The 144,179-nt window shown below is 46.6% G+C and overlaps 1 protein-coding gene and 1 pseudogene across 3 annotated transcripts; both read right to left on the reverse strand.

The window, feature by feature from the left end:
• Positions 1–8,777: 8,777 nt before the first annotated feature.
• PMEPA1 (prostate transmembrane protein, androgen induced 1) lies at positions 8,778–99,434 on the reverse strand. 3 transcript variants are annotated; one of them, XM_035121289.3, is made up of 4 exons: positions 98,945–99,434; positions 21,716–21,870; positions 11,388–11,441; positions 8,778–10,727 (listed from the first exon to the last, which is right to left on the reverse strand). In XM_035121289.3, exons 1-4 carry the CDS (start codon positions 99,045–99,047, stop codon positions 10,179–10,181), a joined length of 861 nt encoding a protein of 286 aa, XP_034977180.1. In that variant the 5' UTR covers positions 99,048–99,434; the 3' UTR covers positions 8,778–10,178. The 3 variants fall into 3 exon arrangements, with proteins under 3 accessions (XP_034977180.1, XP_034977179.1, XP_088530823.1); XM_035121288.3 differs by having other exon boundaries at positions 8,778–10,730; XM_088674697.1 differs by lacking the exon at positions 98,945–99,434 and adding an exon at positions 23,732–23,910 and having other exon boundaries at positions 8,778–10,730.
• Positions 99,435–109,366: 9,932 nt separating this feature from the next.
• Positions 109,367–109,905, reverse strand: LOC118088430 (NADPH-dependent 3-demethoxyubiquinone 3-hydroxylase, mitochondrial pseudogene; annotated as a pseudogene).
• Positions 109,906–144,179: the final 34,274 nt, after the last annotated feature.

The raw sequence follows: 144,179 nt of genomic DNA on the forward strand, positions 1-144,179 counted from the left end.
AAAACCATAGCTTTAACTATACCAGGCATCCCCAAACTGTGGCCCTCCAGATGTTTTGGACTACAATTCCCATCATCCCTGACCACTGGTCCTGTTAGCTAGGGATCATGGGAGTTGTAGGCCAAAACATCTGGAGGGCTGCAGTTTGGGGATGCCTGAACTATACGGAACTATACAGACCTTTGTCGGTATGTGATGTCTCTGCTTTTTTTTAAAAAAAAAGTTTATTATATACCATTTCCCAAAATGATTTTGTTATCTTACATGTCCACAACATATGAAAAAAGTACCTTCCTTTTCTTTATACTTCCAACAAATATTTGAACTTACTCTATACATTTTAGATAATTTAGTAGGAGTTAAAGAAAAGGAAGGTACTTTTTTCATATGTGGTGGACAGAAGAGACTTTTCATGTATGCGACAACAGCTGCATGGATGCTACTAGCCCCAAAATGGAAAGAAGCAATAACCCCGACGAGGGAAGAATGGCAATCCAAACTGCTGGACCATGCCAAAATGGCAAAACTAACTGGGAGACTCAGGAACCAAGAAGACAAGGACTTGGAATGGGGAAAATTCATAATTTACTTAGGGGACCATTGCAAGCAAATCAAAACTTTAGCTGGACTATAAGAATCACTTGTAAAGTAATGAAGATTAAGGATTATTTGGAAAAATGAAAATAGTGGAGAATGTATGGATATGTAGTCTTAATTATGGTAAAAAGAACCCACGTGGGGGTGTGTGGAAGTAATGAGATTCAGAGAATCTCACAAAATGATTACACAAATTGTTCTATTGTAAATTTCTACTGATAAAAATAAATAATTTTTTTTAAAATAAATAAATAAATGAAGCCTTGACTTGGAAAAAGTTTTTCAGTTTGAACTTATGTTGGTAAAAAGCTAATAGCCAAAACAGGCACTTTGGGAATCTGGAGCTCTTTAGGAATCCACTGTGCTCTGCTTATATACTTGTAAACAAATCAGAGACACCATGGATTGGATCTACATTTAGAGGAGACCTATGGCAAGCCATGGGATGTGGGTGGCGTTGTTGTCTAAACCACTGAGCCTAGGGCTTGCCAATCAGAAGGTCGGCGGTTCGAAACCCCGCGACAGGGTGAGCTCCTGTTGATCAGTCCCAGCTCCTGCCCACCTAGCAGTTCGAAAGCACATCAAAGTGCAAGTAGATAAATAGGTAATGTAAGGTAAACGGCGTTTCTGTGCACTGCTCTGGTTCGCCAGAAGCGGCTTGGTCATGCTGGTCACATGACCTGGAAGTTGTCTGCGGACAAACGCCAGCTCCCTCGGCCAGTAAAGCGAGATGAGCGCGCAACCCCAAAGTCGTCTGCAACTGGACCTAACGATCAGGGGTACCTTTACCTTTTTATGGCAAGCCACAGATCTACTCTAAGTACTTCCACAAGTCTCCAATGCCCTCTCACCCAAAACTTTTTATTTATTTTTAAAATGTAAGTAATTTTTCATCCTGCTTTTTGGGACCAAAATACTTTCTAAGGGCTGTATCCAAGCAAGTTCAACTGAGAGTAGATCCACTCAAATTAATGGACCCAAGCAAGCCATGCCCATTAATTTTAAATGGTTCTACTCCTGAGTAGAACTAACATTGGCTACAACCACCAGTGGCTCAAAAACAGTGATAAAATTAAACATTACCAATCCAGTCGTTAAAACCATGAGCACTTTATACACGTTTGAAAGCAGTACAAAAACAAAAACAGCCTATATTGTAATTACATTCAAGCTATGCATCATCTGCTACTATTATGCTAACAGTGAAAGAAGTTTAAGACCATGCCAGCCATCAAAGAAAGATTGAAAGAAACCTAAGAGAAAGGGAACCAAATGAAGCTTATGAAGCTTATGAAGAAGGGAGCCACCACTAAAAAGGCCGTCTCATTTTCCCACGGCCCAGTCATACCTACTGCAGATGCACAAGGAAGGTCTCTGGGGCCTATCTTAGGTATTTCAGCACTGTCCCTAGAACTACTCAGTGTGAACAGTATGCATATAGAGCGGGAGGCATGTCCAGGAGGTCTGAGAAAATCCAAAAGGACATTCAAGAAAACCCTGCAAACAGTTGAGTTTTTCAAACATAATTTTAATGTGATCACTGCAATTCGACCACAGCTTCAGAGAGGAAAAGAAAGTCTCAGGTGATCTGTGCTTAGGACTTCAGTCAATCCGAAACAGTTATTTGAGGCAGGGTTGTGACATGTATACATTTGGTGCAATAACGCAAATTAGGAATATTTCTTTTGTTCAAAAGAAAATAAATACTTCATTTGCATGCGCGTGCAAAAGCGCACACACACATACACAAATATTCCAGGACTGAGATTAGTTTACTTGAAGAAGAAAAACCCACACAGTTTGTCATAGGCTTTGCTTTTTTTAAAAAATGAATTTTTAAAAAAATGAATGCAAAGACCCAAAACAGAGGGTTTCCCCCTTCCTTTTTCAAAATCTTTTTCAAAATCTGAGTGTTGCGTTTCCAAGACATGATATATTTGTGTTAAACAAAGCAAAAAGGTGAAAACAAGCAATCCAAAGTATTGTAAAATTTATTGTTTTAAGTATTGCAGCTTTTAAAGAATAGAATGACATATCATTGCCACCATCGGTTACTGTTACACAAGAAGCATTTTACAACGGAGTTGTGGAAATTGGCATCAGAGTACATATTCATACTAAAACAGCAAAATATAGATAAGTACTGCATTGCATGTGCTGTCTATAGTTTACATAAGTTTTTTTTAAAAATCTGAACATAAAAAAAAAATTCAGGATACAGGACTGCCTATAACAAACTCCAAAGCCAAAAGCAATCCAACTGGAAATTGAAGAAAATATTAAAATACAATGAAATGTGACTATAAGGCAGGCAAATTAGGACTTTTAATGTAGTCCTTCATGAGCTTCTATATTACAGCAAATAATTGAAAAAAGCAGTTTATGGAATTTTTTGTTTTTCTCTCTCCAACCCCTTTTGTTTTGTGTAGTACACGGGAGAAGTATAGGTCTATATATATCTGAGTGCCACACAGATCATTCAAGAGAATACAAATTAAGTCTGTTCTTGGCTAGTATATTTATGCTACACTTCTGGCTTCTTTAATTCAACTCAGGAGAGAAAAAAGGGTGAGCTTTTTCTTTCCGTTAAACATAGCATTTAGTGCAATTTTGAAGAGAGATTCAGGTGTACTAAAAAGAAAGAACAATATTCTCAGAACAATAATGCTTTTTAAAAAATTATTATTATTCTTACCTATGACCATCCTTATTCTTAAGTGAATTGTGGATCAGATTTCTAAACCCAACGCTTACAAGAGTTGAAAGCAAGAATCATGAAAAAGAAACTTGACTACTTAGAACCAATTGCAACCTGCCGTTATTATTTTCAAATACGCATTCATAATATTTTGGTGGAACTGGTGTTTAAGAATTCTCTTTGCTCTACTGTAAAAGTAGCCTACAACACAAAAAGAAGCTCCAGATCTACTGGCTCTTCACACTTCTAGCAGTTAGAAAGGAGTTTGTGAACTATAAGTGTTGCCTTGTTTTCTTCCCATAATTTTTGTTTTTTAAGGGGGTCTTTTCTAGGGCTCATTTCTTCACTCATTTAGTCAGGCGCAAAACATAGCATTCATCAAGGAAGGTCTGTCCTTCCATCTATTTTTTTTTATCAATGAAGGTCTGTCTGTTTTTATGAAGGCCCACAGATCTCCCATTGAGTTATGGGGGCAAGAATGGAATTATGATTAATACTGACTACATACAATCCCCTGTGCACAAGTGTATATCTGTGTCATCAATGCTAGCAAGATTCCCAGCAGAATTTCTGTAAAACTGGCAAATGGTTTGCCATTTAGAAACCATCTAAGAACTTGGCTCATTTAAACAGCCAGCATGACAGTGTACACATGCCGCAGATCTGATTGCAAAACTATTATTGGGGGGAATTATAAGGGGGGGCATATTTCTCACTGCAAACACTTAAGCAAGTGTGAACAAGCTACCTGAGAAACCCCAACGGTGGAATGACTCCTTGATCAGTCCAGGTTAGTATCCGAGTTCCTATTGGCACAATTCACTTAAGGTTGCCACTTTTTCCTCCTGGCGGGGCTCCTGGTCCTGAAACAACTTCATGTCTGTCAGAAGCTCAACAAGCACACCTTTCCCCCGGGATGGAAGTGCTATCAAGGGAAAACATTTGCTTGTGGTCTTTCTGCCTTCCACCCAGGCTGAAAAGGCACAGGAGCCCTGGTAGGTAAAAGGTGGCAACATTAGATCTACCGGTAAGTTGGTGAGTTGTCAAAATCATTGATGTCCACCACGTATTAAGCACACATCCGCCTGCATCTTAATGCCAACAAAGGGCAAACGGGATATCGTTTTCCTTTGCTGGTATTAAGCAGCAGGAATGGGGAGGAATCAAACCACTCTCCATCAGAGCCATTGTGTTAAAGGGAGTTCTCACGGTGGCTCCTGCTTAGACCAACACTATCTTTGATAACTACAACTGGCCATTCAACAAGTTGATTAGCAAAGCTTAAGAGGGATGATGGCATTACACAAACACACACACACACACACACACACACACACACACACACACACACACACCTATTTTGGTCAGGCAGAGACTCTCATGGAAAGAGGGTTGAGAGTGGACAAGAGGGCAGAAGTGTTGTGCCGAGTTAACAAAGGCCAGGAAAGAGGGTGGAGCACTGACCATCCTGTCTGTCTCCGAATCAAAGGCCTCTTCCTTTGTGGATGCACGCCAGCCTTTTGTTAAAAGCAGAGGAGCAAAGCCAGGAACAAAGTTGGCAGCCCAGTGCCAGCTCTAGGGGTTTTTGTTTGCTTTGTTTGTTTGGGGCAGAACAGGGGATTTGGGGCAGTGGGCCTCCCCCAACAGGGGCCTCCTCCTCACCAATGTCACCTGCTGACCCAGTTTGCCTTCTTCCTTCCCGGCAGCTCGGAGGGAGAGGGAACTGCAACTCATCCCTACTGCTCCTACTTAGAAATGGTCAGGTGTAGGACAATTACGCGGCAAGGAGTAACAGCAGCAAGAGCCAAGCAGGTGAAGGCGGAGGTCAGCAGTGGGTCTCCTGCCCCGCTACCCACCACTGCACCCCCTAGGATAGCAGACTCCTCCCATTTTATACAAGGCACTCTGAGGACGTTTAACAACCACCAACCCCGGTGATGGTTTTGCAACGACAGCAAGAGTTTTCAGATATGTGATGCACATTCACCCAAAAGCTATTGAGGTAAGCATTATTATTATCATTTTCGTTTCGTCATCTCTCTCTCTTTCTTTCTTTCTGTAGCAAACACACTAGTTAAGACCATAGAACGGAGAAGAAAAATGATGACGACGACCAACAAACAATTAAAAAACACAGACCGTTACGAGTCACTCGTTTTGGCTCAAGAGGGATATTTCAGTTTCGTCTTTTGGTTGGTATTCTCGATTTGCAATATCCACCACAGTTTCAATACCTACTGGAGTAGGATACGTGCATACAATGTATTTCAAGTTACCTCACAAACAGTCCCAAGAAGAGGTGGCAGAAGACAGGAGGGAGCACCTTAAGCAGCTAGGCACATCAGACTCGGTCTAGGGGGGTGTCATGGGTACAAGTTCAAAGAAGTGGTACCCCCCCTTTCAGAAAACCCCCCCCAAAGAAGTAATTAGGGAAAGCAGGGATCTTAAAAAAAGGGAAGCGTGACCAAACCCTGGAAGTTTCCTATCACTAGCAATGATTGGATTCCTCCCTCACCCCCTTTTCTAATTTATTTCTTCAGAAAGGGAGGTTTTACTGTTTCTTTTTAATAAGGCACTAAATAGACATGTTACATAAAGGAAAGATACTCTTTTTTTCAAAAAGAACTTCTATAAATTCATATACTTTGTACCTTTTGTAGGAAGCGGTATTTATTCCTTTTAGTTCACTTTTTTTTTAAAAAAAAAAGGTAAATTGCAGGTGTCGTAAAGCTATCGTCAAGGAGCTATGGGTGGGAAAGGCAGGTTACGATGCTGTGAATAATAATAATAATAATAATAATAATAATAATAATAAAGGTCCAGGAACCTATCACTAGGCAAAAACAAAAAATAGCACAAAAATTCCTTTAAAATGGTGAAAACTTCAAGTTCAACTCTTAGTTGTCTCTATTGTCCTCTTTAAAATATATATAAATAGTGTTGCAAATGGTCAGAACTTTTAAAACTGTTCTCTGGCTGGCTGCAGGATTGCTGTTTCTTCCCCCCTTTTTTCTTCTTCTTCAAGTAATAGAAAAGTCGCATAAAAACAAGAGTTATTGCCTTTATATCTTTCATTTATGTTACCTTACTAGTTAGCATCTGGCAGAAAGCAAAATTACACCTCCTTGTAAAAAATAAAATAAAAAATGGTCACTTGGTACAGTTCCCTCTTCTAACCATTCCCTATTACTCCAACATGGAGCTCTTGCATCCCTCCCCCTCTGGTGGAACTGTGTAGGCATGAAGGTTGCCAACTTTTCAACTGGCCATTGCAGCTGTGCCTTTATCAGCAGCTAAAAACACGAGACCAAAAGAGCAGAACCTGTTCCGCCTCGTCCAGCTTCTCAAAGTGAGCAAATAAGATGCCTCCAAGAATCCCACAAGCAGCCGTCCTCTCCTTCCTATCAACTGATATTTAGTAGCGTACTGCATGTTGTGCCTAATAGCCACTGCTAAACCTGTCCTCCACGGTCTGTACAGACATGGCATGCACACAAACACCAGCAGGCGATCGTGTTTGTGTCTCCGTAGAGTTGAGGGCGGGGAGGGAAGCTCCACTTGCTAATTTTTCATCATCGTGCTACTGTTAAAGACAGAAGAACGGGCCAGGCTGGTTTGTTTCCGTAGAGTTGGCAACCTTTGCAGCAATAGATTAAAATCTACGCACAAGACAGGAAAAAGCGTTTTTCGTTCCCTTATACATGCATCTATTTCTTCCTCTTTCTCTCCTTAATTTATGTCTCTCACTCTCACTCTCTCGCACAGTCAACATACAAATTCACCATGAGGGTTAAAGCAACTGATCAGGTCTTTTTTTTATACAATATATATAAAAATGTAAACAATAGCGTTGTAAGACAAAATGCTTCATGAAACAAGAGAACTAGACAACACTCAAAAAGAAAAGAAAAGAGTAGATAATGGTGACATGAGCTGTTTCGAAGGAGGATTAGCGAGCAGAACCTCGACACAGAAGGATGTTGCAATGGTTATGTTTTGAGCGAAGGCCAACTTTCGGAAGAGGTAAAGGTTTTGCTTCTAATGCATTAAGAACAACTCTTTAGCCTTTAATACATCACAGGAGTCAACATGTTTCCATCTACATTTGTCCACGACCCACTCCAGCCCCAGCCCCAAGTCCCCCCCATCAGGACCTCTTTAGCTAGAATAAATAAAAGAGAGTTAATGACCAGAGGAAGCTGAGCAAGGCCTGCCAAGTTGGGTGCCCTCGCACATGGATGGATTGAATCTCAAGACCAGTGGTCAGCAAACCTTTTTCAGCAGGGGGCCGGTCCACTGTCCCTCAGACCTTGTGGGGGGCCAGACTATTTTTTTTGGGGGGGGAATGAATTCCTATGCCCCACAAATAACCCAGAGATGCATTTTAAATAAAAGGACACAGCCGGATTTAGAAGGAGATTGGGCCAGATCCGCCCCCCAGGCCTTAGTTTGCCTACCCATGCCCAAGACTGATTACATGGGTTCAACAGAACTGCATACGCTTCCCTTTCACAAGTCATAGGCTCCGGCAGACTTTGCACAACAGGGACCAAGAGGAATGCGGTCCCCGAGACATGAATGCTTGATTTCACCAGGGCGGTGGTGGTGGTTGAGGAAACCAGCTGAGAGTTTTTATACGCTTGGCTCACCACATAGCTGGGGAGTGGCATTTGGCTTGGGGCGAGTGGGTAGTTCTGCAGGCCCAAAAAACTGGGAGCAAAGGAAGACGAGACTCTTGCAGTGTTAATACTCGTGTAAATAGAAGGGATGTCAATGGACCCATATTCTTGCCCCGACAGAGCAAACTGCACCTGCTCAGCCCTCCTCTTCATTTACACAAGTATTAAGTGCACAGGGACCTTATCCTTCCCCATCTGGTCAACCTTCTTTTAAGAGTTTATTCAAAAAAATTATGGGAAATGGAGCTGTCCCAAACCAGGCTTCTACAGAGCATTAGAAACAGCTGATCCATAAGGCAGGTTTGCGGGATCACCCTGCTTTTATCGCCTTAACTGACAAAGGTGAGCCAGACTGGTTTGGGGGGCGGGGGAAATAACCCCAACAATTAGAAGTCACCACCTGATCATTAAAAAGAAGGCATTTTAACAACCACTTATGCTTTTATAGTCATCCTGAAATTAGTGAGACGGTAGCAGTAGAAGGAGCTGTTTAAATTGCTCTCTCGAGGTCTTGGCTTTGCAAAACTCTGTTTAAAGAACACGATGTCTGCGCTCTTCTTAGCTTTGCTCAAAGCAGGGGCTCCCCAACCATTTAAATTTTGGCCATAGTTCTGCATTCTGCTGGCAGGGCCTGTACAATATGCGTAGCTATCTCCGAATCAATGAGAGCCAGACAAATCTTGTACCAGGGCAACTGTGAAATCATGCAGTGCTAACTCTTTGTCGGGGCAAGCTCCAAACTTTGCTTTTAAAAAAATATATTTTTGTCATGCTTCCAATAACCATAAATGGCCAAACAAATGCACAGTCAATATTTTATTTGTTGATTTATTTTTTAAAGTCTTTATTTCCAAGGGAATGTACAAGAGTGGAATCTTGCGCTGACTTAACATCCCTGGGAACAGACACCTGAGTGCAAAAAGAAGGGAAACTGTGAACAGTTTCGAAAGGTGCATACACGAATGTATAAATGACCACTTTTATCTTTAAGTCGAAATCATACCATACCAGAAAAGAAAGAGGGTAGTTTATACACATGCATTAAACACCCTTCAGAACGGATACAGTTCCGTGTACATCCTGCAGTCAGGTATCTTGACGACACCTGTAGCCAGGCGTCATAGATGCGATGATCAGGTTTGAGACATGGCCGAGTGACTCTGGAGAGCAAAAATATGAAAATAGAAAAATGTACAAGATGCAGTCTTCACATGATGTTCCTTACTGGTCTGTGGCTTTAGTTTTACAGGCATTCCCTCCCTCAATTTCTCTTTTTTAGTCCTCACTTCCGCAGCAACCCTATACACATTTACCTGGGAGTAAGTCCCATTCGACTCAGGGGAGCTTACTTCTGAGTAGAAGCATACAGAATTGCCCTGTTATAGACATGTTTCCCTTAACAGTTTTGTAGTAGATGTGATAAGAGGCTTTTGACCAACACAAGCACTGACACATTTATATTAAAAAATAGTGCAAAATTTCAACATTTATATAAATAACTCTAAACCCCTGCTTTTTTTGTTTGTTTTTTTGTTTCGCTTTTTTTTACAATGTAATACATGCTCTTTTGAGTTGCCTCACAAAAATTGCCATTTTTTTAAAATTCTAGTTCAGAAAAAAACACAACAAAAACTCTTCTTCTTCTTTTCCCCCTCGTCAATAGTCTCTTCTAATATAAAAATACCTGCTTCCCCAACACACATACAGTTTCTCTTATTTTTTTAATATATATTTATATTTATATTTATATATATATTGCAGATCTTTAAACAAATGTTTTTGTGCAAATATTTTTGTCTTTTAAAGTTAAGTGAAATAAACAACAACAACAAAAATATTGTAGCGCCGACACACGCAGCTCAACTAGAAACAAAACTGGGGCTGGGGTGGGGGGGGGGAGGCAGAGAAAAAGGATTGGGTATTTTTCTCTTTCAAAAACAAAACAGAACAGATACCCCCCCCCAAAATACCCCCCAAAACAAAAAACCTTCTAGACAGAACTCAACAAAGAAATGTTTTGCAAGCTTGGTTGGCTTGTGCATTGAGACCAAACATAAACATGTAAATATTTATATGGAGAAGGGCGTTGCGTTTCATACACAGCGTCTCCGCCTCTCGATATCTCCCCCCCAACCCACCCCACCCCGGGTAACAAGTGCAGAGTGTTTAATATCATTCTCTTTCTCTCGCTCTTTCTCTTTTTTTTAAAAGGGGTGCCCTTTTTGCTTCTCTTTCTCTTTGTTCCACACTGTTGTGCTCTCAAGGCTGCCGAACTGCGATGAAGGGTGGAGCCTGCCCCCCTCCAGTATGGCGGTCACCCCGCCGCTGTTCTGTTGGTGCTGGTAAAAGGTTGAGCCGGGGAAGTGACCGATCACCTCACTGTACGTGGGGGGCGGCCCTTCCATCCGGCCGCTGCTCCCGTAGCAGGTGGCGCTGATGCCAGAGTTGCTGCTGGGGGGCCGGGGGCCCCCGTACACCGAGCTGTCTATCAGGTCGCTGTCAAAGATGGTTCGGTTGGGAGGCGCCCGGACAGACTCCCTGTTGAGTTCCATTTGCTGCTCCGGGTCTCGGAGCTGCAGTGTGCATGGCCCCTGGTAAGGCGGGGGCTCCTCCCCGTCTGACAGAGAGATGGTGGGTGGCAGGTCGATCTCGTGCTGCATGTAAGGGTACGTCGGCTGGAATCTGTTGAAGCGGTCCCTCTGCAAGAAGGACGGGACGGCAAGCCGGTCCGTAGGCCTCGGTGTGTAGACTTGCTGCTGGAGACAAGAAGGGAGATGGGCGTAAGCGTCGCGTTCCGTGTGCAAGCCCACGAAAGCTGGCCTCTGTGCTAAGTTTTGACCATGTTTCGGGCACAGGCTGGGTGAAGAGGAGTGGTGGGAAGCCCCAGGGGAACCCCCAGAGGAAGAAGGTTCAGAGTCAGGAGGTTGGTGGTAGGACAGTGAGGAGAGATCAGAGGGAGAAGATTGGGAGGAGGGCTGGGCGCTGAAGGGGCAACAGGGTTTAGTGAGCAGGGAGAGCCAGTGACAGGCAGCAGTTCAGACTCCGAGGCTGAAGCAGAGGAGAGGGGATAAATAAAGAGGCTGCTGCAGAACCCAAGGACTCCCTCTTCTACTGTGACAAGCTCCCCTCTCCCCTGGTCTCAAAGAACATTATGGGTAACAAGACGGGCAGAACAGAGACCAGAGGTGCACAGACACAGTTTGGGGCTGCTTGGGAAACATCTGGGAAATGGGGAATCTTAGAAAGGGTAAAAGGGGGGGGACCTTCAGTCTTGGCAACTGCAAGAAAGTGGTGTTGGGAATTGTGAAGGGTTGCTGAGCTAGCTGTATGCCATTTCCTTGCATAAAGAGTAAATTTCACTGGCAACTGTGCTGGCTTGCCTCTGACTCCAGCCCTGACACCATGCTACTTACCTCTGTTACTCCATTTCCCGACACTGTGCTTTCTGAAGGCCACAAGCTTCCTTCCTAAAATGGGAAAGAACAGGAAAAGGTTGGATAATTCCTATTGGGCAATGCTGCTCCCCCACCCTGCTCAAACTTATTAACGATTGCTAGTAACAACGGCAACTTCCAAAGAGCCTAACAGTTTCTAAGAGCTGCACATGTATGATCTGAAGGAGCGTCTCCACCCCCATTGTTCAGCCTGGACACTGGGGCCCAGCTCTGAGGGCCTTCTGGAGGATCCCTCATTAGAATCACAGAATTGTGGAGTTGAAAGGGACCCTGAGGATCATCCAGTCCAACCCCTGAAATGCAGGAATATGCAGCTGTCCTGTACAGGGATCAAACCTGCAACCTTATCAGTACTACCCTCCACCCAACTCTACCCAGGTTATATGGCCTGGAAAAGTGAAACCACAGGGAACCAGACAGAAGGCCTTTTTGGTAGCTGCACCTGCCCTGTGGAATGCCCTCCCGGCAGATGTCAAAGAGTTAAACAACTATATAACTTCTCACAGACATCTGAAGGCAGCCTGTTTCAGGAAGCTTGGATGGCCGGGGTATAGGAAATAAATTATTATCAAGGGTAATGGGAAGCCACAGAATGAAAATTTATGACGTACTTAGGGATGTATTATGTAAACACTTAATAATAAGAAAAAGGAAAAAGAAACAAATCATTATTATTACAAAATATATATATCACAATTGCTACCTGCTGGCTCACAACCTGCTCACAATCTAACAGGCATGATACAAAAGGAAAAAAGACTGAGGAGGGAAGAAGAAAACAGTTGCTTCTTCAGTGGTCAGTTGACAGGGCAAGGTTGGTCTCCCCTTTGCCGTATGCTTCTCCTTCCCTATTTCATTCTCACAACACCCTTGTGAGGTAGGTTAGGCTGAGAATGGGTGTTCTTCTTGAGAGACAGGAGGCACAACCTTCCAGTGGCAGGCGGCAAAGCCAGGGTGCAAATGTCAAGACCTTAAAATGCATCTTGTACATTATGTCAGTGGTGCTTACAACAGCCTTGGGAGGCAAGAGCAGAACCTTAAGATGTCCCTTGTATTGGGGAAAGTACCATAGCTCACTGGAAGAGCACACTGTGAGTAGTACCAAGTTCCATCCATCCTTAGCATCGCCAGATAGGGCTGCAAAAGGATCATGACTAAAAACGGACCTCCATGAACCAGCACCAGGCAGTATCTTAAGTAGCAGGAGTTTGCATGGGGAGAGAAGTTGAGAGAACCATAGCTTGTCTGGTGACACCTCTAAATTATTAGCTGAGCCATCTACAGTCACACCTCGGTTTAAGTACGCCTCGGTTTGAGTATGTTCAGTTTAAGGACTCCGCGGACCCGTCTGGAACGGATTAATCCACTTTCCATTACTTTCAATGGGAAAGTTCGCTTCAGGTTAAGTTCGCTTCAGGTTAAGTACGGACTTCCAAAACCAATTGTGTTTGTAAACCGAGGTAACACTGTATTCCAAATTCGCCTTGCTTTGGCTTGCTGCCCCTTGGAATGCCAGCAGCAGCCAAAAAACAAAACAAAACAAAAACCAGATTTGAGAGGGATGCCTGCTTGGAAGCAGAGGCCATGGAATACTATCAAATTCAGCTTAAAGATGATGGGAAAGTTGCCCAGAAAGCCCAATGCAATATTGAAACTGACCCAGAAACTCCAGCGGGTGCAGAATGTCGCGGTGGGACTCATTACGAGGTCCTCACCGCGAGACCACATTCATCCAGTGCAGGGCTGGCTCTAGGGGTAGGCTGGGTGGCGCGGGGCCGGCAGGGGGGCGCCTCACGGTGCCCGTCCACCAAGGCGGGGGCGCCGGAGTGATCTCCGCACCACGGCGCCCGACATGCTTGAGACGGCCCTGATCCAGTGCTTTACCAGCTGCGCTGGCTCCCGGTGGAGTACAGGGTCAGGTTTAAGGTGCTGGTTTTGACCTTTAAAGCCTTATGCGGCTTAGGACCCTCGTACCTATGGGACCGCCTCTCCTGGTATGCCCCACAGAGGACATTAAGGTCCACAAATAATAACATACTGGAGATGCCGAGTCACAAGGTGGTTAGACTGGCCTCGACCAGGACCAGGGCCTTCTCAGTACTAGCCCCGACCTGGTAGAACGCTCTCTCTCAGGAGACTAGGGCCCAGCGGGAGTTGTCATCTTTTCGTAGGGCCTGCAAGACGGAGCTGTTCCGCTTGGCCTTTGGACTGACTCAGTCTGACCCCAGTGTTACCCTCCCCTAAGGCTTTATCCTACAGATATTTAAATGAGGTTGCACTTGTAGATTCCTAATTTTAAAATTGAATTTTAACATTGTATTTAATCTGCATTTTAACTGAATTCTTTCTTTTATGCTTGCTTTGATATTCTTGTTGTTAGCCGCTCTGAGCCCGTTCTTGACTGGGAAGGGAGGGGTATAAATAAAATTATTTATTTATTTATTTTCATAAAGATCCTTTTTGGCAGGGGGCTGCAAGCATGGGTGAAACGGAAGAAGTAAAATTCACAGGAGGTGGCTCAAGAACCTTTGGGCTTCAGTGTAACCTTTAGCATGGCCTACTATAGTCAGATCCATCGCTCTGCACACATTTGTTTCTGGTGGCACCAACCAGTGTGGTGTAGTGGTTAAGAGCGGTAGATTCTTAATGGGATCCCGTCTCTGCTCCTCCACATGCAGCTGCTGGGTCACACTTCTCTGAAGTCTCTCAGCCCCACCCACCTCACAGAGGGTTTGTTGTGGGGGAGGAAGGGAAAGGAGAATGTTAGCCACTTTGAGACTCCTTCAGGTAGTGATAAAGCGGGATATCAAATCCAAACTACTACTCCCCCCCTCCTCCTCCTCCTCCTCCCCCTCCTCCCCCTCCTCCTCCTCCTCCCCCTCCTCCTCCTCCTCCTCCTCCTCCTCCTCCTCCTCCTCCTCCTTCTTCTTCTTCTTCTTCTTCTTCTTCTTCTTCTTCTTCTTCTTCTTCTTCTTCTTCTTCTTCTTCTTCTTCTTCTTCTTCTTCTTCTTCTTCTTCTTCTCCTCCTCCTCCTCCTCCTCCTCCTCCTCCTCCTCCTCCTCCTGCAAAGGATTGCTGCCCCAGGGCTTGCAGCCCTTGAGCTGAAAGGGGCTCCTCAACCCGTGGGATTAACAAATCCACTCTACACCGTTGTATTTTTGTTCCGAGCTCTGTAGACAAGGCATGCTGCAACCAGAAGAGGAGGCCAGAAGCGATTTATAGGGAAATGAGATGTTGCTCCAGATGGTTCCCCCTTCCTTCCGTTTTCATAGCAAATCTTGTCTCAAAAATGTCACACATAAGATGCGAGGCTACTCTGGAGTGAAAGATAACCAATGCCGGTTTCATATGGAATATTAATTGACTTGCACCATTTGGGTGATATAACTAATAAACCGGCCATATTTCAGGAGGCTGCTGTGTGTAGCTAGGGAACTTGTTTAGTATTTTGGAGTGCCCCTGCATCTTACGCTCTACTTCTAAGTCAGAAAGCACAAAAACCACACTAAAGAAAAATTAGATGCACACGTATAAATGCATCTCCAGATGGTAGCAACAAAGATAAAAATCAAAAGGGCATTGTTAAGCTTTCAGGGAAATGTTATTCTGTTGTGTTGTCACTCGCTCGCTTCTTTAAAAGTTTCATTTAAAGAACAAACAACCATGGCAGAATGGTTGTTGTTGTTGTTTATTTGTTTAGTCGTGTCCGACTCTTCGTGACCCCATGGACCAGAGCAGGCCAGGCACTCCTGCCTCCCACAGTTTGGTCAGACTCATGTTCGTAGCTTCGAGAACACTGTCCAACCATCTCATCCTCTGCCGTCCCCTTCTCCTTGTGCCCTCCATCTTTCCCAACATCAGGGTCTTTTCCAGGGAGTCTTCTCTTCTCATGAGGTGGCCAAAGTATTGGAGCCTCAGCTTCAGGACCTGTCCTTCCAGTGAGCACACAGGGCTGATTTCCTTAAGAATGGATAGGTTTGATCTTCTTGCAGTCCATGGGACTCTCAAGAGTCTCCTCCAGCACCATAATTCAAAAGCATAAATTCTTCGGCAGTCAGCCCACTTTATGGTCCAGCTCTCACTTCCATACATCACTACTGGGAAAACCATAGCTTTAACCATATGGACCTTTGTCGGCAAGGTGATCAGAATTATAGATCCACATTCCTTGTGGTGAGATTTCCCAGTTAAAAAAAAAAAAGATGGTGCAAACCTTAACCCACCTAGATTGCAACTTCCCTTGTCAGGGGCAGCAGCTGCATAAGGAAACTTGGAATTGAGAAACGGCTTCACAAGTCCAAAGCACTTAATATGCATTTCCAGCAGCGCTTCAGAAGACAGGGTAGTGCTGTTATCTCCACAGTGAGTTCCATGGCAGAGACAAGAGCTGAAATGGGGACTTCCTGGTTCATCACTTGGTCTCTAAAGTCGCAGGTCTACTGCACCCTTACCTGACAGCAAATTCTACTGAAGCCAGTGGGGGCTTGCTTCTGAGTAATTAGCCACACTCCAAGTAATTTGCATAGAACGGTTAGGTTGGAGATGGGGAACCTGTTGACTACAGTCCCTGGCTGGGAGTTGAGGCTAGCAACATTTTGGGAGGCCAGAGGTTCCCCACTCTTATATAGTAGAATGATAGAGTTGGAAGAGACCACAAGCACAAGAGCCATCCAGTCCAACCCCCTGCCAAGCAGGAAACACCATCAAAGCATTCTTGACATATGGCTGTCAATCCTCTGCTTAAAGACCTCCAAAGAAGGAGACTCTACCACACTCCTTGGTAGCAAATTCCACTGCCGGACAGCTCCTACTGTCAGGAAGGTCTTCCTAATGTTTAGGTGGAATCTTCTTTCTTGTAGTTTGAATCTATTGCTCTGTGTCCGCTTCTCTGGAGCAGCAGAAAACAACCTTTCTCCCTCCTCTTTACGACATCCTTTTATATATTTGAGCATGGCTATCATATCACCCCTTAACCTTCTCTTCTCCAGGCTAAACATACCCAGCTCCCTAAGCCGTTCCTCATAAGGCATCGTTTCCAGGCCTTTAACCATTTTGGTTGCCCTCTTCTGGACACGTTCCAGCTTGTCAGTATCCTTCTTGAACTGTGGTGACCGGAACTGGACACAGTACTCCAGGTGAGGTCTGACCAGAGCAGAATACAGTGGTACTATTACTTCCCTTGATCTAGATGCTATACTTCTATTGATGCAGCCCAGAATTGCATTGGCTTTTTTAGCTGCTGCATCACACTGTTGACTCATGTCAAGTTTGTGGTCTACCAAGACTCCTAGATCCTTTTCACATGTACTGCTCTCAAGCCAGGTATCTCACATCCTGTATTTGTGCCTTTCAATTTTTTTGCCCAAGTGTAGTACTTTACATTTCTCCTTGTTAAAATTCATCTTGTTTGCTTTGGCCCAGTTGTCTAATCTGTTAAGGTCATTTTGAAGTGTGATCCTGTCCTCTGGGGTATTAGCCACCTCTCCCAATTTGGTGTCATCTGCAAACTTGCTCAGGATGCCCTCAAGCCCATCATCCAAGTCATTGATAAAGATGTTGTAGTAATTGCAGGACATCTTTGGGAGAAGAAAAGGTTAAGGAGCAGACCCTTCACAAATCCAGAATGGAGCCCCTAAGACGGTTGGATGGTGCCTTGTACGCCTCCTTCCAACAACTCCTGCAGCCAACATCTTGCTCTGCTTTCCGTTGGACCACATCAACGAGACCAAGAGAGGAGTCTTGTCTGGGCAGCCCAGGACCTCCATACACACTGTCCAAGCTTGTGCCCCCAGAGAGGTCACTTTGGTCTTTGCAGCCACGGCAGGCGCTGTGATTCTCCAGCAATTTTACTTGTCCCCCGGTCCCTCAAGATAAACTGATGCTAACAACTGTGGTTTTATGGTTGCATCTTTTAATACTCAAGGGTTAGCTTGCCCTAAGAAGTGGCCACAAGCCCTGGAATTGGCTTGCACCAGCTTTTCAACAGGGTTGGCAACTGGTCCCGAACGGCAACACTTAATTTTCATACAAGATGGGAGGATGAGACCTGTTGCTCAGAAGGGGCAAGGAATTGCTGCAAACAGCCCCTTGGAACAGTCGTCCTTAATCTTTGCAAACATATTTCATCTGTGCATGCTGTTGCGGGAACCCACTAATTTATCCCCCCCCCTATATTCGTATGGTGGTTGAGCTGCTGTGGTGACCCACCTTAGGTCAGGCTGTGTCCCAGCAGCAGATCCCAAACCACCAGTTGAGGACCAATGCGTTAGAGCAGCATCTGTGTGCTATGCGCAAGGGCAGCATTGCACGCAGGGGGTTCCACTTGGCTTAGAGGTCTGCTTGATAACAGTTTACAACACTGGGCAGAGGAGCGAATCACTCCGAGACATACAAATGCTTATTTTTTCATCATCCCATAGGGCATATTTACTAAGTGGTGAGTGTATCATCACCTTATGCTCAGTGGTTTATATTTAATTTAGCAGTGGGCAATGTCATTGCATTATGCCATCTGCCGCTCCAAAGTCTTCAGGCTGATGTCTGAACGCTACTGCGGGGAAAGAGGTGGATGGAGGCAAGCTTTCCTGCAGCCCCAAAGCCAATGCTTTGAAGCATCTTCTCCCATCACTCTTAAGATAGTCATATGTCTTCCACTGCATACAACAACCTATCATTGTTTTTATTCTGGACAAACGGATCCAGATTAAAATGCCCAGAGCCGGCCTTAAACTCTTCACAGCTGAAAAAGCAAAAGGTCAAGAGAATGCCTCTTCATTTACTAATGGATTTTTAGTCTTGTCTATCAAATAAAGTTACGCCCAGAAATTGAGATTGGGGGCTGGGTAAAAAAGGCCCTCCTGGGCCCATCCGTGCTCAAAGCAACTGGTTGCCTTGTTTTCTTTCTTTAGCCAACATGGTGCCCATGCAGACGTTATTTGAAGGCTGCCTAAAATCATACTTCCAGGGCATTTGTGCCCCTGCTACTGGTTGCAGATCTCAGTTGCCGTCGCCCCCAGGACCAGCCCAAGATACACTGCTGCAATGCAAGACGGTCTCCCCCACCTTCCATGTACAAAAGGCAACCCAACATGCAGGTGAAGGTTTCTTCAACAATGGCAACAAGACAGCTGAGAACACCAGGGTAAACTCAGAGGCATCTGCCTCTCTGACTAATGGGAGGGCCGGCCCTGCTGCTCCACTTTCCAGTCAGCTACGGTGCTAGACTCCTAAGACTCTGGTAGTCCATCTAGATGCCATGCTCATTTTCAAGGCCGCTTGTTAAACACCCCACACTTGATTTTTGACCCAACTGAAGAGATAAGGATGTGAGACTTCTAAATGGAATACAGCAGCAGCAGCTAACCTTTGGACCTCTAGATGCTACTGGACTACAACTCCCATCATCCCAGACTTACTGGCCATGCCAACAGGAGCTGATGGGACTTGGAGTCCAACAACACCTAGAGGGACACAGTGCCCTGTCGAAACATTTGTTTGGAGGGGCACACCCCACATTGCACAGAGGCAAACATACGCTTGGCAGGGAGTTGCAGCCAGTCATGTCTCTCTGACAAGCGTGTTTGAATGGTGCATTCGCACTCCACAACTCATTCACACTTTAGGTTTATATACGTCCACCTAAATAAAATAATGTGAGCTGCAAAGCCATGTATTCTTGGTTTAACCCACTAGGGGGAGCTTTGCTGCCCCTTATAGGACTGCACCCAACACAAGCAGGCACTGCCTTTATTTAATGGAGAGAGACTGAAACCAAGTCGCAACTCCTTCATTACTTTCAGATTTTGCACTGACAAATAAGCTCCTTCAGTTTTATATTCTGTGGCTAGATCTGCATATGCTAAAAAACTGTGTGTGTGTCAGGGGGAAGTTTTCCCACACAGCTGGGTGCGGGATAAGACTAGTATTTCTGTTCCCTGATGTGCTTGGTTTGATCTTGCTGAGTAATTATCGGTGAGCTTTCAAAAATGGTAATCCCCACTTGCTGTTTGGAATGCAGCACTGCAGCAGGCCACAGTATCGCCTCAGTCTACTGCCTCCATTTGCAGCAAGGTCAGGGAAAGGACCCCTGGACGGTTAAGTCCAGTCAAAGGAGACTATGGGGTTGTGGCACTCATCTCAGTTTCAGGCCGAGGGAGCCAGCGTTTGTCCACAGACAGCTTTCCGGGGACACCATGGCGGAAACCAGAGCACACGGAAACGCCGTTTACCTTCCCGCCGCAGTGGTACCTATTTATCTACTTGCACTGGCGTGCCTTCGAACTTCTAGGTTGGCAGGAGCTGGGACAGAGCAACGGGAGCTCAGCCCATCACGGGGATTCGAACCGCCAACTTTCCGATTGGCAAGTCCAAGAGGCTCAGTGGTTTAGACCACAGTGCCACCTGCGTCCCATTGCACAGGCTAGACTAGGTGATTTCACCAGGAAGAGGTTTTCTGGCCTGAAGGTACAATGTTTGGGTACCAGGCCTGCTGAGGATGCTCCCCTTTGATGGGAAGTTAAGCGGCTGCAGTATGCCTCCACATAGGCAAGACCTGTTGCATGGGATTTTGCCCACACGGTAGTCACAACTTTCCCCTGGTCAGGGAATGAGTGAAAAGCCCATGTGAGATTCCACTTCAAATAGGAATACAAATAATACTAAATGCTATAGGGCAGGGGTCATCAATGTGGTACCCAATAGACATTGGTTTGTATAGTTATTTAAATGTTATTTCATTTATATCCCACCTTTTTTGCCCCCAGGCAACCCTGTAAGTTAGGCTGAGAGATAGGGATTGACCCAAGGACACCTAGTGAGCTTCATGACCAAGTGGGGATTTGAACCCTGGTCTCCCGGGCCCTAGTCCAACACTCTAACCATTGCACCACACTGACTCTCAGAATGCAATGTGTTGCTACAGCTCCCACCACCACTGACTGTTGACCATTTTGGTTGGGGCTGATGGGGACCCACATCTGAAGGGCGCCATGTTGGCTACCTCTGCCATAAACAGAGAAGTATTTAGGGCGGCGCGATTGGTTCTGCCGCACTGGGCGACAAGCCTTGGGGGCGCCACAACTATGACATAGTGAACTGAGCAGAACGGAAGGAGCGATGTGTAGAGGGCACCGAATTTTGGTCCCGCGCAGGGCGCAACTGAAATTCGAAAGACTAAAAGCCCGTCCCTGCTGTAAAGTAACGAAATATTGCCCTAGCCAGGAATGCATAGCTTTGCAGGCACATTTCAGCACCAGGTTAGCCCAGAGCGGGGGGGGGGGGGGAGAACTTCTTGAGATTTCACATCCATTGCTCTGAATATTCACATTGGTTTTTAATTGTATTTTTATGGCTTCTTTTGTTTCTTATGTCCACCATATAGTCTCCTATTGCAGTTTGAATTCTGTAGACTTGCAATTGCTACCACAGGTCGAAAAAATCATTAAGCAGACGGCCGAAACCCCCAGCAATTTTCAACCGGTCTGTGGCAGAAAACGTTTGAGAACCGCTGGCCTTACATACTGCTGCTGCTCCCTATATATTTATCGTTAATAAGAATTATACTGCGGGGTATGATTTTCAGCTGTTATCTTAAACCAGGCATCTCCAAACTGCGGCCCTCCAGATGTTTTGGCCTACAACTCCCATGATCCCTAGCTAACAGGGCCAGTGGTTGGGGAAGATGGGAATTGTAGTCCAAAACATCTGGAGGGCCGAAGTTTGGGGATGCCTGTCTTAAACAATGCATTGTTGCTTTGGATTTAGTTACCTATCTAACTTGGGGGGCTTTCCTATAGAACAGTGGGATAAAAATACATTATACAACAACAACAACAACAACAACAACAACAACAACAACAGGAATGGGGTAGAGGGAAGTGCCACAACTTCCCTGGTGTACAGTATACTACAGTTTTGCCTCTACTCTACTAAGCTGGGGAACAGACAGCAAAGCATTATGGGAGAACTGGGGAGGGCCACAGGCCTGATCTTAGGCCACAGACAATCCCATGGGTCCTAAAACTTTCTAGGAGTATCACAGGTCCCCGCTGCACATGACACCATTGACAGATAGATTGGCCACACTAGTGGACATTAGAAAAGTTTGTAAGAGTATCAGCCCACGTATATTTTCCAAGTGAGATTGGGAGGGATATAAAAACCAGGTCGAAGTCCTCCCAACATGGCTGTTCCAAAAGCACCCAGGGTCAGCTGGTGAGCACAGCAAACAACATGAACCAGCCAGAGAAGCAGGAAAGAGTTTGGGGAGGCACACATGGGCTACTTACTGATGATAGGTTTTCCTCTCTCCTCCGTCCTTGACTGTGCCGATTGATGAAGGACCGTGCAGAGAGTTTGTAGTGATTCAGCAGACACGTGATGACGACCACCATGACCATCATCACCACCACAATTATGATTATCTGTACAAACTCCAACTCCGCTGCAGGGAAAAGGAGACAAGAAGAAAAACAAACGCTTATTTTGAGATCCTGGGAGGAAAAGGCACCAAACCAAGAAAAAGCTACTGAAAGTGATGCTGCTGCCAACATTTGTGGCAGGGCCATAGCTCCGTGGTAGAGCAAACGCTTTTGCACACACAAGGTCTCAGGTTCAATCTCTGCCTTCTCTAGGCACGGCTGGGGAACACCCCTGTGCAAAACTCTGATGAGCCACTGCCAGTTACAGCAAGATGGAAATGAGCTACGTGGACCAGTGTCTGGACTTGGCACAAGGTAGCATCCTATGGTTCTAATGGTGGATTTGGCATTCGTCCAAGCCTAATCATCTGCTTAAAGGAAAATAGATGCAATGCAAAAGGGATACAAACACTAGCCAAGAAGTCTCACAAGTGAGCAGAACAGTCCAAAAGTAAAAGAGAGAGAGAGAGAGAGAGAGAGAGAGAGAGAGAGAGAGAGAGAGCGCATTCATCTCTCCCAACCCAAAAATTGGTGTGCGAATTGTTGCCCATTTGCTCATTCATTTAAAACATGGGCTAAAACTGAAGTGGAGCTTAAAAATAAGAGCAGGTTGCAAATCAAGACTGGGGGTGGGTGGTGGTGGTTAATACTAACCACGTTACAACCTGGCTCCAAGAAGACCCAATCAGTTCAGTTTTGGTACAGTTATTCCTTAGCCAGGCAGAAAGAGAACTGAACACCTAAAACTAAATATGCCACAAACAAAAAATGCCCAAAATGCGTCAGCTGCACACTCCATGCCATCTCAAAAGCCAGCAGATTTATAAGCCAGTTTCTCTACAACACACAATAACCACTATGACTAAGCAATGGGCATCTAGTAACATACACACTGTGTTCTGTGGCCCCTAACTATTCTTCATAAGCTGCAACAATCTAGATTGCAGAAAGCAGCGTTGGCATAGTACATGGCTTGTTAGAGCCCTACAAAGACTTGCCCTGGGCTCAATGGGGCAGTAGCAATCATTCAGCCAAACTGGTCTTGCATAGGCTCTTGCCTGCCAATGTGTAATTAATTCCTGTCAAAGGAAATGCATGGATTCGCATCATAAGCGAGGACTCTAAAGAGCTCTGCTGGAGAGTGTTACTGTATTTGTATGGAAGGTATATGTGGAGGTCTCACACCGCCTCATGGGTACTCCAGTGCAAGAGAAAGCACCACAAAGCTGCTCCCTAGATTGCAATGACAGACGGGTGTCACTTTGTCTTCTGAAACAACCAGGAAACAAGGCAGGTGAGGAAGCAGGTCAGGTGTCCTCTGGCAACCATTCTTCGTCTCACCTGAACCAGTTGAGAGCACTTACTAGTTCATTTCCAAGCACCACCAGGACATCAGGTAAAGAGTTTTTTTTAAAATTAATTGGTCATCTGCAAGACTGTTGTCAAAAGGTGCCCCCATGGGGATTTTTGGAGACAACACTGAGGACACAGACCTACTCAGGAAGGAGAGTCCACTGAGGACATCTTATGTGAGAGCTCTCCAAAACCTGGAGGTGGCCACTGATCATTGGCAAGGTAAAGGAAATTGCATATTGCCAGAAACTTGATTATAGGTGCTTTTGCAAGACAAGTTGGAATGCAATCAACAAAGGGCGCCCTATTTGCTGCCAGAAGGAAAAGCCCACCTTTAATCTTTGCTCTGCTATCCGCTATTACTGTAACGCACCAGAACAAAAATAGTCCTTAAAAAAAGAAAAGGAAAACAGGTGTGCTTTGAACGGCTTCAACCTTGCTGCCTTACTAAAAAGCCAGCCTGCAGAAAAGTTTTTAAAATACCTCTCAGGGAAACATTTGTCAACCGTAATAAAGTTTCGAGAAACATACCTTGCACCCCTTCTGATTCCCCCTCCCCGGCATGGCATTTCTCAGACACAAACTTCCCATTGACGCTGAGCAAACCCATTGACTGACGCACAGCTGATAGAAACACACACAGACACACAAAGCGCGCAGGCTTTTCTTAACCTACGCTGATTCCAAACCATTCCCAGTGGCATCCGCATACCAGACTTCCAGACGTAATTTAATTCAGTGCTCAGTTCAGCCAGCTGGCAGTGGCAGCTTGAATGGCTTGAGTTGGCACAAAAGTGTACTGCACACAAAAAGGGGGGTGGGGTGGGGGTTGAGAAGAGGAAGAAATGCAATCCAAGCCACCATATAAACAAGAGCAAGCAACAACAGGCTACTAGTTAAAACTTCATTAGAGAGAGAGAAAGAGAGAGGGCAGCTTTCGGCAGGAATAGCTCCATGAGCTTGAGGATACAGTTCCCCACATTTTGCTTGGAGGCTGGCGTGGTTTTGGAAGGGATAGAATTTGATCCCAGAGACACAACACAGTCATTTGATAGAGACTATTATTCCCAAACAGCTTAGAGAGAAAATGCTCGCCTGCGCTTTGGGCAGAAAGGAAGAGCCAGCCTTTCCCTCATGGGCTACATTTGCCAGACTTAGGAACTTTCTTGGGAAGAAATGGAGCCACAAATTCATCAGGGCCAGGGCTCAGAAAACAGACTCTTAGGGAGACCCCTTATTACATTAAACAGGTAGTTTTCCCTTGCATGCCCACTGCAAATCACCCCTTCCACCCCAAACCTCTATTTGGACAGAAGTTGCAGATGGGGGACGAATAACCCCACCCAAAGGCCCAATCCCAGCCCCCCCCAATGCCTCAATTTTTCAGGAGTTTACAAAAGCTGTCCCCATTTCTGATTTGATCCTGGAAAGTCCCGCTTTCCCTTAGGATGGAGGGAATGGAGTTATGTGACTCCCGAGCGGACTATACAACCTTTAGAAAATATCCGAAGGCAGCCCTGGATAGTTTTAATAGGTTTTTATATATGTTGGGAGCCGCCCAGAGTGGCTGGGGCAACTCAGTCAGATGGGCAGGGTATTATTATTATTATTATTATTATTATTATTATTATTATTATTACATCCCTATTTTCATTGGGGAAATGTTGGAGGGTATGTAATCCATAGAGTTGCTGGGAGGGGGTGCAATTTTAAAAGGGGAGGGAACACAGGCAAATGAGGGCAAACTATATGATAATGGGAGGGTATTTGCATTGGTAAGTTAAATCTTCCAGCTGGATGGCTTCAAGGTGGGTGTCTCAATGTGACAAACACTTATGCAGAAACGCCTAACAGTTGTCACATGACCCCAGGGCTTGTGCGTCCATTTAGGCGGGCTAGGCAATTGCCTAGGGCGCGAAAATGGAGGGGGCGCTGGTGAGCCTGCCCCGCAAAACCCCTGCGCCACCGCCGCCCTCCTAAGGTGCGCGCTCGCGCTTCTCCCTCCCATGGAGGGGACGCTTTGAGCTCCTCAGCGGCTGCAGCGAGTGAGCGGTGGCGGTGGCAGCGGCCGTAGCTGAAGGCTTCAGCTACGGGCGCTGCCGCCGCCGCTCACTCGCCACCACCAAGGAGCCCCCAGCGCCCCCTCCACAGGCGGGAGGAGCGCGAGCCAAAAGGAGAGCTCAGCGCCCTCCCGCCTATGGAGGGGACACCGAGAGCTCCCCAGCGGCGGCGGCCGCAGCGAGCGAGTGGCGGCGGTAGTAGTGGCGGCAAGCGGCCGCAGCTGAAGCCTTCAGCTAAGGGCGCTGCTGTCGCTGCCGCTCGCTCGCTGCAGCCGCCGCCGCTGAGGAGCTCAAAGCGTCCCCTCCACAGGCGGGAGGGCGCCAAGCTCCCCCCGCCAATGGAGGGGACGCAGGGGCATCAGCGGTGTTGTGTGTGCGTCATGACGCATGTGTCATGACGCATGCGCCCGGGGGGCGCCAGAAGGTGTTTTTGCCTAGGGCGCAAAAAGCCCTAGCACCGGCCCTGCATGACCCTGACCTGATGCACGATAGTGGACACACAGAAGAAGAATCTCATCATGGGCTAGATCCTCAACAGCTTCTATCTCAACATTATTCTACTAGAAGACTTCCTCCAGGAGGACCTGCAGCAAGAGAACTCAGCTGGTTGTTTTAAGTTCGTGTGTGAAATACAGTTCTCCCCCACTTGTCTCTCCCACCAACAAACAGAACAAACGGCTTCTCCTGTCCCAGGACTTTGGGTGAGCTTTTCCCCTCTGTTATAAAGGGCTACTGACTGATACTTCACCACTCTGCCACATGAACATCATGTGGGTTCACAGCTTATCCCAGAGACTCAGGGCAGCTTGAAGGTGACGGCCAGATGAGCCTAGGCCCCAGGGTATGTAAGAGAATTCATTCATATCATTCATTCATTCATTCACTGGTGTATAATAGCCCATCCTTCATCAAGTCCCAAGGTGGGTTAAAGCAACCCAAAAAATCAGTATTAAAAACAGTTAAAACAAACTGCAGTCACAGGAACAGAGTAATGGGTAAATTTCGTCCCACTTGGTATATTTTTAACCAGGGGAACATCAAATGCCTTATACCTACACTTATGTGAGCTCAGGTGTAAAGAGAATAATAGCTCTGAACTTTACCATTTTCTTGCTTTGGAAACTTGGCAGCGGGGGCTTGTGAGATGCAGTGCTTAAATCACGGGATGCAGGATGAAGAAATGACCTGGTCCTTTTTCTGGGATTTGGCTAAAGTGAAGAAAGGGGTTTGTGGAATGAATTTGTGGGCTCCCTGGATGGCTTTTAAAAGAGGATCAGACAAATTTACGGGGCATAAGGCTACCCATGGCTACTAAGTATGATGGCTATGCTCTGCCTCCACTGTTGGGGGTAGAAAACTTCTGATTAGGAGGTGGTGGGAGCCACAGGATGCAAGACAAATGGGCTACTGGTTTGGTGCAGCAGGCTTTTCTGATGCTCCTATAATTCAAGCTAATTAAATTCTCTCACATCTCATTATTAGGTGAGATTGTGTCATGCATGTTCTGGGACACATAAGCTAGGGTTGCCATTCGTCAGGAATTTCCCGGGATTTCAACGGCGGAATTATCTTCCGGGGGGAATTTTTGAAGAATCGGCAAAATGTCTGGGGTTTTTGCCAACTGAACAAGGAAGTGTTCAGTTCTGAGCACCACAGTTCAAGAAGGATACTGACAAGTTGGAACGCGTCCAGAGGAGGGCAACCAAAATGGTCAAAGGCCTGGAAACAATGCCTTATGAGAGCTGGGTATGTTTAGCCTGGAGAAGAGAAGGTTAAGGGGTGATATGATAGCCATGTTCAAATATATTAAAGGATGCCATATAGAGGAGGGAGAAAGCTTGTTTTCTGCTGCTCCAGAGAGCAATGGATTCCAATTACAAGGAAGAAGATTCCACCTAAACATTAGGAAGAACTTCCTGACAGTAAGAGCTGTCCAACAGTGGAATTTGCTACCAAGGAGTGTGGTGGAGTCTCCTTCTTTGGAGGTCTTTAAACGGAGGCTTGACAGTCATATGTCAAGAATGCTTTGATGGTGTTTCCTGCTTGGCAGGGGGTTGGACTGGATGGCCCTTGTGGTCTCTTCCAACTCTATGATTCTAAGTGTGTGTTAGAATACTACTCTTGGCTCTCCTTTTGGGGGGTGTATGTGTGAATCCCCTCCCAAAAGCTCAAAACTATTATGCTGATTTCCCCCCCAAAAAGCCGAATTCTTACTTCTTGAAATATGGCAACCCTACATAAGCACACCCAGAGAGCACATTTCCTCTTCAAGTCACTGAGTCACTGCAGCCAGTTGCATGCAGTGGGGATTTAGAGAGCCAGGTGTTTAGAAGATTTGAAACCTGGAGGCTGGGTGTGTCTATTTAAACAGGTAAGGAAAAATCGGCATGGGGTGGCGAGGAGCACTTTTCGAGAAGGCATCAAACACCATTGCAGGCTGTTTTTATCAGAAAGCCTCTTCCCGGCTTGAAGGGAGGAGGGGTTGTGGGCTGCACGCGGGCTTCACGTGGGGGGGAATGGCTAGCATTCCCCCCAGCCCATTGGTTCCCCTCCTGCGCGGCGCGCCTACGTTGCGACCAATCAGGGCACACCTCGTGGGCTTGGCTTGGCAATATAAGCGGGCCCGCGGCAGGAGCTCGTCCTCTTGCCTTCGGCTCACCTCACCTTTTAAATCGCTGGGTGGATCGCTGCAGAAATCGCTGCAGTGCGGACCTCCTGGATTGCTGAAAATCACTTGAAATCACTTAAAAAACGGCGTTTTTAAACGCCACCTTTCTCTTCTAGCAGGCGGCGACCTCACTAGGACGCTCCATCGTTGAATTCGCTCCCCCCCTGAACAGGCGCTGCTTCGCCCCACGCTGATCGGAAGAAGCTGCGGTGGGAGCCTCTGCTTTTAGTCAAAAAGCCACCCCTTCACGTGCGGGGCTCGCGCCCGCCGATTGCTGTGCCCGGGGCCGCCCAGCTGCTTCCTTGAGCCGAGGACACTTCCGGCTTGCCTCTTCCAAGCGGAACGCCGCGCTTCGCATCGGGGAACCTCTCCTGCACGGCATTCTTTCCCGAAGCTCTCACGGAACGCAGGGTATCGTTATTTACTTTCCCTCCAGGTTCTGCTTTTGTATCGTGACGGGGCTGTGGGATTCTTAGCTGGGTGTGCATTGCCTTATTGGCGCGCTGCTGCTTTCGGCCGCGCTTCTGAACGTTTGTGGGGGGTTGCCATAGCAACGATCTCGTTTGTCTGCTTCCTTTCCTGGGGCTTGTGCGATACCAAGGCTCTTATTAGCCGTATGCGCAGTGCCTTTATGAGCACTCTGTTACCTCTGGCCTGAGCTTGCCAGGGCTGGTGGAATCGCCATAGAAAAAGTCTCGCTTTTCAAGCGTCCCAGCTTTTCCCGCGACGCCAGTAGCCTGTTCCTGTAGGAAGTACTCCGGTAGGTCGCCATCTTTGGTGTGGCCACGTGGGCCTCCCCGGCGGCCATTTTAAGTGGGTCACCACTAGTAGTGTAGCCTGGTGCACCTCCCTCCCGGTCCGCCATTTTGAAGAGGTCTTTTTGCCACCTTGGCGGTAGCCATTTTGAGTGGACCACGTGCACCCATTTTGGATCGTCATTTTGGGAAGGTCGTTGCTCACGCATCCTGCTGGTCGACATTTTGTGAGTGGCACGTGTAGCCATCCCCCACCCCCCCACCCCATTTCCAAAGCCTTTTGCCACTCGTTGTCATATTTTAAGGGAATTTTTTCAGGTTTCCCCGCCTGTTTGCATTGGCTAGGGATTGCATGTGGTCTCCTTGCTGCCTTTATTAGATTTATACCAAAATTTATACACTACTTGCCTGGCCTCTCCATTTATCTCAATTAGATTGGTGCTATTAAAGTTAGATATTCGCTATCAAGTAAACCCAGGGGGCTTTTCATTGGTGATTGCTGTCATTTAACCAATTCCCCAGCGCATCCAACAGACATTTTTGCTTATTTTATGAGTTTGCCTGAACTAACCACTACACCATAGTAATTGTTTGAAATTGTTTAGTTGCTTACCTTATTCATCAGTCATTTCGAATGCTATAATTTGGCCCCCTTATAACTGATCAGGGTATTTAATAGATAGTTTATAGTGGCCTTCCGTTTTAGTTCCTTTTAAATCGCTTCAGGTTTTTCTGATAAATTGAATCCTAGAATCAATTCCTGGGATTTGTGGGACACTGTGGGTTAAACCACCTTCCCTAGAGCTTGCTGATCAGAAGGTCGGCGGTTCGGATCCCCGCATCGGGGGGCTACTGCTGTTTGGTCCCAGCTCCTGCCAACGTAGCAGTTCGAAAGCATGTTAAAGTGCAAGTACACCGGGCCAGTTAACAGGCATATTTGGGTTCATTACTTAATTATTCTAGGTTCTCATACGCGGGATATAGCGCTTCTTTCAATTAGAACGGTTTGTCAGTTGCCTTGCCCCCAGGAGGCTTCCTTGCCTCCACAGGTAGTATTTTAATCCCCATTTGGCCGTATTGCGTGCCTGGTAAGTTAAAATTGTAGAGTAGGCACCTTACAGCTTTACACTTTTACAAGAAATCACATCTTGCCACTAATTATAACTTCCCCACTCAGCCCTCGGATTGAGTGTGTTACCTCTGTTGCTTTTGCCTTTACATTTCGGATCGCGCTGTGACCAGGTGTGATGGCCCCAAAGCGCAAACAGACCGGGCCTGCAGCTGTACCTAGCAAAAGGCCCGCCACCAACGCAAACACTGCCTCCAGTGCTCCTATGGTCACCACTATTTCCATCCCTTCGGAAGCCATGGCTAACTTGTTCTCAGGTCTCCAGAACTTCTTTCAACAGGTATCAAAGCCGGGGGTTTCAATACAGGGGCTCCCTGCCGAGGGGTCCCAGGACTTCGTCGCAGACACGCCAAGAGAGGATGAGGTGCGCCCTGGCACCTCTGCTTCCTGTAACTCAGCCAGGGATGGTCGCATTGGAACCAGATCCCAATCTGCTTCTACTGCGCCTACAACCTCCTCTGATCCTGTGGGCTCTGGGCCTTCTACGCCTGGCAGTAATAATTCTGTTTCTCAGTTATCCCTTGGTACCCCCACTTGTTTGCGCGATCCTTCTCAGGGTACTCAGTCTAGGTCAAGGAGCTTGTCTTCAAACACCACCTCCGATGGCGAGAATCAGGATCCTGCGCAACCCACGAGTTCCAAGAAGAATACGGAACAGTCGGACAGGTCGGAAAAAGAAGCACCACAAAAAACCAGCAAAAAGAAGACCAAGAAGACCAAGCATATGGATCCCCATGATGACTCAGGTACTTCTTCTTCTAGCTCTGATGATGAAGACCCCACCTTAGAGGGTTATTGGGGCGAGGGTGAGGAACTTGTGGGCTTGCCTGTTTGGGCGCACGAGAGGCGCGCAAACTCGCATCGTAAGACCTTCAATGGTACGCTCGAGTGGAGAGACGGTGCATTGGTACCGGAAGTAAAGAAATCCACATTCGCGTCTTCAGATTTCATTTTAGGTAATCATTTGTCTAATAAAAAGCGGAACAGGATCCTTAATGGGGATTATGTCGACATATTTACTCTCCTTCCGCCAGCTAAGATAAAGGGAAAAGGGGAAAAGAAGAATATTTATGGCAAACGTAGATACCGGGAACCTAGGGCCGAGCGGACCTTCGAAAACTGGCTGGATGGTTTTCAAGTTTATATGGGCACCATTGTGGCTTGCTACCCAAAAAGAGCAATGCACCTCTTGGCCTACATGGCTCATGTCAGAAAAGCTTATGCCCTAGCCGGCGAGGGTCCTGCATTATTGTATGACGAGGACTTTCGTAGGAATGCCTCCCTGTTGTCCAGCACTAGGTGGGATTTGAGGGACCAGAATTTCTGGGGCGAGCATGTGGGCCCATACATTGAGAAGAAACAGCCAGACACATTTCGATCAGCAAAGACGGAATATAAAAAATCTACCCGCCGCCTTGTGTGCTGGGAATTTAACAAGGGCACCTGTGGCAGGGCTTATTGCAAATACAGCCACGAGTGCGAAAAATGCCAGGGTTCACACCCAGCCACGGCCTGCTTCAAAGGCAGGCAGTCCTTTCGAGGGAGGCGGGGTAACTTTCAGCAGGGGTCAAGGGGTGGATCAGCTGCCGGTCAGGGCATGTCAGGTAACCGCTACTGATCTGTCCTTGGCCTTGGCTTACTCCCCGATTAAACTAGACCCCCTTAAGTCCCTGCTACAACTTTATCCTAACATCGCAGCAGCCAAATATCTATGGGAGGGTTTTTCCTCAGGTTTCAGAATCCCAGTTGCTATCCCCCCCTTGTCAGGCGAACCACCTAATCAGAAATCTGTTAGAGAGATGCCCGAGGTTGCTAGGAAAAAGATATCTAAGGAGGTTACTGCGGGAAGGGTTCCTGGCCCATTCAAAGCACCCCCCATGTCAAATTTACATATTTCACCATTGGGTATAGTTCCTAAAAAGAACCCCGGGGAATTTAGACTCATTCACAATCTTTCTTATCCTAAGGGTTTCTCAGTCAATGATGGCATCCCCCAGGAACTGTGCACTGTCAAGTACGCCTCTTTCGATCAGGCTATCAAACTTATCAGGCGGTTTGGCAAGGGCGCCCTTCTGGCCAAATGCGATATTGAATCGGCTTTCCGCCTTCTACCGGTACATCCCCATGATTTCAGGTGGCTAGGCTTCAAATTTGAAGGGGCCTACTTTGTGGACAAGGCCATGCCCATGGGCTGCTCTGTGGCGTGTTCCGCATTCGAGGCCTTTAGCACCTTCCTGGATTGGGCCCTACGTTTTAGAACAGGTCTGGAGGGCGTCACACACTACCTGGATGACTTTCTCTTTTGTGGCGGAGCAAATAACCAAGATTGTGCTTATCTCCTAGAAGCCTTTGCCTCCTTAACTGCTTATTTGGGGGTACCTCTGGCCGCGGAAAAGACAGAGGGACCTGTGTCTACTATAACATACCTGGGAATCGAACTGGACACAGTTGCGCAGACTTCACGGCTACCAAGAGAAAAGTTGGCAGCTTTAAAGCGAACTATCTCAGAGCTGCTACCCCTGAAAAAAGTGACCCTTAAACAGATCCAGTCCCTCCTGGGCCATCTTAACTTCGCTTGTCGGGTGGTATCTCCCGGGCGCCCCTTCTGTGCCAGATTGGCCAGATTATCTGCAGGTATCAAAAAACCTCATCATAGGGTGCGCCTTAACAAGGGGGTAAAGTCTGACATGGAGGTATGGTTAGAATTCCTTGAGAGTTATAACGGGGTTTCCCTTTGGCAGGATAATCTAAGGCTCCAGGTGGATTTCCAGGTGCAGTCGGACGCTGCCGGCTCCCTCGGGTTTGGTGTTTATTTTCGTGGCCGGTGGTGTGCGCAACGGTGGCCACTCGCGTGGCAAAATAAGCCTATTACCCGCGATCTAACCTTCTTGGAATTCTTTCCCATTGTTGTAGCTGTGCACTTATGGGCAGAGGAGTTCAAGAACCACCGTGTATGCTTTTGGACTGATAACCAGGCTGTCGTTGGCGTCCTTTCCAGGCAATCCTCCCGATCCTCTAGGGTTTCTGCCTTGCTACGTGCCTTCGTCCTTCTGTGCTTAAAATTAAACATTTATTTCTCATCCAAATTCGTGCCAGGTGTTAATAACGATATTGCGGACGCTTTATCTCGTTTCCAGATGGACCGTTTCCGCTCTCTAGCGCCAGAGGCTCAGGAGTTGCCGGAAGCTTTCCCGGAACACCTTTGGAATCTTGGGAACGAGATGTCTTAGAGGGAGTATTGGCGTCGGTTGCCCCCTCCACTCTTAACACCTACAAGAGAGCTTGGTCCGACTTCAGTGATTTTAGGATTAAAAAATTGGGGTCAGGTCCTAATCTCCCTCCCAATAAGCATGAGGTCCTGATGTATCTAACAAACTTAAGGCGATTGGGCAGGGCCGCAAGGACCCTTCAAATTCAAACTGCTGCAATTTCCTTCTTTAGTAAGGCCAGCTATTCTATTGACCCTTGTGCGGATTTCCTAGTCCGGAAGGCTCTAGAGGGTTGGCGCAGACTTCAGCCTCCGCGTAAGGATTGTCGCAAGCCAATAACCTTTGATATCTTGATGAAAATTCACAAACTTCTCAGGGACCTTTGCTGGTCCAAATATGAGGCTAGACTTTTCTCCGCAGCCTTTTCAATCGCCTTCTTCGGTGCCCTTAGGGTTGGCGAAGTAGTGTGTGAGGGCCCGTCCAAAAGATTCAGAAGGGGCATTCTGCTTTCGGACTTGTCATTATCCAGCACTGAATTGGTAGTCTGCATTCGTCAATCTAAGACTGACCAGCAAGGGAAGGGTACCTTAATGCGGTTACCCGCTACGGGCCAGATTGGCCCATGCCCAGTAAAGGACACCAGACGTTTCCTACATCTAAGGCCCCCTTCGCCAGGCCCACTACTGATTCATGCAGATCGTTCCCCCTTGACACGCCACCAATTCACGCGCGTCATGCGCCTGGCAATATCGTCTTGTGGCCTATCCCCCTCCGAATTTGCAGCCCATTCCTTTCGAATTGGGGCCGCCACTACTGCGGTGCACATGGGATTGTCCGCTGAGAGGATTAAGGATATGGGCCGGTGGAAGTCCAAAGCATACAAGGGATACCTCCGCCCCGCTAAGTAGTGTCTTACACATGGCAGCCACACTTATGTCTTCTCCTTTATTTCGCTTTCAGGACCGCTGATTAAGATTTGGATGGTGGGTCATAGCATCATGCATTGGGCCCGCGCACGCGCCTGCGACCAAAACCTTGGTCCTAATCTTGGGCTGCCACGCTGTTTCAGAGTCACTTGGATTACTAGACGGGGCATGCGCTGGTCCGAATTCCTACCAGCTGTGATGGCCAAGGTTGCCTCGTGTGGTCCCCCCGACATCCTGGTCGTGCAACTTGGCGAGAACGATCTGGCTTATCGGAAAGGCCAAGATTTAAAATGGAATATATTTCGGGACTTTGACGATCTGTTGGCTGCTTGCCCGAACGTGACCATTTGTTGGTCTTCACTGCTCGAGAGGCGCATTTGGCGCGATTGCTGTTCACCAGCCGCTGTGAACAAAGCGAGGAAGTTTCTGGATTTGGCTGTGGCCAAAAAGATCCGGGCCTTGAATGGACTTGTGATACCACACCCTGCTATAACCTTCCGAGAGGAACGCTTTTACCGCAATGATGGCGTGCATCTGTCAGATGATGGCAACGATGTCTGGCTGACTGATATCCTGGTTGCTATTAGGTATTGGTTGCGGAAGTAAAGGTATTGGCGGCGAGCCCTTTCGGGCCCGATTGGCGGTAGGCATTGGATTATTTCTCAAAGGGTCCAGATGTGGTGGGGAGGTTGCTGCCATCACCTCCCCAAAATGCGGAGGGGTACTCCCTTAAGGAGTCCAAGGGGCGTTGCCAAGTCCGAAACCGTGGAAGGTGAGGGCCTGAGGGCACGACCCCGAATGGTGGCCCCAGGATGGGTACCTAGTTGATGTGCATCGCAGGACCCATCCAATGGTGGTTAACCCTTCACAGACTGCCAGCAGAGCGGGCTGGAGTCGGATATAGTCGGTTAGATCCAATGCCTATGCCAATACCTCTCTTCTTCCGTAATCAATAAAGTTGTGGCCTATTCGACCCATTAACCTTAAGCTATGTGTCCTGTGTCTTTATTTCTTCCGGGGAGACCGCGTGCATTGCCACACAAAGCCTCTTCCCGGCTTGAAGGGAGGAGGGGTTGTGGGCTGCACGCGGGCTTCACGTGGGGGGGAATGGCTAGCATTCCCCCCAGCCCATTGGTTCCCCTCCTGCGCGGCGCGCCTACGTTGCGACCAATCAGGGCACACCTCGTGGGCTTGGCTTGGCAATATAAGCGGGCCCGCGGCAGGAGCTCGTCCTCTTGCCTTCGGCTCACCTCACCTTTTCCCACCCACCTCCCCCCGTTCAGGCAGGGTTTCCGTCCTTGACGTTGCCTACGGACTTCGGTTGGTCGCCGTATTCGGGGCCTGGTAGGAGTTTTTCCCACCTGGCAAATTGGCTCAGGCCAGGTGGTTTTCGCCTACCTCGTGGTAATCGTCACAACTTGGTTTTGGCGGTAGGCATTGGATTATTTCTCAAAGGGTCCAGATGTGGTGGGGAGGTTGCTGCCATCACCTCCCCAAAATGCGGAGGGGTACTCCCTTAAGGAGTCCAAGGGGCGTTGCCAAGTCCGAAACCGTGGAAGGTGAGGGCCTGAGGGCACGACCCCGAATGGTGGCCCCAGGATGGGTACCTAGTTGATGTGCATCGCAGGACCCATCCAATGGTGGTTAACCCTTCACAGACTGCCAGCAGAGCGGGCTGGAGTCGGATATAGTCGGTTAGATCCAATGCCTATGCCAATACCTCTCTTCTTCCGTAATCAATAAAGTTGTGGCCTATTCGACCCATTAACCTTAAGCTATGTGTCCTGTGTCTTTATTTCTTCCGGGGAGACCGCGTGCATTGCCACACAAACTATGTTCACAGACAAGCAACCATGGAAACCATTTTTTAAAAAGAAGGGGGGGGAGATAGGAGTCCTCCCCCCTTCTCTCCAAAATCTGCTCTGAGTTCCAACGGTGTTTTTAGCCAAGAAAGGAGCAGGCCTCTGGGGTCCCCCCCCCTTGCAACTCTACAGTTCTAGGATTCTATAATTTCTTTCATGCAATTGGTTGCTAAGTGCTGGATTTAGTGGGGTGGGTGGGAAGGAAGGGATAAGATGATTGGTGAGAGTTCCTTCTGGCTTCCACACGTGGTTCAGCGCCAGCATAAGCAAACAAAATGCCAGGCAAACCACCCAGTCCTGCCAGTTACCTTGGAGCAGAGTGCTGAGTCGCAGCTGCTCTGCCAGCCACTAGATATCCCCCCCCCAGTATTACATTTCCTGCATTTCTTCCCAAGGGTGCCCCAAAGAACTTCTATAACTACGAACCAGACCCTTGTAAAAACTTTTATTTGCTTGCTTAACTTTGAATTAATTAGTTCGGGTTCAACAATATTCCCTGATCTGGCCTTGTCAGCTGAATGCGGGGGAGGGGGAGGGGGGAGGATATGATATTATTTTATTATATGAAATTATTTATTTACAACCTGCTTTCCGTATCATAGCATGCACCTCAAATCAGCTTACAAATTAGAACAATAAAACAGCAACTGTATAAAAATCACGATCTCCCATAACCAGTTCCAGCAATAAAACAACTTTTTAAAAAATACACAATGCGATTGGCCAAATAAAAAGAAATGAAAGAATAAAGCCTCAAGCTGCAGTGATGTGCTCAGTTTGCGGGGTTTAGGCCGCCCAGCTGTGTGGTGTAGTGGTAAGAGCACTGGTGGGCAACCTGCACCCCTCAACCTCGTTTCTTGAACTGGTAGACTCCTCTACCACTGACTTTGGCCCTACAATTATTAACATATGGCCCTCCACAGATTACCCCACAGATGAATGTGGCCCTTGGTTAAAGTGTCAAGATACGTAGGACTGCGGAGACCCAGTTTCAAAGCAGCCATTGGGTGATCTGGGGCCAGTTGCTGTCTTACTAATACTAATAGTACCCCACCCATCTGTCTGGGTTGCCCCAGCATATATAGAAAAACATAATAAAACATTAAAACATTGTAAACTTCTCTCTACAGGTGTCTTCTAAAGGCTACATAGTTCTTTATCTCCTTGACATCTGCTGGGAGGGCGTCCCACAGGGCGGGCGCCACTACCGAGAAGGCCCTCTGCCTGGCTCCCTGTAAACCTCACTTCTCGCAGTGAGGGGAACCTCCGGAAGGCCCTTGGAGCTAGATTCCTACCTCTCAGGGTTGTTGTGAGGATAAAACCATGTTTGGAGGGGGAATCATGCACACTGTCTTAAGATCCTAGGAGGGAAAGCAGGATATAGATGTGATAAACAAGCAAGCCTGGCTACCAGAAACAAGGGGTGTGTGTGTGTGTGTGTGTGTGTGTGTGTGTGTGTGTGTCTTATATGAGACTTACAAAACAAAAAAGGGGGCAGATTAGAGCAAAATGTGCATTTGCCGATTTGTATGTGTACCGTATGCAGCACAATCCATCTCACCACAGTGAAGAAAGACTGCGAACAGTTCAGGTAGAGCTCCATCTGTTGCCCAGGTACTACCTGGTGATCTGTGGCAAGTTCAAAGGCTCTGCTCCCCCCCCCCTTCCCAAGTCTAAAATAAAGTAGTTGCACTACTGTTACGGATCTCTGTTTGATGTATCCCCACTATGAAAGGAAGCAGATGGATGGGGGTGGAGCAGTATTGTGGTTGGTTCTCTGTGGTTCCTACTTGCCCAGTGGCTGGGGCCACAACTACTGAATGGGGCTGGGCATCCTCAGGTTTTGGCCTAGGTATGGGGTCTGAGCAGGCCTCAGACACACCTTGAACCGCATTTGAGAATCATTAGGAAGCTAGCACAGCCACTGAATAAAAAAAAAGGTGTGTATGTGTGATACTTCTGCCACCTTCTGCCAACCCGCTTCTGCCAGCAGCCAGATCCCCTAAATTCGACGCCAGTCTTCAAGGGCAGCCCCACGTAGAAAGCACTGCAGCAACCAACCCCGGGGGATTTACTCAACCAAGGTTCTTGATGACAGTGTCCTCGTTCTCTGCAGGGAAGGTTGCTAGTCAATATGTCAAACGCAACAGACAAAACTCGTCCTTCGCCAAAACCCTTGAACTCAGAAAACCTACAACAAACCCGAGAGGCACTTTACTTAAAGAAGAAAAGCAGTAAAAAAAAAAGCCCACCATGCTCCCCGTTGTTCCTCTGCACCCATCCTTTCCAAATTTTGCAGGGTGGCTTGTCCTTTCCCGCATCCCCCCCCCCACTAAACAACAACAAAAAAGGATAAATAACCGCAACCTGAACGCACCACACACACCAACTCAGCCTTATTTACCGTTTTCCACAATGCCTTCAACATCTATGAGAGCAAATGCTGCCAGTGAGAGTTTCATTGGAACCAAGTTTTTTTACTGGGGGCTGGAGGATAGAAATTTACCCAGCAACAGTATCCAAACTCTCCTCTCTGGCTCCCTGCTGCTTCCCACTCTTGCAAGCAAAAAGGGAGAGAAAAAAGGCGTGAATCTCCATTCAGCGAGCGCAGAGCATGCATGCATGCGTGTGTGTGTGTGTGTGTGTGTGTGTGTGTGTGTGTACATGTGTGTGCCCCCCCATACTGTATATATATATGTCATGCATATTGTCCCAACCATCTCAGTCCTCACCACAGGGAATTGTCTAGAGAGCCTGTAAATAAACAGAGGCCTTTAAATCCCCCCCAAAAAAATGAGGGGTGGAGGAGAGGAGCAGGGGGGGGCGCTTTCCTTTGTATTGTAATGAGATACATGTCCAGAAAAAACGTGGCTATGAGGAAGTTGGGGCAGCGGGGGCGAGGGGAGAAGGGTAGCAACAAAGGCCCGTCAGATGCAGGGCCCTCCACCTCATTTGAATGTTTAGGGGGGGCAAGAGAAGGGGGCATTCAAGGGCTCCCTTTGCAAAGAAAGCCTTCTCCCCACAGCCAGGAGGTGGAGGGGGGAGGAGCAGGAGGCGTTGGGCCCTTTTTGTTTGGCTGCAGCCATAAGGGGTTAAAGGTAAGAGCAGCCCAGCTTGGGGCGGGGAGGGGGGCGATCCTCTTGTCCTTGTGTTAACTGCTTTCACCCTGGGTACGGTTGGCTGAATCCTAGACAGCTTTAAGCACTCTGGCAGACAGACAAGGGAGCCTCAAGGGTGGAGTTCAAGCAGGCAGCTTTGGCAGTCACATCACGAGCCCCCCCCCCCCGAGAAGAGGGCGCTCTGCGGTGGGAGAGTCGCAGGGGGCCCCGGGAGAAGTTCACAGAGGAGTCCATGGAATTGCTTGGCTCCCCCGTCCTCCACAGCCCCTGCCCCGCAATCTTCCTCCCTGCACCAGCCCTGTTTTAGGAGCGCTCATCTTCCAGAGCAGAAAAGGCTTCCCACCGATGCAATTTTGCGCAGCGCATGTGTGGCTGGAGGGAGGCAGCCAGCGTGTGTGTGTGTGTGAGTGAGGGGGGAGGTCTGTGCGTTTTAAGATTTACCGCAGGGCAGAAAATGCCCCTCCAAAAGCAGGGCCAGGCATTCTTTCTGACCCGCTCCCACAAAAGTGCCTGTTTTGTTCATTACCTTGAGTGTCTCTCTCTTTTTTAATGCCAAAAAGAAAGTCAAGGGAAACAAAAGGCCCCCTCTGCTCAGGGAGAGGAGAACCAATCTATTTTCAGATGCATATTCCCAGGTATTGCTGAAAGACCCACACTGGCTCCCAGTACGTTTCCGAGCACAATTCAAAGTGTTGGTGCTGACCTTTAAAGCCCTAAACGGCCTCGGTCCGGTATACCTGAAGGAGCGTCTCCACCCCCATCGTTCTGCCCGGACACTGAGGTTCAGTGCCGAGGGCCTTCTGGCGGTTCCCTCGCTACGAGAAGCCAAGTTACAGGGAACCAGGCAGAGGGCCTTCTCGGTAGTGGCACCCGCCCTGTGGAATGCCCTCCCACCAGAGGTCAAAGAGAACAACAATTACCAGACCTTTAGAACAGTGTTTCTCAACCTTTTTTGGGCCACGGCACACTTGTTCCGTGAAAAAGATCACGAGGCACACCACCATTAAAAAAGTTAAAAAATTTAACTCTGTGCCGCCCTATATTATAATCATGACTGTAAGAAACACTTGCCAAATATTGCTTTCCGGCGGGTCAGTGTAGTGTATTGGCGGCCGCCAGGCTCGTTTGCACTGAGCTTTGGGAAAGAGGAGGAGAAATATTGCTTTCCGGCGGGTCAGTGTTGTGTATTGGCGGCCGCCAGGCACGTGACAATGCAAATCGCCCTTCTCGTCGCGGCACGTCGCGGCACACCAGCCAGCGTCTCGCGGCACACTAGTGTGCCGTGGAACAGCGGTTGAGAAACGCTGCTTTAGAAGGCATCTCAAGGCAGCCCTGTTTAGGGAAGCTTTTAATGTTTGATTTCTGTATTTTAATGTTTTGTTGGAAGCCGCCCAGAGTGGCTGGGGGAACCCGGCCAGATGGGCGGGGTATAAATAATAAATTATTATTATTATTATTATTATTATTATTATTATTATTATTATTATTATTATTATTTGCCCCCCACAAAACTTTTGTCAGCATTAGTAACAGTAAGAGCAATATGTGCCTTATGAAAGAGAATAAGCAATGTCAATATAAGTTGATTATTGGGACCCAGCAGCTGGGAAGTCCCACAGCTTGAATATACATTTCCCTAGAATCCGGAAGTGAGGTGGGAATACACAAATAATGGTTTGTTTCTCTAGATGTTTTTTTTTCTGCCAGGACCCCCCAAAAGCCTTCTGAATCCCCTCTTAAGGTCCCATTTCCATCTGATTCCCAGACAGGGACTTTTCAGTGAAGGTGCCCCATCCTTACAAAGGTTCACCTGCCACCAACTTATTGTTTGGGCGCTAGATGAAGATGATTTGGGGTTTTTGATATTGTCCAATCTGACTAGTATGTTGGGGTTGTGTGTGTGTGTGTGTGTTTGAAAGAGTGTTTTTAACTTTGTTTAAATGCCTTGCTGTTCTTTTGTTTTACCGAGGTGGTTATCGTTTTGGAATTGTTGGTTTTAATATTTAGCTGCCCTAGAAACTCTTTTAGAGTTAAAAGATCAGAGTAGAAATGTCGGCAAATGAATTAATAAAAGCACAGTCAGATAACTGCTGTGATTTTATACAGGAGCACGTATTGCAAAAGCCATTAAACCAGACAGCAAAACAAACATACTACCAGCTAATCAATCAGCTTATTAAAAGATCATTAAATCATCTAAATGATACAGAAAGATGTCGCTCGCCCAGCCCTATCATACAAGGAGGCACCTTGAAGATTCAGGTGGCTTGGGAGCACTGATAAGCATCATACCCATAACCTTGGGTGGTAAAGTTTCTATCCCTGAATTATCATTGGGTATCTGTCCCCTTCACTTCCTCCTCCTTCCATTTGACTGGGGTTATGCAATTATCATGCGACCAGAGAGAAGGGCTTCATTTTCTATAACCAATCAAAATCTTATGCATCAATAGCTTTTAACTCACATGCACAGGTGAGCTTCATGAGCAGAAAATTCGCAGGAGGCCAGACACCTCCCCCCCCCAAGTGATCCTCTAGCTCCACCTCTATAATTTAGAATCAGTGCAAATACAAAGTAGGCATATTGATGCCTTTGCTATACCGTCTCACTTGGATAGAGTGGTACATGAAAGCTTAAAGAGCTCATGGATATATTTTCTTGCATTTCATATTCACGAAGTATTGTTTTTGAGCAGGCGTAAAGAGGAGTTGAATTCACTGGGTCAATTCCAGTCCGCTAGTCAGGCCTGTTTGGGGAGAGGAACCCCTCAAAATCTAATCTCTGATCAATATATTACTATTGTAGTAGTGCTAGTAACCCAATAACAGTGCCAAAAAAAAATCATTTGAGGAAAGGAAACAAACTACACAGATTTATCCTTCTGCTCATTCCTATTTATGTATTTTTCAGATATATGCATTTTGTATTTGGCTTCCTAATCATTGTCACTTTTCAATTAGAGGAGACCTCATTCCATTTTTCCCCCTTTGTAATTCTCCCCAGGGAAGAGTGATGGATGCACCAAGCTTTACGCAGTGGACAAATGTGGCTTCGAAATGCAAAGTAAGGTCACACTAATGTAATTTAGCATAATTTTTTTTTTACTCCTGAATACATTTCAGAGGCAGGTTCAGACACTGTGTTGGAGTGACACAACCTGCTTCTTTGTATTTTCCTGTCTAGACAAACACAGACGCTTTGGGAATCCGGGCAGCGTGAATGGGGAGCAATGCATAGATTGCTTTTACGGATAAAAATCCCCACTAAACACACGCACACACACACACACATTCCCATAAGTGCTATCAGTTTCAAGGACTGAGTGAAAACTCAGGGACAGGTCACTGAGGGTTGTCAGCATGCCTACAAATTGTCTCTAGAGTTGGTTTTGTTTTTTGTTTTTTGTTTGCAATAGCCAGTTTTCTCAATTATGGCTCCAAACCTTATTCTAGTGGGACTGGATGCGGCCTTTTGTGGAAAATGTGGTTCTTGCCTAACAGCAGAGCATACCAATGACAACTCCAATGGTGTGTTGGGTAGAATGATGAAAGAGCCATTGCACAAACGAAACACTGCAGGTGCGCATGACCCAAGTTTACAAAAATTATTAATGGAAAAAATAATAACTAGCGCTAGCCCTATTCACTCTCAAACCCATGTAGCGACAGAGGAGGAGAATGAAGATGAATTCATTGGACCCTCTCCATCCTAGGAGCCCCTTCTGCAGATCCACAGCCCTCCATTTACTGGTGGCTGTGGAAGGAAGCCTGCTGAACTTGAGTAGGGTCTCTGCATGATTAAAGAACCCTGAACCTCCAGGCTTTAAAAGAATGTGGGGAGTCTCCGCAAGTAGAAAAGGGCCTGACAGCTCTCTCTCTCTCTCTTTCTGTGTCTCTGCATTTGTGTGTAGGGGATGCAGTGCAAACTGAATGGGACTGAAATGGATTTGCTCTCCCAAAATCCCCTTTGTGGATTCTGGCAGCAAATGTTACCTGGATATACTCTTAGGTTACGGCAGGGATGGGAAACCTCAGGCTCTGCCAATTAATACACCTCTCCAGATGTCTCTGCCTGATCATTAAGACTCTTCCCAGGCTGCACTCCTTGCTTGGCACCCTCCTTGAGCGCCTGTCCTTGAACTCCAGAGATACTTATTTGCTTGCCTGGATAGACAAGTGCATAGGGGACTTAGCTCACCCTATAAAGGTTAAAGCATTCCCTTTTGTTGCTCTGCTCGTTGTTGCCCCTGGCCTACCCACCATGTGGCCCCCTGAAAGGCAGCCCATAAGGGAATGCGGCCCTTGGTTTATGGATATCAGTTAGGTATTGCCACTTGACATTAGCACTTGGCACACAAAATATCCCAAAATTGAAACAAACTTTTGTTTGGAGGGCAGTCTACATTTGGTAAGATTATGAGAGCTGACGTGCAGAAGGAGCCAACATTAGACAGTATTTATCATCTCAACAGTATTGACAGTATCGAACAGTAGATATGTCTCAGCAGACAGAATTTTTCATCGTATATTTGTAACATCACAACCACTGTTTAACTGTATCTCATAAGAGGACTTGCAAAAAGCACAGAGTTACTCTAACTCAGTATGACATACCAGGGAACATTCACTGAATCAGCACAAAAGCACGGAAAATGCCCCCACCCCCAAAAAATTATTTTTTGTGAATTTTGACAAAGATTAGGAAACGAAACCTGTATTTCACATTTTGAGAATTTGATTATTTTTATTAAGAAATGTCTTAGAATATAATCTCAGTTCTTTTATTTTAGAATCTCTGGAAACCTTGGTATTCTTGCGCATAAGAAGTTTTGTGGACCATTTCATGGTCCTTTGGAAGAGAAGTAAGAGTAGCTGCATTTCAAATTCTGCAGATCATTACCATGTTTCAATATTCGAGCTACATACTGGAAGGGAATGGTTTGTTTCAATGCTAGCTCCCTTAATTACTTTAATAAAAAAAATAAAAATAACCAGGGGATTTCTGGAAATCCAGAGAAACCCAAACTTCCTAGAAGCCTGTGCACTCTTCCATGAACCATCTTTTTTTTAATAAAAAAGCAAAAGAAAAAAAAGCTGCCCTACTAAATCTCTCTCCTCCCTCTTCTCTCAGACACACACCCTTGCTGGCTAACAACCAAATATGTGCAAGACACATCCATGTCTGGACTCCTGGCTGCCCACAAAGATATGAGGGAGGGGGCAGTGTCTCAAATTTATGAAAATCTAATCTTGTTAGTCAATGCAATCTGTGTGACAAGGCAGAGAGAAACTCATTGTCATTCTCACCAGCAACCCCCATGCGGCTGACTTGCACCGGGCATGCAATTTCATTTATCTCTGCTCCAAGCGCAAGCCTAGCCAAGGTTTCCTCCTGATTTGAATGAAGACCTGCTTCTTTAGAATCGCAAGCCAAATTGAAGCAGACATTTAAAGGAATAACTTTGCAAGGGGGAGCCAGGCGCTTTCAAATGCTGTAGCCATCGAGAGTTGGTAGACATAAAGAATGGACAAAATATGTTTCGCTCTCTCTCTCTCTCTCAAATATTACTTCTCGCCCTTCGTCTAAGGAACTTGGGGTGGGGAGTTCCCCAGCCCTACTCAAGAGATGCCAGAAATTGAATCTAGGACAGTCTACAGCAGCTGCTTTAAGTCCGAGCTATAGTTCCCTCCACAGCACCATGGGAATATGGATCAGAACCCAGCCCAGGTCTTCCTGATCCAAGAACTTCAGCCATTTTCCGGCTGTTTGGGGAAAATTAGTGCATGTGTGTCTCTGTGTTTAGGGGAGGATTTCATCAGCAGTACCACCATCAACTTATACACGTCCATTATAATATTTCAGATATGCAAAGCACCCTACAGCCATCCTAATGGATACAGCTAGCTCAGGGGCAGATCCTGCCACTCCTTTCATTCCCTGCAAATGAACAAACTGAAAAAAGCCTCTACACCACGCAGGCTCCCAGTCATAGCACATCAGCTGAGAAGGGAGCATGCACATATAATTTTTTTGCTATTTTATTGCACCTGCGAGAGTAGGCAATAATGGGATTGGGCTTGCATGTGCTGTTTTACCTCCCGGTCCTTGTGTTAAAGTCAGTGACAAGCTGCATTTTTAAAGAAACAAGCAAACAAATTGATAATCTCACGTTGGCATTCTTTTGAGAACTCTTGGGTATGCATCACCCATATCAGAAACTTGTGGATTAGTTTGTCGGTCCTAATACTTCACTCCATGTCACTGCAATTTGACTTAGTTGTCAAATTAGTTGCCTTATTGTCAATTCACAGTTGTTTTGCCAGAGTTTCTTTCTCTTCTCATTTATGCAAAATGCCCACCTTTTAAAGTAAGGCTTCTTGCCTTCTGTAGCTTCACTGACTCTGCCCATTAACCAAGCTGGCATCCTCTTAAGACATTGTCTGCACCTTCCTCATATTTTCAGTGGGCTTTTACAGGCCCCTGAAGCAAACTGTTTGCACCGTGTGGCTCATTGCTCCGCTCTCTTCAGGAGTCTTCCTGCCTAACACAAACTGAGCATGGCCTATTTTCATCTGGGGAAAGGTTTTGAAAAACCAGGAAATGAGTCACTTTTTTTTTACAAGGAACGGGGTTTGCCTAATGAATATGGAAATTTGTATCAACTTCCCAGTGTTCCTAAGGCCAAATTTTAGCAAGATGGAGGCAAAACTGGGCATAGGAAATGGAAACTGGGTAGCGGTGTTATGGAACTGCAACTATTTCTCCAATTATTATATCATCAGCAGACCAGATCTAACTGGCTTGGGAAAGAGCAGTGAGAAAAAGCAATCAGGGTCCAGGACACCAATGAAGTTAGTAGGAAGGAGCAGCAAAAACAGAGGATCAGGCCATATGGAGATGACAAGGACAGAGAGTTGGGTTTTCAGGGCTTAGCACAGGAGCCTCCAACATTTTTAGGCCCGTAAGCACATTTGGATTTTTGCGTGAGTGCCGTGAGCTCCAACCCCGTGGTCTTCTTTTCTCCCTTGTGTGAATAAGCCCTCTCCTCTGCAGAGACAGAGAGAAATTGCATGCACAGTAAGTTCTTCACACGTTTCCAAGGGGTGTGGACACAATCATTAATATGAGCCTTGAAAAACACAGTAGAGGTGAAAGAGGAAGTGGGAAAGAATATCACTCTTCCAACTTCCTCCTACAGTTCTATGTACTTTGCACAGGGCTCCAAATATTATTTAGCATAACTCCTGATCACTGGAATACCAATCCAGTTTTCAGCTGGGCTTTCAGCTTTCACACACTGCCAGGCATCTCCACATAACCATTCAAAAGGCATTTCGCCATCTAACAATGCCATGATACTGTTCTGCATGAGGTATGCAGCTTCCCTAACTGGTAACGCTGGCTGAGATCCATGCATACATGTGTGTTTGTGCAGAATGGGGGGGGGGGACCTGGTCTCTCCGGGAACACAGATGCAAACAGCACTTTGCACAGACTTGTAGAGCATCCCATGAGACAAAACAGAAAACCAGGAAGAAACCTGCAGTGTCCTGTTTCCCGCTCCCAGTGGTGCACCCTCAGAGGATGTTTCTTCTCAAAAGGTATCTGCAGAATGTAATCCTAAATCAGCATCAGTATGATTTCCCCCCCCCCCTTTGCTGACTGCATTGCTGGAAGCTATCTGGGGTGGGGGTAAGCCTGAATGCTGGAGCTTCTCAGCTAAGCACAAACACCTGTGTTGAATTCCAAAGATTATGCTGGATAGTTAGCAGAGAGGAGAGAAAAGCAGAGGGATAAAAGGATTAAAGGAAGATTCACAAAATATACACAAGTTGCAGGGTGGGAGAGACACAAACTACATGGCAGCAAAAAGCATTTGTGAGTCAAGCTGAATCCAACTTGGTGCCTTCCAGATATTTTGGAGACCACTGATCTAGAGCATGGGTGGGGCAAACTAAGGCCTGGGGGGCAGAATCTGGCCCAATCGCCTTCTAAATCTGGCCCGCAGACGGTCTGGGAATCGGCGTGTTTTTACATGAGTATAATGTGTGCTTTTATGTGGCGACTTTTAATTGTTGGGGTTATTTCCCCCGCCCCCAAAACCAATCTGTCTCCCCTTTTCAGTTAAGGCAATGAAAGCAGGGTGATCCCGCAAACCTGCCTTATGGATCAGCTGTTTCTAATGCTCTGTAGAAGCCTGGTTTGGGACAGCTCCATTTCCCATAAAATTTTTGAATAAACTCTTAAAAGAAGGTTGACCAGATGGGGAAGGATAAGGTCCCTGTGCACTTAATACAGTGGTACCTCTACTTACAAATTTAATGCGTTCCGAACGCACATTCGTAAGTCGAAAAAATTTGCAAGTCGAATCCCATAGGAATGCATTGGGAGAAAAAATTCGTAAGTAGAAGCAACCCTATCTAAAAATTCGTAAGTAGAAAAAATCCTATCTAAACCACATCCAAGATGGCGGACGGAGCTCCATTCGTAAGTAGAAACAGTTGTACGTAGAGTTATTCGTAAATAGAGGTACCACTGTACTCGTGTAAATGAAGAGGAGGGCTGAGCAGGTGCAGTTTGCTCTGTCGGGACAAGAATATGGGTCCATTGACATCCCTTCTATTTACATGAGTATTAACATTGCAAGAGTCTTGTCTTCCTTTGCTCCCAATGTTTTGGGCCTGCAGAACTACCCACTCGCCCCAAGCCAAATGCCACTCCCCAGCTATGTGGTGAGCCAAGCGTATAAAAACTCTCAGCTGGTTTCCTCAACCACCACCACCGCCCTGGTGAAATCAAGCATTCATGTCTCGGGGACCACATTCATCTTGGGCCCTGTTGTGCAAAGTCTGCCGGAGCCTATGACTTGTGAAAGGGAAGCGTATGCAGTTCTGTTGAACCCATGTAAACAGTCTTGGCACCAATTTGGAGAAAACTGCTCTAGGCAAACTTATTTATTTGTTGCATTTATATACCACCTTTCCTCTAAGGATCTCAAGGTGAATTGCATAGTTCTCATACTCACGTTATCCTCACAACAAAGCTAGGTTAGGCGGAGAGTGAGCAATTGGCCCATGGTCACCCAGTGATTTTCATGACTGAGTGGGGATTTGAACCCTGGTCTTCCAGTTCCTGGCCCAGGAACTCTGACCACTACACCACACTGGCTCTCTTGGGAAAGCACCCTTCAGTTGTCGATCAGTAAACTGCAGCTTCCACCAGCCCTAACTGAGAGCACCAGGTTGGTGAAGGGCAAGAGCTGGTGCCAATTTCACAACTGGAATAAACCATGTTAATTAGGCACATCGGCTTCTACCTTTTTCAGCATGTTGCTTAGCGCGTGCACACACACACACACACACCAAAATCAACACCTCTGATATCCTTAGAGCTGCACTTGCAGCATGACTCACAAAAGAGGACGTGAACACTGTCGAGAACTGTCCCAAATTCTATTTCAATCTTAGTTTTCCACTTGTGTGGCACCGGATCTCGCTCCCTTCTCTGCGGCAACCCCAGGTGTTTCTCTCCCCCCCCTTCCTTTTTCTCTCTCTTTTTTTCTTTGGTGGTGGTGGAACATCAAACAAGCTCTTAGAGCTTCTGCTAGCAGTGCTGATCATGAGATGCCATCGCATGTGCAAAAAGGAAGAGGCAAAGGATGAGGTTTAAAAATGTAACAAGGCACTTTCTTTACCGTATTACATAAACCGAAAGAGGCAGCAGAAATGTAAAGGCCCTTAAAGGACCAGTACTGTACTGGGAATTAGGAGAAGCAACGTGCCTCAAAATATATTTAAAAGTTGGCTATGTGCAATTAGGAACCCATACTTGCTTGGCCTCTTCTGTTCTGTCCTATGCACCTTCTCTTCCTTTTCCAAGGTCCTGCTTCATTTTTGCTACCTGCCCCATAGCTGACTTGAGGTCAAGTCCCTTAGGTCACAACTCTTGGAAGTCCTTATTTAATGGTAGCACAGCTACATCAATAGGGTGACTTCAAAGTATAGGGTGCTTTGAGGATTATGATGTTCACAGACGGTTCTGTGCTTCTGAAATGGTAGGAAACAGAAACACAGAAAGAAAGAAAAACAAACAAACAAACACACACACACACACACACACACACACACACACTGCAGGTAACTCCTAAGAGCAGGCATCCCCAAACTCGGCCCTCCGGCTGTTTTGGGACTACAATTCCCATCATCCCTGACCACTGTTTCTGTTAGCTAGGGATGATGGGAGTTGTAGTCCCAAAACATCTGGAGGGCCGAGTTTGGGGATGCCTGCAGGGCCGTCTCAAGCAGGTCGGGCGCCCTGGCGCTGAGGCACGGAGATCGCTCCGGCGCCCTCGCAGCGCACAGCGCGGCTTTGCCGCGAGCGCCCGGCCGGCCCCGCGCCCTGGCCTTACCTAGAGCCGGGCCTGGATGCCTGCTTAAGACCATTCGAAGATTGGATGAAAAGAAGTCTATGGAGGCCAGTCTCTTCTGTAATGGTTTTCTTCCATGGAAGAATATTTGTGGCAGAGTCAACCGTCGCAACATCAGAAATCAAATCTATGTGGCTTTTGTTTCAACATTAGAAATCAAATCTATGTGGCTTTTTGTAGGAATGAACGACAGGCAGGGACAGACGGGATCCCGTCTCCTAACCTCTGGATCTTGCAGGCAACACCCATGTCAACTTTAGCCTGCCACATATTTCACCTTTATCCTCAGCTTCGGTGCTAAGTAGCACAAAGCAGTATCAAAATGGGTCGGATCCAAGGGCGCCCTTTTGCAAGCAGGCGAGAAGTCTTGTCTTGGCGCAATAGCTGTTTTCACATCTCTCACTACGACGTTGCCCAAGAAAAGTAAAGCTTAAATCCACTGACGTTACTCTGCTCTGCCGAGAGCTTGCACAAGTGCCCACACAGCTTGTGATGCAACTAGACAATGAGAACTAGCTATTATGGAGTGCAGACTCTTGCGTGTGCAGGTGTTTGTGGAACAGCATTGGCGGCGATTTTCCTTCCGCTCGCAGTTCTTTCAGTCCAACCCAAAATATTTTAAGGTGTCTAGAGGAGTAACCTGCTTTGGGGAATGACACACACACATTGCCAGACCTTTTCAGCACTGTTAGAAACTCAGCTACAGTGGTGCCTCGTCTTACAAATTTAATCCGTTCCGAAGGCACCTTTGTAAGTAAAAAAAATTGCAAGTTGAAAAACGCCATTGGAAACGCGATTTCCCATAGGAATGCATTGAAAACGGAAAAATTCGTAAGTCCAAAAACCCCGATCTAAAACCACCACGGTTTTTTCCCGGATGTCGAGACATTCGTAAGCGCGTGGCCATTACCCCCATTCATAAGTTGAAAAATTCGGTTGTCGAGTCGTTCGTAAGTTGAGGTACCACTGTATATAATCAAATCATCAAATGGCACCTTCAACATAGCAGCCACAATGGAATGTCTAGGTGTTATCCCCCCCACCTTGTGCAAGTGGAATAATAATAATAATAATAATAATAATAATAATAATAATAATAATAACAACAATCTTTATTACGGTCCATAGACCCATCAATTCGTTACCAAGCGATACACAGCTGGGACACCCCGCCCTCAAACCACTCAGACATCTTACTCAAATTCGGAATAGGAAACATTAGTTCTTGTGACCACCGATAAAAACTTTGCCACTGCTAGTGTTCTGGCATTTGACCGGTCTTCCAATAGGAACCTGATATAGAAATCCTCTGATTTTCCTGGGAGCAAGGCTAGCAGGGGTGAAATCACTTCAGCCCTAGCTTGCTCAAACTTCCCACAGTGCAGCACAATGTGTTTTATAGAATCTACATCATGGGTGCACGAGCACAGTCTTTCCTGGTAGGGTACTCCTCTCATCCTGCCCTCCAGCACTGCAGAGGGGAATACATTCAGTCTTGCTTTTGTGAACAGCCTTCGGTAGTTTGGCACTGTCAAGTTTTGAATATAGGCTGCTGGCTTAAAGACATGCCCATATTGTACTCCTACTGCCAATGGACTGCAGATCGCAAGTGATTGATGTCGTAGATCACTGTGTGAATTATCCCAAAGTCTTTGCTTTAAGGTCTTTAGGGCACCTTCATATCCCAGGCAATAGAGTTGGGTGGGTGACAGACCTAAAGCAGTGGCTTTTCTCGCCATGGTTTTCTGCCATTGGCTGATGTATTCCTCATTGTTCAGGTATTTATACAGTCCCTCCCCAAGTTCAAATGCTACAATCTTGAGCCAATGTTTTAGTGCAGCCCACCATGCCTTTGTTGAAATTGGGCATTCACCCGTTTCTAGCAGGAGTATGGAATTTCGCACACAATTGGGCACCTGAAGCAAGGATCGAATAAATTGTGCTTGGAAGCCATCTAGCTTAGGCAGGTCCCCATTCTGCCAGACATTTGCTGCATACAGGATTTGGGGGACAGTTTTTGCATTGAATACTTTTAGAGCTGCCGGTACATACTTGCCGCCCTTTGTATGGAAGAATCGGAGTATGGCTAGTTTTGTAATCTCCGCCTTTTGAAGGGAGGTTTGCCAGTGGTACTTCCATGATCTTGTATGGTGGAATGTTAGTCCTAAATAGCTGAAATGTTTAATCTGTTCAAGTTCATGGCCATCCAGCGACCAGTTTAACCGGGAAAAGCTTCTTTCAAATACTAAGATTTTTGATTTTTCATAATTTATTGTTAAGCCATTTCCAAGACAATATTCAGAAAATTTCATCAACAGGTGTTTCAAACCCGGTCTGGTGCGTGAAATTATGGCCGCGTCATCAGCATAAAGCAGCAAGGGGGTCCTTCTTATACCTATTTTTGGAAGGTGACCATCTGCGTCCATTAGGCACTCTTCTAGATCATTTAGGAATAAGCAAAACAATGTTGGGGCCAGGACACAACCCTGTCGAACCCCCCTACTCATTTCGATATTATTTGATAGCTGTCCCTGCTGACCGCATCGGACCTGCAGTTTGGTTCCGTTATATAGGGCTTTTATAAGAAAGAGGAGACGTTTGTCCTGTATTATCTGATCTAACTTGGTCCACAAATGGGATCTGGGGACAGAATCGAATGCTGACTTCAGATCCATAAATGCCACAAAGAGCTTGCCCTGAAGCGGCCTGGTATATTTTTCGGCTAGGAAAGACAGCATTAGGCAGTGGTCTGTGGTTGAGTGATTCTCTCGATAGGCTGCCTGGGCTCTTATGACAGAGTTGGTTCTCCTGGTGGACAGAAACAGAAACAGCCCCCTTAATCCTAAAGAGCCTGACCACAGTGTTGCTCACCCCCAAGAACATTGTGCACAGCGGTGTGACCAACCTGGACTGGATAAGCGAGGAACCACAAGCAATAAAAACAACAAAAGTGATAGTAGGGGTCTGATCCTACAAAATACTCAAATAATAATAATAATAATTTATTATTTATACCCCGCCCATCTGGCTGGGTTTCCCCAGCCACTCTGCTGGGCGGCTTCCAACAGAAACATTAAAATACACTAATTTCTTAAACATTAAAAGCCTCCCTAAACAGGGCTGCCTTCAGATGTCTTCTAAAAATCTGGTAGCTGTTTTCCTTTTTGACATCTGATGGGAGGGCGTTCCACAGGGCAGGCGCCACCACTGAGAAGGCCCTCTGCCTGGTTCCCTGCAACTTGGCTTCTCGCAATGAGGGAATCGCAAGAAGGCCCTCGGAGCTGGACCTCAGTGTCCGGGCAGAACGATGGGGGTGGGGATGCTCCTTTAGGTATACTGGACCGAGGCACTATTATTATTATTATTATTATTATTATTATTATTATTATTATTTCTACACCACTTTATATTTTAAAGAACAAATCTCAAAGTGATTTCCAATACATTAAAACATCAAATAAAACAATCCAGAATAAAACAAATTCAATCTTCAAGGAAAGCATTTCAGATCCTTTTCTAAGTTACACTTTGCTTTCCCGCAATGTGCCTGGCGCCTGGCTAATTTCTAGCGCTGCTTTTCATGCAACCAGCCATCAAGGCCAGCAGCAGCGGTGCAGGTCAGGAGGTCATCCTACAAATTTAACAAAATATAAATAAATACCCTTGAGGAGAGTCAATAGCATAACAATCAATTTTATTTGGATCAAGTGACTGCAAAAAGCGTCAGTGTTCTGCTTGCAAGGCTTGTAGCTCACCACCTTTCGCATTTCCATAATGTTTACACACTGACACACACGTACATACATCTGGTTGGAACGCTCCACAACAGTGATAAATTTTACTATGACAAAAGGTCAGGCTGTGGTATTCGGTTTTGCAAATACTTCCATTATAAAAACAGGAGCGCTTTGGTTAGGGGCTGGGCGGGGAAGAATGTTCAGTCATTTGTAAATTACAATGGTTGGGTTCCCCACCCCCCAGCCCTCTCTTCATGCAAAATTTTCATTGAAGAGAAAGGAAATGCAAACCCGAAACTAAAGAGAGGTTTCAGAAGGCAGAAGCCAAAGGCAAAGACCCCAAGACATGAAGCATTAAGACTGACCTAAAATTCGGGGATTGGTAGGGCTGGGTCAAGGAGCACCTTCAAAAGTTCCTTATACATAGCCCAGTCCTCCATAACATGGAGACACGGGTGGCATAGCTGCCAAGTTCTCCCTTTTTTAAGGGAAATTCCCTTATGCTGAATAGGCTTCCTCGTGAGAAAAGGGAAAACTTGGCAGCTATGGCGGGTGGCGCTGTGGTCTAAACCCCTGAGCTTCTTGGGCTTGCCGATCAGGAGGTCAGCGGTTCGAATCCCCGCGACGGTGGTGTGAGCTCCCGTTGCTCTGTCCCAGCTCTTGCCAACCTAGCAGTTCAAAAGCACGCCAGTGCAAGTAGATAAATAGGTACGCTCCGGAGGGAAGGTAAACGGCATTTCCGTGCATCCTGGTTTCCGTCACGGTGTTCCATTGCGCCAGAAGCAGTTTAGCAGAAACAGAAAGCTGCTTGTGGACAAATGCTGGGTCCCTCAGCCTGAAAGCAAGATGAGCACCACAACCCCATACTCGCCTTTGACTGGACTTAACCATCCAGTGGTCCTTTACCTTTCACACACACACACACACACAGACCATGCACAAAGCCACCACAGGCTCAGCCACTTCTTCCTGCCTGCCTGGGACATCAGAAAGATCTAGAACCATAGAATTGTAGAGTTGGACGGGGCCGTGAGGATAATCTTGCGGCACCCCTTGCAATGCAAGGAAACTTTCACCCAACCTGGACTGCCAATCCTTGGGCTGGAGGCCTGCGGTCAGTTTAATACAGGTCCTGCTCTCAGATGTGGCTCCTTTTCAAGTAAGGGTGGAACGAGACACAGAAAGTCCGCATTCAACAAGAGCAAGTCTCCTAGTTGTTTCCTGCAAATATGCCTTACCTGGAAGGCATTGTAGGAGTCAGGGAAGAAGCATCAAGTGACAGTATTCAGTTTATAGGTGCAAGGAGACACCCTTGGCTACCTCCCTATGAGTTCGCTCCTATGTCCAAAGCCAGGTGTTGGCAGGTTTTAATAATAATAATAATAATAATAATAATAATAATAATAATAATAATAATAATGGAAACTTTCGACCAGCCTGCTACAGGACATCTGTGCCTTTTCTTCACGTGCGCTTTCATATCCCAAGGCATTCAGAAGCCTATAAGAGCGGGAGAAAAATTTCCGAACTGGGCATTTGACATCATTAATGTCTCGAAGTATTTCCTTTAGAAATACTTGTGAATACTCTGCAGAGTGAAGCAATGCAGGTCTGTTCTTGGCCAGGGGGCATGTGGGTTCTAAGGGAGCCTGGAGCACTTAATTTACTTTTCACATTACCCAGGATAGTACAGTCATACCTTGGAAATCAAACAGAATCCGTTCAGGAAGTCCGTTAGACTTCTGAAACATTCCACTCCCAAAGCGCGGCTTCGGATTAGCTGCAGGAAGCTCCTGCGGCCCATCGGAAGCCCCATTGGACGTTTGGCTTCCAAAAGAACATTCGAAAACCGGAACACTCACTTCTGGTTTTCGATCGTTCGGGCGCCAGAACGTTCGACTCCCAAGGCATTCGGGAGCCAAGGTATGACTGTACAAGTTTCGTATGACATGTATTTTTTAACTGCCCAAGAGTTCTTTTTGTATCTGGTTGCCCATTTTTTTGAAAAAAGTGCTGGGTTGGTGGAGCACAGGCCAGATCCCCTTTTGGACATCGCTCAAGTCACCAGTTCGAGACCCAGTGTATGTTTGTGCCCTTGAGAACTGTTCTAGGTAATTGTATCAACTAACAACTCCTCACGCCAACAGGGAATAGCCCAAGCAGGATCAGAATATTAGGGTGAGGTCAGCTAAGTAGAGGAAACACAGATGTAATTTGCCAACATGTTGCAGTAGAGTAATTTCTTAAAATAAGTAAGAAATAACAGCCCCGGCAGAAGCTCTTCAATACTGTAGTGCATGGAATCCGTAAGCGAGGCATCAGAATCCATTCTCCAGAGTCAAAGACATTTTTTATTTTTATTTTTGCTTTCAATTAAATAGTAATAAAATAAAATGCCATAAGAGGCTGGTGCTATGCTTGTATGGTTTGCAGAATGCAGTCTTCTTCCCCAGCCCCCAAGCCGCCTGAAACTCACGAGACCAGGAAGCATGCTTCAATCTCTCTTTTTCTTTTTAGTTTAGCTATAGGATACTTCTGCTAACTGCCATTTAGGAATTTCATTTCCTGCTTGATCAAGTCCTACTGAAAGAGGCAATTACTAAATTTGTTTCTAGTTATAGAAATAGATGTTTGTTGTTGCCCGACCACATCTGTCTCGCCGGCAAACTGTCTGCTCTGGGCTCCCCAAATAATAAAGAGAGAGAGAGAAAGGAAAGCAAACCCCATTCCTTGGAGAGCTTGCTACTGCTGCAGAACATCAGAGCTATCTATCAGTTGGGTAGAATTCCCACTTCTTTTCTTTCTTTTTAACACCTTGTCCCAAGTTTATACGCTTTTATATACATTTTAAAAATGCACTTCTGAAAGCACTTCTCTTTGATGGCGGATGCAGTAACTTTATATTTCATTGCCAGAAAAACCCTTCAGAAACCAAGCCACAATTTTGCACTTGCCTCCAGCAAGGTGGCTTCTACATTAGGGGTGTGCTTCTATGGGCACCTGTAAAAGGCCCATGCCTCAGGAAGGGCCCCACTGCCAATCCCTGGAACCTTATGGGCCTGCTCATGTTTCTGGGCCTCACTGTTTCCACCTCTTTGCCTTCAAAGAAGCAGCAAGGGGACCAAGGAAAAGCATCAGCAACTTGCTCCTCGCTTGGCCTCACCCTCTGGAAGTGTTGCGGATCGGGGCCAGAGAGAAAGGCAAGGAACAGCACAGTTGTGGTGAGGAATATTAGCAGAGAATAAAGCAGTTATGGGGGGAAAGAAACTAGCAATACTTTACTGACGACAAACTGAACAAGGGCAAGGTATAACTTGGGAAGAATCATATTTAAGATTCCTGCACTGAAAGGGGTTGGACTAGATGACCCTCGTGAGTCCTTTCCCAACAGTTCTATGATTCTATGAGTCTAAGGCCCAGTTGAGAATATTCGACTACACATCCAGAGGTAAACCACCTTCAGAACAACTTTTCTCTCCTGCTCCATCGACTGTCAAGTCTCAACTGTCTTTGTCGTTGACATGCAGACCAAAAAACAGAATTAACCCGGAATGACCTCTGCTGTTGTATATCCAACAAGGATGCACTGAGCCAGGAGAGCCCATGGAGAGAAACTTGCCTCCTGCAATCTGGTACTAGCTTGCCATCACACCCCACCAAGAACCACCTGTTGGCAGCACACCTTACAAGCATAGCTGCCAAGTATCCCGTTTTCGCCGGGAAACCCCCTTTTTTCCTACCGTTTCCCGGCGGTCTCCCGTTTAGGTTTTTATCCCGATATTCTCCCTTAAATCTGCTTCTGCTGGCGGCCATTTTTCTGGTGCCGCTTTGCCCTTCTATGGGCACCAGAAAATGGCGGCGCCGGAAGTCGCTTCTACGCGTGTCCAGTCATGCGTAGAAGCGACTTCCGGCACTGGCGCCGCCATTTTCTGGTGCCCATAGAAGGGCAAAGTGCCACCGGAAGTTGCGTCTACACAACTTCCGGTGTCGTGGGCTGCCGATCCTGGAATTTTTCGTCCAGGACTTGGCAGGTATGCTTACAAGGTGGCTAAAAGGTGAGGGAGAAGACCAATGAATATCCCTCTAAGCATATCATATGAAGTTGGGAGAGGGGGGGAAATAATTTAAGGTTAGCTCTGGGAACCTTCAGGCCTGCATTTACTTGGTCTTTTTGGCGTGGCACACAGATCACAGCATGGCAGCAGATCAAAGACCAAGTTCCCATTGGGGAGGGGAACATGGTGCTCATAGAACTAAATGTTCCTCCATATGAAAACCTCCCTCCATAAAGAAATCCAGGTATCAAGGGAAAGAAAGGTTTCTGCCTAGGCCACATCTGCACTATGCATTTAAAGCAGTATCATACCACTTTGAAACAGTAATGGCTCCCACGCTGCAAAGAATCCTGGGAAATGTAGTTTGTTAAAGGGTGCTGAGAGTTGTTAGGACACCCTTATTCCTCACACAGATCTACAGATCACAGTTAGAATCACAGAACTGTAAGAAATCTTGCTCGGTATTGATCTACTACACTGACCAGCAGCAACTTTCCAGGATTTTGGACAGGGAATATTCCCCGGCCTACCTGGACACACCAGGATTTGAACCTGGGACCTGCTGCATGCAAGGCAGATGAGCCACAGCCTTTCCCCAAGCAGCAGCCATTTTGATGAGGAGCGTGTGTGTGAAATGGTGGCGGGGACCTTATCCAGCATCAAAATGAAAGAAACGAGATTTTGCACAGCCAAATTCTGAACATGATAAGGAAGCTGCCTTATTCCGGGCCACAATATTTGTCCATGTGGGCCAATACTATCTACTCTCGTACCTACGGGACCGCCTCTCCTGGTATGCCCCGTGGAGGACCTTAAGGTCCACAAACAACAATATTCTGGAGATCCCGAGCCATAAGGTGGCTAGATTGGCCTCTACTAGGGCCAGGGCCTTTTCAGTATTGGCCCCAACTTGGTGGAACGCTCTTTCACAGGAGACCAGGGCCCTGCAGGATTTGTCATCTTTCCGCAGGGCCTGCAAGACAGAGCTGTTCCGCCTGGCCTTTGGGTTGGACTTAGTCTGACCCCTGTGTTTTCCTCCCTCATGGCTTGGATTTATGGACTACTTAAAATCAGGCTGCATTTTAAACTTAAATTTTAATACTGTATTTTAGTCAATTGCTTTTTATGTTTTATTGTAATTTTATTGGTGTGAGCTGCCCTGAGCCCGGTTTTGACTAGGGAGGGCGGGTTATAAAAAAAAAATTATTATTATTATTATTATTATTATTATTATTATTATTATTACTCTGACTGGCAGCGAATCTGCAGGGTTTCGGGCAGAAGTTCACTTGCAACCTGATTTCCTTTCTTTCTTTTTATACTGGAGGTGCCAGGGATCAAATAATCAGAATTGGGAGAAGATGCTTAACACTTTCACTGCCTCTCAAGTCTCTCTGAAGTTAACTCTCTTTTCCCCAAACTTGGCTTCAAGGTACACTTGACTCTGGCTGGGAGGAAATGACCATCCATTGGGGGGGATTTGCAGGGGAGTGTTGGTGGATCCAGAAAGGATACTCCCCCCCCACACACACACATTGTCTCTAGGCTCAAGGTTTGCGAGCAGCTATTTGTTGTTGTTGTTGACTCGTTTAGTTGTGTCCGACTCTTCGTGACCCCAGGGACCAGCAGCTATTTGCCAAGGTGAAATTAAACCACCTTGGGTGCTTTCTGGCTGCAACAGGAAGCCAAGAACACAAATGTTTGTTTTTTTTTAAAAAAAAAAGTTTTAAAAAAGAGTAAGGTGAAGCGTCATCCCACCCTCAACCCCAAAGGTTTCTTTTCCAAGCAGAAATTTTATACCCAAATTCAGTTGTCAATACTTGTGTCGCATCGAATGCCTGTTAAGGCAGAAACGGGGCACTTCTTTCATGGACGCCCATGAATTTGGCTTTCTTGTTGCTCCTATTTCCATTGCCTGTGGGGGTCCTCTTTCACCATAAACCAGAAGGCGAATGGGTGGGTTTGGGGTGAGGGGGCGGAGGCAAATATTTATGGCTTTTCAGCAAGGTCAACACCAACAATAGCTCTCCCTCCCCAGTCGCCCACAAGGAGGGGAAAAGCTTCCAGGATATCTTAATATTCTCTCTCTTTTTAGAGGACTATGGTATGAATTAACTCCCCCTTCTCCTTTCCCTTATAAACTTCTTAATTTCATGCACAGGAAAACCACAACATTCATGACCTGGGCAATTTTGTCCTGAACAGGGATGGCATAAGGGTGATAACCCCCTTTTTCTGGAGGTGGAGAATTGGGCATAGCACAGCCTGTTCGCCCTCCCCCCCTTTTTAAACAATAAAGTAGCAGCTATGGCAACAGAGCTAATTAACGCAGCTCATTTGCATAACTAAAACCCTCCCAAGCCCATTCACAGTTCCTTCTTGTCTCCATTCTTAAAACCTGGTCTGAGGAGTTGTATTCTTCCTCTTACCAGCCACACAAAAATGAAAGCAAAGGAGGAGGAGAGGGGGGAGGTTACAAAGAAGTGGCTATGTTTGAATATAAACACAGCTTTAGAAATGTGATCTGCTTAAGTAACTCCAAATGAGAGCCCTTTTTTCCAAGCTCTGTATCCCCTCCAAATGTTTGGGGGTGGGGGAAGAAGAAAGGCCCTCATGACACCAGGAAAACACAGCCTGGGGAGTGGGCACCCAAAAGACAACTGAAACCTCCATTGGTGCACAGTACTAATAATATGATTGCTTGGGAGAGCATACAGGGATAAAATCGATTCTTTAAAAAAACCAACAACCAGGGAGTGGGTTAAAAGAGAATGGGTGAAAAAGGTTCGGACTATATCATATAACCAGAAGGAAGGGGGGGTACGTCTTTTCACTGCAAACACGTATCTGGATGATGTCTAGACAGTCATAAAAAGGGCAATTAAAGGGAGGCAGGCTGCAGTGCGCTAATGTCTCCTTCTGAGAAATGGAACAATTTTATAAACACACAGGACTGGCTTTTCATCCCTTCCACCTTTAAAATAAGCCAAGAGGGCAGGCAGAGTTTGCCAGATAAGCAGTGGGGAGGAGAGAAAAGCCACTGCAATCCATTTGTAGATGAAGCCAGTCAAATTCACCTAACCCTTGTCTAGTTGTCTACTCCCCCCTCCCTCTGCCTGCACCTTCACACACACACACACACACACACACACACACACACACACACACAATCAAATATTCCGCCTGCGTCCTGTCTAGACTGTGATAACAAAGGGCATTTCAGCCCCACAAGATGCGCTGACAGAGAGAGTGGCCATTTAAAGCGGCAGCATTGCATTTCTCTGATGACTAACATTTGTCAGGTGGCCTTCAAAAGAAAATAAGCCATTCTGGGGTCCTGAGGCCACCTTGCTCTCATAATGCAAAAAAGATACCTGAAACAGCCCTGTGCTTTCAAAAACAAAAAAGATTTTATATATATTATATATATATAATGCTCCCACAGTGGACGCAAATCTGCTTGCAATTCATTACAGAAAAAAAGATGCTGTAAAAAATTGACTTGCAAATGTGCCCCTTAATTTACGATTTGACAATATTATATCATTTGTGGTTATGTACTGTACTCTGTAGGGTTGTCCCTCCTTAGCTTTTCAGCACTGAATTGCTCTTATGTCCCTTCTCATGACCTTTGCTCCCTCCAGAATCCTGGGTAGCTGGGATTGCGAAATGATGGGTTGTGTGTAGGGGGTGGTGGTGGTGGCTCTGACCTGCTCTTGTAACTTGTAACAGCAGCTTGATATGCAGAAATCTGGAGCCTCTGCAGGCCTCTCCTTCCCCCAGTAGAGAAAGCATTATCATCAACTGCCAATGTCTACAGCAGCAGTTACAAAGCACAGGAGCTTGTGAAACAAGTTGGCAGTCCTATCAATTACCCTCAAGGTCTCCTCCTAACTTAAATGGTTTCTTAAATGAATTAAACTGCTCAGGACACCTACATGACGCCATCTCCCCACCCCACCTCCAAGTCCTTCAACGTAACTCTTTAGTTCTCACATCCCCACCAAAAATAATGTGCATTAACTTGTGAATGCCTTTCCCCAGGGGTCAAGGAAGCCATCTCTGTGGCCAAAGCCATTCTGCAACTGTGCTGTCCTGTGTATGTCTACTCCATCATTAGTTCTGTGACACTCACAGACAGGTAAATAAAGAATTGTAGACATTATGAAGTGTCATTTATATCGACAGCCTTACATTAATGCTTATTAATGATTTTTTTAAAAAATTAATAGGAGCATAAATGTTGCACATGATGAGCGCTGCAGCACAGCTACATTTTCACTTATCTGCACTTCCAGGAGGGTATGGCAATTGTCCAGAACTGTTGCAAATCAAGTACTGTGCAAAATTCTGCAAAAGCAAAGGATTCTGTTCATATAGCAAATGGACCACATGGCAGCAATTCATAGATAAACCTAAGAAATTAAAACACCGTCGTCCTACAGTGAGAGAAGTGATCGGCATTGTATAAATGTGTCTCCCGAAAGATAGTGCAAGAGAAAGACCCAGTTCAGACATACCGTATATTCCAGTTTATAAGACGACTGGGCGTATAAGACGACCCCCAACTTTTCCAGTTAAAATATAGAGTTTGGGATATACCCGCCATATAAGAAATACAACCCGGTGTATAAGACGACCCCTGACTTTTGAGAAGATTTTCCTGGCTTAAAAAGTAGTCTTATACGCAGAATTATACAGCAATATAGTATCTCAGCCGTATAAACCTTGCTTTACAGAACCAAGAGCAAGTGCTCTCTGCCTGCATGTGTCCTCTTATCGTGCACCACAATGCAAAATGTCCAGGGTTTGCCAAACCACAGTTTCCCATTATGTCCAAATTAAAACAATAACAACAGTGGTTTGATCTCCGACTGCAAACCAGGATTTGTGGGAGGAGAAAGGGTGTGAGAGCATGTGTGCACGGCATGCTCGTTCTGGGTTTACAGAACCAAGTACAGTGTATTTTAACTGGGTCAGAAATAGCTCCCTCTTGACACCCTGACCTTACACCGTTTGCTAGCTGATTGAGGAAGAGAAAAATACTTTAATCCAATTCTATTATTTGATATACGATCCTAGATCGGGAATGATGAATGTGCCTAGCTTACCTTCTTGAATTACCGGTACATTTTGCAGGCTACTGTGCAACGTTCAGATTCTTAATAGTGATGGGGGGACACACACACAAAACCCAATTGTCTTGTATGCACAGATCTAGTGGCAAACCAGGCTGCTTCCTGCGCTGTTTGTGTTGTGTGTTTTCTGTGCTGTTTGCGCTGTGTGTTTCCCAGCATGAATCCCTGCCCATTTTGCATGGCGCAGTGTTTTCAGAGCACTTCATGATGTCATGCCAAGTGTGCCCAAGACTCATACCAAGATGACTCAACATAAAATAGTAGCAGGGTGGAAGAGCAACAGATGACATTGTTCAGCACTAGCGACTCACGCGCAGCTTCGAACCTTTCCCCTTCTATTTGCTCAGCAATTAAAACACACACAAAGAGTTAAGCAATGCCTCAGCTCTCTTAGAAACACCATGTTGCCTTTCAAGCTGCCTACTTAAAAAGCAGCCAACTTTCTAAATGGTAGGCAGCAAACTGATCTTAGCAACTACACCAGCTTTATAAACAAAAGGGCAAATTGTGGGTGATGCAAAAAAACTCTTGAAAAGCAGGGCCAGTACAGGAAACGTCCTTCCTCCTCCTAGGGTGAATGAGCTGCGGAAGACTTAAAATATCTTGAACCGCACACAAAATCTGGCTTAACAAGATTTAGGCTTATCATGCTTAAGAGAGACAGCAAAGGGTCCTTGGTTTTGGGGAGCGGGAATGAGTTTTTGAGGGGTAAAGTCCCCGTGATCAATTTCATTGAGCTAGAGCATGGCATGTGCACCTGGGATCTGCTCTCAGCATCCCTAGGCAATTAGTTTAGGACAAGCTTCCTCAACCTTGGCCCTCCAGATGTTTTTGGCCTACAACTCCCATGATCCCTAGCTGGCAGGACCAGTGGTCAGGGATGATGGGAATTGTAAGTCTCAAAACATCTGGAGGGCCGAGGTTGAGGAAGCCTGGTTTTGGAGCTGCCATTTAAGTCACCGCAATGCTCTGGGGGGCAAATGTAGCTAACGTGGTGGTCCTCAGATTTCTTGAGTCTACAGCTCTCATCTTCCCTGGCAATGTTGCCTGAGGTTGATGGGAGCTGTAGTCCGGCACCATGTGACTACACTTCTTGGGGCACTGTGGGAAATTTACATTCGGCTGTGTATTGATATTCTGCAGTATAGCCCTTGCTCTGTTGTGTCAGAGCAATGGAGCTAGCAGAGGTGACCAAACCTGATGAAGGGCTGTGGTTCAGCGGCAGAGCGTCTTGCTTTGTATGCAGAAGGTCTTGGGTTCAATCCTCAGCTGGGAAGGACCCCTGCCTGAAACGAAGGACGGCTGCTGCCAGTCATTGCCAACCAATGCTGACCTAGAAGGACCGTATAATAAGCCAGCTTCCCTAATTCTCTTATGCTGAAGAGTTCCAGCCATCATTCAGTCTGATGATATACCTGATAGTTCAGAATGGAAGAGTATGCTCCGAACTCTCTCTGTATTTTATACATGTGGATTTCCAAAAGTGGCAGTTGACCTGACAAGTCTAAGTCAGTGCTACTGCTATTTTCTCTCCTCTCTACCATTTCTGCTTCTCTCTGTGGATTGGGTACAACACAGGGTCTTTTCTTCATTTTTTTTTGATAGGTTTAGTCTCTGTGTTTTGTGTTGGTTTTTCTTTTTCTTTAAGGCTATGAAGAACAAGGGACTTGGGGTCAGGGAGGAGAAAGAGAATTGGTGAAAAAGAAGTGTAGCTAGAACATTGGGAACAAGACAGTGGGCCACAAAATGCCGATGTGGTTGCCAAAACCGTGTCTTCCGAAGGACTCATGGCCACCTTTGACCATTAGCTCTTGCTTTGAACAAGAGTTGTATTCAGGAAATGCAAAACAACTATTCAGAATGAGTATGACTTAGACATCTTGTATCTCACCAAACCCAACTGTCCCAATTCCTTGTATTGTGGGCTGTCAAGATGCTTAGTTTCTTTTCCTTCCTTCCTTCCTTCCTTCCTTCCTTCCTTCCTTCCTTCCTTCCATCCATCCATCCATCCATCCATCCCAGGCAGGCAGCAGACACAGCAGTCTATCAAGCCTCCTAAGGGTCTGCTATACCACAACAAGACAATATTCACAAAATATATCAATGTGCAAAGTACACTTTAGAAATAGCCATGTGACATAAATGCTTAGGGCGTTAGGCTGAGACTGCGGCCTGGTTCATGTGTCGTGCTAAGCCTATGGCCTGTTCCCAGGGCCATGCCAAAAGGAAACAAACCAGAGTGTTGGCTTAGCATTACCTGTGAAACAGCTTGTGGTTTATTTCTTACCAAACAAGCCAAGACCAAACCACCAAGACCACCCAATGAGTCCATGGCACAATCATCCACATCTAGTCCCAGTTATACATGCTAGACCACTCATGTGGCTCAATCCTGTGCATGTTTTCTCAGATTTAAGTCTCAATGGTAAGTGTGCAGACCTACCTACCTGGGAGTAAGCCCAATTGAACACCATTGGAATTACTTCCAAGTAGACATGCATAACATTGCGCTACTCTTATTTCTGAGATGGAAAAGTGGGGTCAGTAACTTCCAACCCTCTAGCCTTATATTGCATCATGAAACTGTTGTTACAAGTGATGCGGGGGGCCTGAACATCTCTGAAATTTCAAATTGGGCTTGCTACTGTTTATCAACATTTATTGGACTATATGAGCATCAATAATTCCTCCCTTTTTCTTCCCCACCTCCCTTGTTCCTTAATTATTATTTTAATAAGACTGCTCCCAACTTCACTGCTCATTCCACAATAGCCCAAGGGCTACAACTGTTCATTAGACAGAATTTCTCTTTTAATTGCACTGACACGGAGGCGTAGGTTATCTGAAAGAAATTACTAAAAGGAGCCATGAAGGATAGAACCAGATTCTTTTCTTTCTCTGCCCTTTGGAAGGGTTTGCATTATCACACTGCCCAACTTCCAAAACAACACTTTTACGTTCTACAAACAGCAAGTCCTGAAGTCTACACATGGGATTTTCCTCAACATATGTAGCCATTTTAAATCCCAGCGAACCCTTCCTCATAAAAAGGGGCGGAAGGGCTTTATGGCACCACTGTAAGAACGTAAGAACCATCTGCACTGGATCAGATCAAAGGTCCATGGAATCTGTCATTCTGTCCCCAACAGTGGCCAACCATTGGCCCCAGGAAGCTCATGGGCAAAACAAGATGGAGGGTGTCAGCCGGTGTTGCTTGCCCAAAGCATCTGGTAATAAAAGGGGCAGGGAATCTGCAGCCCTTCAGATGTCATTGGTGGGCTTCAGCTCCCATCAGTCCCAGCCAGCATGGCCAACGGGCAGGGATGAGCAGAGATGTAGGCTAGCAACATGGAGTTCACATCCGAAAAGAGCCATCGCCATAGCCATTTGGGGCCTGAGCATTTATTTACAGGGCCAGCTGGAAAGGTGCAAACTCTAAAATCGATACTTCCAAGCGAGCATGCTTAGGCTTGCAGACTTATTCTCCTTGACAGCCTGGTGGATGAAGCAATGGAGTCAGCATGGACCTTGATAACAAGAGGAACAGATGGCTTCATCACAACAATTGCAAAGTTGGAGCATTGTTTGAATAACTGGAACACTGGTGTGTGTGTGTGTGTGTGTGTGTGTGTGTGTGTGTGTGTGTGTGTGTGTGTCTTTTAAAAATAAGATAAATGCCTTACTTTTTTATTATTATTAAAAAAGAGGGTGGGGAGAGAATATGTACCGGCAAAAGTATTGGCTCTGCTTTGTTGCTAAGGGAGTTGTATTTGCCTAGAATCCAACAAAGATATTTAAAATTCTGCTAATGTGTCGCAACAACACCCCCTTCTCAAAAGACCGAACATCTTGTGTGTGGAACGCAGTGGAAAGAGGGACGTCAATTGTACCCTTTCCATGAGGCATATGCTGCTTAGACCTGACTGCAGTGTTTTAGCAGTGGAGGGTATTTTTTTCAGTATCTTGGTCCTCAACGCTATTTGGCAGCTTGCTCGAGACTTATTGGCATAGGGTAAAAGGTTTTTATTTAGACTGTGTCAGCTGAGAATCTGTGCATGTAGGAACTGGAGTGGAAGTAATCTTGACTGAGTTTCAAAAGCACGTTTCTCTTCGGGAGCTGCCTTGGTAATTACAAAAATTGAGTGTGCTTAAAAAGCGGGGCCTGCTCTCTGCGGACGAGCCCTGGCTTTATTTCCCAAGCACAACCCCCTATTGTGGGAAAACATCCACTGATCGGGGGAAGAGAAAATTGGCTGGGAACACTATCCTAACCCCGTGACCCCTCCGAACAAAAGGTAGAAAAAGTGTCTAGACCTCCAGTCTGAATCCAGGAGAAGGCAAGTATTGTATTATCGAGATACATGGCTTGCTTCGGAGAACAGAGGCTGGCATATACTTTGGTGGGGTGGGGTGGGGGGTGGAACAGGAGGGAAGCAGAAAACAACTCGGAAAAATAGTCTGCATGGAGATTGGGAAAAGTTAAAGACTATGCCCGATCCAGTTTCATCATTTTAGAATGCAATTTTGCAGTACACCGTGTAACGAGAGAATCAAACACGGTGCTGACTTTTGCACTTAAAACCATTCTGAGAGCCCAGAGTGTGCAGAGACAATACTGGCCCTTCACTATGGAGACAGCAGCACACCAGACAAAACAACTTCAGGAACTGCTGCTCTTTTTTTGTTGTTCTGAAAGAAGGGCTGTCTGATGTCCAGATTATTCTCGCCATTTTTGCCATATACTTCAATCCAACCGTTTGAAGGCGAAAGTCTAGGCATGCTCCCTTTCTCTCTCTTTTTGCAGAGGGAAGGAGTCCCACTGATTTTAGTGGGACCTCCTCCCCAGTAAACAGATAAAGATAGAATCAGGCTGCATGAGCATCATCTGAACATGCTTTGTGCCACAATTCATCCAGCTGAAAGGAATTTGAACCTGCCTCCTTCCACAATGCACCGTGGGCGCTGAATTGTAATACTTTGGGGAACTTTCCTAATGAGCAATTTGGGTTTCTTTCAGAGCAGGTTGTTACAAGACAAGAGGTGTATTTCACATCCTCCCCTGGAATCATGAGCATAGGAGGACTGCGGCCAATTGGTATACCCTACTGAGATAACTGGAGTTTACTTTCATTAAGCAAATGCTGCAAAACCTAAGACAGGATGCAGCAAGCGTTTGCTCACTATTAACTCATCTTTCTTATTCTTCGAATCCCTACATTAAAAATATTAGATCCTATTTTGCAATTTCACGCATTAAAGATTGTTAAATGTGCAAACAGCCTAGTCCTAGAATCATAGAATCGTAGAGTTGGAAGGCACCCCAAGGTTCATCGTCCAACGCCCTGCGAAGCAGGAATCTCAGCTACCGTGTTTCTCCAAAAATAAGACACTGTCTTATATTTATTTTTCCTCCAAAAAAAAAAAAAACCGGTGGCTTATTTTCAGGGGATGTCTATTATTATTATTATTATTATTATTATTATTATTATTATTATTATTATTATTATGTATGGTACAGCTTAACCTACAAGGTTAAACTGCCTATCACTATGGCTTATTTTCGGTGTATGACTTATTTTAGGAGAAACACGGCAAAGCATCCATGGCAGATGACCACCCAGCCTCTGCTTAAAAACCTCCAAGGAACATACACTGGAAGTTGCAGGCAGGAGAAAGATGCTTTGTCAAAATATGATGAAGCTTTGTCCTTGCAAAGCTTAGGGAGGACTAAAAGCCTTGGCTGTGTAGGGCACAAAAGAGTTGTGTGCATGCGCCTCAAATCCCCCTGCCCATCCAGGAGTGCCACAAACTCTTGCTGCCTGTGCCACTTGTGGCAGACTGGCCACCCATCACCCAATTTGGAGGGCACAGTTTTATATAGGAAACTTCATTATACCAGGTCAGACCATTTGTCCAGCTACTCCAGCATTTTATTAATTGGAGATGCCAGGGATTGAGCTTGGGAATGTTAATGTGCAAAGCGGGTGTGGTCTACCACCAAGCTACAGCTTGTGTCCACAGACCTCCGATGAACTCACAGGAATTTGATGCACCACATGCCCAACACACTCCCCTAGAGAAGACCAGAGTAGCCACAGTGGAATGAATTAACAAATAATTGACTGCAATGGAAGACCCACGATGGAGGTCTAATGTCAAGATGTCTGCGGCATCTTCCACCACGTGAAGCAACCTTGCTACTGTTAGGGATGTAGCTGAATGGAGGAAGAAATCCCTGACCCGATATAAACCCAGTTACAAGATGTTCTGCTACTTCCAGTAGCAATTTGTGTGAGTGCAGAGAGTCGTTTTTTTCCAGCTGTCACAGAGGCAGAACTACCACTCGGAAGCAGAAGCTGGAAATGGAGACTGGGCTTTCTCAGATGTTCTTCCTCCATGTGGAGGTTTCCTTGGGAATTGTTGTTGCTGTTGTTGTTATACCTGGGCGGCAAATTCCTGAACTGGAGTGATGTTAAGATGTGCCGTGGCTGCCAAAGATGAGGAGACGGCCACATGTTGCCTATCCCCTTTGGAGAACGAGAGCTGCTCCTTTCATGGGATTTAGTAGGTGCTGCTACTAATGTTGATTGTGCTTGTATCCGCAGACAATCGGTACACATCAGTGTGTAACCCCCACTGAATTCAACAGGATTTACTTCCAAGAAAACCTATTTTGGATTGCACAGCAACCTGAGGAACCTCTTCTCCTAAGAAGAGGTGGAATCTGGAAGCCGTGCTCTGCCTGTTGTGCGTTGCATTTAATCTGCAGCTGCCTCTACTTTAAAAGCAATGGGGATATTAGTTCTTTTGGTTAAAAATACACCAGGGGGAAAGAAACACTCATTGGTCTATGTTATTTACACTTCCACATAAGTCTCAGCAGTGTGTGAGAAATGGCAGGTTATGAATACCATAGTGCCTTAGCGATCATGTGTGTGTGCATTAATGTGCATGCACAGTTGACACAAGATGCTTCTCTCCTCTCCTAGTTAGGGATTTGCAGCCCAATTCCATACATATCTAGTCAGAAGAAAGTGTCATTGATTTCACTAAGACTTATCTCCTTATAAGTGAGGGAGTTCTCAGTATGGCCCGTTGCATAACCTAGAACACAAGGTTCTAGTGAAGATATACACAATTGTGAAGCTGCCTTATATCTAGTCAAGATCATTGGTCCGTTTAGCTCAATACTGGGTGATGGGAGCTGTTCAGGATCTCAGGTATATACAGTGGTACCTCGGTTTACGAACTTAATCCGTTCCAGAAGTAAGTTCTTCAACCGAAACCGTTCTTAAACCGAGGCGCGCTTTCCCTAATGAGGCCTTCCGCCAATGGTGCCCTACCGCCATTCGGCTTCCGTTCTTAGACCAAGGTAAAAAGTTCGCAAACCAGTACAACTACTTCTGGTTTTGCAGAGTTCGTAAACCGAATAGTTCATAAACAGGGCTGTTCTTAAACCGAGGTACCACTGTACCTTAACCTGCAAGCAGGGATACTGGAGGTCCCCGGCACTGAACATGTAACCCCTCTGCGTGCATCACATTGTGTTATTCCACTGAACCTTTTCCCAAAGCGTTGTTCTAAGGTCCAAGCCCTCCTGGCATGTAGAAGGGTGGCATTCAAAGTTGTGGCTCCTAAAGTTGCTGCAATGAAACTGCAGTACACAGGGAGCAGGAGGTATTAAGACCAGGGCACTGGTGTCTAAGCCTCAGGCAGGTGCCCAATGATACTGACCCCTGATGCCCGCCTTGCCACCGCATCTTAACAGCTGTAATCTCTGCAAGGGCTGTAATTCTTCCGTTGTTCCCAGGAAATAAAGCTAGAAATGCCTAATAATGCTGCAGGGGTATGCTGTTATCTTTTGGAAATGTGTAGAGCAGTCTCCCGGGAGGAAGCTTGAAACCTCACAATAATACTAACAAAGCTTGTGAATATATATATATATATATATATATATATATATATATATATAAGCACTTTTGGATTTGAGAGAGCGGCTTTTTTCTTCTACCAATGTACAGGCTGAAGCTGCAGACAAGACCCAGACAACAAAGGCTCCAAGAATAACTATCTGATACAGGGAGGTCTGCCTTAGACCAGCTTTTTGTTTAAAAAAAATCCTCAGAAGCTTCTTATTTTGCTATGCTGTGCGCTCGCTCCCCTTTTTGTCTTACATTTAATGGGGGGGGGAATTGGGAGGTGGGGAAGCAAAGCAAAAACAAAAAAACAAAAAACCCCAAACCCCTCTGACAGAATAAGGGAAAGACAGGCAGGCCAGATTTATGCTATAGGAAGTCTCAATAATAATTTGTCTCAGGAAATGTCACTGTAAGGGCCTTTGGTTGCAAAGCACTCCTTGGAATCTCACATTTCTCTGCAGACCCATCATCTACTGCCATGTTTTTAACACCTAATATTGAAGATCACAATGCATGGGGTTCTTTGTTGTCCAGAAACAAGAAACTGGTCAAAGAATCCAACATCCTCTCAGCAGACATTCAAAGGGAAGCCCATGTTCTCAGTACAAACTTTCCCAACTTGGTGCCCTCCTGATATTTTGGACCAGAACTCTCCTCAGTCCCAGCTAGCATGCCCCTGCGGGCTAGGGATGGTGGGGTCTGTGGACAAAAACATCTGCAAGGCTCCAAACTGAGGAAGGCCGCCCTACTGAAGGGGTGACGCACACATAGCGAAATCTCGAAAATGCTGCATATAAAGCCTTAAGTCAGGCACCCCCAAACTGCGGTCCTCCAGATGTTTTGGCCTACAACTCCCATGATCCCTAGCAAACAGGACCAGTGGTCAGGGATGATGGGAATTGTAGTCCAAAACATCTGGAGGGCCGAAGTTTGGGGATGCCTGCCTTAAGTGCACTTATTGCCCAGGATCTGCCTCAAGCATCTAGCCGTCTTCTTGAAACGGCAGGCATGCAACTGTGTGAGCAGCACATCCAAGGTAATTTCAAACCATTTTATGAGGCCCGACAATAGCAGCTCTTCATACAGGACAGCACGAAACATAATTAGGTTCTGGCAGCTCCCAAAATACTTAGCCGAACCAGTTTACCTGGTGGGAAAGTGTGTGGCCAGACATTCAGTGCCTGAAGACATTTGAACGAAAAACAAAAGCACCACAAAACAAGCTCGTCTGTCAGCACACCCATTATTTCTGTCTCAGCAGCACATGCAACAACTTCTTTATAACGTGGTTGCCAAATAAATGCCTCGTGTGTTGTAGGACATCCTGTTCTGGGCTGGACTGAGAGTGGGTGGGTAAGATAGAGAGAGAAGCCCATGTAAGAGATATCCCATTTGCTCATACATATTAGGAAAAGGTTGCATATTCACACAGGCAAGGAACTTATCACTTGCTACCCATACCTTATCAAACTTCAGATACAGCTAATATTTCAGATACAGCCATGCCTAAGAATGCCAAGAGTTCAAACTGGCATCTTTTCCTGAAGTCATTGCCCTTTTTAAATTAATATTTTTTTAAAATCCAACATTTGAAATTGCATCTTCTGGCAATATTCAGAGAGCTGTGTTAAACACTCAAAAGCTTTTGCACATGCCAAATATTAGCAATACACATTCTCTCTCTCTCTCTCTCTCTCTCTCTCTCTCTGTGTGTGTGTGTGTGTGTGTGTGTGTGTGAGAGAGAGAGAGAGAGAGAGAGAGAGAAAATACTACTGGTTTTCTTTATGCACAAAAGTGGAATTAGCTGAGAAAGAATTCCTTTGCTCAAGATAAAAGGGTCGCAAAACTAAGCTAACTTAGAGGGCAATTCCTCTTTCATCTCAAGGCAGCCCTGTTTAGGGAAGCTTTTAATGTTTGATGGATTTCTGTATTTTAATATTTTGTTAGAAGCCGCCCAGAGTGGCTGGGGGAACCCAGCCAGATGGGCGGGGTATAAATAATAAATTATTATTATTATTATTATTATTATTATTATTATTATTATTATTATTATTATCAGAAGCCAGTGTATACAGAACTCTAAGCCAATGAGTCATAATAAAGACAGAGGTTAATTGTTTTCTTGTTGTTATCAGCACGTGAACAATATTGGCCATGCAGACAAGTGCACAGACGTTACTAGTCCTCAACATTTCTTGACCTATTGAATGTCATTTGTGGCACCCCAGAAGAACCAACTCTCTTCTACTTTACGAAAACTGCCTCATCCGCTATCTCTAGAGAAGGGGTTATTTACTAGCCAACATAAGATGTAAGGAACCCAGCTTAGTAAAGATACGGTAACTCACAAAATGTGAATTATGGCAAGCAGTGGGCACCAGGCTGCCAAGTGCAGAATAGAAAGCAAACTCCCAGACGTTTATCATTAAATCTCACTATTTGACAGATATTTCCAAGCTTAAATTCACAACACCCATGATAACAATCTTAGAAAACTAGGGTTTAAGGAAGAAGAGATGCAATTGTCAAGCAAGTTCCTCCTGGGAAGTTCTGGCAGATGAGGTCAGGATTTCCTGCGAGTAAATAGATGTTTCACAGTCAACTTGCAGCCTTGCCCCTCAAAGCCATTTCCTGGTGAAGGCAAGTCCATTAAAAGCAGTGGAGTTTGGAGGCAAGTATTCAGAAGACCAGCTCACAACTTTTCTGGTCTTCTGGTTAAGTATGTCTCCATGCCAGTTGCTGGTGTGTTTCTCTGGCAAGCTCTCTTTGCCACAGTTAACTGCAATTGACCATTGTATGTTGGAGTGAGGAAAACCCTGCATTGTCCGTACCTCATCTCCTTATGCTGGAATAATCGTGGCCTCCAGGTTGGCTGGGCAGAGATCAGTGCCATAGGCTGAAGAACCTGGCAGGTGGCAGTCAGAGAGTGATAGGCTTCTAGCCCAGTGGAGGAAGGACTGGGAGTTGCAAGGAAGGGAGAGGGAGCCCTATTTGGCTGTTAGGCAAACAAAAAGAGATTGGACCTTCTTCCCTTAGGTCATGGGTGGCCAACTCCCAAGAGACTGCGATCTACTCACAGAGTTAAAAATTGGCAGTGATCTACCCCCTTTGGGGGGGTTCAGGTCAAAGTTGTTGAGCTTTTTTTTTTTTTAGAAAAGAGGAAGGCCCATGGGGGGGGGGTTGGATCAAAGTTGTTGAGTTTTTTCAAGGAGGAGGTAAAATGTTGAGGGGGGTTTTAGGGGAGCCACAGTTGTTCAGCTTCTTTGGGGGGAGCCAGTGATCTACCACAGATGTCCAGTGATCTACCAGTAGATCACGATCTACCTGTTGGGCATGCCTGTCCTACGTGAAGGGTTCTCAAGTGCTTTGCATACTCAAAAACCGGTCCCCAAAACGTGGGACTCCCTCCCCAAGGACGTACACCTGGCATATATGCTGAAGATGCACCTCTTTATTCTGGCAATAGATAGTTAAGGCATTTTATTATGTGGAACCCACCCCTTTTGCTGAATCTATACTGTTCTGCTCCATTTGGAACACTGTTCCCTGTTTTCAGTTGTTTTTAATAATTCTATATTGTATTGCTTGTAACCTGCCCTGGGGATCTTATGGTGAAAAGCTGGTAATAAATCTCAGAAGTCAATAAAAATATGGTATGGATGAAGTATTAATAAAATAAATAAATACAAGTCAATCAGAAGGATTTAAATAGATGAACAAGGCTCGGACACCCCAAAACACAACCTTTTCTCTTTTTCAGGCAAAAATGACAGTGCTCAACAAACTGCATGCGAATTATCAGCCTGGCACCCTCAAAGTCTTGTTTCAGATGAGCTGCCAGGTTTTTTTTTAAATAAAAGTAACACTGGTGTACAGGAACGCTTTTGAGACAGGTTGCAAATAAAGCGAACATGGAGAGCACGCATTAGAACATTATCTTCTGGGATGCACAAAAACAAAGCACGTGAACTTCCACCGAATAGCATGTTAACACTAGACTGCGTGCCTCCGATAAATCTTTATTTAAATGCAGGACCTTGGACCATTTATCACGAACGCCACGACAGAAGTGAAAAATACCACTAGGATCAATGCCAACAAGTTTATTACCGTCCCTTGCCCTTGGTAACCTACTAATCGGGGGGGGGGGGGGAGGAACGACAGTCAATTTGTTTAAACTTTCTAATGCCAACAACGGCAACAGAAATCTACCCATAGATATTCCGTTGCAACCTGAGCCCCCGCCCCCGTTGAGAACAAAGGGCAAGCAGCAAAATGCAACTACGCTCCTCATTTTTATAAAAGGTGTGCGTTTGTGTGGGCCACAGCCTATTTCATCAGATCCACAGTGACTTTTGAAATCAGCAAGTTCTCAATTCATGGACAACATGACCCCATTTCTTAGAAGATGGTGAGATAACTTGTGTGGGGACTTTTGTGACATGGCAGGAGGGAAGCTGAGACCAGACAGACCTCGTCTCTGTTGAACTTCAGGAGTTTGACAAAGACTTCTCTATTTCAGCAGGCATTTTAAGGAAGCTTTATATGTTTGTGATTAATCTTAATTTTACCCACTGTGTGCTTTCTGTAATTTTTATGCGTGCTGCTTAGAGAATTGGGTAATTAAGTAAATACTAAATAGATCAATGTTCCTGGGGGAAAAGGAAAAGATCCAGTGCTATTAGAACAGGGTGCTTCTTTTGACCTTCATCAAGCGCTTTGCAAAGTAAGACCAGGATGAACAGAACCTAATTCAAAACTTGGTAACTCAGAGAATGGCCTTTTACTTCAGTAAGACTCAATGCAAAGTAGGTATGATCCTGATAGTAAAGTGGTCTTTGCAGCTGAAGTCTGAGGAATGGATTAATACCAGAAACTTTGATTCAGCAAATTCCAAAATCCTTTCCTTACAATAAGAAAAATGCACAGAGTTCCTTGGCTGTTCTACACATTGGGCCCAAACCGGGATGAAGAGAGAAAGGCAGGGGCAGAGGCAAGGAGATCATTGTGTAGAATTTCCTGGTTTTAATGCTAGTGTTTCTGCCCTGGTTTCTAACATTCCTTTCACACTGCACTTTCACTATGGAACAGTGCGTTTTTTAATCAATATTCCACCAGGTCATGCTAAATTTCATTCGCACCATTAAGTGTGGTGCGACACAATAGCAGAGGTCATCGGACACCTTTTATATGCATAGGAACTTCTCCCCCCCCCAATTCACCCATGGAAAGAGTGGGGGAAACCTGTGTGCCAGAATACTGCCCCAAATTTCATCACGTGAGCGGCAGTGGTATGATCCATGAAAACCATATGAACATGCAAGGAGTGCAAGACTCCTATGATTTTCCAGGTTAATGGGGTTAACTACAGCCTAAGATTTCCAGGAGCTAATTTGTCATCGCCATCAGTTGCACATGCGGAAGCATTTCCTGCTCTCTGTTTTAGCACCAGTGGTAGCGTCCCAGTACTGTTATTTCTAACAAGTATTTTTTATTTCTGTTTCTGTTCTCCGTCGCATTTCTGCTACCAAACATTCCAACCCAAAGGGGGGTCATCGCATACATACACAACTGAACTCATGCAAAAGAATACCTAGACCATGTTCACAGCACACAACCATTGTATTTTAAGCAAAATACGTCATGCAAAGCTACAACATCTTGAATTTACTTCCCTGGAAACGAGCATCGATTGTAGAATTATAGTTGAAGGGAGCCTTGAAGGCCACATCCAGTCCAACTCACTTCATGTTGACAGAGATCCAAATCTAAAGCATCCCCAACAGATGTCTTCAAGCAGAGAGCAGAGCAAACAACAGCCAGCCATCCCTCTCAGTACTTGGCTATGGTTACAGGTAGGTAGCCGTGTTGGTCTGGGTCGAAGTAAAATAAAAAAATTCCTTCAGTAGCACCTTAAAGACCAACTAAGTTTTTATTTTGGTATGAGCTTTCGTGTGCATGCACACTTCTTCAGATACAGTGAAATAGAAGTCCCCAGGCACTTATGTAGAGAAGGGGTGGGGAGGGGTGGGGATGGGGAGGGGAGATCACTCAGAAGGGTTAGAAACTAGTTTCTAAGAAGTCAGTCAATCTGACTAGTTTCTAAGAAGTCAGTCAATCACCCACTTCCACCACCCTTCTGAGTGATCTCCCCTCCCCATCCCCACCCCTCCCCACCCCTTCTCTACATAAGTGCCTGGGGACTTCTATTTCACTGTATCTGAAGAAGTGTGCATGCACACGAAAGCTCATACCAAAATAAAAACTTAGTTGGTCTTTAAGGTGCTACTGAAGTACTTGGCTATGTTGCTGAATTGGAACATGGCAAGCTGCCTTTTAATGTCAGGCTGTTGTTGGTCCATCCAGCTCAGTATTGGGTCAGTCAGTGGCGGCAGCAGATCTCCTGGATTTTCAGGTGGGAACCTTTTACCTGGCCTACCTGAAGATACTAGGGGTTGAACCTGGAATCATTTACATGCAAAACATGTGCTCTGACACAGAGCTACGGCCCTTCACACAAGGAAGGCCAGCAGTGGCAGGAAAGCTTTCCTGAAAACATTAACTGATCCAACTTCCATATACATCTCCCTGAGAGTTCCAAAGGTGTGGGGCCACCATTGAGAAAGCCATATCCCTAGTGCCTGCTGGCTTACACCTATAACCATCAAACGGACAGTAGCATTTGGATGGGCTGTCTGCATGCGTGTTACACTTCTACAACTGTGAGGAAACCAAGGCCACCCAAAATATCTCGCTCTTCCTTCAAGGAGTTCAGGGCAGAACAACCCTGTAATACTGAGAGAAAGAGATTTGCCCAAAGCCATCCAATAAGCTTCATGGCCAGGGAGAGACCCATCCTGACTTTTCAAGTCCAAGTTCACCTATTAATTTGCCACAGGCAAAATGGGAAACCCAGTCCAAAACAGTACCTGGAGAGTAGACCAAGATTCAGTGTGTGTTACTGTAATGCAGGGAGTCTATTTTCCCATGGAATCTGGATCAGCAAGTGCTTCAGTATGACAAAGGAGAAGTAACCTAGTTTCTAAGTTGTGCAGAGCCCCACCCTGCAAAAAAAATGGCTGGAAATTTATGTTTTCCACATGAATCTGTATGGGAAAAGATGACAAAGAAGGTGGGGCCACCATTGCAAGATATTCCACTGGAGCAATAAAATGCATGACAAAATGGTCAAAATATGTTCATCAGCATCTGCAAGCAGTTTCTCCGCTTTCCTGCATTGAAAATAACTCCAAACCCAGAATAGGATATCAAAGCAATTCTTAGCATATCTATTCGGTTTAGAAAGAGTCATAGCACAGATCTTACCGAATTCGTTGTGTTTTGTTTTTTTAAAGGAGCAACTCCAGCTTTAAAATGGTGGGGGAATTATGATTTGATCAAAGCAGCTGGCCATTAAAGGAGAAAGAAAATGAGAGCAAAATGCCTGTTCTTGGCAAAAGAGGAAGAAAAAGAGCATAGATTGGACTATGTTGAGGCAAGGCCCTTCCACCATTTGCTGAAACCATAACTGAGACTAAGAATTGGGAACTTCTGGCCTTCCAAATGTTGCTGAATGCCAATCCCCATTAGCCCCAGTCAGTTCGGCCAATGGTCAGGGATCATGGGAGAAGTATGAGAAACTCAAGATATATAAGCTAGGCATCAAATGGCTCCTTAAACCAAGGTTACAGTCGCCAAAACAGAATGTCTAGTCGCCATTTGGGGGCAAGACGGCTCAGTCTTATTTTTCAAATGATGGTCTGACTGTGATTGATTATCAGTTAAACATCTGGCTAGTTCAGATGACAATCTTGAGGACTTTAAGAAGAAAAGTTGCTTGATCCAGGGACACCCCACATATATATATTGGCTTATTCCTACCTCTTTTCCTTAATAGTGACACTGACCATTCATAACGTAAGAATATACTTCACAACTGTGAGCAGGGCAGTGGGGTGGGGTAAATGAAGACAAGCTACAACAATTACCGGTAACACTACAAGGCTGTTCACTGCTCCTGCTCAGACTGCACAGAAAAAAGCATTTTGATTCCTGAAATTCATTCTGATTGTGCAAATAAAACATAACTGATAACAGGATGCAGTATCAGTGTGTGGAAACAGTCAAGATCCAATGAACCCCAGATATGCATCTCCAGATGGTGGAGCTGTCAGATGCCATCCTGGCGCCCAGGCATCTTCACTAGGTCACAGGGGGGGGGGCTGATAGCCAGGTGCAAAATGCGCCTGGCGCCTGGCTAATTTCGAACAGTGATTGGGGGCTGTAGTTCAGCAACACCTGGAGGACCACAGGCTCTCCATCCCTGAGTCAGACCTTCTTCCCTGAATTTGAAGTTCCCACTTGGAAGCAAAGTCTCTTCTTTTAACAAATTGCTCACATTTCAATATATCTACTTGTATAACTCTTATTTCTAAAAACAGATATCCGTGAAAAGCAACAGGAATAGAATTCTTCATAGCATAATATTATAAGACAAATCAGTTCTTTGTGTTCTGCTCAGTTTGCCAGTTCTAATCTTAATGTGTAGTTAACCTCTTGCAAAGCATATCTTCCAGATCTCACAGGACCTGCACAGAAGCTGAAAACGCATGTGGGTTTTTGCCAAAGCATTTCCTGCTGAGATTGCAGGCCTTTTGAAGAGCTCTGCTTCTTTTGACCAACATGCTTTCCAGTAAACTTATTCTGCTTATCTAAATTAAATTTGCAGTGCGCTTTTGACATCTCAGTTCTGGCGAAGCTCATCCTGGTGAGCAAGATTCTGGTTGAAGAAACCACAGTGAGGAAACAAAACATTGTGTAGAGGAAGTTGACCTTTTTAAAAATTATTTTTTAAAAATAAAATGTATGGACAGTAGATCAAGTTCAACAGGAAGTGGTAGAGTATCCATCTGCTTTGCATGCAGAAAATCTTGCATGCTTTGATGAGGGAACGAAACAGCTAATAAAATGCTATTTCGTAAGCAATTTCAATAAAGCCACAAACTTCGTGCACAGCCTTACTCCAACCACTTGAATACAAATCAACGCTTCTTTTGCTAGATCTCACAAGGATCCCCGGAGGCACACCAGCTGCAACAAGCTTTGTGGGCCTCACCTTCAACTATTTCAGAAGTTGTCCAAACTTCTTCACATATGGTTCAGTAAGAAGTTTTGAGGTTGATGACTGTGTGCTTACTCATAGTATCAATGGGACACAGAAGGCCTGCCTTGCTCAGTTTCCCTTCTTCCAAAGAAAAGGGTTTTATTCACAGTCCGTAGGGATGGAAGTAGGGGCAGAATTGAACAAATGGGCGTGGGGAGAGAGATGATGTTTGTGTGTGTGTGTGTGTGTGTGTGTGTGTGTGTGTGTGTGTGTGTGTTTTAAAGACTTCAAATGAGAATTCTGTTTGCACAAGGTTAAACTATGCAGGAGGCTTCAGTAAAAATTCCTAGACGGGAAGTCAAAAAGCACACTCAGATTCTGACTCGGCCTACAGCAAAATAGGAGATGACACACACTTCCTTCAAAAGGCTTTTCAGAATAAAGCACATGCAGCTTGCCAAGCAGTAAAGTCTCACAGCACGGAAGAAAAGAATGGGCTTTCACTAGTCACGACGGTTGCTACCATAAGCATTCAGCGTCAGCCAGGGTTCAAGGTGCATGCTTAATTTTACAGAACGTAGAAGTCAGCCTGAAAGGCAGCAGTTGCAAGTACCAAAGAGAGGGGAAAATCTGTTCCTGCCAATGTGCCATCTAGGGGGCTCTTCCAGTCTGAGGGCCACATTCCTTTCTGGGGCCACATGCTGGTGGCGGGTGGGACCAGAGGCAATGTGGGTGGAGCGATGTATGTGAAGTTTTACCTTTGCATACCCTCCAGCATCTTCTCACCCAAATCCAGGGCATCCTGTCCCCACACAAAACGGCTTTCACATCCAAGCAGGGGGGGAAAGAGGCAGGGCCATAAAATGGTTGCGAGCAGGGCCCCCCCATCGACGGGAAGGGACCTACCGTGTTTCCCCTTTTTTAAGACACCGTCTTATAACTTTTTTTCGTTAAAAAAACACAGGGTGGCTTATTTTTGGTGGGGTGTCTTATGGTCTCCTCGGCTGGGCCAGGCCGCTGGCTCGGGGTGCTGCTGTGTGCTACGCGCAGCGCTGCTGAGCTCTGTCCTACCTGACAAGGCTGTTGTATGTATTAGAACAATACAATGTACACACAAAGATTTCAGTGCTCTGAGGTGCTATTGAGCTTGGACTCTCCTACATGGGAGGTTTTAAAACCCAGGTTTGGATGGCCAAGGCTTCTCCAGCTGTGACTGCCATCTGATGGGGATTATTTTAGCTGTGATTTCTGCATAATTGCAGGGGGTTTGACTGGATGGCCCTTGGGGGACCCCTTCCAGCTGTACAGTACTATATTCCCAGGTCTTCAGGTTCACAGGTCTTCTCCATCGGTGATGGGAAAACCTGTGTCCCTCCAGATGATCATAGAATCGAAGAGTTGGAAGGGACCCCAAGGATCATCTAGTCCAACCCTCTGCAATGAAGAATCATCAGCACCATGCTCTAACCAATGGAGCAAATATAGATATAAATAGGGTTGCAATGTCTCATATTTTTTCGAGGACACGTCCTCTTTATCACAGGCAGAGTCGTCATAGCGATCCATAATTAAAAGCAGGAGTTGCCAAATGCGTCCTCTTTTTTGCTTTTGCAAAATATGGCAACCCTATTAAATAATGAAATAGAAAGCCCCCATCTTCCCATCTTCCCACAGCGTCCCCCTCCGATCACCCTTTAAAGGCATTTTCTCCGCTGCGCCCCTTTTAAGACAGGCCAGACGGCAGAAGAAAGGGGCAAGGGCTCTGCTGGGTGCTCCGAGCTGCTGAGCGCTCCGCGCTCCGCGCGCTCCAGCAGCTGGTTCTGGGCAGCGGGACGGCAAGCCTCCTTCGCCGGGCAGAGGCGAGGCCGCTGGCTCCGGCGCTGCCGGGTGCTCTGAGCTGCTGAGCGCTCTGCGCGCTCCAGCAGCTGGATCCTGGCGGCCGGCCGCTGGCTCCGGCGCTCCGCCCGGTGCTGCTGGGCGCTCTAAGCGCGCAGCGGCGGCACTGCGGAGCGCTCCGCTCTGCAGCAGCCGTTCCGGGCGGTGGGGCGGCAGGTCTCCTCGGCCGGGCGGAGGCGAGGCCGCTGGCTCCGGCGCTCCGCCCGGTGCTGCTGGGCGCTCTGAGCGCTCGGCGGCGGCGCTGCGGAGCGCTCCGCTCTGCAGCAACCGCTCCGGGCGGCAGGGCAGCAGGTCTCCTCGGCCGGGCGGAGGGGGAGCCGCTGGCTCCGGCGCTCCGCCCGGTGCTGCTGGGCACTCTGAGCGCTCTGTGGCGGCGCTGCGGAGCGCTCCGCTCTGCAGCAGCCGTTCCGGACGGCGGGGCAGCAGGTCTCCTCGGCCGGGCGGAGGCGAAGCCGCTGGCTCCGGCGCTCCACCCGGTGCTGCTGGGCACTCTGAGCACTCTGCTGCAGAGCGCTCCGCTCTGCAGCAGCCGTTCTGGACAGCGAGGCAGCAGGTCTCCTCGGCTGGGCGGAGGCGAGGCCGCTGGCTCCAGCGCTCCGCCCGGTGCTGCTGGGCGCTCTGAGCGTTCGGCGCTGCGGAGCGCTCCGCTCTGCAGCAGTCGGTTCCGGGCGGTGGGGCGGCAGATCTCCTCGGCCGGGCGCTCCGCGAGCTCACCACTACAACAGCAGCCGCTTCCCAGGCCCCGCTGGCTGGCTGAGTCCCGCTGGCTGGCTGGGGCGCTCGGCGGTCTCGCTTTTAAAATCCAAAATCTAGTCACTTAAATAGGATCTCAGTCTAATTCAGCGACATCTTACTCCCAGTAGTGGCCATAAGAAGGGTGTTAGTTTTCATACAAGGCATGGAGGTATGTCTTATTTTCGGGGTATGTCTTATCTTTCGCAAATGCTTAAAAATGCTGCCATGGCTTACTTAATGACTACGTCTTAAAAGGGGGGAAACACGGTACCTCAGCCACTGCTATGGTTACACACAGAGAAGGGGAGGGAGGGAGGGAGAGAGAGAGAAGCTCCTTGTACCTCTCCTTGCACCTCAGAAGGGTGGGTGTTCAATACTCTGCACAAACAACTGGGACAAAGCAAGTCTCTCACAAACCAGCGAAGAAAATGGCCTGCACATTTTGTCTCCTGCATCAATTTTTTCAAATGCCAGAAACATAACATTTTTTAAAAAAGAAAGGAAGGTGGGGGTGATGGTTCTTCCAGGGGAAGCGGCAGCTCTCCCACCACCCCGATACCCAAGGGAAGAGCAAAAAGTGTTTCATGTATTGTGGATTTTTTTTGGGGGGGGGAATATTTGCCAGGACCACTTGGGGGCACCATAGGAGGTGCTGGTGTATCTTCATTCCACTGATTTCCAGCAGGCTCAGTCTAACCAAGACCACATCATATTCTGAGCAGGGAGAAATAACATAGCAGAACAGCCTCCGCTGAAGACATCGCAACCGACTACATTGAGGGTTTCCCTGCAAATTCAAGAGAAACCCACCCACAGCTTAGGGCCTCGCCTCTGTCAGCCCAGACCAAAGGAATGTTTGGAAGAAAACCCAAAGGCCCATGACTAACTGTTAGTGGACATTCACAGGCATCTAGTCTCTGCAACGGAGCGTGGAATGTGGAACAGGTGTGGCAGGAATGGAAGCGGCACAAGCCCTCTGGAGCATTAGCTAGTTCCACTCCCTGCGTCGTACGTTGCATTTCCCAGTTAATAGCAAATAAGTCCACTGTGTGGCATAGTGGTCAACAAAGACCTGCTCCACCATGCTGGAGGGTATTTGGACAGGGGCGAGGGGTCGCTCTACCTAGCCCTACAGAATATTAGAAATACAATAAAACACCAAACATTAAAATCTCCCCTATACAGTGGTACCTCTACTTACAAATTTAATGCGTTCCGAATGCACATTCGTAAGTTGAAAAAAATTGTAAGTCGAATCCCATAGGAATGCATTGGGAGAAAAATTCGTAAGTCGAAGCAACCCTATCTAAAAATTTGTAAGTGGAAAAAATCCTATCTAAACCGCATCCAAGATGGCGGACGGAGCTCCGTTCGTAAGTAGAGTTATTCGTAAGTAGAGTTATTCGTAAGTAGAGGTACCACTGTACTCAGATAGTTGTCTGTTTCCTTGACATCTGATGGAAGGGCATTTCACAGGGTGGGTTCCAGTACCGAGAAGGCCCTCTGCCTGGTTCCCTGTAGCTTCACGTCTCATAATGAGGGAACTGCCAGGAGGTCATTGGAGCTGGACCTCAGCATCTGGGCTGAATGATAGGGGTGGAGATGCTCCTTCAGGTATACAGGGCCAAGACCGTTTAGGGCTTTAAAGGTTTGCACCAACTCTTTGAATTGTGCTTAGAAATGTACTGGAAGCCAATGTAGGTAGGTCTTTCAGGACCAATGTTATATGGTCCTGGCGGCCGCTCCCAGTCACCCGTCCACCTGCTGCATTCTGGATTAGCTGCGGTTTCCAAGTCACCTTCAAGGGTAGCCCCACATAGAGCACATTGCAATAGTCCAAGCAGGAGATAACCAGCGCATGGAGCACTCTTGAGAGACAGCGTGTGGGCAAGGTAGGGTCTCAGCCAGCGTACCTGCTGCCCTGGACACAGAATTGACCTGTGCCTCCATGGGCAGCTGTGAGTCCAAAATTACTCATGGTTGATACCGATAATGGCAGTAGATCTTGCAGAAGCTGGAACCACAACTAGTTTTAATTATGGGCTTACAGCATCTGGGAGGGCACTACAGTGTATCGTTTTGGCAACTACGGAGCAACAGTAGCAAAGGGCAAGTTTTCCTTGTCACATCAGTCCGGTGAGGCAGGTGTGATCTACAAAGGGTATATGAGCTAGCTGTTTCCAGTAAGCAAGAGAAAAACAAAGAGAAACAGAAAGTAATTACAGCGTCTAGACAGAACTGTTGCCACATAGGCCATTGTGGAAGTAGGACCAGGCATGACAAGGCAAAATCTTGTTTGGGTTTGCTTAGCATGATAACATTTCTTCTTTGGAATTGCAGGCTAGCCTAAAAGCCCATTAAAACCCAGCAGGGCATACATCTTCCTTTGGAGAGAAACCAAATGAAAAGTCCAACTCTGGCAGCAACTCCAAACAGTGTGTATTTCCAGGCTGCAAGATGTTGGGTGCATGAAAAGTGCTGTCGGTCGGCAGGATCTTACATAGGACATTAAAATTACGCAGTGCTCCACTGGTATATATGCGAGTCCCAAGCTAAGGAGATGAGTAACTATACAATATAAAACCCTCAGAAGACACCTGAATGCAGCCCTGTATAGGGACCGTTTTTTAATGTTTAATTATGTTGGAAGCCGCCCAAAGTGGCTGGGGAAACCCAGTCAGATGGGCAGGGGGGAAGAAGAAGAAGAAGAAGAAGAAGAAGAAGAAGAAGAAGAAGAAGAAGAAGAAGAAGAAGAAGAAGAAGAAGAAGAAGAAGAAGAAGAAGGAGGAGGAGGAGGAGGAGGAGGAGGAGGAGGAGGAGGAGGAGGAGGAGGAGGAGGAGGAGGAGGAGATATTGGCTGGGAAGCCTAATGGTTGTACCAAGTACTACTCCTACACAGAACAGGCCCATTAAAATAAACAAACACGACTAACTTAAAGGTAAAGGTAAAGGTACACCTAACCGTTAGGTCCAGTCGTGGACGACTCAGGGGTTGCGGCGCTCATCTCACTCTATAGGCCGAGGGAGCCGCCGTTCATCTGCAGACAGCTTCCGGGACTAACTCAGGTCCATTAATTTCAGTGTGTCTACTCTGAGTAAAACTTAGTTGGATACCAGTCATAGGAACAGGCCTATTGATTATGGCACTTTTAAGTAAAATGCTGCATAGCATTTTTGTGCAGATGTTTTTGTGCATTCTGGGTCCTGCATAAATGAGACCTTGGTCTTCCAAGATGGAGATGCATATTGTTGTATGAACATTACACTTTCACAGTTCTTTTTGCCCCTGATACGGTTCCAAATTAGCCAGGCAAGTCGTGCAACTGACACGGGTCCAACTGCGATCACATGGAGATCTCTGGGTGCCAGGTTGGCAACTGGCATCTCCATCTTGCTGGCCCCTCCAGCTTTCTTAAGCAGGTAAGTAGAAGGGCCTATTTATTGTATTTATATCACACCCTTTCCTCTAAGGGGTACATGGTTCACCCCCCACCTCAGGTAATCCCTACGATGACCTTGTGAGATAAGTTAGAAGCTGTGACTGGCCCAAGGTCACCCAGTGAGCTTCATGACTGGGTGGAGATTTGAACCCTGATCTCCCAGGTCCTAGTCCAACACTCTAACCACTACACCACACTGGCTTCCTAACATACTTCTGCTATGGGGCAGCTATATAAATTAAGTAGGTAAATTAATATGGGGAAAGCAAAGTATCATTTAGAGAAGGATCTGAAATATTTTTCCTTGAAGCTCGAATTTGTTCTATTCTGGATATAAAGTGGCATATACAGTTATACCTTGGGTTGCAAACGTGATCCGTGTTCACAACCTCAGGTATGACTGTAAATGAAAATAAAAATAAAATTCGCTGGGGGAAAAAAGGCTCCTAGACATTCCATTGTGGCGACCATAAGCTACCGGTAGGTTTAAGTTGGCAATTGGTGACTAGCTTATATATCTGAGTTTCTAACACTGGTTCCCAACAGTCAACGTGTGCCTTTCGTATGGAATATAAATGGAAGGTCTCAGTTAGCAGACTCCTCTGTGGGCACAATGAAGCTAGAAATTTAGCTATTCCCCAACAAAGGCAATTAATCAAAAGCACTTTGGAAAGATACATCAAGTAGATACAATCACATTTGAAAGTTATCCTTCCAGAGATCACTAGCAACATGCATAAAAAGAGATTTATGTAACGGTTGGCATTACCTAACTGGTTTATTCGTAAGGGTAATTGGCACCTCTTCCATCATCATTCATACGCCCACCTCTTTCCCCGGCACCATAAATAGATTTCAAAAGTTTCTGCAGATGAGCATGACCCCGTTTGTTAGTGCACTTAGCCATGTATGATTCATTCTTGGCTAGTAGCAGCTTTCTGGAATTACTGAAAGATAACTAGTCGACAGACAAACCAATAAATGAATCATGCTTTCCATAAGGCCATACCTTTGGCCTTCTACAGACAGCAATCACAAAGTTTTATAAAAGAAAAAGGGGGGGAGAACAAAGAAATTACTCATGCTCTTCACACAATGCTAATCACAGTTGATTCATGAGCTGCAGATTTATTACTAGAAATCATGTGTGTGTTGGGGCAGGAGGTAGCGGAGCAAATCTGTTGACTGGGTGGCTGGAGTGATTCAGGGGCACGCAGTTCTGGTTGCCCCATCTCAAACAGCTGGGATGCAGAGGAGGGCAACCAAGATGATCAAGGGGGCGGGAGCATCTTCCCTATGCAAAGAAAGGCCATCTTGAGTGTTTGGTTAGAGATGCGATATAGGTTCATAAAATAAGGCATGGTGTAGATTGTAGTGAAAGTGGAAAGAGGGTTTATGGTTTGTTTGTTTGCTTGCTTGCTTGCTTCACAACACATGGGCATAAGGGCCATGCAGTGAAATGGATGGCCGAAGGCAAAAGAGACAAGGCACTTTCATGCAGTGTATAATTAACTTGCAGGATTCACTGCCGCAAGACGTGATGGGACAGCCATTTGCCTGGACGGCTCTAGAAAGGGAGAGGCAAACGAATGCTTATTCCTTGTAAGGACAATACAAAACTTCCATGTCCAGGGAACAATAGGGAGAAGACTGGGTATTGCAATCGAAAGCACCTTGCACATCACTTGCTGGCTGCAGCATGAAGTGACCACTTTCCTCTGTGAATTGGCCATCACAAATAAAATGACACAGAGGAAACTTTTTAATAAGTTGGACCAGAGAAGATCGCCCCAATGTGACTGTTAGCTGTGGTTCTGGGAATGCTTCACCCTTCTTATATTGGCCATGCACATATTTCTTCCTAGACCGTATAGGGGGTCCAATGACAAAAAGAAGATATACAGTACATTCAAGTGCTGTTGTTTCTGGAAACATGTCTTGAGTCTGCACCTTCCTTGTCTCATGCCTGTGAACTACAGTGGTACCTCGACTTCCGAAGGTTTCGACTTACGAAGTCGGCAAACCCGGATGTCTTGTTCGCCGTGCGCACATTCTGCGCCTGCGCAGAAGTGGTGCTCGCAGTCTGCGCATGCACAAAGCGCAAAATTGCACTTCACGCATATGCAAAATGGACGCTTCGACATCCGAAGGTTGCGACTTATGAAGAGCGCCGCGGAACGGATCGCCTTCGTAAGTCGAGGCACCACTGTAGTTTTCTCTTGCCCCACAGCTGTGGTTATCTCTGTGGAAAGCAAGAGTGTAATGGCAAGAGGCCATGTAAGCAACTAACACAGCAATCCTGAGTATTAAGATGCCAAAGTAACTTAGGCCAGCGTGGTTTACGCTGGTGTAAGTTGCCCTGTTCCAAACTCTGTTCAGGAACCTCTGGGAGAGGCTACTGCTGGCTGAAATGGCAGGTGATTGTAAGTTCCTTCCCCAACCCCTGCCATGCCCCCTTTTGGGGGACTTACGCCAGCAAAGTTCTGCCAGCTGAGCCCCAGTTGAGGGACTTATCCCCACCTAGTCCTGGCTCAGCTATGATAACCCAAGAACTTCCAAATTCAAGCTCTCTCTTCCTGGTGGATCTTTGGTTTAGATTGTTCTGTAAGCTAAGTTAAAATCACAGTGTTGTTTTTAAACAGAAAAGAAAAGAAAAAACCCCATATACACACAACTCATATGAGCACACACATAGTCCAATGGTTCTTTTTCCACTGAAAAGAAATCCTTGTTCACCAATTCTGCAACCTGGCCAGAGGCAATTTGGCTCGCAAAGCATCATGTCAAGATGACTCCATAGAACAGGATCCTAAAACTTCTGCCCTTATGCTATTAAGGAATATTTCACAAATAAGTGCAATTAATGGGGGGGGAACCAATCCTTAAAAAGAAAAGAAAAGAAACTTGCCCTGTAAACTGCCTTAGGTTCTAAATGTTAACAGTATTCACACCCAGAAGGCTTATTCCAACTAATAGCATTGTCCAAAAACTAAATTACAATGACAAGCAACCATTACACTTAATGTTCATAACAGACAGTAGCCCTCTTCAGGCATCCATTCTCCACATGAGTCATATAGAGGAAAGTGGGGATGACTTTGCTAAACTTCTGTTTCCAGGAACCTCCGCAAGTTGAAGAAGTTTCTGAAACAGGGAGCCTCATTTACGTGGAGGCTACCATGCGATTTTGAAAACAGATCTTCCAGAGATCCAAAACGTGCAGGGAGCCTCCAGGAGCACAAGGAGTTCCCCGCTTCAGACTTTCACCCCCCAATCCAGACATTCATAGAGGGTGATAGTGACAGGGGGACAGAGCTGAATACACTCCCCCCTCTTCCCCCCCCCATAGAATGCTACCAGTAAATTAAACTGCGGATACCGTAATGCCGTTATACAAATACGGTATATATTTGTGTATATTTGAAACACCACTGAAAAAGCCTGCAAACACCCCATTCCACCCCTTTTTGTGATGTTTCCGGGTCACTTCTGGGTTTGGCGTAAAAAGCATGTGAGCAGTCGTCCACACACCGGACACACCTAAAACAGTCGCTGCCTGTACCAGTTGCTGGAAACCCTAGGAGGGGGAATGCTCTTGTGCTAGGTCCTGTTCTTATGTAAACATCACAATGCTCAAAAGGGTATCAGCCTAGAAGGCAGACTGGGGTATTTACCTGCATTACCATTCTTTATCAATCAGACATTCTGCAAATCTGCAGGCACACTCATACTAAAACCTTAACTTTGCTTATTTTTTTTCAGGCAACATGTCATGGGAAATGCATATAAAGGTGTTTAGAACCAAAGTACCTATCAAAGAGCTATCCAAACCACTTTCAACCACAGTAGACTTAGGCTTGACTCACACATACATGTACCTAGAAGGTCTCTTAACTGTGTGATAAAAGTTGATTGGTTGACAGAAGTGCACACTTCCTGATGCCTTTTGATTACTCAGTGCTATACACTGCAGTTAACTATGTGAGATGCCTCTATTGGAAAGGCGTTTGGCCCGAGGTGATGTACGGATGCTCAGCTTGTCTTGTTTCGTCACTGACAGATGTCTACACATGTAAGCCGTCCCTACTTGTTGCAGTCATCAAGCGACGAGGATGCATGCCGAAATATGTGAGTGCTGCACAATGTAACATCAGTAACAGCAACACTACAAAGTACTGCCCTTGAGAAGCCATAGAAACAAAGCACAAGATGCCCCAGCAATAGGGCAAGGGAATGGGCTTCCATTTTATGGGAGCTGACCCTGAATTCTGATGTAGGTGAGCCAAAAGAGGGTTGTGCTCCTGGTGTAGGTGAAAAACTGTGCAATGGTCAAGCAGAGCAGAAGGAACTCAGAAGATTATTGGAACGGGAAGGAACCCAGTAACAGGTACAGCAGATAAGAGGATCAGGTAGCATGAAAGGAAGGACCTGGAGCTGTTGCCGGTCAGGATAGACAATACTAGGCTAAATGGATAGATATACAGTGGTACCTCGACTTACGAACGACTCAACAACCAAATTTTTTTACTTACGAATGGGGCAAATGGCCGCACGCTTACGAATTTGTCAACATCTGAATGGAAACCGCGGCGGTTTTTAGATGGGGTTGCTTCGACTTATGAATTTTTCCGTTTCCAATGCATTCCTATGGGAAATTGCGTTTCCAATGGCGCTTTTCGACTTACGAATTTTTCAACCTACGAAGGTGCCTTCGGAACGGATTAAATTCGTAAGTCGAGGCACCACTGTATACCAAGTCAGGCTATATTCCATTCTGAAGGCCAGAGGCACATGTGCCTTTCAGAGAAACACAACCAGAACAAAATAGGGACAGAACACTGAACAAAGAGACAGAAAGAAAACCAAGAACTTTGATGCTGGTGGTCGGTTACTAAGCTCAGCCTCAGCCTGATAAATTAACTCGGCTTCATTTCCAGCTCTAAATCAGTGGATTATTCCAAAGCGCAGCTATTTCCCTGTTGGGTTAATCTTTTGAGACAACCCTATCCCTATCAGAAACCACAACTTGGATAAGAAGTATAGCTTAGCATTTGCCCGACAACTGATGACTTACCAGGCTGTGCTCGTGACCATGTGTGATGCGAGTCAGAGGTGCTGCCGACGGCAGTGAAAAGCATTTTGACACGTCCCTGCTATGTGCTATTCCTAATCTCTGATGCATACAGAGCATGGCAACACCAGTTCCCCCATGTATATGCAAATTTGGGTATTCCCCACCCCACCCCAATAAATGGCTGTCTGTATACCCCTTTGGTTGTTCTGAGCTGTCCCACAAAAGCCCATCAGAATCAATCCCAGTGCCTCTGGCCCAGTGTCTCATTTCCTGAAATGACTTAGTCCAAGTCCAATGAGCAGGGTTTAAATTTGGAACGCTTTAAGCAAGCTAGGAGACAAATCGAAGACTGGAAGTTGTACTATCGGTCTGCTGCAGATCAATCTCATCCTAGAAGTTGAAAATCTGTAATAAGGATTTCTTCCTTCTTTTTGCCTGAATGAGTATTTGTGGCAGAGGCAGTTCTTTGATACAGTTGTTTTCAGCAATATTGACTTGATTTTTACTTCCACACTGCTAATATCTGGTAAGGTATTTGTTTCTGACCCCATTGTAGCCCATAGCAGATCCCCATAGATTTTAGTGGAGCCTGAACTGCTATCAACTAGCTAGCAATTCACGAGTCTCTTCAATATACAGTCATACCTCGGGTTAGAGACGCTTCAGGTTGCGCGTTTTCGGGTTGTGCACCACATCGAACCTTGAAGTACCGGGATGGGTTACTTCCGGGTTTCGGCGCTTTGCGTATGCACAGAAGCACTGAAGCACAACCCGCGTGTGCGCAGACGCAGCACTGCGGGTTGTGAACGTGCCGCCCGCAAGGATCACATTGGCAACTTGAGAGTCCACTGTAACTTGAGAGTCCACAGGAACCCACTGAAGACCTACCACTATAGGCACATGTGTATCAAGGGGAATTTAATGTACGGTGCTCTCTCTAAAAAGCACCCTCGGCCTATTCACCTAGACAGGTCCCTCAGGTTAGCAACCTTTCAACTTCCTGTTAATCAAAACAGCAAGCACAGTTGGAAGAGAGAGAGAGAGAGTGCAAAGGTATATATTGCTTGACAAAGAAATTAATATTTGACCACAGAAAAACTGCTGATGTGCATCTGCTCCAGAACAGCTCTCTCAGGATATTACAAGCAACACAGAACACCCTAAGCACAACGCTATGTATGTAGTCAGGGCTCAGAAAAGACCTTGAGAAGGTGTAAGGCTTTGCTCTGAAACACAATAGCCTAATTCGGACACAACGCTAAATGCCAAAGCAGTTCACGTAACCCAGTAATGTCACTGGCCTTGTTATGACATAATGCTGAACTATGGCCTTGCTGAATGAACATAGGGCACTCCCCCCTTACAGAGACAGAGATAGGAAGATTTTGCTTCCATTTTCAATTGGCCAAAGTTTAGCGTTACATCTGAGGCTGTGATCCAGTATGGCCTAAACTATGGTCAGGCGTGACCAATGATGAGAGCTGTGGTACCAATAGCTTTTGGAAAGGCACAGATTAACCACTCCCAGTCTATTGAAACAAGTCAGCTTCATAAACCACGGTTTGGTTGTTTTTGTAGACCAAAGCCAAGACTAACCACAGTTTGCCTAGGTTCAGTTATAACACTAAACTGCAGTTAGTTAAAATGGAAGTTTCTCATCTCCCTCTCATGGCCATATTAGGAGGTGGCTTAGTCATGTATTGCTAAGCCACAGAGTTATGTCTAAATGAGGCCATTGAATTACATGAACTGCTTATTCAGACTCCATTTAAAATAACTCCCTAGTGTGTGAACACAATCAACATGTAAGTTTCTAAACATGCATCATCACCCATGCCCACATGCCAGGGAACAGAGCCCTGGATCCTCCTCTTTAATTAAATCAAGCTTGAGTCCTATTCAGATCGACCCACATGCATTCACTAAATGCAGAGTAGTTGTCAGAATAGAGTTGCGTATAGATGGCATGCTTCCTGAGATTTTGGGAAGACAGCAATGATTGAGACTGTATTCTCCCTACTCTATTAAGAGAACCAATTTATATTCTGTTGTATTTGTAGTGGTGAAGCTGCATGGCGTGTTCAGTTGCTCTCGAAACTGAACCAGTTGCACTCCAGCTTCTGTGAGAGAATGGAACATTGTCATTTTAGGTTAAAACCTCGCAGGGTAGAAGACCAGGAAAGAGGTCCCAGGACACAGAAAAGCCAAGGGAGACAGAGGTCAGAGGTGAGAAAGGAGGGTCGGTGAAGAAGAAAGCTGCAGAAAAGAATAGAGGAGAAATGGGACTTAAAAAAAGAAGGGGCAGAGAGGGAGCTCTGAAGGGATGTCAGAATGCTTATGATCAGGAGGGGCCTTATACTGTGAGCAAGAGAGGAAGAGGAGTGTTAGGGAGGCTGGGTAAGAAATAAGAGCAGCTAAAGGAAATGGGACAATGGAAAGAAAGCTTTGAAAAGCAGGAACCAGAGAAAGCAAGGAGTGGTGGCAACATGGAACTTATAAAAGGAAGAGCTCAGATGAAAATAGAATTGGAGCTGTGTATATTACTGATGTGAAGGATGTGAGTAGGCAAAAAGGGGCCGAGGACTGTGGGGAACATAGCAAGTCTCCTGTCTAGACCTGAGAAGGAAATTGTACCATTTGAGCTTCTCCTATCACTGTGACATGGCGTCCTGGCAACCCTGATGAGGCCAAAACGCAAGGGAGTGCAAGTACTTTGGGATGGGGAAGGCAAAGGGCAAAACTGAATTTCACTTGTTTTGGACCAATCACCCAGTTATTGGGGTGTATGCTTCTAGTGTAGCATCCCTAAGTTACGGGAAAGTATGAATGACGACAACAGTTTGGAATACGGTTAGTTCCTTTATGCCAGGGGTTGGGAACCTGCGGTCCTTTGGATGTTGCTCAACTACAACTCCCATCACCTCAGGCCATGCTGGCAGGGGCTGATGGGAGATGGAGTCCAGTACCTGCAGAGCCACAGGTTCTTTCATCCCTGCTTTATACCATGAGCGCTGTCATTTAATTCTTCTGAATTTGTACCTGCAAACATTACAGCCGCACATAAAGAGTACAAGATGCCTCCTCGCCCCCCCCAGTATCCTCAGGCATCATCACACTGGGGTACCCAGATGGACAGGACCACCTGTTACCAAAACCTGATGAACTTAAAAAGGTCAGAAGTCTCCAATACCACCCAGAGAAACCGAGGTAGAATGCAGGAAGGCTAAATTCTTACGGATTTGCAGCTCTGCTTTATCCAGGCCTCACAAACTACCTTTCAACAACACACACGCTTCTTTAACGCCGAGAAAACAAACCCATTGACAACACCCAGCAGAATTAACTGTTTTATAGAAATGATCACAGCAGATGAATGAAGAGTGCGACGTGCCGATCCGAATGATTTGTTATTTACAAAACGCAGCCAGCAGTGCGATCTCCCTTGACCTCATTTCACTTCGTCTGACTGATTAGGACCACATCGGGGATGTCTGGCTGTCTCAGAGAGTGTCGCGGTGAATGGTTGCTACGGTGGGTCAGAGTAGTCAAGACTTTGAACTTGGAAGAGGGGGAGCGGGGCTGGGGGTGGGAGAGAGAAGAAGGCAGAAAACAGGCACTCTGTAATCCTAATCCAGGGCTGAAGTGCAGGAACCAAGTTCCTCCTCTATTTCAAATAAGATCTTGTAGGCAAAGATAACCCCAAATCTTCGAAATTAACCTAAGTGTGGATTAACATGCATATATGGTAAAGATGAGCATTTTTAAAAGAATATTGCATTCCCCATTGTGGAATCCTCCACCTTTCCATCAGTTTGCAGAATTACAGATCAGCATCTCATTGAAATGTGCTTGCAGCAAGATAATTCATGTCCAGGATTATTCAGCATTGCTGTTACCTCTTAAGACACTTGGGCTCTTAGCTTTACAAAGAATCAAGTAGCATTTTCACTACTCTTTCCAATGAATGCCTAAGAGTGGGGAAGGGGTTTTAATTCTCCTTCGAGGTAGGATAAGAAACCCGGGTGTAGGAGTGTTTTAGATTAATTGATCTGGGGTAAAAAAATAAATGGTACCAATGACTACATGCATTCAAACATCAAACAGGTGGAAGGCGACAGGTACAAAATCCTCTAGTGGGGTAGGTATTTCAGTCCCTAAAGAGACACATCACATTAATCACTAGTTCAAGAAGAGTTAAAAGTTCTTAAGAGCTTGGGTTCCACAGTATCAGATGATATTGTCATTGTGATTTAGAAAGCCGTGTTAGAAGCAGGCAGTGCTTCTTGTTCATACTTACCTGGGAGTAAGTCGCATTGAAGCCAATGAGGCTTACTTCTGAGTAAGTGGTTGCACTCTTCTTAAGAAAGCCAATGCGCAGCTCAACTCTATGCACTTTTATTCCCCAGAGGTCCCGCTGGTTATTCATAGGGCTTACTCTCAAATAAGTGCATAGTACTGTTGAGTAAAGCAGACGCTCCTTGACGGATCCCTACCTCATTATTCATAGCTTTTTACCCACAGACTAATTCACCTCTACAAGAGGCAAAAGGAATATTGAAAATTCATATATTGAATAACATTGTAAACTGAGCCCTATCTTCAAAGCGCCAAGGAATCATTTGAAAGAGAACAAATTGTTCCAAACAGGAAACTTTTTCCTGTGTGTCATAGGAGACTTTCTCTTCCAGCAGAATGTCGAGAGCAGATTCTTATCCCCCCTCTTTTTTTGTTATACCTATTTCTATACTTTTTCCAGTGCCTATCAAGTAAAAAAAAGTTTTGCTTTCTCAGGTGTAGGGTGGGGAAGATGGCTTTGGACGCCCACTCATTTTTTGTGTCAAATGAGAGAATCACACAAAAACTACCCATCTTATCTGCTGTATGGAGTTTGCTCAAATCAAGATAGATTAGATTCAGTAATAATAATGTTAAGATAATCAGGCAAATCAGCTTTGTACTAAAATATATGTTTGGTTTTATATGGAATCAATGTCTAAGTCCCGTTTGAGTTCCAAGTGCAGAGAAGCATGTAGCTGAAGAATTTTCAGACCTAATCAGTTAAACTCTCAAGTAGTATATGCTGCTGTTAGGAGCCCAAAAATAGCAGAAAAAGCCAGGTATTCTAATATATTGGCATTAACAGGTAGTGGTCCCATTGCCTTCCATACAACTGCATGTTTTGTTATAAAAAAGGAAATTTGCTTTGTTAGGAAGACCATAGCCTGACCACTGTAACATGCTTCACAAGATTTTAAGACTGATGCAAGATACTTGGAAGTAGGTCCAAATGATTTTGATGGGGCTTACTCCCAAGCAAGCAAGGAATATGTACAGATTGCAGCCCACTTATATTTGCCAATAACTTCCAGAGGCAAAGTCCCATACAGTTTAAAATTAAAGCAGATTCTAGCCCTAAAAAAAAAATTCACAAAAAATCCATAACACATAACTGTCAGGTTTCTGAACAGTCTGAATATCTAGACAGAACGTGTTAAGTTTTTAAAATACAGTAAGACTTTTCCTTTTGAGCCTGACTAGGGTTAATAACAAACAACAAAATTAAGAAAGTGCCTCAGGTGATTTAATTCCTACACAAACATTTTTTTAAAGAAACTGCATACCAAAATAAGTATGCCAGGATATTCCCTTCCTCGTTTCACTTTGGCCTCTAAAGAATGTATATATTTGGATTTTGAATGCAGTTAGTACTGATGCTAACCCTTGCAGGTCAAATTGCCCTGAGTATCACTACTTCAGAGGTGAGAAATGAACTCTATTTGGATCAGCAGACAACTAAATTAACAAGACTGCCTCCACGTCAGCCAAAACATCATTATGGCTGATTAGCTGAGAGAGTAAGGGACTGAAAATAAAAGTGATGAATTTGAGACAGGAAGAAGAAGAAGAAATCATGCATTGAGGGACATGGAAATCTAGCATCCTGTTACACAGTAGACTTAAGTCCCACACATATTTTTTATGAGCTGGGAATTTTCTAGCAGGTGAATAGTCCAAACCCACAGTTTAAAGATCAGGAATGAGATTTGGGAAGTGGGGGTGGGGTGGGGTGGAGAATCCATCTTAATTGCTGCGGTATTAAGAGAGATAATCAAATTTTCTATGGACATTGATCTTTTTAATTTACGGAAATCGTTTCAGCCTACACCTCCAATAGGAGGAGAAAGACCCCTCCCACAATCATTATTAGGAAAGACCTGCTCTGTCTGGGAGTCTAGCTAGCTTACCACCAAGGGCACAAGCACATTCACCAGTAAGGAGGATATCAGGATTATGTGCTGCTTGGATATTTTGAACAAGTTCTGTGATATATTTAAAACAAAAACAAAAAAACCTTGTCAATAAAACAGCAACAACAGAGGGGGAGGTGGTAATCATCACAAAAGTGGAACTGTCAAAAATATTCCGGACCTGGGCGTCTCCCAACATCAGAGAGTTTAGTTCTTAAGTGTAACATTGCAGAGTGGTAATGGCAATCCCAGGCTGTATTTTACTGCTTAGTGATTTTGTTTGTTTCTTCCACCCAGGCACGTTTTAAAAAGATTCTTTTGAAAACTGCCATCTCTCTGAAATACTTTAAGGTACCTAGTCCATAAATACAGATGCAGAAATCATTTGGTATCACTAGCTCTTAGACAATGCGTTTAGTTAGCCAGCTTTATAGGCACTTTATAGACACAGACACTCAGGGAGTTTGGGGGGGGGGGAGGCAACTTTGTCTGACTTAGCCTTTCTAAAGGCTAGACAGAGCTATAATCTACTTCTCAGACCTAGCGATTACTATTTATAGGCACAAATTCTAGTTCGCTGGACATAACATTTGCATTCTTACCACACAGACAGACACACACACATAGAGAGAGAGGACTAGGTGATGAGACAACTTAATTGCTGAACTATTATCCTGTAATTTCATGGCGGGGTGTGCCGCTGCACCGTTCCACTAACGTTGTTAATTCACCACCGTCCTCTGCTGAGGTTCAAAAGGCATCAGAGCAGCAGCAGCCGATTAAACATTTTGGAGCCGGAACCGGTATAAGAGAGTTCTGCGTCCTGCTGGATCAGACCAAAACCAAAAACGTCCATCTAACACACACCCCGCCCCCCAGTATTCTGTTTCCAACCACGTACAGTGGGAAACTCGCATGCAGAACACAAGCACCTGGTAGCCAGAGGTAGACTGCTACTCGACACGGGAGCTCTATTTAGCTACAATGTTCAACCGCATTGAGCGGCCCTCCATTATGATATGCTCTAATCTTGTTTGCCTTCCTTCCTTTTAAAAGGGTCTCCCGAAAGAGCCTTCTGAATCGTTGCAAAAGACGGGTGCAAAATGCACAAATGCAACCGGGGGAAGGAAACGGGCTCAAAGCTTAGGGGGGTTGGAGAAAAGAAATGGGGATGTGTGTAATTTTTTTTAGGGGGGGTTCCCCGATCTGCAGCGGATTGCAGCAGGGCAATAAACAGCAGGGCAGCCACGGCGATCATAAAAAAGCGGAGCTCGTCTGTGTGTTGTTCTGGGCGGAAAGGGCTCCCGGGGTTGCTTGCTGGATTCTCCAGCCGAGCATGTGCTTTAAATAGCCTGAACAGGCTGTTTCACCGTCTGGCTTAGGAAGCAGACAAAGCTCCTAGGGGCGATGGAGCTCACTGGCTGGGATCGCGCGGCCGCTTCGCTCCTCCCCGGCCCCTTCGCCTCTCTCCGAAGGGGAGACCCGGCCGCGCCGCCAAAGCCGGAGAAGAGGCTGCTCCGCCGCTCGCCCCCCCCCCGGGCCCCGCACCACTTAACGCACGCGGAACGCGCGGATCAATATTGCAACGACTCCCCGGGTCTCCTTTCGGGTCTCTCGCCGCCCACCCCCCTCACCCCATCCAGCCGGCGTCCCCTTCCCTTCCCCGGGAGCCTCGCACTGTCCCGCCCCGCCGCCGGCAAAAGGAGAAGGGCAACGTTAAGACGGGAGGAAAAGATGTCGAGTTGAAGTTCAGATCCTGGAGAAAAGAAGCCAAAAGCGAGTGAACTCCGGGACTCCAGAAATCAACTCTTTTTAGGTCCCTGAAGAGTGTCTCCAAATCGCATTTGTGGAAAGCTGAAAAATTGTGCAGGGAGTCACATTACGAGGGGGGATTTCTTTTTCTTTCTTTCTTTTGCAATTGAATAAAGGAAAATAAAACTTTGGGGCACCCGAAAACACACAAACCAAGTGGGGAAACAGAACATACCCGCAAGTCTTAAAATATATTGGTCTAGTTTTTTAAAAACACAACAACCCAACCCTTCGATTTTTTTGCAACGCAAAATTAAATAATCGCCCAAAGCCCAGAGAAGGCGCCGCGTTTGGGAACGGAACGACCCAGCAAAGCCGAGCGAGGAGAGTCCGAGACGCCGCTTCTCTCTCCGGCCCCAAACAAGGCGACAGGAGAGTTTTGCACACATGCAATACACACAGAGAGATACAGAATGGGAAAGAAGTACTTACTGATCTCCATACTCTGAAACAAAGACCGTTTGCAGTTGCATGTACAGGAGACATTGGGCTGGCTGGCTCCGGTTGTGCTGTTGAGACCCATCAAGTTATACATTTAAAAAGAAGCGGAGAAACAAAGGACGGGAAGACTTCAGGGGTCTCTCCGGGCAGCACAACATAAAGACGGGATCTTCCTTCGAGGGGTTTGGCGGCGGAAGAAGAGTGGGGGGGGGATGGGTGGGGGGCAAAATATAATTGATTAAAATAAAAACACCTTTGGAGAGGAAGGAAGGAAGGGGGTGGGGTGGGGGACACGCACCCTCCAAAAATAAATTTCACGGGGTGCAGGGGGGAGGGATTCAAGTTTAGGGGGGAAATGAGCACTAGAGAGAGGAAATCTCAGCTCTCAGCGCTGCGGCTGGCCCCCTCCCCTCCATTGCCCCCCAGCCCCAGAAGTTCGCGGACAGAGCCGGGTGGGAAAGGGACTTGCTACTTTGTTTCTCTCGGTGTGTGCCTCCCTCTTTCTCTCGCCTGCCCAGGCAAGATCTTAGTAACTCCCTCCTCCTCCTCTTCTCCTCCCCCCCCCCCGCACTCCTCCTTCTCCTGCTGCTGCTGCTGCTCCTCCTCCAACACCCCCCCCGTCCTTTGCTCCTCATTCAAGTCCAAGGAGATCCAGTTTCATAGGGGAAAGAGGAGGGGGGAGAGCAGACAGACGGGGTGACGTCAGCGCTAGACTGGTGCTGCCCTTTCCAGCGGGCGGGGCGCGAGCAGCGCAGAGCGAGGGGAGGGGGCGGAGAGAGCCGAAAGGGAAGAGGCGAGGGCGGGCGGGGGAGGTTGGCAGAGAGAGGGAGAGGGAGAGGGAGGGAGGCGGCGCGGAAGCGACTGGGCCTGCTACCCAATCGCAGGAGGCGTTTGCCTTTCAGCCACGCCCCCCTCCCGGGCTTGGCGCCCCGCCTCTTAAAGGCAAACGCGCCCCTTCAGAAGGTGCCTCTGTGAGGCTCCGAGGAACCGACAGAGGGAGATGGGCTCCTCGCCGGTAGAGCAGCGATAAGGTCCTTATTTGTGCACGGCGGACGAGGCTTTCTTAAGCCGCTCCTGGTGCTCCAAGCGCTCACCCCCGGCGACAAGGAGGGACAGTTAATAGATGCTAAGTGATGTGAGCGGTTTGCAAGAGCTGACGATGCTTGGAATGCGGTCCTCTGCAAAGTGGGGTATTTTGCACCGCTTCGTAGTTTATGTTAATGAAGCTGGTTTCCATCGGGACTGAGCTGGAGTGAGCGAGCCTGTGCGTTTCTTAGAGCGACATGGCTCCTATAAATCCTATCCGTTGTCTTTTCAGAACTCAGTTCCCCCGAGCCTACCTTCTGGGAAATGGGTATGGGGTTAGGGCTATTGCAGCAGTAGCAAGCGAGGCTCTTCGGATGGGCAACCTCCGCCGGCTGGGTTTCGTTTGCAAGGGAGGGGAGGGGAGGGGAAAAGCAGTCCCGAAAGAGGTTCACGTGTGCCAAGTCAACAGGCATCATGACCCTTTAAGTAATAAAAAAGGCCGGGTGAGGAAGAAACAGGGGGAGGGGAGATAAATACTGCACTAGCGACCTGTCCCCCTGCGGATCCAGTTGCGCTTGTCCTTATAAAAGCCTTGATCCCGCTCACCTCTGTTGTTGTTGTTTAGTCTTTTAGTCATGTCTGACTCTTCGTGACCCCATGGACCAGAGCATGCCAGGCACTTCTGTCTTCCACTGCCTCCCGCAGTTTGGTCAGACTCATGTTCGTAGCTTCGAGAACACTGTCCAACCATCTCATCCTCTGTCGTCCCCTTCTCCTAGTGCCCTCAATCTTTCCCAACATCAGGGTCTTTTCCAAGGATTCTTCTCTTCTCATGAGGTGGCCAAAGTATTGGAGCCTCAGCTTCACGATCTGTCCTTCCAGGGAGCACTCAGGGCTGATTTCCTTAAGAATGGATAGGTTTGATCTTCTTGCAGTCCATGGGACTCTCAAGAGTCTCCTCCAGCACCATAATTCAAAAGCATCAATTCTTCGGCGATCAGCCTTCTTTATGGTCCAGCTCTCACTTCCATACATCACTACTGGGAAAACCATAGCTTTAACTATACGGACCTTTGTCGGCAAGGTGATGTCTCTGCTTTTTAAGATGCTGTCTAGGTTTGTCATTGCTTTTCTCCCAAGAAGCAGGCGTCTTTTAATTTCGTGACTGCTGTCACCATCTGCAGTGATCAAGGTGCCCAAGAAAGTAAAATCTCTCACTGCCTCCATTTCTTCCCCTTCTATTTGCCAGGAGGTGATGGGACCAGTGGCCATGATCTTGGTTTTTTTGATGTTGAGCTTCAGACCATATTTTGCGCTCTCCTCTTTCACCCTCTTTAAAAGGTTCTTTAATTCCTCCTCGCTTTCTGCCATCAAGGTTGTGTCATCTGCATATCTGAGGTTGTTGATATTTCTTCCGGCAATCTTAATTCCGGCTTGGGATTCATCTAGTCCAGCCTTTCGCATGATGAATTCTGCATATAAGTTAAATAAGCAGGGAGACAATATACAACCTTGTCGTACTCCTTTCCCAATTTTGAACCAATCAGTTGTTCCATATCCAGTTCTAACTGTAGCTTCTTGTCCCACATAGAGATTTCTCAGGAGACAGATGAGGTGATCAGGCACTCCCATTTCTTTAAGAACTTGCCATAGTTTGCTGTGGTCGACACAGTCAAAGGCTTTTGCATAGTCAATGAAGCAGAAGTAGACGTTTTTCTGGAACTCTCTAGCTTTCTCCATAATCCAGCGCATGTTTGCTATTTGGTCTCTGGTTCCTCTGCCCTTTCGAAATCCAGCTTGCACTTCTGGGAGTTCTCGGTCCACATACTGCCTCAGCCTGCCTTGTAGAATTTTAAGCATAACCTTGCTAGCGTGTGAAATGAGCGCAATTGTGCAGTAGTTGGAGCATTCTTTGGCACTGCCCTTCTTTGGAATTGGGATGTAGACTGATCTTCTCCAATCCTCTGGCCATTGCTGAGTTTTCCAAACTTGCTGGCACATTGGGTGTAGCACCTTAACAGCATCATCTTTTAAAATTTTTAAAAGCTGTTCCTTTTGCTCCTTGGAAAGGCACCCTTTAAGTGACTGCAGGTCCTGTATCTTTCTTCCCCCACCCCCACAAAAAAACGACAACAATTGCACTGGCTGCCAATTAGTTTCTGGGCCCAATTCAGAGTACTGGCTTTGCATGCAGAAGGTCTCAGATTCAATCCCTGGCATTCAGTTGCTGGTAGGGCTGAGAGAGACCTCTGCCTGAAACTCTGTAGAGCTACTGCCAGTTAGTGTAGACCAGGCATCCCCAAACTGTGGCCCTCCAGATGTTTTGGCCTACAACTCCCATGATCCCTAGCTAACAGGACCAGTGGTCAGGGAAGATGGGAATTGTAGTCCAAAACATCTGGAGGGCCAAAGTTTGGGGATGCCTGGTGTAGACAGAGGGATCATTAATCTGACTTGGCATAAGGCAGCTTCCTATGTTTTGCATCAAGACTGAGTGAGTGAAAAGCTGAATGAAAGCTCATGTCATGGGATGTGCATTCCGGTAGTTTTATGGTGCCGCATGACTCTTTGCTGTAACAACTTGCATGATGCCCCCTACAAGACATCAGAGGGCAAGAGGACCTCTTAAAATGGCACATCTATCAAAAAGAATGTTGAGCTCTTCAAATTATAAAGTATGCACTTCTCTGTAGCCTAGGAATCACATTTTCATATTTGGATGCCATAAATGTGTGCATATTTATTTTGTGTGCATATTTTATTTTGTCATACAATAACTCACAACCAACATGCAAGTCAATGAGAGCTTGATACTCACTGAGAGATCCATTTTTTAAGACAGTTAGCAATGGGCCAACTATGTAGGCCGGCTGGCAAATATCAGAAGGAATGTTAAATTTAATTCACAATGGCCAGCTAGCACACTTTGTAGCACACCGGAAACTCCTATCTAGCACATGTGATGTGCCAAAGTCCAGCTGTTGTCAACACCATTGGGTCACCCTACAGCACTTTGGGTAATACTGTATGTGAGAGCCAATCTATGCCTGAAGTAGAATGAGGGGATAGGCTGGAGTGGTAGAATTCTGGGATGAACAGATAAGATGTTACAGTATATGTTGTATGAGGGTTGGATCTCAACCCCCACCCCAATATCAATACCCGGAGGATAAAGTTCAGGCCTCCACTCCTAGAGAGGAATGCCGCTGAAGGCAGGAAACTACTGGCACCAGTAACTGGCATGGGGTCCATAGCTGTCAAGTTCTCCCTTTTTTAAAGGGAAATTCCCTTATGCCGAATAGGATTCCTCGCAAGAAAAGGGAAAACTTGACAGCTATGATGGGGTCCCAAAATGCTTTTTCTGGTGTGTGTGTGGTAGAACTGTGTGACAGCCTGGTGACAGCCACAGATTGCTGGTTGGAGACATGGGGAGAGAAAGACTGTAGAGCAGGCATCCCCAAACTGCGGCCCTCCAGATGTTTTGGCCTACAACTCCCATGATCCCTAGCTAACAGATCCAGTGGGTGGGGAAGATGGGAATTGTAGTCCAGAACATCTGGAGGGCCGAAGTTTGGGGATGCCTGCTATAGAGAGATCCAGTCTCTTCTTGTAAGTTTAAAAAACAAACAAAAACAGCAGCAGCAGCAAACCACAGTTAGCTTGCTCTTAACAGACAAGTGCACTAGGAATAAAATAACCCCAGAAATGATGCCTATCTTTGCACTAAGATTTAGTCCAAAATTATTTCCGTCCACCCTAAGCTGAGAAATAAACCTGTGTGAAGAAAGGCATGTATAATAATAATAATAAAAATGCTGATGCAAGCTCAGCCATAGCAGTGCGAACAAGCTGCTAAACTACTTGGCAAATCCTGTTACTCAGAGATAAAGACAGCTTTGGGTTCTCTTGTAAAAAGAAGGCAATGGCTCCTCCATAATTCTTCATAGCTATGATTTGCTGCTTGCAAATAGTTAAAGGGTCTTTATCTTGCTCCTTCTCCCCCTAGAGAACCAACAATGCCAAATGTGCAAAAATACAAGGTGATTTTATTTTTTTTAAGGGCTCATAATGAAATGGCATGAAAAAAGCTCAAAATTACTTGCAAGCCTATGGAAATTATGAAGCACCAAGCATGGTCTTTCTTAATGTTAAGTGTGAACTTTCATTGCCTTCCGTGGAAAATGGGATTTAAAAATAGTATTAAACAAGTTTCTAACAGTCTCCCAAGTTTGTTTGGAAACTGGCTCTCGCTGATGAAAAGGCTTTTTTGAACATGAACAGACTCCCAGAAGATTGTTTAATCTTCACACTTTTGCCACCTGACAGTCTATGCCCAGCTTCAACAATACTTGATAATCCGGTGGGGATGAGACGAAAAGTCTTGTATCACAGAGAACAAATGTGATTTAAGAAGCTTAGCAGCTGAAAGGTTGTGAATTATCTTAGGGCTAGAGAGCGAAGAGGGAAACTTACTAGGTGACTCTTAACGGGCTCTCAGGTGATGTTCCTCCGCCATCCCTCTGCGGCAAAGCTGAATGCCGATGGAATCGAAAGCAGCTGTTTGCAGTTAAGGCAAAATGTTGGCACTCACATCCACCAACGCTATGCCAATTCATTCCCAGCTTATGGACACTGAGAATTAATGGGACATAAATTTGTCAATGCGTGTATGCCAATTTGTAATCTAGGTTTTAATTTTTTAAAAATGGGAAATGTTTGAATTTGAAATTTATTATTTTTAAATTGTTGCATATGGATGGACAAAATACCCTGTGTAAGCATATTGGCTTTCCAGACTGAATGATGCCCCCCCTCCACCTGCTCAGTTTTAGGGGTTTTCCTGACACCCCCCCCAGACAAGCCAACTGTGGTTGGCACAGGGGGAGGAGGGGGGCACCCTTTTGCACAATTAGAAGCCCTTACACGGGGCTTCCGCTTGATGGGGTTCATTAGGCAAATTCCATCCATGTTTCTAGAAAAAACCCAATCCGTGAACAGAGTTAAAAAAAAAAGGCAACCAAATTGATCACAGGGCTGGAGACTTGAAAGGCTGCGACGTATTGGAGCTTTTTCACTTAGAGAAAAGGCTGAGAAAGAGGATCCCAGATAGAGGTGACGATGCAGAGAAAGTGGGTAATAATAATAATAATAATAATAATAATAATAATAATAATAATAATAATATTTATACCGCGCCCTTCCCAGTCAAGACCGGGCTCAGGGCGGCTAACAACAAGAATATCAAAGCAAGCATAAAAGAAACAATTCAATTAAAATGCAGATTAAATACAATGTTAAAATTCAATTTTTAAATTAGGAATCTACAAGGACAACCTCATTTAAATATCTGTAGGATAAATCTGTAGGGTACAATACACAATAACTAAAACTTGGAGCCATCCAGCAAATGTGGAAAGATTTGTCATTAAAATGGTTGGGGGTATATTTGGATCCTTTCTGGCTCAGACAATGAAAGGTCTTGGAGCGTCTCTGGTTAACTGGACATACTCATTTCAGGCGGAGAACAGAGCACTGTAAACAGGAGTGTCCTCCCAGCAGCTTCTCACCACTCCTCAGTATCCGCTGCCTGAGGTGGTTGCTGCACCCTGCCTAATGGTAGGGTCAGTCCTGCAGTATGCCAGAACCTCAGGTGCTTTAAGCAGCAGCCCCCCCCCCGGGTCAGAGACCCAGTTTGGCACACACCACCATGGGCAGAGGGGGCAGCTGCCCCCCCCCCACAAATCAAGTAACTAAATAAAAATACTGAACTGACCAATTGTGTCACAGATAGCTTGCTTCTGCCACACACACCCCAGCATAAAGCCTGCCCCCTAAAATAAATCCCCCACACATTTGTGTACACACACACACACACAGAGAGGCTGGGAGCCTCAGTGATGCCCTTCTGTGCCGTCACCCAGGGCCAAAAAATCCAGCTAGTCCACCCACAGCTATAGCACTGGGTCCCCACCCCACCCCACCCCAAAAACATCCCCATGACAAGAGACGGAAGCTGGTGTTTTCTTTCTGCATTGGTTCTCTACTTCCCAGGACTACTCATTCTTTCCTTGGAAGCCATGTTGAAAATCTACCAAGAACAATGGGAACAGGGATTTGTTGCAGCTTGGGGCCAGCTCCCCCACAATGGTTTCTTCAGGCTTGTCCTTTGTGACCATTGCCACCAATTACACTGAATTGTACCATTGGTCTCTATCTCGCCCAGTATTGTCTACACCAGGCACCCCCAAACTCGGCCCTCCTGATGTTTTGGGACTACAACTCCCATCATCCCTAGCTAACAGGGCCAGTGGTCAGGGATGATGGGAATTGTAATCCCAAAACACCTGGAGGGCCGAGCTTGGGGATGCCTGGTCTAGACACTGACTGGTAGTAGCTGTGTAGGGGCAAATTGAACCCATGACCTTCTGTGTTCAAAGCAGGTGCTGTTCCTCTGAGCTACAGCATTCTGCTCCGTTGTATGCAAAACTCCCCCCCCCTTCCTGCCCTTCATCCTTGGCTTTGACCCGGCACTTCACCTCTCAGCTGTGCTTGCAATTTAAAGCAATTGGCTGCCCAGAGAGCCCGAGGCCAGAACCTGAGAGCAATCATGTTCTGAGCTAAATCCAAACCATATTAATTCATATACCACCAGCACATGTCTTCACACTTACAGTATGGGGCTGAGTCATAAATAAGTCACTCTGTTAACAAGGCACATTTGCTCACGTTTCATCGGAAACCATTAAACGGTGACCTACTTACACTAACCTTGCCATTAACCATTGAGAAGGCCTCTCCGTCTTCTGCGGGGGCCCTTGTTGCTATTACGCGTGAAACAGGTCCGGGTCATGCTACAGACCCTCTCTTGCTCCTAAATCAGTGGCAATCCAGGGGTCCAGGCAGCAGCCTTTCCCAGTCTTATTTGGAGATGTTGGGGATTGAACCCAGATGCACTTCCACTGAGATATAGCCTTCCTCCTGCTTCATCAACCTCTGCAGAGGAAAAATAGAATAATAGGAGCACTGCCATGTTTGAGAGGAGCTCATGCCCCCACCCTGGTCACCGCACCAATGTTACTACGCTTCCTTTTGCCCATGGCCAGGGCCAGATTTAGGTTTGATGAGGCCCTAAGCTACTGAAGATAATGGGGCCCTTTATATGTCCACCTGTCCTTTGTCAACAACAAATTGTTGCTGTTTTTTTGTGTTGAATATATGCTATATGGTAATTTATGGACCTAATAGGTATCTAAAGCCATTTGCCACTGTTGCTGTATATAGGTTTTGTTTTATTTGTTTTTTATCTCATATTTTGGAAATGTACTGTACATCCAGGTTTTTTCTTCCTTTAAATTTTTTGGGGGGCCCCAAGAGAGTGGGGTCCTAAGCTATAGCTTGTTTAGGTAAAGGTAAAGGGACTCCTGACCATTAGGTCCAGTCGTGACCGACTCTGGGGTTGCGCGCTCATCTCACATTATTGGCCGAGGGAGCCGGCGTATAGCTTCCAGGTCATGTGGCCAGCATGACAAAGCTGCTTCTGGCAAACCAGAGCAGCACATGGAAACGCTGTTTACCTTCCCGCTGTAGCGGTTCCTAAATCCGGCACTGCCCATGGCTGCCTCACACCTTCTTCGCCTGCCCCACTTTCTCCCCTTCCCACATTGCCCTGATCCCTCAATTTTCAGGTGGCAGCAGGGAAGTGCTGATTTAGCTCCTTTTCCTTTTCTTTTAAGGACCATATTTCTTCCGCATGAACTAACCTGGACCCAGCATTCACCATCTGAGGCCCTTCTCTGTGATCTTCCACCAAGGGAGAGGGTGACAAGATCTGAATGGGTCTTTTTAGTGGTCCTCACTTCTGCAATGTTATCAACAGGGAAGCGTGTCTGGTACCATCTATCTATTTTTGGCCCTTAATTCAGACCTCTTGCTTGCTTGTCTTTTAGTGGTTTGTGTTGTGTTACCTTTATATGTGTTTGTACGTTATGAATGTAGTTTTAGGTTTTCATTTTGTGTTGATTTTTTAAATATTGCTTTTAATGTTTGTATCATTATTGTTGGCCATATGGCATCTAAACCACCGCATGGCAATTGCTGCAACAAGCAGAAAAACCATTAGGTGGTCAGGCAAGACCCTCAGCAATTTTCAACTGGTCTGTGGGCAGAGGGAGAGGTTGGGGAATCTCTGGTTTAGGTAAGAAATCTAGACAATAAGTGGTTTCAAATAGCCGGTCTGTTAAAAAAAACGCTTCTTGACGAATTTTGCTACGTTTGGACTTGGGAAGATGATGAAATATTTCAAGAAGGGGCTGTTTTATGACATCAAAGAAAGATAAACACACCTTTCCTGTGCTTCTGTCAGGTGTGGTGGCGCAATCATTGGCAGGCAGCAATCTCAGACAGCTCATTCGTCCAAACACAGAACAGTTGGACAGACTGGTGGTGTGAAAGTGCCATATTTCAGAATCTGCTACTCCTTAGTTACCGACTGATAAAGTCTACAATGTCTACATGTCAGTACAGGGCTGTCTTAAGCCCATCCAGCGCCCTGACGCTAAGGTCCCTCCAGCGCCCCCCTCCCGCGCCCCTCCAAGGACCTGGGAGTGCCAAGCGGACCGCGGCAGCAGCGGGAGGCCACCTCCAAGGACTCCACGCTGCGCCGCCTCCTCGTTTCCCCAGCGCTGACCAGCAAGAGCTGCTTGGGCGCTGTGTGTGCGCTGGTGGCGAAGCTCGACTGAGCGGAAAACAGCGCTAGGGGAAAAAGGAGGTGCAGCACGGAGTCCTCGGAGAAGGAGAGAGACGTGGCGCAGCCTCTCATCTCGTGGAGCGCAGTCCTGGCCAGATCGCCGGAACCCTGCACTCACTTGGTGCCCTTCCAGCGCCCGGCGCCGTGGTTCTCCGCGCCACTAGCCTCTATGGCTAGGACGGGCCTGTGTCAGTATCTTACATACCCGTGTTTTCCCAAAAATAAGACACACTCTTATATTTATTTTTCCTCAAGAAGACACACTATGGCTTATTTTCAGGGGATGTCTTATTTTTTTAATTACACATCCAGCCTCACCTCTTCCTTGGCGCCCTCCAGAACTGTGCCTATCACTATGTCTTATTTTCAGGGTATGTCTTATATTGCGCAATTGCGTAGAAATCCTGCTATGGCTTATTTTATGGGTATGTCTTATTTTCAGGGAAACGGGGTAGGAAGCTGCCTTATACTAAGGCCATTGGTCCATCGAGCTCATTGTTTTCTACCATTATTTTCTGACACCAGATCTCTAGGATTTCAGGGTGGAGACATTTGAGGATGCTGTGGATTGAACTGGGGATCTTTTGCATGCAGAGCAGATGCTCCACCACTGACCTAGGGTTGTGTTGTTGTTGTTGTTTTTAGACATCATCCCTGAATTTCTTTATTACCTCTAATAATTCTCTGTATTTTTCTGGATCCTGTTCTGATCTGGTTGTTATAATGGTGAGATATGCTCTTCTCTACAACCACAGTGCAAGCCATTGCACCTTCTTTTCCAAGCAAGGCTGTCCCAGCACCCAAACAAAAACCCTATAATGTTCCAGAAAGGCAACAGAATGGTTGGCCGGACTCTGTACAAGATAATCAACTCATTGAACTTTTTCAAATGGTCCTTTTCCTGGTCCCACATTTTCCTTATAACTGGCCCTACTGAAGTTCTCCCTAGCACTGCCATTCGTCCTGCATAAATGCAGTTCGCCCCATATTCCCCAGCATGATCCACTCTGATTATACGGTCAATAACTGGCTTATTGATGTTTTCGTAGGTCGTTCCAGTACTACAACATCTGTAAGGTGATTGCAAGGTTGGCAAATGCCATCTTCTTCTTCCACCTTCCCTGCAAAGGGACCGCCAGCACTCAGCTCGCAGCAGCTGCAGTCCCACTACCTCCGCCATCCCCCACCCACCCACCACTGACCTAGTTGAATCTCAGCAGGCTGTGACCTGTATATATTTATTTATCAGGATTTATATACCACCCAAAATCTCTAATCCATCTACATAAAGCAATACAAAGTAGCAATACAAAATACAATGCAATGGACAGTAAACCAGCACCAGAAGTTCTTAAGACAGGTCCAGCAAACCTAAGTACGACCCTCCATTAAAAATCAAAGTGAGGAGCTAAAACTTTAAGAGCCTTTTAAAAGGATCTAAGAGACCGTGCCAGCACCATCTCTGTTGGAAGCAAAAGCCACAGGGTCACCATAAAGGTCCAATTTTGCATGTCTGCCAACCTGATAATTTTCACAGGGAAGAACTTAAAGAGGCCCATCTGACATTGACCTTAGGGCACAAGGAAAGTGATATGGGGTCAGATGGTTCTTTAGGTAACTTCAGCTGTTTAGGCCCTAACTGGAAAATAACCAGCACGTTGATTTGGGCCCAGAAACACGCAGGCAAGCGGTGCAGACAATACAAGATTGGAGTAATGTGCTCAGACCTTCTGGCATTCACCAATAGCTAGGCAGCAGCATTCTATTCCAGGGCAGTTTCCGAACAGTCTTCAAGGGTAGCCCCACATGGAGCACATTATAGTATTCCAAGGTTCACCAACATTTTTAGTCCCATGGGCATATGTGGATTTTGGGAGGAATGCCATGCACACTGCCCCTTTTGGCCATTTCCCCTCCCCCCAATGAACCCCCTCCCCTTTCTAAGAGGCAGGAAGAGAGGAGGTGTGGCTGCAGACTTTGGTTTTCCAAAGGTTCTGGGTAAAAGCCAGATGCAGTAGAATTCAACCGAGCCTTGAAAACCCCATAGAGACAGAATAGGAAAAGAATGTCACTTTTCTCAACTTCCTCCTTCAGTCCTATCTGGTTCTCCAGAGAGAGAAAAGTAACCAATTTCACCCATCTAATGACCAGTGAGTGATAAGGAGTGCTGACCCCTGTACTATTTCATCACGCGGGTAACAATCTCTCACTAAATACGGTTGTCAACTGAAAGCGGATGCCTTCTTCCCCTGCCGCCGTGTCTACAAAATTCAGGGTTTTAATTCTATCTCCGTTTAAAATGGAACTGCCAGATCTAGGCTTTAGATCCACCGACACATCTGCACCACAAATTAAGAATGAATATTTAAAAAGCCACTCTAGATGCTTCCTGTGAAACCATAAAGGCCATCAGAGGATCGTGAATGATTCATTACTATCCTTGTCATATTTCTAATCTCTTGCCCTCCAAATACACAACTGCAGTCACGCCAGTAACCATGTCTTAAGTACACAGTTTTTTTCTACTTCTCTTGAAGTCGAAAGTCTGCCTTGTATTGCACTGTTAAAAGAACCTTAGTTCCCCCTATGCACCACAACAGGAAAAATTCTCTGTGTCTTATTCTAATACATATTGAACTTAGCCCCCCAGTTATGTGTGGAGAAAGGTTTGTGTACGCAGTGGGGTTTTTATTTCTGTTACTGTTGGTGCTGCTTAGCAGACTGCTTTTGACACTCCCCCAAGGTTCAGGAGCAGCTTATGGTGGGCATGTGGAGCTGCTATTAGAAGGGGCAGGGAGAGATTTCCCCCCTTCACCAAAAAAGGTGCTATTAGATATTGAGTCCACAGTGCATCACTCTGGCTTCTGTTCTGACCTGGTGCCCTAGGTCTGGTTATTTTAAACACAGGAACAAGCATTTCAAAAAATAGTAGTGCTAACATTTCCACAACAAAAACAGAAGATTTTGAGCTATTTTTAAGGAAATTCGCCAAAAAAATCAACACTTCAGACATGGGTTGCCGTACATCTACATTTTTCTGGATTTTTTTTTGCAATTTTCAGAAATTCCACAGGGTTGCTGTTTCTGACAGATCTGCCTGGGGAAAACCCAGACATACAACAGCCCTATCTAATCGCCCACCGGTATCTGTAGTGCAATGCACGAATGGTTTTTGTGCAAACAGTGAAGTCTCTGGAAGCGATTGGGTAAGCTGCTTTGGTGTCAAAGTTGGGCAGAAGAAACAGAAGAGTCTTTAATTGCGGCAGAACAGCTTAAATTCTAGGGAGAATCATATAATTGTAGTTAGAAGGGACCCCCAAGGGTCATCTAGTCAAACCCCCTGCAATGCAGGAAAGAGGGAGTAGAAGAAGCCTGAGCAGTGGGACCCTAGAAAAGGAAAAAATGGAAGAGGGACTAAGGTAATTTAAGAGGATTTAGGTGGCGGTCAGAAAGAAAGGCAAACTGGGAAAGATAAATTGTCTGACTATGGTGCTGAGGGGAGGGTGGCTCAAACCAGACCTCTGGGTCTTCCACCAGCCAGTCAGATAAAGCCCTTGAGGGCAAGGGTGTCCTCAAGGTTGCAGTGCTAGCCTCAGCGCTGTCAGTCAGATTACTGTCCATGTTGGCTGTCGGGAGTTGTAGTCCAACACCAGCTGGAGAGCTGTAAATTTCCCCACACCCCTGCTATAAACCCTGTTCTTCCTAGTTTGGTCTGGCAGCCTGAATCGCTTTTCCTCATTAACTGCAACTTGCCTTTATCTGGCTGGAAGTGTGGGGATGGGATTTAGCTTGCATTGGAGGCTAATCATGGAGAAGACCGCCTTGCTACCACAATGGAGACAGTCCTTGGCATATCCAATGTTTTTGTCTCCTAATGATCCTCAGCACCCTTAAACTACAGTTCCCATGGCTGCTTAAAATGGCCTGATAGTGCTTCAAATGTACAGGGCAGATGGGACCTTAATGGTAGACTAATGGTAGACTATCAATGGTCAATGGTAGACTATCCACTTTGCCCGCAGAAGCCCCAGGTTCAAATCCTGACATCTCCTGGTAGGACTGGGAGAGACCGCCTGCCTGAAACCCTGGAGAGTGGCTTGCCAGTCGTTGACAATACTAAGCTAGATAAAGCATTGGTCTCCGTGTTGGCATAAGACAGCTTTTTAAGGAGGTGGGGAAGATGGGAGACCCTGGAAAGTTGCTGTCCCTGCAGACGGTACTGCGGTAGGTGGACAAATAACCCGACTGCATCATATTAAACAGATGCAGCTGCAGGGAGGGCGAACGTGCATCTATGGAAAGCCTTCTTGTTCCAACCTTGCAGCACTCTCAGAAAATGAAAAACGGTGGCACTTCTGAGTCACTCCCACTTGCTAACATATTAAAATACACGCCGCTACAGCTATTTTCAACAGGGATCCATTATCGCTGTAGGTAGGCTGCTCTTCCCCCATTCAGCTGTGAAATTCTCTTTGTAAAAGAGGAGAGAGGAAAACAACGTCCCAAATTGGCAACAGGTACTTGTCGCGCACACCTTTCCCTCCTGCTTTAATTAACAGCCTCGGCTTTGCAACCCAAGCGCCGAAGAGAAAAGGTGGCGGGGGGGAAACTGCGGGTCTCGCTTCTCTTTGCAATTGTCTGGGGCAGCTTTTCAGAGGGCTGCTCTCGGAGCACCGCGCTCCTCCTACTCCTCTGGGAGTTATTAATTTAAGCGCTGGAAAGGCGCGAGCGCTCAGCTTGCACGGCTGCAAACGGCCTCCTGCAACTCCTCGTTGTTTTTGCATTTTTTGCATCGGCCCTCGATTTGCAGCCTATCCGGAGGCTATTCGGAGTTCACGCTGCTCTCGAGGGGTAGGAAAGATACACATCCCGCCCCAAACAAAAGCAAGCAAGCAAACTCCAAACAAAGCAGCCTTATCTGTGGGTGCTTAGCGCGCAGTTTCCTGCTGTCTCCTCCTAAATACCTGGAGAGGAAATAGGTAAATAGTGATACGGCTCCACTTTGCACCATATAATTAGGGCTCTCTCTGTATCCCGGGGGGGGGGGCGGGGAGCGGCGGCGGCGGGAGAAGGAGGAAGCGGACCACAATGTCGTCTGTCACTTTAAGGCGTCTCCAGAGACGGCGCAGCGGTGGATTGGATTCCAGACGTGGTTTAGATATCGCAGACGGGGCTTTTCCGTCTGGACATGCAAATAACACCTTCTCTGCCCGCCCCCCCCTCCGCCAATCGAAAGTTCAGATCTTTCAGGTGGAAGGTTCTCTCCCCCGCACCGCCCCCCCCCCCCGGAGCAGCAAAGGGAACTAATCAGCACCGCCAGAGAACGGAGGGACTCAGCTGTCTGGATGCGGGGGTTTTGCAAGCCACGTGGTCGAGGAGGGAGACAGGGAGGTGGGGGGGGGCGTCTATAGAGGCAGACACAATTCATTACCCAGGCAATCAGAACGGTTGTAAAAAAAGGGGGGAGGGGGGGGGGTCTGCTAACCTCAGGTTGACCCGATGCTATCACAAAGGAACAAACAGCTTCCCCTTCCCTCTCTCTCTCTGCCCCCCCCCCCCGACAGCCAGGGACGTTAAAGGGCCAGGTCGCAGCGATTTGCTTTTACGTGCATGCAGAAGCTGCATTCTCGCTTTTGTTTGCTCAGCAAGAGAGTGAGGGGGGGCGGCGGCAATGATTTCCCCCCAAAGCTACGACTCTTTCCCTTTATTTAATTCGAAAGGGAACACCGTTGGCCTTCTTTTAATATGTCGATCTCTTTTCTCTCTTAAGGTGCACCACCAGCTACAAAAGAAGTTGGGGCTGCTGTGCCTTTAATGGTCTGTGTAGCAGGGGGGCCTTTGCAGCAGGTGTCGTGTGAATGGCAAGCTAGACCTGGAGGAATCCCTTCTTCTGCAGAATTAACTGCTCAGGGTTCAGGAGCGTTGCTCTTTTTACTTTGGCCATGTTGTCTTCTCCCTCTCTCCCGTGTGTGTGTGTGTCAGAGAGAATGAGTGAATCACAAACATACACACCTTAATAGTGTGGGTGATGCCAGGGATATAATTGCACCAGTCCACCTACCATACTGATGCTCCCCATCTAAGGGTTCTCCCCATTCAAAATGCATGCTATTTCCGTTTTATGTATGCATTTGGGGGGGGGGGAATTCATCATGCCTTTCATCTCATAGGTTTCCAGTGAGATGCAAGACGTTTGTTTTAACATAAGAAGAGCCTGCAGCAGGATCAGGCCAATGGCCCCCTCCAGCCCAGCATCCTGTTCTCACCGTAGCCAACCAGAAGATTCCTCTCCTGTGAAAGCTCAAGATCACTTTGCCCTTCTGCACTCTGATGTTGGAGGCAGAGCATAGCCTATTCCCCCATAAATTCGCCTCATCCCAAATTGATGGCTGTTGCTGCCTCCTGTGGGAGTCTAGTTTAACTAAATTCTCCATCTCTCTCTCTCTCTCTCTCTCTCTCTCTCTCTCTCTCTCTCTCTCTCTCTGGTCTGTCTTGAATCCTCTTCAAAATTCAGCTTCGTTGGATATCCTCAGGTCCACTGCATTGTGTATGTGGAATGAAAGGGAAGGGACTGTTACTGCTGAAGCATTTGCTCTGCAGGCAGAAGGGCGTAGATTCAATCTCGGGCATCTCCATGGAAAAGAATCAGGTATCTGAAGATGTGGGAAGAACCCTGCAGGAGACTGCGGAGAGCTGCTTCTAGTCAGGGACTAAGTTAGATGGACAATTGGGTTACATGGACTCTCCTTGGAGGTTTTTAAGCAGAAGTTGGATGGCCACCTGTCAATGATGCTTTAGCTGAGCTTCCTGCATTGCAGGGGGGTCTAGAAGACCCTTGGGGTCCCTTACAACTCTAGGATTCCATAACTAGTCTGACCCTGGTCTTAGCAGCTTCTCAAGTAGGGCAACCAGGAGGCAGGTAGCTTAAATTGTTAACAAAAGCTGCTCCTTGCAAATTAGTAAATTCAACTGCTTGTATTTGAGATCTATGTTTCTGGTGATATTTAATAGATACTAACAAACAAACCAGAGACCAAATAGCAAACATGCGCTGGATTATGGAGAAAGCTAGAGAGTTCCAGAAAAACGTCTACTTCTGCTTCATTGACTATGCCAAAGCCTTTGACTGTGTCGACCACAGCAAACTATGGCAAGTTCTTAAAGAAATGGGAGTGCCTGATCACCTCATCTGTCTCCTGAGAAATCTCTATGTGGGACAAGAAGCTACAGTTAGAACTGGATATGGAACAACTGATTGGTTCAAAATTGGGAAAGGAGTACGACAAGGTTGTATATTGTCTCCCTGCTTATTTAACTTATATGCAGAATTCATCATGCGAAAGGCTGGACTAGATGAATCCCAAGCCGGAATTAAGATTGCCGGAAGAAATATCAACAACCTCAGATATGCAGATGACACAACCTTGATGGCAGAAAGCGAGGAGGAATTAAAGAACCTTTTAATGAGGGTGAAAGAGGAGAGCGCAAAATATGGTCTGAAGCTCAACATCAAAAAAACCAAGATCATGGCCACTGGTCCCATCACCTCCTGGCAAATAGAAGGGGAAGAAATGGAGGCAGTGAGAGATTTTACTTTCTTGGGCTCCTTGATCACTGCAGATGGTGACAGCAGTCACGAAATTAAAAGACGCCTGCTTCTTGGGAGAAAAGCAATGACAAACCTAGACAGCATCTTAAAAAGCAGAGACATCACTTTGCCGACAAAGGTCCGTATAGTTAAAGCTATGGTTTTCCCAGTAGTGATGTATGGAAGTGAGAGCTGGACCATAAAGAAGGCTGATCGTCGAAGAATTGATGCTTTTGAATTATGGTGCTGGAGGAGACTCTTGAGAGTCCCATGGACTGCTAGAAGATCAAACCTATCCATTCTTAAGGAAATCAGCCCTGAGTGCTCCCTGGAAGGACAGATCGTGAAGCTGAGGCTCCAATACTTTGGCCACCTCATGAGAAGAGAAGAATCCTTGGAAAAGACCCTGATGTTGGGAAAGATGGAGGGCACTAGGAGAAGGGGACGACAGAGGACAAGATGGTTGGACAGTGTTCTCGAAGCTACGAACATGAGTTTGACCAAACTGCGGGAGGCAGTGCAAGACAGGAGTGCCTGGCGTGCTATGGTCCATGGGGTCACGAAGAGTCGGACACGACTAAACGACTAAACAACAACAACAAACAAACGCACGCACACACTTGGGCTTGAATGTTCCAGATATTGCAGTGGGTGAAGAAGAAACCACTGCTTTCTCCCTCTGAAGCCCCACATGGGGTATATCTTTATTTCATTTGCATTCTTCCTTGTATCTGGAGGTGCCAGGGATGGAACCGGGGACCTTGCACAGGCGAAGCAGCTTCCCTGCCACTGAGCAACATTCCTTCCCTTGGATCCACCATGCCAGGCTCACAGTGATGGCCACTGCTCCACCACCACCACCACCCCTCTCCATCCTCACTTAAGCCTGACATCAACAGACTGGTGGCGATATTGAAATCCACCAAGTGGAAGCTGGATGGACTGGAGTTAACAAGAGAAGACAGCTAAGCCAAAATTTGTCATCTGAACCCAGGATCTTCTGCTGCTTAACTCCTCGGAGGCTGGATCTGCTGCCCCTCCCAGATGTCCGGAGCCTGCTGCCTCACATGGCCGCATGGGTTGGCTGGCCCTGGCTGCCACGCTGGCCTAAGGAGCCTGAGAAAGGAGCAAAGCAGCTGAAATCTCCTTGGAAGCCAGTGTGTTGTGCTAAGCCTTCATTTGGCTTGGTGTGACATTGTGAACGCAGCCATTCTCTGATAGCCACCTTCCCACCTTTTTTTCTTTCTTTTTTTTTTTGGAAATTGTTTTTATTTTATTTTGCAAGTGTAAAGTACTCGGACCTCCACGAAGACTTGCCCTGGCAACCTTGCCTGCTGTTCTTTGGTATGCGCTTTCTAATATTTAAATCCAATCTTTAAATATGTAAATCTTTTTCTATGAAGAGAAGTAAAATTAGCAGCATATGATTCCCCCCCCCTAAACATCAGGCCAAGCTGCTGCCATAAATCTCTCATCCTGCTGGTTTGGGAAACGGGGGGAAAGCCTAATATTTCATTGGGAACATTTGGTTAATGTGCTTTGCCATTTTCTCAGAAACATCTAGAGATAAATAACTTTGTCTTTAATTTTACTGGTTGTGTAGGATGAATTGACCGAAATCTCAAGCTTGGGGGGGGGGAGTGGGGAACAAGCATTGCATTGTATATAAGCAAAATAAAAAAAATTCCTTCAGTAGCACCTTAAAGACCAACTAAGTTTTTATTTTGGTATGAGCTTTCGTGTGCATGCACACTTCGACTCAGACCAACACGGCTACCTACCTGTAACTATTGTATATAAGCATATGTATTTAAAAGTACAGATAGCTCTGCTGAATCAGAGTGGTTTCAGGATATCAGCAAATCCTTATTGTAAATAATGCAGTTCTTATCATTCCAAAACGGGTGTTTTTAGGATATAATAAAAGAGGCAATGTCTTATGGACTTGAATAAAATCATAGGTAATTTTAACAGTAACTTCAGGCTGGGTTGTGGGAATTCTACAGCAATGATACAAGTCATCTTTTTAGACAGGGCACTATCATAGAGTAGCGGTAACCACCTTGCATGGTAGATGCCGGAGGGCAAGGAGTTGCAACAAAGAGCTGTGGGTGCCATCTGTGGGTGCCCTGCACTCCATAATTTAATCTGCTGCTCTCTGGGTTGGTGGGGGGGAACACTGTCCCATCACCAATGTTGGAAGTAAGACTCTACTGTTAGTCTGGTGAACATCTGTATGTGGAATTGGGGTGCATTGTTTTCTCTCGGGCAGCAAAATATCTCGAGCATTCTCAAATCTTTTCAAAGTCACATTGCAATAAACTTTTTGAATCAAGGCGCCCCCCCCCACCGTTTCTTAGAACGTTTTTTTTCTTCCTGGCTTTTTTTGTTTTGTTTAAATCATCTTCAAATAACAAGTGATTGTTTTTCAAGGATGAGGAGAGCTCACCGAGCGGAGGGGGATAGTGACTTCATTTCAGAAGGCGCACATTCATCTGGTTTTCAAAAAAAATAAAATAAAAAATTATAGCATTGTCTGAGGCCAGAAGGCTTTACTTCTGGAAATCTCTTTTTGTATATTTGATACAGCTAATACATTGCCAATGTTTCCAAGGAAACGAATATGCTCCTACACTCTCTCTCAGCCAATGTTAAAACAATTCAGAACTTAATCCTGAGTTCTGTTTTTTTTTGGGGGGGGGGATTCGGAATGCACATAATTAACATAACAATCCTGACAATTTATTTATTGTTTATAAGCTAGAATTGCAGCATTCACCTCGCAGGGTAAACCTGAGGCCAGCACTTGCTAATTACAGTGTAAATCTATTTTCCAAGCAATTGGGGGTGGGGTAGTCTCGATATGAAAATAATTGCGATAAATCTGTTATATCTATTATTCATTTGCTCATATTACTCAGCCATTTGCTCATACTGAGATTTAAATGGATGACTAAATCATAGAATTGTAGAACTGTAGAGTTGGAAGAGACCCCGAGGGTCATCTATTCTAACCCTCTGCAATGCAAGAATCTTTTTGCCATCGTGGGGCTCAAACTCACTACCCTTAGATTAAGAGTCTCCTGCTCTACTAAAGGTAAAGGTAAAGGGACCCCTGACCATTAGGTCCAGTCGTGACCGACTCTGGGGTTGCGCGCTCATCTCGCATTATTGGCCGAGGGAGCCGGCGTATAGCTTCCAGGTCATGTGGCCAGCATGACAAAGCTGCTTCTGGAGAACCAGAGCAGCACATGGAAACGCCGTTTACCTTCCCGCTGTAGCGGTTCCTATTTATCTACTTGCATTTTGACGTGCTTTCGAACTGCTAGGTTGGCAGGAGCTGGGACCAAGCAACGGGAGCTCACCCCGTCACAGGGATTTGAACCGCCGACCTTCTGATCAGCAAGCCCTAGGCTCAGTGGTTTAACCACAGCGCCACCTGCTCTACTAATATGGGTAAAATATGTCTTAAGCAGGTGGTTCTTAACCATGGGCAGGCTTCAGGGGGTCTGTGAACTGTGGACACAAAGACACACATCTTCCTGTTACTTTGAAAATTGTGACAAAAAAAAATCTGGTAAGGAGGTTCATAGCTTTCATCAGATTCTCAAAGGATTTTCCTAACATGTATAATTAGAGAAAAATCATTACTGACAATTTTTAAGGATTGGAATTTTTTATATGGACTTTTTGCATGAAAGAAAATGAACTGGTAATATCAGGATTTGAAGACTGAAATAATACTGATTTATAGATGATAAAATGGTTGGATTTTAAGGAATGAATATTATATGTAGCTGCAGAACAGAGAACTGGAAGTCCTTTTACTCTTTTCAATTTTTCTTTAGTTCTTCCTTTCTTTCCCTCTTCTCTCCCTCTCTCTTTTTAGGTCTCTCTTTTTCTGGTCTTTTCTTCTTTCTCACTTTGTTCTCTCTCCCTTTTTAGACCAAGGAGCTGTTTTATCGTAGTTTATTATTAAAAAGATACTTTGTAATGGATTTGTATTTTTGTCATGCTGGCCACATGACCTGGAAGCTGTAGGCCGGCTCCCTCAGCCAATAACGCGAGATGAGTGCCGCAACCCCAGAGTCGGTCACGACTGGACCTATGGTCAGGGTTCCCTTTACCTTTATAGCAATTGTTATAAGAATTTAAAGGTCATATATATATATAAAATAAATGTTCATAACTGTACATATAAACCACATGCCTGAAACCCCATAGAAAATGTCCTGAACAAATTGACCACAATATCTGCCCTCACCCTTCCCCTCAAGTGGGCGGGATTTGTGACATCGTGTGAGGCTTACCTGAAACGGGTGCCACCCACCTGCTCGGGTTGGCCTATCACCCGCCACCTAGCCAGGTAGGACAAAGGATGCCTGGCCGGGGGGGTGGGGTGGAGTTAAGGCCAAAGAAAGTAGGGTGAGCCTTGCGGTCAAGCCTCTTTGTTCTTTCTTCCTGCTAGAGTCAGGAGTAATCTCCAGGAGTGTTCCAGGTGGATCTAGGTAAGTCCTGGCCTTAAGAAATTTTAATGGGGGACAGGCGGCATGGCTCAATATTACAATTTTGCGGCCATTCCTTGACGGTTCAGTCTTTCAAATTTATTTTAGGAGGCCGCGCAGCGGCCCGTTTTGCAACAGCGGCGCATGGAGGGGCCTGCGAGCCCATCCGCGGCTGCTGCTTATTCGGGGGGGGGCGCTCCACTGGGCCCAGTTAAGGGCCACGGGTGCCTGTGAGGAGGCTGTGCAGCGGCCTGTTTTTTCAGCACCGCCGCGTGGGGGGCCCCTGTGGGCCCATCCGCGGCCGCTGCGTGTCTGGGGGGCGCTCCGTCGCGGGTGCCCAGGAGGAGGCCGCACTGCGGCCTGTTTTCGCAGCGGCGGACCCATCCACGGCCACTGCTTGTCCAAGGGGGTGCTCCGGTGCCTGGTAATAATTTCTGCTCATAATCTCTGGGCCGTGGGTTCGAGCACCACATTGGGCTCAAGGTCCGATAAGCCAGCCCCCCCCGGGCCTACGGACCCATCCACGGCCTCTGCTTGTCCGAGGGGGTGCTCCGGTGCCTGGTAATAATTTCTGCTCATAATCTCTGGGCCGTGGGTTCGAGCACCACATTGGGCTCAAGGTCCGATAAACCAGCCCCCCCGGGCCTACGGACCCATCCACGGCCTCTGCTTGTCCGAGGGGGTGCTCCGGTGCCTGGTAATAATTTCTGCTCATAATCTCTGGGCCGTGGGTTCGAGCACCACATTGGGCTCAAGGTCCGATAAGCCAGCCCCCCCGGGCCTACGGACCCATCCACGGCCTCTGCTTGTCCGAGGGGGTGCTCCGGTGCCTGGTAATAATTTCTGCTCATAATCTCTGGGCCGTGGGTTCGAGCACCACATTGGGCTCAAGGTCCGATAAGCCAGCCCCCCCGGGCCTACGGACCCATCCACGGCCTCTGCTTGTCCGAGGGGGTGCTCCGGTGCCTGGTAATAATTTCTGCTCATAATCTCTGGGCCGTGGGTTCGAGCACCACATTGGGCTCAAGGTCCGATAAGCCAGCCCCCCCGGGCCTACGGACCCATCCACGGCCTCTGCTTGTCCGAGGGGGTGCTCCGGTGCCTGGTAATAATTTCTGCTCATAATCTCTGGGCCGTGGGTTCGAGCACCACATTGGGCTCAAGGTCCGATAAGCCAGCCCCCCCCCCGGGCCTACGGACCCATCCACGGCCTCTGCTTGTCCGAGGGGGCGCTCCGGTGCCTGGTAATAATTTCTGCTCATAATCTCTGGGCCGTGGGTTCGAGCACCACGTTGGGCTCAAGGTTCCTGCACTGCAAGGGGTTGGACTAGATGACCCTCGGGGTCCCTTCTGACCCCCCCCAGGCCTGATAAGCCAGCCCCCCCAGGCCTGATAACAATGCTGTGGGTTAAGAAGACCACCCTTCGCCAGGTTCAGTCACTAATGGGCTATCTCAATTTTGCATGTAGGGTAGTTGCACCAAGCCGTGCTTTCTGTGCACGCCTGGCACGCCTGACGGCCGGGGGGGGGATTAGCTCCCCACCATTACATAAGGGTGACAAAGCAGATAAAGGATGATATAAAGATTTGGCTCACATTCTTGCAGGACTATAATGGGGTCTCATTTTGGCAAAAAACCTTTGATCCGGGGTGGAATTCCAGGTCCATTCTGATGCTTCCAGCCGCCATGGCTTTGGTGTATTCTTCAGGGGCCTTTGGTGTGCCCAACCATGGCTGTCCTCCTGGAATACAGCAGGCATCGCTCGTGATCTAACCTTCCTTGAGTTTTTCCCTAATCTAGTCGCCATCCGCCTCTGGGGCACCCAATTCGCGAATTCCAGGCTCTGTTTCTGGTCTGACAATCAAGCGGTGGTAAGAATCATATCCAGTCAGTCTGCATGTTCGTCACTCATGTGTGCCATGTTGGTCACTCATGTTTTGTGGCAGGCATGGCCAAACTTGGCCCTCCAGATGTTTTGGGACTACAGCCCCCATCATCCCTAGCTAACAGGACCAGTGGCCAGGGACGATGGGAATTGTAGTCCCAAAACAGCTGGAGGGCCAAATTTGGCCATGCCTGCTTTAGACTATTTGTGGGAAGGGAAGTGATGGAGAAAATGTACCTGAAAGTGTGGGATAACCATAATTTGATGTGACATCATATAACCTCCATGCAAACAGATCAGAATGGCTTTTCAGTAAACAGCTGGTGCTATATAACCTCCCAGTGAACTTTGTTGCAAACATTTCAGGATTAATGCTCAACAAACGGGTAGTCTGGAAGCCCTGATTTTGCTTTACTTGGGAGAGCTACTACAGGAGAGAACGTCTTCTCAAGGACCTTGTTTCTCTTTTTGGTAGTGCAAGCCAGGCTGTGATGGGATGATGTCTAACAGCTGCCTTCTCCCCTCCCCCCCCAGGGGACATCATTGTTACATCTGCTCCAGCTGTGAAGTTAAAACTCCAAAAGGGATATTAAAGGAATGAAATACATCATACTGAAGGTACCTGGGGTTTCTCCCCCTTCTCCTTTTGGGAATGCAGTTTGCAAAATTCTTTTCAACCATCTGCCTCACCAGTGCAGTGAAATATTCGGAATACATTCCAGTCCCTTAATGAACGTGCAGTAGTGGGCCTGCATCAGACAAGAAGGAGGAAATCTTTCTAATGAACAACAAATGCTGCCCAACTACTGTATTGCCTGGAGCAGTGGGATGATGGATGTAGGCAAAAAGAAGGAGCTGTTTCCATCGCAAGCCCGACTTCAGTGAGAGCACTTGTGGAATTAACCAAGGTAGTCTTATTTAGAATTCCAACAAAGAGCAGAATTGTATGAACTTTGGTATTGGGGTGGGGTCTGTGGAGGGAAATGTACTGGGAAGAGCCCGGGCACAAGATCCCAGGTTCAATACCTGGCATCTCCATGAACAATAAATCTCAGGTCGGAGTCGGAGGAGGGGAGCCAACTTAAATAAAAAGCTGCTACAACTCAGAACAGACAACAGTGGGCAAACACAGGGCTTTATTATAACACACGGACAGGTGTTTGGATTCAAGCCTTCCAAGGGAGCAGGTAGAGGAGATCAACTGCTGCCTCCTGCCTTTGTTTTTGCTGTGTTTGCAGCACTGAGGTGACCTCACTGAGGAGCAAGCCTGGGCAGTGTGTATGGAGGTCCTGGGCTGCCCAGATGACATGACTTGCTGATGTGGTCCAAGGGAAAGGAAAGCTATACATTTGGCACCATCTTGGCTGCAGTTGTCGGAAGGAGGCGTACAAGGTGCCGTCCAACAGTCTTAGGGACTCTACTTCAGATAAGCCCAGGATCAGCAGAAAGCCCCACATTCTGAGCTTTCTAGTCTTTGTAGAAGGGCTACGGGTGACCCGACCAGGGTTGTCTCAACCCAACTCAACGGAAGCCTGGATAAACCTGAATTGCTGTGATTCAGTTTGGGATTTGGACTTTGGCTGAATCTGGTACACAGCCAGCTCTGATTTGAAAGGTTCAGTCCACAGTCTTGTGTCAGGGACCATGCTGAGGAGGGCTGCCCTGAGGAGGAATGGTGGGAGCCTCCCCCTCCTCCTGATCAGGATCCTGAATCTTCCCAGGAGCAGGAGGACAGTATAGATTTGGAACAGTGGTTTGCAGAGGGACATAATTCAGAAGGCAGACGCTGGGAAATACTGGATGAGGAACAGCTAGGAGAAGAAACACTGGGAGAGAGAGGGTTAACAGATTCACTGTCTCTGTAAAGCATTCCTCCACCCAGCCCAAGGATAAGAAGAGCTGATAAGGTGGTGGAACAGAAAGCACATAGATTACGAGCTCAGGTTACAAGATGCAGTAGTGACATGGGTGACTAGGGAGGAAGTGGGTGGAACCCTTAATTGGGAGCACCACCATTCCTAGGAAGGGATTCTTTGTTCCCTTGCTGTGATCATTAAAGTTTCTAACTGGTAAGAAGACTCCTTTGCCTTTGTTCTGCTTATCTACTGTGGGGGGCGGGGAGAAAGTCGATTCCCTGAAGCCTGACATCTTGATTCAAAATGGCACCCAATGGTATCCAAATGAAGACCAAAGCCTGCTTCTTGATCTCAGGGACGATCACACCAAATTGGGTGACAATATCTTCAGAGATGTCCAAATCAGTAGTGTTCTGAGTGGTGCTGTGAGAGACCACAGCTCACGTCAAAGCTCCCAGTTTCAATCCCTGAAATCTACAGTTAAAATGATCAGGTGAGGGGAAAGTCCTCTGCTTGAGGTTCCAGAAAACGGCTGCCAGTCAGAGAGCCAGTGTGGTGTAGTGGTTAAAGAGATGGACGAGGACCTGGGAGACCAGGGTTCAAATCCCCACTGGGTCATGAAGCACAATTTGGTGACCTTGAGCAGGTCACTGCCTCTCAGCGTAACCTACACCACAGGGTTGTTTTTGCTGGGGTTAAATGAGGAGGGGGAGAACCATGCCCACTGCCCTGAGGCCCTTGGAGAAACGGGTGGGATATAAATGCAAACAAACAAATGTAATAAGAGGTGAGAGGAACAAGCCGTCCAATCCCTGTGTTCCTGTGAAAATTAAGTCATGCATTGCAGGGGGCTGGATCAGAGGACCCTAGGCCTAGGGGGTCCCTTCCAACTCTACAATTCTATGAACACTGAATGTAAGAATTGTATCCAGTTTCCATTTATATTTGTGTATGTAACATGACTTTCATATTGGACCATCGCAAGCATGCCTGACATTTCACTAGAGCTATTATGCTGTCACAAGACTACTTGATCATCCAAAGTAGAGGCTGCAAAAACACATCTGCAATGGAGACTGTTTTCATAAAATACGCAGCTTCATCCCAGCAGTGAGCATATCTGGTGTGTGTGTGTGTGTGTGTGTGTGTAGGACAGCGGGAAAGGGGAGGAGGTGGAGGGGGGGTAAAAGGAGGAGAATATGGAAAATGTAACATATGTGGGGCAATCACAGCCTGTCAGTATTAGCTAAATCTGTTCCTCAAAGAACACCGTGGTATTCTATCACGTTGTCAGTATTTTATGGATTTATTCTGTGCTGATCAGCAGCCGCAAACCTTGAATACTTAAAAAAAAAACCCCACCCAAATCCTTCTTCATTGACAAGGAAGAACTCAACCTCTCTCCCCCTCCGAAAACTGTCAGTCTTCCCCCTAAAATAAGTCTGAAGTGTGACAAGACCTTTCAGCCTCTTCACTTGCCATCTCAAGTGATGACTTGCACGTGGGAGTGGACCATTGCAGGCTTAGCACTCACAAACGTTCGACTCGCGGTATCTCTCTCTCTCCCCCCCCCCCGGCCAGCAGATTCAGCTCATGCATTCAGCCGCCACTCATCCAGGGTACACGAAACAGGGACACATGAAGTTCTGCCCTTGCATGTGTGACCCGCAGGGCTGGCAGAAGACACCTCGCCACCTGTGAAGCATCTTCCTTGACTTCCTCTCCCTTCCTCCTCTTCTTCCTGGCCTCTTCTGCCACCTGCTGCCTTTGGGGCCATTTTGCTCTGAGACACAAGAGATCCTTCTTCGCTGCAAGGCAAGGCGGCCCTGGAGAACGCCGGCATCACCTCACGCCCACCCTTCTGCAGCGGCAAATGCCGTTTAGAGTTTCGCTGCAAAGTCTTAAGCAAGTCCCCTCAATGCCTCGCTCTTCTTGAGACCAGAGTTAAGTGCTGGAGACAGCTCTTTCGGAGCACATCTGCCACTTTGCTGCTCTAGCAAAGGAGCCACGATGCTCCCGGAGGCCTGGGGAGTTGCTGCTAGGCTGGGCGTGGTGGCTAGTTGGCCGGTAGCAGCCACTCATCCATCCAGAAAAAAGGCAATGGGCAGCTCTGCAGACAAGAGGCAGCAGTGGACAATCCTGGGGGTGCCACTCCTTCTTATCCACCACCTGAGGCCAAGGTTTCACCTTGTCTAGTGGGTGGGCCGGTCCTGATTGTGGGAATGTTAATGATAGTATGAAAGGATATATTGAATAAATATCCTTCCTTCACTCACGCTAGTAAGTGATGTAGCAGAGCAGATTCCCCCCAATATAGCTGGAAGCTAGTTTGCAGATTCGTTTGAATCTCTTAGTTAAGGTTATCTCCTGGTGTCCCCTTTAATCCCTCTTAAAAGAATAAAGACATGAGAGTCTTTCTGAGTAAAGTAACAAAACGTTTACTCACATTTCAGTTCATGGTATGATCCCTGAAAGGCAAGCTTTACTTAATAGTTACACAAAGAAAGTGCGCATTTATCTCAAAGGGAGACTGAACTCGTGCTGCTGGCTGAGAGCCAGCAGACAGAAAAATTACATTAATAGAACAAAATGGGTGCAGGAGAGCAGCATGGCAACAAAAGATAGAACAAGACGATAGAAAGACAAAACAGTCAAACTGAGAAAATGATTGCATGACTCGGCTCTTTTAAGGAGTCAGCCAGAGCCACGCCCATCTCCCAGGTCACATGCAGGGGGAGGAAGCTCCAGACCAGGCATCCCCAAACTTGATATTCCACAAGATGGAACAGCAGAATCTGTTGCAGGGGAAGGGGTGAGGTACATTCAATAGATAAACCAAAGGTTTTAAAAAGAATAGGAAAGATTAGTTTGGATAAGGCAGGCATCCCCAAACTTCGGCCCTCCAGATGTTTTGGACTACAATTCCCATGTTCCCTGACCACTGGTCCTGTTAGTTAGGGATCATGGGAGTTGTAGGCCAAAACATCTGGAGGGCCACCAGTTTGGGGATGCCTGTTCCAGACCTTTGGAACAAGAAGTTGCACTGTCTGGATGTCCCCCTGCATGTGCCCACCTCGGGGAAATAAGGAATGTTGCATTTACATCCCACACTGATGATCCAGTTCTGAACATATTTGCAACTTAGACAAGTGCTTCACTTTCCCTCTTCTAAGCAGTTGAAAGTCCAGGGCAGCCTTTGTAGGAAATGTGTCCAGACAAGGGTGACAAAGATGGTGAATGGCCTGTTAGGAAGAGTTAAGAGGTGACATAATAGCCCTCCTAGGATCTAAAGAAGGTTTACCACATAGGCCAGGGGTGGGGGACCTTTGGCTGCCCAGATGTTGCTGAACTGTGACTCCTATCAGCCCCAGACCAGTGGCTAGGGATGATGGGAGTTGTAGTTCAGCAACATCTGGAGGGTCAAAGGTTCCCCACCCCAGACACAGATGATGGAGAAATTGCTCTGGGGATAGGACCGACAGGGAGCAATTGCCAAAAAATGGGATTTTGTTGACGTATTTGGAAGAACTTTTTCATGACAGAGCTGTTGGGTAGTGGACTGCCCGGGATGGTTAGGGGCTTTGAAAGAGAGGCTGGACAGCCAGCTATAAGGAATGCTGTGATCACACGAGATTAGGCAGTTTTATTCAAGCCTCTCTCTCCAGCACCTATTGGTGCAAATGACAGCTTTCTTCCTGCGTCAAACAGCAGCATCAAGGGATGCTGGACAATTTTGTCAGGACCACAATGCAGGAGGGGGGGAATAGATTATAAACCCCCTCCCTGCATGCTGTGGTCCTGATCCTTACCCCCTGCAACTTCATGGCTGCTATTTAAATTCATCACATCAATCATGTAAAACCAAAACAACATACTTAACATAAGCATGCAGTGCAGCCCTAAACCGCAAAGATACAACATTCCTAGTTACTTGAGTTTCCCAAATGAATTAAATTTAACCCTAATTAACTGTTTATGATTTATTTGAGCATGTGTTCATCTGTATCTCTGCAATATCAATTGTCCTCCTGTGCGGCGCGTTTAATGTACAACATTTCATTTTCTTGCAATAGTGTCATAATATTGGTTCACTACTGGTCTCATTTTTCCCATGGGAAACTGAGGGGTGAATGCATAGTTCTGCTTCCCACCCCCACTATAAACAAATGGCTTTTCTGAATCACACACCCTTCTTATGGGGCCACAAACGTCCTCAATATGCAACGTAAAATCGCAACTTTATTGGAGGACAGTTCCTGAAACATCTTTTTTCCATCTGAGTAGGGGAAACAGCTGAAGAGTTAGGTACGAATGATGCTCCGGTGCTGGAGGATGTCGGCAAATGGAGTGCCGCCGTGCATAGCATAGCTAATGCCAAGCAAATGGGGCACAGCATCATAGAGATATGGAGACAGAGCAGCTCCCTCTAGCCGCTTTGTGCTTTGCAAATGACTGATTGCAATTGGGAGGTGGGAAATTCAAAGCTGTGCTCTGTTTGGACGTGGATGAACTTTTTCACTCTGAGAGCTGCATTCCCTTAAGAGCAGCCTTCCGGGTTGTCAGTAGTAGGCAGACAGAGTGGCGCAACAACAACAACAACGAACAACGAACAACGAACAACAACAACAACAACAACAACAACAACAACAACAACAACAACATGCAGTCCATCTGACTGGGTTGCCCTAGCCACTCTGGGCGGCTTCCAACAAATTATAAAACCACAGCAAAACACCAATTGTTTCAGCCATGCAAAAGTCACAAGTTTCTATGGACACTTTGTCCTCCATCCAGGTACCCAAGAGGCATTTTCACAGGGGTAAGTAGGTGTGACTGCAGAAAGCTCTGACTTTTACATGCCTACAGGAATTACACTTGCTGCTCTGAGCATTGTTTGCCTTTGGCTCCACCCCTCCATTTGCATGTGCCCCCCCCCCCCCGCAGGTTGCTCAGGCTGAAAAATACCACCCTACCCAATTTGGACCACAGCCTTTTATCCACTGACTTTTTCCCATTCCAATTGGAGTGTCTTTTCTGATTGACTCTATAAATCTTCTCCTGGTGATACCTCTTGCCTTGCTGTTGCTTTATTTCCCCAGCAAGAACACAGGACATCATATTCCCAGCACTTTAACTTAGACATTTGTCAGACTGCGATGTTTGAAAAAACAAAACAAAAAACCCCAACCTCCTGTCTCCATCACTTCTTTATTTAATGGTCTGGCCTAAGTATGTTTGCTTCTAAATATGTGCCAAACATCACTTCTGCTTGTTTTGTGGCTTCTGACTTCTTCTAGCTGTGATGAATATGTACATGTTATTCTAATCCTGAACCTGGTTTGGTGCTCAGGAGGGAGTGTGGCTTGCAGTTCCAGAGCTCTTTGGGATCCCTGCCTCCAGGTCTTGGACTTGCTATAGGTCTAAATGGTGTCTGGCAGGCATTGGCCATTGTTAGACTTTGGCAGGGATGGGGAATTTGTGGCCCTTCAGATGTTGCTGGGCTCCAGCTCCTATCAGTCCCATACCTTGGCCAATGGTCAGGGATTACTGGAGATTCCCTTTCCCTCTTTGATGGCAATGAACCACACTCAATGGAGCAGGTTGCTTCTCCAACAGGAGCTTTTACAAGGATTATCTCTTTTCTTGATGTTCTTTAGGGCTCACACAGAATTCTTTTTTTGCACCTTTATCACTGATTGCAAATGAGTGCTGTTTGTATTATTATTATTATTATCAACAACAACAACAACAACAGTAACGCGGCCTGTGGCCTTGAGGATACAATGCAAAAAAGCTTTATCACACTATATATCATTGATGTGTGGCGTCTGTGAAGTCTTGCTCATGTCTTCAGCAAGATGGCAAATTTACAGTTATGCATTGTGATGGAAAGAGAGGTGGTTTCACTGTACAAATGGGTGAATGGAGCAGCATCAGAGCATCCTATTCAGCAATGCAACTTGAGCCAAGTACAGAAGTTCCAGCAGATCATCAAACTTATCTGTTGGCAGTGCTTGCAAAAGGGGCAGACCTATTGTGGCATTTGATGGATTAGATTATGTAATCCTAAACGGGTTGTATTAGTCTTCATGGCTACAGAAATAGAATCTGAACAATCACTCTTTGCCATTCTGAAGGTTATTAATCATATAGAATATATTCTTTTGTCTGGTTGGGGTATCCTGTTGCTATCAATTTGCAAATGAATGACACAATAGTTACAACTGCACATACAAAAGTGAGTAGAGGAGAAACCTTGTTAATGGTTACATCCTGATCTGCTCTGCTTCTGGATTCAGGTGAGTGTGGCTATTTTGCAAAGCCGTTTAAGGAAGCTTTGCATGTCAAAGGGGCGAATGACTGTGCTTGACAAGGTGCCTACTAGATTCTCCAAACCAAAAGAGTTTTGATGGTTTTCCCTGGGAAGAGAGAATGTTTTTAGGCATGATGAAATGAAGTTCAACTGAGTTCTTCTCCCCAGTTTATCCTCACAACAACAACAACCCTATGAGGTAGATTAGTCTGAGAGTCAGTGATTAGCCTAAAGTCACCCAGTGATCTTCATGACTGAGTGAGTCTTGAATCCTGGTCTCCCAGGAGTGACAGTTCCACCTTCTCCTGCCCCAATCAAACCCCATCTGGAGTACTATGTCCAGTTCTGGACACTGCACTCCATGAAAGGATATGGACAATGGCTACTAGCTATCATGCCTATGTTTTACCTCCACTGTTGGATCTGGAAACTAATTGACAGCCAGTAGAGTCAGGTCAGGATCAGAGTAATGTGCTCAAACCATATTTCCCCAGTGAGCAACCTGGTCACCGAATTCTGCACCCGCTGACGTTTCTGAACCGTCTTCAGAGAGTAATCTAACCTAGAGGTTGTTGTTGTTGTTTAGTCTTTTAGTCATGTCCGACTCTTCATGACCCCATGGACCAGAGCATGCCAGGCACTCCTGTCTTCCACTGCCTCCCGCAGTTTGGTCAGACTCATGTTCGTAGCTTCGAGAACACTGTCCAACCATCTCGTCCTCTGTCGTCCCCTTCTCCTTATGCCCTCCATCTTTCCCAACATCAGGGTCTTTTCCAAGGATTCTTCTCTTCTCATGAGGTGGCCAAAGTATTGGAGCCTCAGCTTCACGATCTGTCCTTCCAGGGAGCACTCAGGGCTGATTTCCTTAAGAATGGATAGGTTTGATCTTCTTGCAGTCCATGGGACTCTCAAGAGGTAGAGGTTACCAGAGCATAAACAGCATATGTTAGGCTATTCCTGTTCATATAGCGGTGAAACTGATGGAAGACACACCATGCCACAAAGGCCATCTGAGCGTCAAGCAGCATCAAAGGGTATAGAAGTACTCCCAATCTGTGTATCTGCTCCTTCAGAGGGAGAATAACCACATCAAAAGCAGGCTGCCTCCCATCCATTTGGTTTAGGGAACCATCCACTATGGCTTCTTCTCAAAGGTGGTGGTGGTGGTTGTTATCCACATTCCCCCCCCCAGGGACTCAAGACAGCTTACAGATAAAAATAAGAACAGCTAAAGACAATTAAAAAATAAATAAACATTTGTTCCACTGGAACAGTCTCCCTCGGAAGTTTAAGCAGAGGTTGGGTGGCCATCTGTCCTGGATGCTGTAGCTGAGATTCCTGCATTGCAGAAGGTTGGACTTGATGACCCTTGGGATCCCTCCCAACTCTACGATTCTTCTATGTTTCTATGATTTTATTATTATACCTTAGCCTCTTATATCAGGGAGCCAGCGCTGTTTCAATTCCTGCCTCTTCTTTAAACTACGATTGAGCAGTTTTTCTCTTGCCAACCCATATTTCTGACCTTGTTCAAGCAGAGTGTGAGGCTCAATGCTGTTATTACTGATAAATGTTAGAGGTGGAGTGAGTGAGAGTGAGAGTGAGAGTGAGAGTGAGAGAGAGAGAGAGAGAGAGAGAGAGAGAGAGAGAGAGAGAGCATGCACACAAGTCGAGGTATCCTATAATTTGCTGCAGACATGAATTACAGCATGCCTGCCATCCCATCAAGCAAACATCTGTATCACATTTGCATTGGCACCACAAGATACCTGGCAAGATACCCAAAGCAGAATGATTAGCTGCAAAGATTTTGAAATATGCCACAATTTCCTAGCATGTTATCTTCTGGTACGTTCTCCTTTTGGAGGGCGGGCATTGGGGGACCACTTTGTCAGTAGAATCCCTTCTAATTCCTTTTTTTTTTTTGCCTCCAGGCCCAATAAAGAGAGAGGAGCCTGAACAATTCCTGAGGCTCATTAAGGAGCATCCATGGCAGCGTGTCCAAGGTTAAATTTCTGTTACTCGCTATCCTGTAATCACAGGCGGGAAGGAAGCCAGGAAATTTCCACAGATGAATATGGCTGAACTGGAATTTTGTTAAGAGGGCAATTTATATAGCTGGTTCTTGAAACCCCAGTTTAAGAAGCATATTTATAAATCTCTTCAAGGCATTGGCTTTCATCCAGCATACTTAGCTCTACTGCACAGCCGTGGCCATTGTGGCTTCTGTGGCCTGAATCCCATGTGCAAGGGTGGATGCTTGCAAGCGCCACAGCCTCAGGGAGGCCACTTTCTTGACAAGGAGGAGAATCCCACAATTCCAGAGATGTCTTTTTTTCCACCTTCCTTATTCCAGTGTCTCTTTCTCATGGTTTGTGATGATGTGGAGAGCATTGCTATGACCGTGAGTAGAATCATAGAATTGCAGAGTTGGAAGGGACCACGAGTGCCATCTAGTCCAACCCTCTGCAATGCAGGAATCTTTTGTCAGGCATGGAGCTTGAACCCACAACCCTGAAAATAAGAGTCACATGCTCTACTACAGACTGAGCCATCCCTCTGGTGCCACCTGTAGCCTTGTTTGTTTAGTAGATTTATATCCTGCTTTTCAACTGAAGTCCTCATAGCTGCTAACGGCATTTATTTATTATTTGTGTTTCATAAAATGTATGTGCTGCTTGATTGTAAGAACAACAGCCACCTCAAAGTGGTTTTTTAAAAAACTTGGCCCTCAGGCTTAGCCATGCTTAAAGATGAACCATTGAAATCAATGGGGACTTAAGTTGCACATGATTAACTTATGGTAAATGACATTGATTTCTTCTTTAAGCATGACTAAGCCAGGACCCACCCAACCCTTTGAGTGCTGTATCTGACATACAATAAAGCAATAAAAATCAGCAAATGTATAAGACACTATAATAATAAAACAGCAGAACTGGCAGCTTAAAGGCACTCAGACAATTCCACAGAATAGATAAAAACCATTGAAATATCAGGGCATATATAAAATGGCTGCACCTATATATAAAAAAAACCTTTTTTTAGCTGGGCAGTGAAATTACATCAAAGCTGGTGAACATCGCTGGAGAGAGATGGAGGGGCCACAACCGAAAAGGCTCCTGCCCTGACCACCATCCGCCTTATTTCAGAGGGCAGGGGGACATGGAAAGACAATGACTTCAGAGTTTCAGTGCTCACGCAGAAGGATGCTGTTTGACCTTGCCTAGCTTTCTAATGTCATTTTGCACGTACCTTCGGCTATAGACAGGACCGTCTTGAGCAGATCGCGCGCCCTGGTGCTGAGGGGCGGAGATCGCTCCGCCGCCCGCCCCGCCCTCGCAGGGCGCAATTGGTTTCTGGAATGAGTGGCAACAGCTCTTCTAGACTCCAGACAGAGTGCCTCTGCGAGCCCTACCTGCAGATTGAAACTGGGAACCTCCTGCCTGCTTTTGATCTTCAGCATCCCATCTCTGGCTGTGAGCTTGTTGGCGTAGTCATCTGCAAAGAAACCCAGGTGTACAAGCAACGGCTCTTGTTTCCTTGCAGACGACTACACTCAATGTGTGGGTGATGGAAGGTAGTGTTTGCCTTGGCATGTGGCATCGGGCCTCATCCAGTAACATGGCCCCACTCCTGCTGCACCCTAGGAATCCACTACACATGAGTAATGTGTGAATAGGTCTAGAATGATTCTAGTGAGGCCTGAAGAGCAGTGCTTGTAACAATACCTATCATTACTAAAACCTTGTCTATTTCTCCATCCTCTCTGTCCAGGCATTTCCAGATCTTTAGCAGCATTTACTTTTCAAGCTACTCCTTTGAAAGTATGGAAAGCTGGGGGGGGGAGACGGGGACTGGCACTCGCCCAGACATGATAGACAATTGCTGCAGGTGGGAGTAACTTATGCTCTCAGCGTTCTTCAATTAGCACTGAGGTAAACTAAATGTCTTGTGAATATTTCATAACAATCTGGCCGCCTCCTTTGTGAACTCTCGGAGCTTTTTAACCAAGCCTTTCTCTTCCCAAAAGTGACATGATGCAGAATTAAGTGGGGATGAAGGGCCAATCAGGCATGTTTGATTACCTGTTTTTGGAATCAAGCTCTTCTGTCTTTACATATAACAGTCAATTTATCTGGGGCTACCAGCTGGGGGTCCTGGAGCTGCTTCCATTACCGTGTCATCTCCCTGGCGAAATCGTGTGTCAAACTTTTAAGTGAGGTTCTCTGAGCTCATCACTCACACACTGCTGATCCTACCTGGCCCTGCCAAGGTCCTGGGACTCTTTGCAACTGCCCAAGGATGCCACCTGCTGATGTCTGGTCTGGACCCTGTACCGCCTTGTCACATTCTACTTGCAAAAGCAAGTGTCCCAGGGAAAAAATATGCTATTTTTTCAGTAGCAGGCCTACATTTTGAGGAATGTCTTGTTCTACCCTGCAGCAGGATCACTGAACACTCCTGTAAGCCAAAAAGAAGCCATGCACATTGAGAGCCATTGCAAACAGGAAAAGAATGAAAGTTACTGGAAGAAGGCTTGATTAATAGCTGCATATCCCAGCTTACGCTGAAAGTTCGGCCCAGTTTTGTGTGTGTGTCAATTTTTACCTTTTGGGGTGGCAGTCCTTTTTGTAGTGGGGTGGAGTAATATTCATAGGTAATCCTTAGCTGCTGATGGCTGCCATCTTTATTTTAGCAAAACAAAAATTGCACACTGGAATAATTCTGCACAGCGGCATGGGTCTCACCCCAGCATACATTTCAAGCACACTGTGGTTCTGCACACCAATGGTGGCCTACGCATTTCATTCAAGTGGTCCTCGGCATGTCTGTAAAAATACAGCTAAAGGCAGCTTTCCTCCCAAAGGGAGTGGGGTTTTTCTTCAGGAACAGTATAGGACAGTGGTTTTCAACCAGTGTGCCGTGGCACCCTGGGGTGCCTTGAATGGTGATCAAGGTGCCGTGGGCAACACTGGCCAATGTCCCTCTTTCCTTCCTTTCCTCTCTCCTCTGATGCCCTCTTGTGCCTCTGCCTCCCTGGGAATGGCCAGGGGGTGCTGGTTGCCAGGAGCTGAGGTGACTCAGAGACCAGGGGTGGCTGTGGCGGGTGCCTAGACATAGCTGCCAAGTCTCCCGTTTTCCCCGGGAAATCCCCATTTTTCCAGCTGTTCCTAGCTGAAAAAATGGATTTTTTTGTTTTCCCCCAGTTTATTCTGGCGCGGCGGCAATTTTGGAACTGGGCGGAGCATGCTCAGAAGCGACTTTTGATGCTGCTCTGCCCAATTCCAAAATGGCTGCAGTGCGACTTCTGGCACAGTGGCCATTTTGGAACTGGGCAAAGCATTCTCCGCCCAGTTCCAAAAATGGCGGCAGCGCTACTTCCGGTCTGCTATTTCCGGCCCGGTCCCTTATTTCTCTGACAGCAACTTGGCAGGTATGTGCCTAGAGGACTCCCAAGGAGAGAGGAGAGGAGAGGAGACTGAGGGAACACTCCGCAAGGGTGTTCAGGAAAGGGTGAGAGGCTGCCAGCTCTGTAGGCAAAGGGGTGACAGACCCACAGGGGTGCCCCAGAAAGAATGTAGTTGGTCAAGGGAGCTTTGGACCTAACCCCAACAAAGAGCCATCAAGAATGGGATGGTGGGGGGATTCAGATCAGAACTGTTAGGGGATTGTTGCGGCTACTCCCGAGTAAAGACGCTCCGGTCCGTTTTATTGTGCATACTATTTACAGTGCAGAGATAGCAGAAAACATGACCTCCTAGTCTAGGCATTCCCAAACTGCGGCCCTCCAGATGTTTTGGCCTACAACTCCCATGATCCCTAGCTAACAGGACCAGTGGTCGGGGAAGATGGGAATTGTAGTCCAAAACATCTGGAGGGCCAAAGTTTGGGGATGCCTGTCCTAGTCCCTCGCAGAATCCGGCAATGGCGCCTGTCTGCTTTGGGGCCAGCATATTAGCTTGGGCACCCCAAAATGCTGCCCTCTCACCCTACATTTGGGTGCGCGCCTCAATTCGGGCGCCGGAAGCGGCTGCGCTCCCTCCCCCAGCTGTGGGCTAGGGCAGTGCAGGGGCTCTGATACCTCACTGAGCCTTCCCTCCATTCCGCTTCCCTCCTCATTCCCCCCCCCATCAGACTCGCTGTTACCTGGGCGAAGTGCTGGTCAGGATGACGGGGGGGGGGAGGGAGGCTCCCTGTAGGTAGTCCCCCTGACAAGAACCATGGTTTGTGGGGAGAGGGGGTGGGCTTTTACTCTTCAAGGATGCTGTGGTCCCAATTAGAATCACCCCACTCCCTGATTGCAGTGGGATGTGTTTGGAATAGAACCAGGGACCTTCTGGAGTCCAAGCATATGTTTCACCACTAAGCTCTGTCTCCTTCCTTGAAGTCAGATACCTGCCTGCTTACTCAGGCACCGTAGCTCTTGAAAAAGAACCGTGATGGGGGAATTGTTTTTAAAAGGGCATACGAGTTTTTCTTTAACCCTGTTTATAAAGTTCTCTATTGGAAGGCAGTCAGAAATTGCCATTTTGAGAGCAAGGGGAAGCTTTACAATTCACCTGGTGCCTGCAGGTTTTCTCTGAGATATTTTATTACCACCACCTTGTTGTCGAATGTGTGGCATTTTGGGCAGGGGGTTGGGGGGGGAGGCAAGTCGTGGGGTTGTTGTTAATGCCAATTTAATGGTGTTAAAATGATTAAGCATGTCAGGCTTTTAAATAATGAGGTTCAGAGAAGGTGTTAATAACCTCTTAAGAGCTTTCATAATAATCTAGGCTATCATAAAATGTTAGTAATTGGGACTCTTTAACTTTCATCTGCCATAAAGAAATGAAAGGTGGGGGGAGGGTGAAGAGAGAGAGAGGAAATCTCTAACCAAACAGCCAAGCAACTGGGAATTTTTATAAAAAAATTAAATAGGAGGAAGGGCATAGGAGGAACGAATGTGATCTTGAAACATGGTGTCAGGGTTGCGCCAGACGAGCAGGAGTGTGGCAAGTCCCCCTAGGCGAAGCGGCAACCATGGAAGAGTCTGGGGAAATAGAGGAGTTCGTACCTGGAGAAGACTGGTGGCAGCGCTCCTCAGAAGAGGAAGAATCAGATAGAGAAGAGGGAAGACCAGAACAGGAGAAGGAAGGAGTTGAGGCAGAATCAGGCCCTTGTGAGGAGGGGAGCCGGCGGGCCCCCTCCCCTCCTTCCTTCTCAGCTGTAGAGCGTAGAGCTGAGAAACGGAGGGAACAATTGGAGGCAACTGCAGCTCGTAAAAGTCGTGGTGATGAGCCTGCTACTTAAGGAAGGCTGGTTGGTTCCCTCACCAGCACCTGCAACTGTTGTGCTGAAGTGCATGGTTGTCCTTGCTCATCCTGATCCTGATTCCAGTGCTCCTGACTTCCGGCTTCTCCTGACCCTCGGTACTGATACCCAACCTTGTCTGGTTCCTGGCCCGGACTGTTGGACCTAGGCTCCATCTGCATCCAACTGCCGCCTTCAGCACGCCGACCTGTTGGCGCCCTAACACATGGTGCTGTTTGATTCAGGAGGGAAACGAAAGCTCAGCTCAAAAGGCAGTGGCTCTTCAAATATTGTAGGTCTCCCATCTGCAGAATACATGTAAAGCACTTTAGAAGCTCACGGCTTCCTCCCAGAGAATCCTGGAGACTGCTGTTTACCCCTGACAGAGTTGCAATTCCCAGCACCCTTATTTATTTACTATTTATTTATTACATTTATATACCACCTTCATCTTCTAAGGAGCTCAAGGTGGTGTTGCACATGGCTCTCCTCTTCTTCCCTATTTCATCCTCACAACAACCCTGTGAGGTAGGTTAGGCAAAGCGATGGCCACTGGCCCAAGGTCACCCAGTGAGCTCCATGACTGAGTGAGGATTCAAAGCCTGGACTCCCAGGTCATAGTCCAACACTCTAACCGTTTCGCCGCACCAGCTTAACAAAGTACAGCTCCCACAATTCTTTGGGTGGAGGCCTGTGTTCTAATTGGGTATAGAAGTGCTATGCAGTGGTGCCTTGACTTATAAATTTAATCCATCTTGAAGGCACCTTCGTAGGTCGAAAAATTCGTAAGTCGAAAAGCGCCATTGGAAACACAATTTCCCATAGGAATGCATAGGAAATGGAAAAAATTCGTAAGTCGAAGCAACCCCATCTAAAGATTCATAAGTCAAAAAAACCCTATCTAAAACTGCCGCAGTTTCTGTTTGGATGTCGAGAAATTTGTAAGCGTGCGGCCATTTGCCCCATTCGTAAGTCGAAAAATTCGGTTGTCGAGTTGTTCGAGGTACCACTGTAAGTGGAAGTGACCCAAGTAAAAGGCTCTCCGCTCATGACTTAAATACTCTTCAGGTTTTCTCAGTGCAAGTTCACTTAATAGGCAAGGGCTGGTGGGTGAGCATGCTCACTCCTCTCCCCTTGTCGCCTTTGGCATTGCTCTCCGTGAGCTGCAGATATGAACTGGAGGACTTCCTGTACTTTTGCAGGGTTCGAAAAAGATCCCAGGAGCCTCCACAAGCACAGAAGGCCCTCTGATTTATACATTCACCCTCTGAAAGGAGTGACACAAAACACACCTCTTATAATAATAATATATAATAATTTATTATTTATACCCCGCTCATCTGGCTGAGTTTCCCCAGCCACTCTGGGTGGCTCCCAATCAAGTGTTAAAAACAATACAGCATTAAATATTTAAAACTTCCCTAAACAGGACTGCTTTCAGATGTCTTTTAAAAATAGGATAGCTACTTATTTCCTTGACATCTGATGGGAGGGCGTTCCACAGGACGGGCGCCACTACCAAGAAGGCCCTCTGTCTGGTTCCCTGTAACCTCACTTCTCGCAATGAGGGAACCACCAAAAGGCCCTTGGCGCTGGATCTTAGTGTCCGGGCTGTACAATGGGGGTGGAGATGCTCTTTCAGGTATACTGGACCGAGGCTGTTTAGAGCTTTAAAGGTCAGCACCAACACTTTGAATCGTGCTCAGAAATGGGAGCCAATGCAGATCTCTAAGGACCGGTGTTATGTGGTCCCGGCGGCCACTCCCAGTCACCAGCCTAGCTGCCGCATTCTGGAATAATAGCAGTTTCTGGGTCACCTTCAAAGGTAGCCCCACGTAGAGCGCATTGCAAGCGGGAGATAACTAGAGCATGCACCACTCTGGCGAGACAGTCCGCGGGCAGGTAGGGGCTCAGCCTGCTGGTAGACAGCTGTCCTGGACACAGAATTAACCTGCGCCTCCATGGACAGCTGTGAGTCCAAAATGACTCTCAGGGTGCACACCTGGTCCTTCAGCCATTGGTTTGGGCCCTACTTCCAGAGCAGGAGAAAACAAGCTTGCCTTATCTGTACCACACTTTTGATTCATGTTAAGCTTATGGCCCACCAAGACCCCTAGATCCTGTTCACACGTACTACGGACAAGGCAGATGTCCCCCGTCTTATGTTCTTCCTGCCTAAGTGCTGACCCTTACATTTGTCGCTATTGAAATTCATTTTGTTAGTTTTGACCCAGTTCTCCAATCTGCTAAGGTCATCTTGAATCCCTATTCTGCTAGCTACCCCTCCCAGTTAGGTGTCATCTGCAAATTTGATGAGCGCTATCACTACAGCGGGGTGGGGAATCTCGAACTCAGGCCTCTCTCTCTGTTGCCCTTGACGCTCTCCCCAAGCCCAGTGGTGGAGGAAAGGGCGCACGGTCTGCGCTGATTGCATGTGCGCCACTCTGGGTGCCTGAGTGGCTAGCTCCGCCACTGCCCAAGCCACTACCCTCTCCCTAGGCCACACCCCTCACTGCTTCAGCTTTGCAGCCTCCCCAGCTGCTTTTACCTGGCTGGAATAATACGGTATTTCCTAGAAAATGTGATCAGGCCTCTTGTTTGGATGCAAGACAGAGTTGGCTGCATGCATGTGTACAGAAACTAGCCTGCTGTAAAAAGGTAGAATTTGCATTCACTGCTCTGCCCAGTTTTGTCTCTGGCTGTGCACACCAATGACATGTGCCCCCTGGGAAGGTTGCCCCAGGTTGAAACAGGTCCATCCCCCCCGTGCTTCGACTTCCCAGAGTGTCTTGTGCTCTTAGCCACTGGCCACCCCAACTCTCAAAAGCTCCATACATGCTCATGCCAATGCCAAGAGTTTTTTTTGCCACACTGTTCGGCTGCTTCTGCTGCATTTGTTGTGCTTGGCACCGAAAGAGACATATATCAATAGAGGACTGGCAAAACCACTCCCCCCCCCTACTTCAGGCACATTTTTAGCAACCCACCCGTCTGTGCCGCTCACCTCCTGGTTCCAGTCTATTTGTGGAGAGTGAAACCGGTGTGTACTTTGGAGTCTGACGTGGAGCCACCAAGAAGTTTGCTCACGTTCCTTGACACATGAGATATATGGGCTTTAATTAAAAATTGTTCTCTCCTCGACAGGTTTGTTTCCCTGGGAAATGTCAGGGAAGTAAGGCTGTTCTGCTCCCGTTGCTTGTGTTGACTGACTCCATTAGAAGCAACTCCTGTCTTCTAGCTTGGCTCAGCCTTTCGTTTCTTTGGGAATGTTCTAAACAGAACCTAGAGCCTCGTGATTTATTTATTTATTTCTTTCTTTAAAAGTGAAGCCATGCTAGAAAGTAGCTTAGCAAACACCAGAAGTGGAAAGTGTTTCACACTGAGTCAGATCATTAGATTATCACACTCAGTCAGCAGCGTCTACGCCAGAGGTGGGGGAACCTGGTGTTTCCCAGATGTGGTTGGACTACAACACCCACCATCCCTGACCATTGGCCATGTTGGATGGGGCTGATGGGACCTGGTGTCCAACAACACATGCAGGGCCGTACGTTCCCAGTCCCTGCTGGGTGGTGGAGCATTCTTCCTCCACCAGCGGTGGCTATTGTGGCTAGTAGCAGGGCAGGAGGGAGCCACGGCACTTTCCCAGTCACTCCCTGTTTCTGCCCCACTTAACTTGGCCACACTTATCTTCTGTAAGGGCAGAGGCCACCCAGTGCTGAATAATTCCCCTGGCCAACCTCTCATCATTCACTTCCACTATGGCAGGAGCTGAAGCTTGGTTGTCGGAATCCCTATGAACTTGTACGCAGGCAACCTTCTCTACAGGTTTAGCGAATGCAGGTCAGGGCAGAGGTGCCGAGGCTCAAAATGGGCACTTTGGGGCCTGGGTGTGCCTGCCCCTTGTGGGGCACCGCTGAACTACATTTTGGAACAACTTTGTGTTCTCAATCTCTGGAATGACCATGCCCACCTAGGATAGGGTTACCAGATGTCCCTGGTTCCCGGGGACAGTCCCCGGATTTGCAAATCCGTTCCCGGACAAATTCCGTCCCTGGAATGTCCCCAGATTTGCATATCTGTCCCCGGGATACGTGGCAGTGGCAGCCTCAGCAGCTCGGAGACGGCCTGGTAGGGCAGTTGGCTCTGGCTGGCTTCAGGAGCTGCTCACTGCTCGCTGCCTTGGCATCTGCCATTTTTCCTCACGGGAAGTCCCCATATGATATGTCTTGTCCACAACACATCATATGGGGACTTTGGGCAAGGAAAAATGGTGGGTGCCATGGCAGTGAGCAGCTCCTGAAGCCAGCCAGAGCCAACTGTGCTACCAGGCTGGCTCTGGGCTGCTGGCTGCTGCTGCCGCTGCCACTGCCGAAGGGGAACTGGGGACATCCGGCGCTACAGATCTCCTGCCCCCTTCCCCCTTTGTTTTGACTGATTGGGGGAGGCTCGGGAGTTGCAGGAGGCCGTTGCCCAGTTTTTAAAAAACTCTGCACATTTATGTTTCACAAGGTGCGAAAGAAGGGCTTTGCACCTTGCCTGGCAGAGAAACCATGTCCCTTGCGCCCCTCCTGGGCAACGCCCGCCCGCCTGCGACTCCCAAGCCTCCCCCGATCTGTCAAAACAAAGGGGAAAGGGGGCAGGAGGTCGGGGAAGGCTCCGGAGTCACAGATGGGTGCCGCACTGCTGCCCAGGGTCTTTTGCCTCACCATCCCCACTACTGACTCCCTGTCGCTACTCAGCTTCAAAAAAAAAAAAAAAAGTGTCCCTGGATTCATTGAAAAAAATCTGGTAACCATAACCTAGGATGCTTGTTGGCTCCTTCTGAACAGGAAGGACAATATGAGAAGAAGAAGAAGAGTTTGGATTTGATATCCCGCTTTATCACTACCTGAAGGAGTCTCAAAGGAGTCTCAAAGAGGGCTTTCCTGAATTCTGGGCTGGTGTGTTGCCGTATTCTTGGTTGTCCTTCGGTCACCTGACCTTTGGCACGCTTCTCGATCCCACCTCCTGGTTTGGCATTTGGTTCTGACCTACTCTTCAGTCCTGACCACTGGCTTCTTCCCGTGACCCCTGCCTCCTGGCTCCCAACTCACCTCAGATTAGTCCTGACCATGGGTGAGAAGGTGCAGGATCACACCTTGCACCATGCCTGCTGGTTGCACCCCTGGGAGGCACACATTCAGAAGGACCCTGAAAGGGTGCACAGAGCTCCTCCACGCATACTGGGAAGCCTGACGCATATACAGTATTGTACATTGCTACTGCAGGGTGGAGAATGGCCTGTAGTTGTCTGGAGTTATGGCCAGCTAGCCCAGAATGCATTGGGGTATTTGCAAAGAAAAATTGGTAGGTTTTTTGTTTTGTTTTTTAAAAAAACTTTCCTGGATTCTCAACAAGATAGACATTTATGTAGGGTTGAGGCCGTGGAAGACCTTGAACTGCTAGCCTCTGGGTTTCAGTGTTTTCCCTGTGGTAAAGATCTGGAACATGATGTTCTGCAGATTCACATCCTTTCTGGTCCCAAGCAAACTCCACCTCCAGCGTTTGATCCCGTTGACCAGACTCCTGGGGAAATTAGGTTGCAGTCAACCAAGTTTTAGTCAGAATAGAGCTATTGAAACCAGCGTACCTAACTTAGTCATGTTCATTGATTTCAATGTGTTTACTCGGAGTAAAACTTGAATACTAGCCACTGTTTGTTCAATGGCATTTATCTCCACCCGGGCTGCACATGGTTGTCCAAATTTTACACCTGGTTGGACTCTGACCTGTACTTCAGTTTAACAGTCCCACTCTGTCTCAGCTTCTGATATTCTGGCTTGACCCAACACACTCCTTCTCATCCATAGGAGTTTTTGCCCCCCAATAAAATATTTGATGGCCATCACCATTCAAATGGTGTGCATGCACCGTGGCATGTGATCAATTATTCGGCTCATGGGATCTGACATCTCACTCAGTATGGGGGCTCAGTTTTGATATATATTTTAATCCAGCCATAACCATG

The sequence above is a fragment of the Zootoca vivipara genome, chromosome 7 (assembly GCF_965207765.1).
Source record: "Zootoca vivipara chromosome 7, rZooViv2.hap1.1, whole genome shotgun sequence".
Taxonomy (NCBI): domain Eukaryota; kingdom Metazoa; phylum Chordata; class Lepidosauria; order Squamata; family Lacertidae; genus Zootoca; species Zootoca vivipara.

What these genes read in the sequence shown, in the direction of transcription:
- PMEPA1 (XM_035121288.3), bottom strand. Translation starts at nt 99,047, where the DNA reads ATGTATAACTTGATGGGTCTCAACAGCACAACCGGAGCCAGCCAGCCC. An exon ending in GAGAGGAAAACCTATCATCA is followed by an intron (nt 11,442 to 21,715) that starts GTAAGTAGCCCA and finishes TTCCCATTTTAG; the next exon opens with GAAGGAAGCTTGTGGCCTTC. An exon ending in CGGGAAATGGAGTAACAGAG is followed by an intron (nt 10,731 to 11,387) that starts GTAAGTAGCATG and finishes TCTTGTCTCCAG; the next exon opens with CAGCAAGTCTACACACCGAG.